The sequence below is a fragment of the Anabrus simplex genome, chromosome 10, assembly GCF_040414725.1.
Source record: "Anabrus simplex isolate iqAnaSimp1 chromosome 10, ASM4041472v1, whole genome shotgun sequence".
Lineage (NCBI taxonomy): Eukaryota > Metazoa > Arthropoda > Insecta > Orthoptera > Tettigoniidae > Anabrus > Anabrus simplex.
In genome coordinates, this window is record NC_090274.1 from 85,805,904 (window position 1) to 85,950,082 (window position 144,179).

Here is a 144,179-nt window from a genome sequence, read left to right on the forward strand (position 1 = left end):
AGCTGCTCGATTATGTGGTATGTTCCGAAGTGTCAATGGACTGATGGCGTGGAATGACATTATTAAACTTCAATTTTGAGTGGTGTTTTTAAAAGTAGGAAAGATAAAGCACATAAACGACAAGAGAAAATCAGCAAGTCAAGTAGGTACCTATAAAGTTAACATGTATATTACATATCCTTAGTGACCATAAACCGATAGTCCCATTCTTTTCTGCGTCGCTGTGACGGGAGTGCGACTGAATTCAGTCGACTTTTTTTTTTTTTAGTAGTCGACTGTTACGATAGTTTAAACTATCGACAAGTTCCATAGTTATCACTCGAAAGTGCCCATCTCTAGCTTCTAATCATTCGCAGGGTTGCCACCTTTAGTACTTTAGTGCTATATCTAGTACTTCATGATCATTTTAGTACGTTCTTGTAACTTTTACGGGGGTAGAGTATAAACTCTTCTACTGCAGCAAAAGAACAAGAATAAGTTTCAGAGCCATGTTGAAGTTTGCGAACAGATATTTAAGATGGTGGATTTTCTTAATCCTATTTTAAGAAATCTGTCCATGGCGAACCTGGAAAATTACTAATGAGATGGAAGTTTCATCAGTATAATCCCATTAGCTATATATTTCCCTATTGTAATTACAGAAAGTGTTAATGAAATTAGATAGGAAATAGTGGTTAGCTAAGTCCACAGAAACTTAAAAGCTTTTCAGCCTGGTGTGAAAATGGGAAACCACGGAAAACCATCTTCAGGGCTGCCGACAATGGGGTTCGAACCCACTATCTCCCGGATGAAAGCTCTCAGCTGCGCACCACTAACCACACGGCCAACTCGCCCGGGGTATTTTAAATTAAAAATCCTGTAGGCGACTACACCTTTCCAAATTTGACGAATTTTGTGAAGGCAGTGTTCTGTTTACTACATTCTTCTGCTGCAACAAAATGGGTTTTTTCTGCTGTTACTACCAATAGGACCAAATTGAGAAACAAACACCAAACCTGTATGTTGAATTGGCTGCTTCTGACGAAGGAGAAACTAAAACATTCATCTGCCCATACTTTTCATATTTCAAAACAGTTTATTCCTTTGGCAACGTTTTCCAAGGATTAAGAGAAGAGCAAAATATGAAGACCAAAACCAGTAAGTTCTGTTCTCATTTAATAAATATTTTTGATAAGTATACTTTGCTTTCAGTAACTTACTTACCTTATGAATAACCCTATTCCATTGTAAATAAATTCTTTAGTACTTTTTTTTCCAAAAACTATTTTTGCTGCTGCTTAAATGCTTTCATTCCCCACCCTGAAGGGGTGGGGCGGGCCACCTAGAGGGTGTCGCCCTCTCTCTGGCCAGGAGAGATGACGGGGTTGAGGAGGGGTATTAGAAGAAGGAGATGGGAGTAGGTGAGGTAATTAAAGTGTGGAGGTGGCGAAGTGGGGTAATTATACTGGGTTAGATTGAGATTGGATACAAGACATGAATAGATAGGACAGCGATGCTATGTAGCGAAGGTTTAGACAAGGTGGGAGGGAAATAGGTGAAGTACAACGCTATGATAGAAGGAGGAGAAGTTAACAAGAGAAGTGAGGAGAAGTCGAATGATGTCAAAGGAAGGTGGTGGTGGTGAAAAATAACCGGGTGGAGGTGGGGGTGGATAAGATCGAAGATATGGACTAGGTGGTTGGGGAGGTGGGGCAGGCCGGGGACGGCTACGAGATGTGGTGGGACGAGGCGAAGTTTGGGGAGGTGAACGAGATGGTTCGATCCGATGGTGACGGCCGTTGAGGTGGATCCCAGTGGCGATGAGTCGTGCGGCGTCGTCAGAAGTTGGAAGGAGAAGTCTGACTAGATATGTTGGACCGTCGGCGTTGTAAATGCGGAAAGCTCTTCGCACGGGTAGTCCTGCCTGGCGGAGTTCCTGGGCGATGATTGCAGATGGTATGCTAGGCTCTACACCGCAAACCACGCAGCTATAGGTGTTAGCATAGGCAGAAGGCGGTGGTATCGGTGGAAGATGTACGATGTTTCCAGGAGCATCTGTAGTAGAATTTCCCTCGGCAGGTGACTGAAGAGATGCGCTCTGCGGATGTGTTAGATCAGGGTTGGGAGGGAAGGGAAGAATAGACGACATAAGAGGGAAGGAATGAGACATGACAGTAGTAGTAATAGGCAGGTGGGCTGAAGTGGTAATGGTGGTGATAGTAGTGGTAGTAGTGGCAGGAGTGGTGTAAATGGTAGACGAAGGTTGTGGTGATGAGGTGGAGGAAGATAGCGTGGTTACGGCGATCAGAGCGGCTGTTGCAGGCTGAGAGGGTTCGTCGTCCTGTAGCTGGAGCTGGACTTGAATATCCTCTGGAGTGGGTTCTGCTGGATAAAGACGACCACGAATACGGGCTCCAGTCTTGTAGATGGTGGAGAGGTCTGCTGAAGAGTGAAAATACACAAGTATAGCTGGTGCTGGTTGAGTCCCTTCGTAGAGCCTGGTGACAGAATAGGCGCCGGTGGGATGAAGTTCAGTAAGGAGGTCATCTTCAGAAAGTACAACGGGAACGTCGTGAAGAACACAGGTGAACAGCATGATGGGAAGGCCGACCTCCAACGTGGTGCCAGCCTATGTGCTTTATTGTCTCGGCGGGGTGCTAAATTAAAGATGAGCAGTCACCCGGCCGAAAAAACAGTTACGTTCCCCCGGAGTTGCAAAAGATTCGAGTATGGAGAGAAGATCCTGTCCCCAACTATTGTTAATAGTACCTACCTTTTTAGGGAAAATTTAGTACGAAAATATTATTCCCGGTGGCAACTCTGATCATTCGTCTCCCGTTTGTGTTTGTGTAACCTACTTGCAAGATCAAACATATATTCTTGAACGGAAGTGTTCGTTAGTACTCGTTCTATGTCATAAGTAAGGGAGTATTGACTGGATGAAATGTCGTAGACGCAGCCCATAAGCATCAGCAAGCAAGTAAGTCTCCCGTCTCTCAGTAGGTATGCACGCCATGTAGGGATGGGCATGAGCGCAGCTCGAGCTGATGACGTCACTGCTCGATCTAGGTCGAGCAGTACTCGAGCAGGAGTATGGCCTGCCATCTATGAGTGATTACCTTGTACTACGATGAGTGGCAATCTTCTTTGCTCTTTTAATACTATCAAATAAACCCAGTGTGTGTACAGGAACACAACTGAACAAACTATATCCTCACCCGGCAATTTCAGAAATAGCTTGTTACATTTCGTACCATGAAAATAATATTTACAATAATAATGCCTTAACATTATTAACGGAATACATTGAATCCCTTACACAACATACGAGTATATGGATTATATGGTTGTTATCCTAGAGTAATATTATCGCCTGAGAAATGATACGGCGTAATATGTAAGTAAGTCCGCCTCTGTGGTGTAGTGGTTAGCGTGATTAGCCGCCACCCGGAGGTCCGGGTTCGATTCCCGGCTCTGCCACGCAATTTGAAAAGTGGTACTAGGGATGGAACGGGGTCCACTCAGCCTCTGGAGGTCAACTGAGTAAAGGTGGGTTCGATTCCCACCTCAGCTATCCTCGAAGTGGTTTTCCGTGGTTTCCCATTTTCACACCAGGCAAATGCTGGAGCTGTAGCTTAATTAAGGCTACGGCCGCTTCCTTCCCACTCCTAACACCTTTCTTATCCCATCGTCGCCATAACACCAATCTGTGTCGGTGCGACGTAAAACCAATAGCGAAAAGCCCAGTTATATTATATCGGACGCAGGACTTCAGGTCTGTTCACATTTTTTTTTATTATGTAGGAGAAATATTAAATATAGCATTATAATAAAACTGAACAGAATATATTAAAATGATACATACAATGTTCAGAAGAACCAAAAATGGAAGTAGCGACCAAGTAACGAAAGGAAAACCACACAAATACTATCACCATGCAGAGCTCTCGCCATGTCGAGCAGTCACTTCCATTTGATAAAGAAAAGTAATTCTGGGCATATGTGGATTTAACAAACTGATGCGTCCACTATGCCTTACGGTACGTATGTATTTCTGTAGAATGGACGCTATCGCTAATGACTCTACTTCTACTGTACGCGTAGTGCCGGAAGGGGAATATCAACGCGAATGAGTGCAGACGGAATTGTGGCTCGAGCCCTAACACACACTCCTGCTTAGCGCACATGCAAGCATACGTCACGAGAGAATTCCGTGTTGCTCGATCTGGCTCGACCACGCTCGACACACCAGTTCGTGACGTCAGCACTCGAGCCTGCTCGAGCAGGCGATCGAGTGGCCCATCCCTAACGCCATGAATTTTCTGGCTTGTAGTCTGAGTGTAATGTTCGGTCTTGGTTGTCCCAGATGTGTTTTTACTTCTATCCATGTGCAGTAGTTAGCTGGAGATAGTGAATTATACGGGGTGTGTATGTATACGGTCGAGGAACGACGCACTGGTTGTAAATTTGTGAAGAGACCATTCTTTCTTTCGGGTTTACTTTCGAAGTGGTTGGCTTGTCGTTATTTAATATGTACTGTGCATCTCGGACATATTGCGGCTGCGGGTTTATTGTGTAGATTGTTCTGTTTCATTTAAGATTTTCTACATCAGGTAATTACAGTTTCTTACGTTGTACACTCTGTCCAAAGGAGTCTCAGACTTGTACATCTCCATAACGAACTTTATACAGTACTTTACGTGATAGGAAATAAGGTAAGCTTTATTGTTCAGTTCGTATTTAAACATAAAAGATCAGAGGCAGATAATTCTGTTTTTCAGCCGACTGTAGGCGGTCTACATTAAATGTATCTCAGCTACCATTCTTAGTGATAATACATGCAGATTTGTTCCAACATGGTGCCGAATAGATTCTGAGTAGCCTGCTCATGCGCAGTTGTATACACTGACACCAAAAAGTATTGGCACACAAATAAATGTGAAGCCAACACACCAATATATTTATTGAAATGTACAGTAGTAAATATAAAGTTGTGTGTATATTTTGGGTCGTTGTCTTGTTGAAAGTAAAAGATGCCATCAAGACCCAGTTTCTGTGCACTGCTGCATAAGTGACCCCGCAAATCATGGGTGTATTTACGATGATCCAGAGACACCTTCAATAATTGCCAAGTCAGCAACACCGGAAGTTCCCTTGTATGCCCAAACCACTATGCTTCCTCCCCCATGTTTTACTCTTGGTAGGGCATGTTGTGATTGGAGCTCTGTATATGGTTTGCACCACACGTTTACATTTCCATCCGATCCAAACAAGTTAAACTTTGATTCGTCAGTAAATACCACAGAATTCCAAAATGCAGTCGATTTATTCTCTTAGTGTTTGGCGAACTGGAAGTGTTTTCTTCGATTAATTTCCAAAATAATGGTTTCCTTCTGGGAGATCTCCCATGAATATCAGCTGCGTTCAAAACATTCCTAATAGTTTGAGTACTGACCTGTTTTTTGGACGTTGACTGGATGTCCGATACAATCGACCTTGCATTTTAAAGGACTTTTAATGCAAGACGAACTGTGATTCGACGCTCCCTACATGTAAGAACTCTTGGACGTCCAGATCTGCGTTTATTGTCTGTTGCACCAGTCTCTTGAAACTTCATGATGATTGCCCACACTGTTGAATAAGTAACAGAAAGTTCTTTACTAATGTCATGGTAAATTTTACCCTGCAAATGCAAGAAAACCTCTTTGGTGCGGAATGACAGAGAATACTCCTTTGCTGTCTGATTCATTGTGACAAGTGAATGACCCATACACCGGTGTCAGGCAAGTGACTGAACTGAATTATTGTCAACTCCGATTGCACAAATCTGCTTTGTGTGGCACTGTCTGTAAAGCTCAATAACAAACGGCGTCCAGTGTGCCAATACTTCTTTGAGCAGGTGAAAATCCTAATTTAGTAGATTACATGTGTTTATGTTGTGTTTAGAAAATAGTTGAATATACAGATTATTTCCTTTATTGAGTAAGGGTTAATGGTATACATATAATGTTCCTAGTATTTATACATTTGTATTGTATGCAAAAATGTGACTGTGCCAATGATTTTTTGTGCCAGTGTACATGCTGTTCCAACAGAAATTCAGAACTGCTTCTGCTTTTTGAGTTCTGAATTTGTGCTCTTCTAACTACATTCAGAACCATTTCAAGAGCCCATGCCAGTAGTGCGCATTCAATAACAGGGACTGCACGTTGTATACATGCACCTTTTATTTGACCAGTAAATGGTGTGACTACATTCTGTACTTCTCATTGGAATATGTGATCTTCCATCATCCATTGTTTAATATTTTGTAACAGTTCGAAGATGGCGTTGATACAGTTCACAAATGCTATTTACTAACTCACTCAAACCATTATTAACAATCAGCTCTGGAAGCATTCTGATTCATGCATGCTCATTAAGATTATTTTGAAGGAGTTCATAGCCAGTTCGGGACTGTTTGTTGTAATGAAGTAGTTTATAGCCAGTTCAGAACCGTTTGTTGTAATAAAATAGTTTATAGCCAGTACGAAAGTGTTGTAACGAAGGAGTTCATAACCAGTTTGGATCTCTTTGTTGGAACAAAGTAGTTCATAGCCAGTTCGATACTGTTTGTTGTAATGGACATACAGTATACATTGTAGCATAATCAGTATTGGTTGCAACTTCTTAGACCGAGTTCGATAGCTGCAGTCGCTTAAGTGCGGCTAGTATCCAGTAATTGGGAGATAGTGGGTTCAAACCCCACTGTCGGCAGTCCTGAAGATAGTTTTCCGTGGCTTCCCGTTTTCACACCAGGCAAATGCTGGGGCTGTACCTTAAATAAGGCCACAGCCGCTTCCTTCAAATTCCTAGGCCTTTCCCATCCCATCGTCGCAGTAAGACATATCTGTGTCGGTGCGACGTAAACCAAATAGCAAAAATAGCTATCGTCTATCAAATAATTTGTTTGGTCAATAAGGAATCTGGCTAAACTGCTACTGAATTCAACATATTGTATGGTAGAACGTAAAGAGGCTGCTAGCCCTGGTAAGTACTGTGCATCGAGAGAAGAACTATGGCTATATCTGTGTAAGAAACTGGCTTATTAAAATACATAAGGCACAGGGCTTACCCACAAATGTCATTAACATCCAAGATTATTTACATAATTTGTAAGTTTTATGAATTAGACTGGGCTCACCACTTACTATCTGAAGGTTTGTAGATTGAAAACAAAACTTGAACTTACACTATCAGATCATTCCTAATAGTGACTTTCAGATTTGATATTGTATCTGAATCACCGCTGGACTCTATTGTAAAGAGAGTGAGGTTTATATTGGGTGGTGCAAAATGTACACAACCAATGGAGCTAGCGGAGGGAAAGGGCACGGGGAATGTGTCTTAACAGTGGCTTAATGCGGATCATTTGACCTGCAAGTTGAGGAAGAAATTAATAGTTTTGAATGTTTGTCTGTAGAATTTCTTTTTTCTTTTGTTACAATTGGCTTTAAATTGCACTGACACAGATAGGACTTATGGTAATGTTGGGATAGGAAAGGGCTAAGAGTGGGAAGGAAGTTGCAGCCCTGGAGACAGTTTTCTGTGTTTTTCCATTTTCACATCAAATAAATGTTGGGACTCTATTTTACTCAAGGCCACAGACACTTGCTTCCCACCCCTAGCCATAATGCCATAAATCCTATCTGTGTCAGTGTGATGTAAACAAGTCTTAAAAGAAAAAAAAAGGTACATCAAACCACTCTAGACTCTTGACTGTAGTGGGCGATATATGTAAGTTGCATAGTCACAGCCTTTTCAGAAGTACTGTGCAAATTAATCCCATTCTGTGGGTGTGGGATGTTCTTTCATTGAAAATGTTTATCCCTAAAGTTCAGTCTCCAGGTAAAACTGGAGGTCCTATAGCTATGAGCACAATATCAACAGTCATCTAAAAATACAGACTCGACGAGAAAACAGCAATAATAATGTTTGTTGTTCATGTTTCAGTGCAAGATCTGTGGAAGCAATCTACATCCTAGAACCATCTATACCTTCACACGCTATTTAAAATGGACTTTGAAGTAAAGATCAAAGAGGAACCAATCTGCTTTGAGGAAACTTCAAATACTTCATGTGTAAGTATCATTCCAGGTAACTTTGTAGTGATTACATTTAAACTTTTAGCAGTCGTGTGAGTTTGACTGGTTACATATTCTACTTTTATCTGTTCAGGAGATGTATGAGTATCTTGCTGTCTATTCTTGAGGCACATATATGTTTGTAATACTTATCTCAAAATTGACTAAGTATATTTTTTATGATTACACAATTGCAGAATTTTATTTGGTACATCATGTCTGAAAGCTGATGAAGAAGTGGGTTTCTCTTTATCTCTCTTTGCTTTGTAGCTTTTGTCAGGAAAAATGGCAGTCTCAGAAGCTCAGATTGTGGAGGGCTTGACTTCTGTTTTCAAGGTGGCATATTAAATCCTTTTTCACCCTGATGGAGTTAAAGTGCTCAAATATATTAGCCTCTTGCGGGAATGATTTCCGTCATCTTAGTGTTTTAAAAACATTTAAAGCTAGTTTGCATGACATTGAATCAATAAGTGTTAGGCTGGTGAGCGGGTAGTCTTCCTCCACTTCGATAATTTACAATAAGAAGAGTAAATATTAGCCACGAATTCAAGGACATGACGGGAGGTGTGATCGCCTCTGTCGAAATTCCAGCCCAACACCAACATAGACGGGTTCCATCTAAAATGATATAATGAATTACATGTTTAGATCTTAAGGAGTCAAATAATTCAGTGGTAAACCTGTTGATTCTAGAAGGTGTTCAAAGAATCACAAGGCAAAAATGTTAACTTTGGTACTATAATAGTTAATTTTTAATAGGCCTACGGTTAAGTGGGCTACAACAGAACAAACAGTAGCAAGAAACATTTTATCAGTGAATAATTTTTCTAATGAAACAATCTGGTGTTTTAAAACATATTGTAAAGTGTTACGTAACATAAGAATAACCAGCTAAATTTTTCATAAATGTTTTAAAGTGGTCCATTACAACAAACATGATCAAGAAATGGTCATTATGTGTGCATTATAAATAGTGGTATATATTGATGATGTCTTATGTATAGATGAATAAAGGTTATACCTTAAGATATGGTGAATATTGTTTTATGATGTAGAAATCGCTGATGAAGTGAGTTGGGGCTCCCAAAGCATGTACCAGTGAAATAATTGTACAAAATTCAAAAACTGATAATATATTCTCAGGGCAGACCACACCATCACCCGTAGTACATTATGTGCTGGATGTCATTCATTGTTATTGGAAATAGTGGATAGTTGTTGGCATTGGAACCGTGTATTCATTATTTTCCCCCGAGGATAATTTCATGATTGGTTACATAACACTAATTATTGTCAGTGTAAATTAACTGAGCAGTTCCTATTCTGTAAAATATGAGCACCTTTATCCTACCTGCAAGGCCCCAGTAAGATTTCCAATGAATTTGAGATACCAGTACCTGAAACTTAGTTCTGATTATGGATCCTATCCGTACTATGGATGTTTTTTTCATTAGGTAAAACTACTGCAGTGGCTTTTAGGTTACTGTTCATGATAAAATTACTGATTGTGACTGGTCGCATCCTTTTTGCCTAAAATCATGAGGGGATCAACTCCATTAATGCTGTATTGATAATTCTATATTATCCTCTTTGGCATGAACAGATCTACATTAATGTTTATATGGGGAGCTTGCTCATTATTGATTTCTCATCTTTTCTCCTGATTGAAAAGGTTTTATAACACTGATGGTTAACTCTGATAATTAGACTTTCTACTGTCACAATACTCTTAAGGCTACCTGAAGTGTTGTTTTTGATATTAGACAGAGGGATTAATCTAGGAGAGTACTATACTTATTCCCTGTTAGTGTGAGGGATTAACAGGCCCTTACTTGCAACATGTAACATGAACCTGTATGTAATTGGAATGGGGGAAGTGTAGAGTGTTGAATATGAAGAAAGGAACGTTAAGGACGACACAAACTCCCAGTCCCCAGGTCAGGGATATAAATCATTTACAATTAAAAAACCCTGACCCAGCCAGGAATCAAACCCAGGACCGTCAGGTGACATGCAAGCAAGTTGCCCCCTAAACTGTGGGGCCAGCTTCATTAATGTTCTATGAAATCTAGCACAACTCGAGAAATGTTATAACAACCTTATTATTGTTATCTTTTTAGGAACAAATTCCTGCAGGATTTCATTAATTTAGTTTAGGAGCAAGTTTAATGGTTCAGAGTGATAAGGCAGGCCATGATTTTAGTGTGATAAAAGAGTTGTAGCAAATATTAGTTCAACTACAGTGCTATCCCTAAGACTTCTTAATGGGTGAGGTGCCCTGCCACGTTTACAGACTGCCCAGCTAGCATAACCTAGATATGCACTAATGTCATACTGTAAAACTCCTTAGTTAAATGATCAATCATTATTTTCATCATAACTACATCAGAGTTTAAATATTTAGAGGTTTTGAATGATGCCACAAACCCGTATGGTAATCCACAGCAATGGAATGGTAAACCCCAGTATTGAATGGTTATGAATGAGCAGTAGAACTCTAGAAGTTCAAAATCCTCTGTTGTCTTTTTCAGGGTAAATATACTAAAATAGTTCAATTTTGCCGTTACTGTTAATATGAATGCCATGAGGGAATAAATTGACATGATTTTTTTTTATCATATCTGTTTTTGTACATAGTATTCCTCACCTAGCCGCTCATTTCTGATACCCGGCTGACAAAATTTCTGGGGAAAACACTGCACTAGTTAGAGAAGAAGCTGGTAGAACAAGATAAATTGACATGGAACCCTGCATCATTCTAGTCCATGGACTAATGAGCCATGCATATTAGTAATGACTGTAATCTATATTTATAAACTCTAACAACTATATTAATTATTTTGGCAGCATTTTCTTTTAATTATCCATTTCAGGTGTAATAATGATACCTAAATATTTTTTAGCTTAGGAATCTTGCCTTTCTTTTTGTTGTTGAGTTCTTGTAACTGAAAAATACTGGATGTATTTGAACCCACATTTCGAATCCTCTTATCCATGGATAGTTTTTAGGTTCAATATCATTTCAACATCCATGAAGTGACTGGGGATTTATGTGAAGACTGAAACACTGATTTTACTCTCCCAAAAAATATACATGGCCAACCTTATTTGAAATCTACCAACCTCACTGGAAATCAATTTGTAAAACTTCCTGCTCAGGTACACTATTTTGATATGAGGATTAATGAGGGAGATATCTTTTCAGGCTGCCTTTCAGTCTTAATTCCTAAAGCACATAGCCTGTGAGAAACTTTCTTTCTACCTGAGAGGAACTTCATATTTATTGTAAATCACTTAGATTTAATCAGTTTTTATATTCACATGAAACAGTAAACATACTGTCATTATACCACTTTGAATCAGACTGTTCATTAGAGTGAAAGCTATTGGGACAATTGTCATCATCCTCTTTTGCAGTTTCAGAAGTCACTGATGTGTAGTACTCATCTCATGTGACAATGTTTTCAACCTCACAAATCTTCCAACTCTTTCCCACAATACACTTCCAGCACCCTAGTTAATGGCCATTCGATCCAGTTCTTCCCATTAGCTGCAACCAGTACCACATCGCCTTCTCCAGTGTTTATATACCTCTTATTCTCTTTCTGGTTCAACTGTCGTAGGTACTCTTCTCAAGAGCTTGTTACAACTGTATTAGAAATCAAAATCTCCTTTATGTTCACAGAATCCAGTTGATCTAAATCTAGTATTACCATGCAGACATCATCTTGCAAAATACTTGAAGGCGAAAGTTGGTTGACATCTTCAGGCTTCTCAGGCAAGGAGGCAAGAAGACTGCATCACACTCCCACAGTAGTGTCGTCATGGAACACAGTCTTTCTCCTGCAACATCACAGTGTCATATATTACTTGCACTCCCTATTTTTTCTCAACTCTTTTGTCAAGGGGGCAATGATGTTGGTGAAATTACACTTGAAGAATTGGAAAGGATGGTAGATAAACTCCATTGTAATAAAGCAGCAGGGATAAATTAAATTAGACCTGAAATGGTGAAGTATAGTGGGAAGGAAGGGTTGAAATGGCTTCATAAAATAAGATTATCATGGAGTGTTATTAAGGTACCTTTAGATTGGATGAATGCTGTAATTGCACCTACCTATAAGCAGGCAAGGAGGAAGGATTGCACCTATTAAGAAGGTATCTTAATAATCAGTATATCTGGCAAGTTTTTCACTGCCATCTTGGAAGGGAGATTGAGATCAGTGGTTCATAGGAAGTAGGATGAAGAGCAGTGTGGTTTCAGGCCATAAAGGGCTGTCAGGATCGGATTTTCTCTCTTCACCAGAATCTTGGAATATGTTTGTAGTTTACATAGATCATCTGCTAAAAAGTATAAATTAGCAGGAAGGTGAAAATTTAGTAAGCAATCTGGCGTATGCTGACAACTTTATCTTAACGTCAGATTTTTTATTAAATTCTGCAGTTGTAACGTTCCAGACGTTACAGTGTAATTATATTAATTTTATTATGTGTAATTAATTCAGGAATTTAACGTCATGATATTTATTTTGGTATGTAATTGTATTATAATTCATGTTTAATCATTTGCTCACTATCATTTCATTACTTTGTAACTACGACTTGTAAACGAGGGCTGAATATTCTAATATTCACTTAGATTCTTGCGACATTGGTTTAAAATTAACTTGCAGTAGATTTCCTCTATCTTGCAACATCACCGAGGAAGGAGGAAGGACAGATTTAGACACCAAGTTCTGGGAAAGCGAGCACGTGTTCACGCGTCCCAACGTAAGCTACCGTATTTTGACCAGAATTATTCAAACTATTCAACGCCTATATTTTGAAAGGAGCGTCATATTGCCATGGATAATGAGTGAATGGACCAATAGAAGAACAGTTAATATCAGAGTTAAGACCCGTCAACTCTAATATCTGGAGTGGGGAGAGACATGTCATCTGATTGGACCACGTGTAGCGACCTGTAATTAGCGCCAGAGTAGGTTATAAAAGGGCATGCTGGAGCTCTTGGCTTCATCTCTTCTTATATCTGATCTCTTCTTGATCTCTACTACTGGACTCGGCTGCATTCTACTTGATCTTCTTCGTTTGATTCTACGTTAGTATTTTACTTCATTACCACGACGTGGTACTTAGAAATTCCGAATGAGGGGTGTATAGCCACTCTCATCAGGAAGTACGTACAGCTCGGCTACAAGACCGGTTTGAACCAGTCTAAGTCAATAGGTAGTATTAATCTAGATAGAAATGAAACTTCAGAGAACATTTTCAGTAAAGTTGGAAGGATTCTTAATTGAGTATCCTCTCCAAATAACCCAAGGTGGTTCTGCTAACTATGACTTAGGGCTTATCTCCAATATACGGGATAAAGCATAATAGGGAGTGTTAGTTTTGAAGTCATCTTCCAATTAGTGGTGGGTGCAATTTGCAAGGCAGGAATGGTACTTCGCTGCAGATGAAGAGATATCAAAGACGACCGATGATGTTCCAGCTACAAGGAGGGAAGCCTTCCAAGGACCAGCAGAACAAGACTAAATGGTGAGCAAGCGAGTTAAAGATATTGCAAGTTTTCGCGAAGTAGAGTCATTCAATTTTTTGTTAAATTCATTTTCCATTTTAATTCAGTTCTCGTTAAACCGTCGTCATTTATATTAAATCTAATAAATAGTATTTTTCTAGTTTACCTTAATCAATCTGCCTTAATTAGCCTTTTGATTTTTAATTCTCCTGCTTAATGATTAGTGCACTATCACCCCACCCCTGTGATAAGAGTCCGTCCAAGCTTGATTATAAATTTTATTTTTAAGTCTTCAACTTAAAGATTGGCGCCCTTAGCTTGAATGGTTGCATTTCTCATTTGATGATTATTCTCCGAGTGGGGAAGCCACATAAATGCCGCTCCAACGTGTGGCGAGAAAATCATTAAGTACGGAGCAGTTAATGACAATATCAGAATTAGTATTATGGGCAAAATTTGGATATCCACGTTTCATTAGGAGTGTTTGATTGTGGGAAGGGTCATGGCTGATCAGACGAAAGGGGAGAGGATGTTGCGCAGTGGACGGGCGATAAAAGGCAATAACGTATTGAGTTCAGAGGAAGAGTTGTGTAGTCTAGTAGAGGAAATTGAAGATAGAAGTGTAAGTAGTATGGAGAGTGAAGGCAAGCAGAAAGAAGTCAGTATGGAGTCAGATGATAGTAGGATGGGGGGCGAAGCGGAAGTAAACACTAACAATGAAAGTAATAATAATGATCAGTTAATGGGAATGATGCAGTTAATGTTAAGTAAGATAGAGGACAGTAAAACTGAAATAAAAAGTGAATTGGAACAGATTAAAATAGATGCAGAACAAACTAAATCTGAGCTTAAAGGTGAATTGGAACAAATTAAAACAGATGTAGAACAAACTAACACTAAAATTGAGAATATTAAATATGAACTTAAAGAACAGTTAGAGCAAACTAAAGCTGAATTAAGCAGGGAGATGAGGGAAAATAAGGAGGAAGCAAATCGAAGAATGGACGAACACAGTAGGCAGTTACGCGATCTGGTGGTAAAAAATGAACATTTTAATAAGCGATTAGAGGACCAGAAAAGTGAATATGAACGGCGAGGGAAAAAGGTAGAAGAAAAGTTTGCGGGGCAGAGAAGTGAATTCCTGGAATTAATGGGGAAGGAAAACAACTCTACTAAGGAGGAAGTAATGAGGCAGGTCACTAGTATTGATAAGAGAGTTGAGACTCAAAGAGGGGAAATACGGATATTTAAAGACCACGTTCAACAAGAGATTGACACGGTAAAGCTTAGAATAGAAGATGAGACCCGGGCAAGTGAAGAAAGGTTTGCGATAGCTGAAGAGAATAAGATTGAAATTAGGACATTGAAAGAGAAGCAGGTTAACTTGGAGAGCGAAATTGATAGGAGAGACAAAGAGGTAGAATGCCGGATGGAGAAAGCAGAAAATCAGTTAAAACAGGTGGCAAAGGATAAACAGGTTTTCACGGGAAGGCAATGTCTAGGAAATAGCTACATTAGGGAAATTGAACTACCTAAATTTAATGGGAAACAAACGAACCCGCTAGATTTCCTTAAGATGATAGAGAAACGGTTTGAAAAGCGTCTAGAGGAAGGGTCTATGGACTGGGAAGACGTTATGGAAAATATTGACCATGCTTTTGTAGGAGAAACTCGGTCTTGGTTCATGGTATATAGGCAGACGATGACGAACCTGAAAGAATTCAGAAATAAATTTAGAGATAAATTCTGGAATGAAGCGATACAAGCTAGGGAGAGAGAAAGGGTGGTATTTGGGAGGTACAAACAGCATGAGGGAGTTACTATGACCGAGTACTTCCTGGCACATGTCATGATTTGTCAGAACTTAGATGGTATAACCGAGGGGTCTGATGTAGTAAGACTACTTTTGAGACATTTTCCGGACAGGGTGAGAGAAGCGGCCTGTATGCAAAAAGTTGGAACTATTCAGGAGATGGAGAACCTACTAGGCAGTTTTGATGCGTTAGGTAACCTTAGAAGTAGAACGGAGAATATTCAGAACTTTAGTCATCACAACGGAATGAGACATAACGGTAGAACACAGAATCACGAAGCTCGTAATCAGTTCAGACCTCAGCAGAACAGCAGGAGCGGAGCACAGGAATATAGGACAGGAAATTCCCAACGGAGGCCAGAGCAATGTACTAATGAGTCTAACGTCAATACACAAAGGGAAACTTTAAACTAACTAGAGGCTGTAATGTTAGGTCAGAATTCCAGCCTAGTGCGAAGGTAGCGAAGTGTCTTGCCATGAAAGTGTTACCATATGACCTCGATGTTAGAGACGATTTGTTGTATGAACCCGAGCAGAATAATGGAGATTCAAGTAATAAAGTAGTCAATCCCGTTGTTAAATTGAAAGTCTGGGGGGCGTGGGTTAAAGTTTTGATTGATTCTGGTAGCCAAATATCATGTATTAGTTCTCAGTGGTATGAGTCATTAGTGAAACAGGGTATTCATTTGGAGGAAATGCCTGTTAAGTCTACTTTTATCATTACGGCTGTTGGTAAGAAGTCTATGCAAATTTGTAAACAAGTAGCTGTCCCGATCTGCATTAATAATTTTATTAGCGTTCAGATATGTTTGGTAATTCCGCATTTAATATTTGATCTTATCTTGGGATCTGACTGGTTAACGTTAAAATTGGCTCAGTTAAATTACAATGATCTAGTGCTAAATTTGAGGTGGAATAATGAGGATATTAAGGTCAAGTTTGAGGAGGAAATTCAGAGGAAAACGGAAGTTAGTACAGTGTGGAGAATGAAAGAGGTTTCTAAAGTAAATGAAGAGGCTAGTGAGGGCCTGAAGTTGTGTCAGTTGTGGATTCATGAGGATAAAATATGTGGCTTGAAAGAAGCCGTAAGTAGAAATGAGTTGAATGAAGTCCAGAAGGACAAGTTATTTGAAGTGTTATGTGAACACGTGGAGATTTTCTCCGAGAAACCTGGTGTTACCCATCTGTATGAACATTCTTTTTCTGTGCTGGATAAAACTCCATTCAGCGGACCGCGATATCCGATACCACACAAATGTGCAAAAGCCGTAGAGGATCAAATTCAAGCTATGTTAGCAGACGATGTGATTGAATTATCAAACAGTCAATATGTTAATCCCTTAATTGTTGTGCCTAAGTCTGATGGATCAATACGTTTGTGTATTGATGGCAGGGAGATGAACCGACGTATTGGTGCTGATCAGTTGAGATCACAAACCATTGAAGAGTTGATACAGAATTTTCAGGGTAAGAGTTGGTTTTCTACGTTAGATCTTAGGAGTAGTTTTTGGCAGATACCTTTGAGATCAGAAGACAGGCCTCTTACTGCTTTCAGCTATAAGCATAGTTTGTACCAATTTAGGCGTGTTCCTTTTGGGACCCGTACGAGTTCGGCAGCTCTCATTCGCGCACTTAGTATTGCCTTGGGAGATGATACTGGAGATTATGCTACTATTTATATCGATGATTTGGTTATAGGATCTAGTACCTTTGAAGAGCACTTGGACCACTTGGAGAGGGTTTTTTCTAAATTAGAGTATGCTGGTTTTACTCTGAAACTTGACAAATGTGTTTTCAGCAGACAAGAGGTGACTTTTTTGGGGCACCGTGTATCGGCAATGGGAGTGACGCCTGAGAGCACAAGAATTGAAAAAATATTGAATACTACGACACCTAGAAATATTAAGGAGCTCAGATCGTATATTGGTGTATGTAATTTCTTCAGACGATTTGTAGTGAGATTTGGTAACTTACTAGAGCCATTTAGAGAACTATTGAAAGCTGGCAGTAAGTGGGAATGGACACAAGATCATGATAGAGCTTTCCTAAAATTAAAAGAAGGATTCAGGCAGGCGGTTGTTTTGAGATACCCCATGCCCGATAGGAAGTATGTGTTGCTGACGGACGCATCTCACTGTGGTATCGCTGGTGCATTATGTCAAGTAGATGATGATGGTAATTTAGGGATTGTGTCTTTAGCTTCCAGAGGTTTAAGTGCTGCTGAAAAGCGTTATACTATAACGGAACTTGAATTCCTAGCTATCGTATACTCCCTGAGTAAATTTAGGATGTATGTTTTAGGTACCGAATTTGAAGTTAGGACGGATCATCATGCTCTTTCTTTTGTATCCAAGTGTAAATTATCATCTAACAGAGTTAGTAGATGGATACTCGCCCTACAAGAGTATGAGTTTAAGGTAACTCACGTTAAGGGAAAGAATAATGTCCTTGCTGATTTATTGTCACGTGATCCGAAGTTGTGCGAAGAAGGTAGCCTTCTAGAGCCACGTGATGGCATTATTATATGTACATGTCTGTCTAAGGAAAATGAAACTGCTCTAAATAGACTACGTAACCTATTGGTTGAACAGTCGGTAGACGAAGAATGTCGGGAACCTTTGTCTGTACTTCAGGGAGGAGAGCAGCTCACTGTGTCGCATGGTAGGCACACGTACAAACTGGTTAACGGGTTTCTAGCCAGGAAATGTGGCGAGGATCTCTGGGGGATTTGTGTACCCAAAGCGCTACGTGTGGAATTGATTTGGTTTATCCACAAGGAATTAGGACATTTTGGAGCTAATAAAGTTCTGTATGAGATCCGACAGAATTTTATATGGGACAAGATGGGAAGAGATATAAGAAAAATTCTTTCCACTTGCGATCTGTGTCAGCGTAGCAAAGTTCCTAACCGCTATTTAGAAGGACCTCGTCAGGCAGTAATCTCAGAAAGACCTGGTGACTTGGTGTGTACTGATTTATTTGGACCTGTGGTTAAGGGACAGTTCGGCTTCCAATATATTTTAGTCATTATTGATGCCTTCTCGAAATTGGTCAGATTATACGGTATGAGAAAAGCCACTGGAAAATCTTGTAGTCGTATAATCAAAGAGAAGTATATCCCTGAATTAGGTACTCCTCGTAGAATATTATCAGACAGTGGACCGCAATTTATTTCGAAAAAATGGAAGTCCATATTTAGAGAGCTAGGTATTACACAGGTTCATTCATCTATTAGATACCCTCAGGGTAATATGTGTGAACGCGTTATGAAAGAGTTATCTCGCATGTTTAGATGCTTAGTGTTCGATAAGCATACAGCCTGGGTGGCTCATTCATCCCGCATAGAGACATGGATCAATGCAGTTCAACATGAAAGCACGAGATTGACGCCGTCACAAGTTCATTTTGGTTGTAAGCCTCAGAATGAACTAGTGAGAGTGTTAGGTTTGCCTGAGGAACCGCCTCGTAATGCTGAATTTTACGTCCGAATGGCACGGGAGAACCTGATTAAATCTGGAGATAAACGTAAAAGGCAACAGAAACGTAAAGTACTGGATAACTTTGAGGTAGGTGATATGGTTTTGGTGAGAGTTCCCATGTTGTCAAACAGTGAGGATAAGGTGACTAAGAAATTTTTTCTGTTATATCAAGGCCCTTATAAAGTACATCGTAAACTAGGACCCTGTGCTTACAAGTTAGCGGATGGCGAGAGCGTAATGAATGGTTCATGTAACATTAGTAGTTTAAGGAGATACCTGTCGTGTGAGGTGGCTGAACCGGATTGTGAGATATAGGTCAGTAACTCGGGGAAGTTGCTACTTGTTATGTCAGACTACGAGTGGATGAGTTCACGTCTCTATTGTGGTGGTATTTCCTAGTTGTGTTTGTAAACAAGAGAGGTGTTTGTGTAGCGGTAGAATTACGCTCGTTCATTGACGATCGATCATCTGTTTTCCGTATGTGAGGCCATGAAATTTTATATATTTGTTTTCTGAGATGTTACAGAAGGCTAATTAAAGCTGACGACGGCAAATAATTAATTTTCCGTATGTGCATTTCTAACTTGCAATAATTTTACCGTGAGCTTAAATCACGTGTGTATTCGAGTGAAGTGTACTACATCCTGCTTCAAGATAAGGTTGAAACATTCGAAAGAGTGATAAAAGTGTAAATTGTTTGTATCATGTGTTTTCCATGTTTTTAATGTAAGAAATTGGAAGAGAACGTGTTATTGCTATCTAGCAAAGAATGTCGGAGAGATGGGGAGTAAAAGGACAGATAGACACTCGGCAGAGTCTGTAATCTGAAATTGTATATATATTATGTTATATTTTCTAGGATAATCTTGTTTTTTTTACAAAAGTGAAAAGTTGCTCATGTTGGGCATAATTTAGCTATACCTCAAGATGAACTAATATAACAGACAGTCGCAATGGTAAGCAGTCTAAGAGAGATATGATGGAAAGAGTGAGATATAATTAATTGTATGAAAATAATGTCGCTCGTTATGGGCAGGTAATAGAGGTATTTCAAGTCAATGTGGGAGTAAGTGTGTGAGTTCTCAACTCATATGATATTTGTTAAGAACTCATGGGGGCGTATGTAACGTTCCAGACGTTACAGTGTAATTATATTAATTTTATTATGTGTAATTAATTCAGGAATTTAACGTCATGATATTTATTTTGGTATGTAATTGTATTATAATTCATGTTTAATCATTTGCTCACTATCATTTCATTACTTTGTAACTACGACTTGTAAACGAGGGCTGAATATTCTAATATTCACTTAGATTCTTGCGACATTGGTTTAAAATTAACTTGCAGTAGATTTCCTCTATCTTGCAACATCACCGAGGAAGGAGGAAGGACAGATTTAGACACCAAGTTCTGGGAAAGCGAGCACGTGTTCACGCGTCCCAACGTAAGCTACCGTATTTCGACCAGAATTATTCAAACTATTCAACGCCTATATTTTGAAAGGAGCGTCATATTGCCATGGATAATGAGTGAATGGACCAATAGAAGAACAGTTAATATCAGAGTTAAGACCCGTCAACTCTAATATCTGGAGTGGGGAGAGACATGTCATCTGATTGGACCACGTGTAGCGACCTGTAATTAGCGCCAGAGTAGGTTATAAAAGGGCATGCTGGAGCTCTTGGCTTCATCTCTTCTTATATCTGATCTCTTCTTGATCTCTACTACTGGACTCGGCTGCATTCTACTTGATCTTCTTCGTTTGATTCTACGTTAGTATTTTACTTCATTACCACGACGTGGTACTTAGAAATTCCGAATGAGGGGTGTATAGCCACTCTCATCAGGAAGTACGTACAGCTCGGCTACAAGACCGGTTTGAACCAGTCTAAGTCAATAGGTAGTATTAATCTAGATAGAAATGAAACTTCAGAGAACATTTTCAGTAAAGTTGGAAGGATTCTTAATTGAGTATCCTCTCCAAATAACCCAAGGTGGTTCTGCTAACTATGACTTAGGGCTTATCTCCAATATACGGGATAAAGCATAATAGGGAGTGTTAGTTTTGAAGTCATCTTCCAATTAGTGGTGGGTGCAATTTGCAAGGCAGGAATGGTACTTCGCTGCAGATGAAGAGATATCAAAGACGACCGATGATGTTCCAGCTACAAGGAGGGAAGCCTTCCAAGGACCAGCAGAACAAGACTAAATGGTGAGCAAGCGAGTTAAAGATATTGCAAGTTTTCGCGAAGTAGAGTCATTCAATTTTTTGTTAAATTCATTTTCCATTTTAATTCAGTTCTCGTTAAACCGTCGTCATTTATATTAAATCTAATAAATAGTATTTTTCTAGTTTACCTTAATCAATCTGCCTTAATTAGCCTTTTGATTTTTAATTCTCCTGCTTAATGATTAGTGCACTATCACCCCCACCCCTGTGATAAGAGTCCGTCCAAGCTTGATTATAAATTTTATTTTTAAGTCTTCAACTTAAAGATTGGCGCCCTTAGCTTGAATGGTTGCATTTCTCATTTGATGATTATTCTCCGAGTGGGGAAGCCACACAGTGTGCTGTCTTGTAACTTGAAAATAGCTGCAATGAGTATGGTATGAAAATTAGCCTTTCCAAGTCAGTAGGTAAGACATCCAAGATAACAATGTCAGATTGGGGATATGAAGTAGGAACATGTAGATAATTTCAAATATTTAGGATGTGTGTACTCCCAGGCTGGTAATATAGTAAGTGAACTTGAATCAAACTAATGTAGTCTGCTCACAGTTGCAATCAACAGTATTCTGGAAGAATGAATGCAGCTCCTGGATGAAACTATCTTTACATAGGCGTGTTTTCAGACCAACTTTGCCTTATGTGAGTGAAAGCTCGGTGGACTCAGGATAACATATTCACAACTTAGAAGTAACAGACATGAAAGTAGCAAGAATGATTGTTGGTAAAAACAGGTGGGAGCAATGGCTGGAGGGTACTTGTTATGAAGAAATAAAGACTAAGTTAGGATTGAATTCAATAGATGAAGCTGTAGTCATGAACGAATCATGCTGTGGTCATATGAGGATAGGTTGCCTAGGCCAATGGAGGAGTCAGTCGTGGAGGGTAAGAGGAATACAGGGAGACCAAGGCGAAGATGATTAGATTCAGTTTCTAATGATTTAAAGATAAGAGATATAGAACTACTTTTAAATAGGGTATTGTTGTGATGATTAATAAATTTATAGAGACTTGCAGACTGAACTTTAAAAGGAATAACAGTCTACATTGAGTATGTATGTATCTATTACTTTAACAGGACATTTCTTGATGTGCTCATTGATAACAATTGCATTAGCACAGTGTCTGTGTTTGCCACTATTGGCAGCATGGTCTGAAGATTCCTGTATTCTTTATGCAGTACAAAATACTGAATGCATTCTTACACACAATCATCAGTTTATTGCCTTATTACATGATATACAAAATTGCTATTTGATCTGAGTGTTGGTTCACTCTTAGTTCACCTCCTTGATGTGATTTTTGATCAATCAGCCCCATAAAAGAAGAGTTTTGTTATCAGAATAAGAATGAAACAATGTTTTCAAGGAATGGTCCTTCTCATCTTAATTTAGCCATTGAGAATATTGATGATAATAGTAATAATAATAATAATAATAATAATAATAATAATAATAATAATAACAATAATAGTGGCCTGTTGCAGTTTTGTTAACTGACACCTATAGAATAACATGAATGTCTAAGCACTGAGGCAATGAACAATAAATGTGTCATATCTTCCATACTGCGGATCTCAACCATGATAATAAGAAGAGGATGTGTTTCATGTAGACTCATTACACTACACCTATCCACATGTGTCAGTGCTTGTGCACTACAAAGGAATTATACCCCTATAGGACTCTATTGGATCCTCATATTCAATACAAGATATAAACTGCATTAGTGCAGTGTCCTTGTGTCGCTATTGGCAGCATGGCCTGAAGTTATCAGTGAAACTACCCGGAAGTTTGTGTTGGTTAGGAGGATGTCATAAAGTCTTGTAAATGTGTAATTCAGTACTGCCAGTACGGATATAAAACTGATATTATGTAACACTGTGAAACATGCAAATACTGAACATATTTAATTGATTTAGAGGTATATTTTACACACTATTCGGTTAAAAGAAGATATATGATGGTTCAACCTTTCAATACTATTAAAATAAAAAATGTAATTTTTACATTCCTACTTAATTATAATTATTACCAGTTTTTTAGCTTTATTCTTGGTCATAATCAGCCGATCACAAATAAGTATAAAAGACTACACTACACTACACTATACTCACTACTGATCTGCATTTAGGGCAGTCGCCCAGGTGGCAGATTCCCTATCTGTTGTTTTCCTAGACTTTTCTTAAATGATCGCAAAGAAATTGGAAAATTATTGAACATTTCCCTTGGTAACTTATTCCAATCCCTAACTCCCCTTCCTGTAAACAAATATTTGCCCCAATTTGTCGTCTTGAATTCTAACTTTATCTTCATATAGTGATCTTTCCTACTTTTAAAGACACCACTCAAACGTATTCGTCTACTGATGTCCTCCCATGCCATCTCTCCTCTGACAGCTTGGAACATAACATTTAATCGAGCAGCTCGTCTCCTTTCTCCCAAATTTTTCCAGCCCAAATTTGCAACATTTTTGTAACGCTACTCTTTTGTCGGAAATCACCCAGAGCAAATCGAGCTGCTTTTCTTTGGATTTTTTCCAGTTCTTGAATCAAGTAATCCTGGTGAGGGTTCCATACACTGGAACCATACTCTAGTTGGGGGTCTTACCAGAGATGTATATGACCTCTCCTTTACATCCTTACTACAACCCCTAAATACCCTCATAACCATGTGCAGAGATCTGTACCCTTTATTAACAATCATATTTATGTGACTACCCCAATGAAGGTTTTCTTTTAGATTAACACCTAGGTACTTACAATGATCCACAAAAGGTACTTTCACCCCATCAATGCAGTAATTAAAACTGAGAGGACTTTTCCTATTTGTGAATCTCACAACATGATTTTAACCCTGTTTATCATCATACCATTGTCCACCGTCCATCTCACAACACTGTCGAGGTCACCCTGCAGCCGCTTACAATCTTGTAACTTATTTATTACTCTGTACAGAATAACATCATCTGCAAACAGCCTTATCTCTGATTCCACTTCTTTACACATATCATTGATATATATAAGAAAACATAAAGGTCCAATAATACTGCCTTGAGGAATTCCCCTCTTAATTATTACAGGGTCAGATAAAGCTTCGCCTACTCTAATTCTCTGAGTTCTTTTTTTTGTTTCTTTTTTTTTGCTAGAGGCTTTACGTTGCACCGACACAGATAGGTCTTATGGCAATGATGGGGTAGGAAAGACCTAGGAGTTGGAAGGAAGCGGCCGTGGCCTTAATTAAGGTTCAGGGCTGCCGATAGTGGGATTCGAACCTACTATCTCCCGGGTGCAAGCTCACAGCTGCGCGCCTCTACGCACATGGCCAATTCGCCCGGTGTTTTATTTTCTAGAAATATAGCCACCCATTCAGTCACTCTTTTTTCTAGTCCAATTGCACTCATTTTTGCCAGTAGTCTTCCATGATCTACCCTATCAAATGCCTTGGATAGGTCAATCGCAATACAGTCCATTTGGCCTCCTGAATCCAGGATATCTGCTATATCTTGCTGAAATCCTACAAGCTGAACTTCAGTCGAATAACCTTTCCTAAACACAAACTGCCTTCTGTCAAGCCAGTTATTAATTTTGCAAACATGTCTAATATAATCAGAAAGAATGCTTTACCATAGCTTACATATAATGCATGTCAAACTGACTGGCGTGTAATTTTCAGCTTTATGTCTATCACCCTTTCCTTTATACACAGGGGCTACTATAGCAACTCTCAATTCATTTGGTATAGCTCCTTCAACCAAACAATAATCAAATAAGTATTTCAGATATGGTACTATATCCCAACCCATTGCCTTTAGTATATCCCCAGAAATCTTACCAATTCCAGCTGTTTTTCTAGTTTTCAACTTTTGATCTTACTCTAAATGTCCTTGTTATGATAGGTAAATTTTAATACTTCTTTAGTGTTACTCACATCCCCTATCTGGACATTATCCTTGTAACCAACAATCTTTACATACTGTTGACTGAATACTTCTGCCTTTTGAAGATCCTTGCATACACACTCCCCTTGTTCATTAATGATTCCTGGAATGTCCTTCTTTGAACCTGTTTCTGTCTTAAAGTACCTATACATACTCTTCCATTTTTCACTAAAATTTGTATGACCACCAATTATGCTTGCCAATGACAATGCACAGGTAAACAAAATGTGAAGTTTAAATAATTCTGTCAGTTACTGGTGCCTTGTTTATTCTTAGGTCTTTCAGAACTTCTCAAAATCTGACCTCAAAATTGGGACTCCCATTTCATCACCATCAACAGCTTGTTATTTTTCAGGAATCCTATCATATACTTCTTGACCTTGATAGTGGAGTTGGATATGTTCCTGCCATATTTCTGCTTTTTCTTTTTTGCTATAAGTTTTTTCATGTGAGCTCTTGTTGAGGGGATTTGCTTGGATACAGTGGGAAAGATGCACATACAAAATGAGCCCAATCATTTAACTGCAGTTTCATAGGATTATCAGCAAGCTGTTGACTATATTCCTCCACATCCAATCCATCGGCACTGTTTTATCACCCATCACTACTCTTTCTTACCTAGTTTTCCCTTCTCCAAAGGCTTCCTTGATTTTCCTGCATGCAGTTTCTACTTTTCCTAGGACCATAAAGCATTGAACATCCTTGCACTTCTCCTTCAGCCGTTCTTCCAAAGATGGTTTTTTGCGGTTCCCCACTTTTAAACCAGTTTAATTCAGTAACTATAATTATTCCCATATGAAACTGACTAGTAGTCTAACTTGCAGGGACAGGAAACTAATTATTTTCAAAAATTATGTTTTAATTTTATATATTGAGGATTGGTCAAAAAGTGGCATCTTTTTCAAAGCTATATACCTCACAGGTTTATGCCTAACTGTCCATTAACTGTTTCTCAGTCTTCAGTAGTCAATCATTGTGCGATATTTTTTGAAGCAGCTCTCCAGATGGAGTGGAATACCACATTTTTCACATAGGCACTTCACTTCGGACCTTATTTGATGACCATTGCAAACTTTGCATGGCCTAGGAGGATGTTTCTTCCTTTCTGTTGGAGGAGTAGGCACTGAAAAATGTCCCCATACATTTGCCTGAAGCCGCAGGTGGCTGTGTTGACTGGGCGCTCTTCCTTTTGTTGTTGTAGGCAGGAGAGCAACAGTCTGCAACAATTGCTCGGCAAATGCTATGAGAAATTCTGTATAATGCAGCCACCTGCCAGTAACCTTCATGAACACAATGTATGACTTGAAGATAGCCATATGCAATAGATGCAACATTATCTTTTTATAACCCATGATAGTCCATCGTATTACAGGGAAACATGCCAGGACTTGGTCTTGACGATATACTGCATTCATTTTCTGGTTGTATCTTCCAATACCCTTGGGTTTTTCACTACTTCCTCTCCTCAGACTCATTTTCCGTGAATTTTTCGCATCAAAGTCCAAGTCCTTATCAACAGATGAAATTAGAAGCACATCCTTTCTGTATTTCCATTTTATGGTGAGAATGTTATTAGCATTGATTATTCTCACCATGTTGATTAATTCTCTCAGTATTGACTTATATTCGAATTTCATTAGAACATTTTCCTGCCTTGTCAATACTTTACTTATTTTATTATACTTAATTACCATACATATTTTGAGAGCTAACTACTTTCTTCTTCAGCAGTGCCAAAACATCAATAATCTTTGGACTTTGTACATTGGTACAAATATACTTATCAGCAGGACAATTATATATAAATCTTGAAATTGTTAAAATATTTCTTTGTGTTTCAACTTTACTTACCTACTATGTCATTTACTACAGACTTTAAAATATAAATTTTCAAATCATAAATAAAAAATAAATCTCTTAAATTAGTCACTACATGCTGCTCTGCTATTGGAACTTCAGTCCTTATATACGTCTAAAAAGAATAAAGTGTTTGTTTTTGTCTAATTTTACATTTTTATTGCCATTTAATAAAACACTTGAAATAGAATAACTTTCGATTTGTAAATAAATAAATAAATAAAAAACACCTATTAAGTTAGTAACTATGTTGAACTTAAAATATTTTCTGCTCTCTTCTTGAGAGGAAAGGAGAAATTTCAAGAAGAGAGCTGAAAATATTGGCCCAAAAACAGCTCGTATTAGACACAAATCTCAACACACTTGAGGCTAATGTGACAAAAAAAAAAGGCACAAAAAAGGAAACAAAGAATCATAACCATTTAAACAACTGAAATGAGAAATTTCACCCTTCTGTTATAAATTTGTAAAAAAATAGTACTAACAGAGCAGGAAAACAAGATACTAGGAAAACGTCCGAAACACAATTGGCCGAACACGAATATAATCAATGCAATTACCATAATGATTACTGAGTCGGAAGTAGCTGTTCATAAAATGCCCTCTGACATACAAGATGAGGTAAGATTCGATATTGGGAGAAAACTGAACAAAATCCATTTATCGAAAAGAAGAACATTACCTACTAGTAACATTAGAAACCAAGAACATTATTTAGAACGGGAACTGGTAATAAACCTCAAAAAGAAAATTAAAGATAAGAACCTCATTATCACTAGGGCAGATAAAGGAAACACGACAGTAATACTGGAAAAAACAGATGACACCGAAAAACCGAAGACATTTTCAAGAAGAGCTCTTTCACGGTGAGTAAAAAGATCCGACCCGACAGATACAACATCACCCCCTGAGGGTGGGGACGCACATGTAGAATACACCCGCGGTATGCCCTGCCTGTCGTAAGGGGCGCCCTAGTCGGGGACATGGATTGCGGTTTGGTACAATGTAATGGACCTCCTGTGGATGAGAGGAGCTGAATACATTCACAGGTAACCCCTTCTTGTCGTAGAAGGCTACTAAAAGGGTCATGTGGCCATGGTCCCCATTATTTTTTATTTTTTGATGGTTTATTGTAGCTCGTTTCCAAAAAAATATGTGCGTGCTGCTCGGAAATGGGCCTCTTACGTGTGCGTTTACGCCCAAAAGCCCGCATTTGACCACCCGGGAAATTGCGGGTGGGAGCGTCATGTACGCTTGCAGTAGTAGCTGCCTGACAACACAGCCGAAAGCCAGAAAAACATATTATTATTAATTATTTATTTTTCTCTATATTTAGTGCCCTGTACACGCTATGGGGCACATGCTATTGCGGGTGACTTGAGGAAGGGAGTCCTAGTTCTCATTGCCTCAGTCATCCCGTATTAGGCATCGTCCAACATCGGGCCCCGGGCGTACCGGCTATGACCAGGTGGTTATTGCCTTGGAAGCTTGGTTCGGCTACAGAGACCCCTGATCGGAGTGGGTGACATTCGGGAAGGATGATCTCGGGCATGGCTTCGAAATGAAGTCGCCCATTCCAAATTGGTCCCCTACCGAAGTCTTTAACTTTTACTTCCCTGAGAGGTTCATCTCCCTGGGAACATGTGCAGCGTGAAGGAATGGGATCCAGCTTCCCTAGGTTTCCGGTTGCTACCAGATCCGATGGGCATGATTTTAAGCTGGTAAAATCGATCCTTTTTAGTTGACACATGGAAGGCGTCTACGGCGAACTTGAGGATCTCAAGAAATTGCGCAACGGTAGTTTACTTTTATAGACTCGTACAGCCCTGCAAGCCGATCACTTGCTTATGTGCTACCACTTCCCCGTCAAACTTCTTCTTCTTAAGCCGTCGTCTCCAAACGGAGGTAGAGGATCCACACGGCCAGCTCCGATCTTGACGTTGCAGCCATGCCATGTGGATTTACCGGAATATCTCTCAGGATCTTTAATGCAGTGGTTTCCCGTTGCCTTCTGCATCCTAATGCCGTTGACCAAACTGGTTCCTCCGCCTTTGGGAACAATTTCTTTTCCCCAGGACAGTAGAGTGCCCTTACCTATACCCGCTCATCCACTCTCAAAGAGACTGTTGGCACTTGGTATAGGGGATCTCCTTATACCGGGAGATAATCGGTCCCTTCATTCGTTAGCCGCCTGAATATAAAATATTATTTTTATATGCAGTCGGTGCCCCCTCTCTACCGCGGGGAGGTGAATGTCAGGATTTCACCATCATTGAAACAAGGACCAAATGACATTTCTTTGTTTCTGTGGTTCTTTAGAGAGGCCCGTCGAACTCGAGGAGCATAAATCCTTGAATCTGGATCCTGGAGTCATCTTTCACCGTTACCTTATTTTCAACACTGACGACGAGTAGAAAGAAGACATGAAGAACCGTGGTGTGACACACGCGCAAGGTCAACGGTGAAGACGTTGCCACTGGTGCCTTAATTGTCTCCTTCAATTTGTCAGTGTTACCAGAGAAAGTCAAGGTAACAACTTATCGTTGCGATGTGAGGCCGTACATCCCGCCTCCTATGCGATGCTATCAGTGCCAGAGTTTCGGACATATGGTATCTCGTTGTTCGAATCAGTCTGTGTGTGGTACGTTTGGACGAGTAGCTCACGGCGCGGAGGAGTGGACAACTCCGTACAAGTGCAATAACTGCTCTCGTCTTCATTTTCCTCGGGATCGGAACCGTCCGACATATCTGAGTGAGAAGAAGATCCAGGAGATCAAGACCCTGGATGGTCTTTCCTACCAGGAATTGCGCCATAAGTTTAATTCCACAAATACGCTTGCCCGTACGCTCAACTACAGCATGATAACTCAGAGTCTCGCAGGTTCGTTTCTTACGACAACGTTACCCGTGGTGATCGCTGCGCCCAAGGCGACTGTTGCTCCTCAAACCAGGGAAATCATGCCCTCCATCTAGAGGGTACGCGTCTGCGCCAGCAGGTACTCCTGCTCCAAACCCTACGCACTCCCCTCGTTGGGGAACTTCCCGCCCTCGAAAAGCGTCGAAGTTCTGGGCGTCAACCCCGCCGTCTCTCGATGACGGGATGGACATCGCGCTGTCATCTATATCTACAGATGTAGGTTTGGGTAGTGTTCAGGTTCACGAGCAGCTTGTCGCTCATAACCTAACACTCCTTTTATAGTCCACACTATGGCACTGTTACAATGGAATTGTAACGGTCATGACAGGCATCTTGTTGAGTCGCGTCAGCTCATTGGTGAGTAAGTGGCGGGTGTAGTCTGTATTCAGGAGACAAACTTCAGACCAGGTCATCACAGGGTCCTGAGAAATTTCATATTATACTGGACAGGTCGATATTATGCTCAGCGTGTGTCTGGTAGCGTGGATATTTTGTTCGTTCTGATACCTATAGCGAAGAGGTTCTTCTAAGGACCCGGCTGGAAGCAGTTGCGATGCGGGTACCGCTGCCTGTCATAGCAACAATGTGTAACGTTTATTTTCCACCAGGCCGGCCTCTTAACATAAATGATGACACTGATCTTATAGATCAGCTTCCACCTTCCTTCCTCTTGTTGCGATCTTAACTTCCATCACCCCATGTGGGGCTCTCAGACGTCTTGCCCTCGGGGAAGAGAACTGAAAACATTAGTAACAGAGCTGGATTTATGTATTTTGAACACAGGGGAACAAACTCACTTTAGTGTACGTTGCGGCACATATTCTCGCATAGACATAAGTCTGTGCAGTCGAACGTTGGTTCCGCAGTTTCGGTGGAATACACATGATGATCTCTGCAACAGTGACCACTTTCCCATCATCCTTACTTTGTTGAAACAAAAATCCGTCGAGGCTCCTCCTCTTTGGATTCTTAAACATGCTGATTGGCCAAAGTACACATCACTAGCTGTCTTTAACGACGATACCAGGCACATCGTCGGTGAAGAAATAACTTACATCACCCAAGTTATTCTTATGCTGCCGCTTCTTTCGTTCCCAGCGACTCCTCGCCGAAAACTCGGTCCTTGGTGGAACGCCGGAATTGCAGCAGCTAACAAAGAACGCTGTCGTGCTCATAAACGTTATCGTAGGCCGCCTACTCTGGTCAGTTTGGTAACATTTAAAAATCTCTGCGCTAAGGCGCGACTTCTTATTCGCCAAAGAAAGCTTCGTGGGAGAGATATGTGTTATCTATGATGTCACATACTCCATCATCTCAAGTGTGGACTAAACTTCGACGTATTTCGGGTATCCAAGGATCATCTTCTGTACCGGAAATTTCCACTGCAGGCAGTATCGTCACTGAACCACTCTCGATTGCTAACCATCTAGCTAGTCATTTCGCGGATGTATCTGGCTCCTCGCTCTGAAGTGGGAGGCAGAACGTCATCATCTTAGTTTTACCTCTCAAGCTCCAGAGGACTACAACCTGCCCTTTACGGAGTGGGAACTCCCCAGCACCTTATCGCTTTGGAAGGACACGTCTCCTGGACCAGACAGTATCCATTACCAGATGTTGAAACACCTTAGTGAAGATAGTCTATTATATCTTTTTCGTGTATTCAACCGAATCTGGATAGAGGGTAATTTTCCGTCTCAGTGGCGAGAGGGCATAGTCATTCCTGTCCTCAAGCCTGACAAAGATCCTCAGTATGCAGGAAGTTACAAACCGATTTTTCTTACAAATTGCCTGTGTAAGCTATTTGAGATGATAGTAAATCGCCGACTTGTGTGGTGTCTGGAGGAAAAGGACTCTTGTCTGAGTACCAGTGTGGTTTTCGATACGCTCGCTCGACCACTGACCACTTCGTACGCCTGGAGAGCTCCATCAAGGATGCGTTTCTCTGCAGACAACATTTGGTAGCTGTTTTCTTTGACTTAGGAAGGGCCTATGGCACCGCGTGGTGATATGGTATCCTCTCAGTCCTGCATCAATGGAGATTCCGAGGTCGTTTGCCGGTATTTATTGCGAATTTTTTGTCCCTCCGTCTATTCCATGTCCGAGTAGGGAGGACATATTCGCAATTCCACGTTCAGGAAAATGGAGTCACACACGGATCGGTTCCTATTGTCACTCTGTTCGGGATTGCCTTAAACGGTGTTGTTGCTGCTGTTGGTTCAGCAGTAATACCGTCGCTATATGTGGACGATTTTGCTTTGCACTATAGCTCGCGTAATATGGCAGTCGCAGAACTACAATTACAGCAAGCAAGAGTGGAGCAGTGGACCTTCGAGCATGGCTTTCGGTTTTCTACCTCTAAGACCTCTGTTGTCCACTTTTGTTGCCAACGTACTCTTCACCCTCCTTCTGAACTTTATTTAGGAATGCGCTACTCCTGTAGTTGACACTGACCATTTTCTTGGGCTCCTTTCGATAGTAAATTATCGTGGGCGCCACACATGCGGCAGATAAAATGCAATGCACCAAGAGTTTTAATATCTTGAAGTTTCTTAGCAGCACTTATTGTGTTGCTCACCGCACTCTGCTCCTATCGGGCACATATTTTATCCAGGTTAGACTACGGCAGTGCAGCATATGCCTCAGCAAGACCAAGCGTTCTTGCGAGACTTAAGAGCATCCACCACAGCCGGGTTAGCTTGGCGACGGGAGCCTTTGGAACAAGCCGCATAGTTAATCTACTCACTGAATCTGGTGTGAGGCGCCAGCAGCTCCTTCTGTCGTATGCTGCAACTTGCGACCCAAGCTATCCTTGCGTATACAACAATGGACACTGTCGGCTGTACGCTGCTTGTCCTCGAGCAACGCGGCCGGTTGGAATACACTTGGATAGCAGTCACAGATTGTTTCACGTACCTTCGGTTCCTTGCCTTGTCAGACAACCGCGGGTAGTACGACGTCCTGAAATAATCCTGGATCTGCACACTCTCCCGAAGGAAAACACGGACCCTTCGATTTATCGGAGGCTCTTTCTGTCCGTTGTTGGTCGGTATCCAGATTCAGTCGTTAACACGGATGGCTCGAGAACAGACACTAAAGTGGGTTGTGCGTTCGTTGTCGACACTGATCTCTTTCTTTTTGCTTTCCCGAAAACGTGTAGTGTGTACACAGCAGAGCTCTATGCTATCTGTGAAGCTCTACGGTACGCACAGTCCGATGAGCGCCGACACTTTCTTCTGTGTACTGACTCCTTGAGCTCGCTACAGTCTATTGATACCTGTTTCCCTCTTCCAAATAAGCTGAGAGCGATAAACGGTACAACGAAGGTATGTAGGACTTCCCTTCGGACTTCTCGGACGGAAGCAGATGTATTATGTCGTCTTCGGATTGGCCACGGTATCCTGACGCACTCTTATCTATTGAAAGGAGAACTCCCTCCGGTGTGTACATGCGGCGATCATCTTACCGCGGTACACATTCTTTCAGAGTGCGTGGAGCTGGTCGGTCTGCACCGTAGTCTATAACTCTCGCTTACCATCTCCCTCATCCACGGGATGACGAGCAGTCCGCAGAACACGTCATCCGTTTTATGAGGAATAGTGGTTTGTTTTCCCGTGTGTAATATTGTCCTTGTCTTAGTGTATTTTTGTCGACTGTGCTCATATCCAGTTGACTCTGTATTAGTTTGTGTTGCGTATTTTAATGTGTTATTTTAACTCATGACTTGAATTCCATGTATGTATATATCTGAATGTCCAGACAATCTCTTATTCCATTATCACCTCTACTTTCCATTCTTTAGATTCATTAGATCCATTGATTGTTTTAATCTCATAATCATTTTTCATCACCATTTATTTTAAACTCTAGTTAGTGGATACATTTTAATATTTTACTTATCATCTGATGTCGTCCATTCGTACCATTATGGGCTGATGCCCTTAGATGTTAGGCCCCTTTAAACAACAAGCATCATCATCATCAGATACAACGTTTCCTAAAATCAACCCTAAAAATACATCATTTTTATTTACAGAACAAGAGAAGACAAAACTGATAACTATGAACCCCGAACTGCCAGTGCGAAAGCTTTACCTAAGATCTATAAGACCGGCGTCCCTATACGCCTCATCATCAATTATAGGCCGAGACCATTGTACAAATTAACAATTTACCATAGAAATTGCTACGAAGGAATTATAATTTTCTGTCCCATAAGTCTGTGAAAAATACCATTCAGTTAATTAAAAAGCTAGATAGCTTTGAAATACAGCCTTTCCACTCGTAGGATTCTTACGACATAAAAATATGTATCTGAGTGTCAATAGTAAGAAATTTTTTCCTATTATCCAAAATAATTTAAATAAATATAGTAACCTCAGTAAATTCGAGATCCAAGTTTTCATGGAAATTTTGAAACTAGTAGTTAAAAATAATTTCTTCCCTTTTCATAATTGCATATATCAGCAGGATGGCTTGGCTATGGGCCTCAGGGATATTAGCAGAAATGTACATTGACTATTTAGAGCATACGGCAATTAATAACAATAGTGACTTTGCGAAAATAAAAGTTTGGGCCAGGTTTGTAGACGACACTCTCGTTATCCTTGGCGAAAGAATTACTGATCCAGGCTCCACCCTTAACATTTTAAACAATGTTGATCCGCAGATAAATTTCAATCTGGAATCTGAGTCAATACATTTTCTAGATCTCATGTTAAACAGATTTCCTTCTTCTATAGAATACAGTATTTACAGGAAACCGACACAGATGGCTACTACCATCAAGAAAGGTTCCTTCCATCCCAAAGCACACAAATGTGCTACCTACAGCAGTATGGTAGACCGGACATTAAGCCTACCGCTAAATAAAGAAAACTGATGTAAAGAATAAAAGACAATTCGCTCCATAGCTGAATATAACGGGTATGATAACGCATTTATAGAGCGCATTATTAATAAACACAGACATCGCTTAAATTCAACTTTAACTATACAGAACACTAAACCTGATCATTATTCAGCCTTTACTTTCAATGAATATATTTACAGAATTACAAATATTTTGAAGAAACATAACACTAAAATCGTATATCGAACTGATAATAGAAATATGGACAACATATATAATACCAGATCAATTAATAAAACTGACATTAAAAAAAATCAGGTGTCTACATATTCCTACGTGAAAACTGTGAGTCTTCGTATATCAGACAGACCGGGAGGAGCTTCAAAATCAGATACATGGAGCATGTAAATGCCATAAAACATAATAGATCTCGGCAGTCGGACAACACATTCAAGATTTCAAGCATAACATAAAAGAGGGTGGAGGCTCTTATGAATGTAAACAGAGGCCCTATTCTCGACGTCACAGAGCAATGCATAATTCACTTGAACCAGTTATTTAACTCACATTTGAACCTGAACGAAATCTCAGATAAAACTAATATTATCTTTGATTCTTAATTAAAGTCTTTATATGTCTCAACCTTCCCAATAGACGGCCGATATTTAGCGCGATACACATTACCCTATCACGTTACAAACCCGTACCACACTGTTCACAGGACCCGCCTTAAACCCCTCCTATACTCTCCTCCCCATCCCCCTCTCCCCACCTGATATAACCTACCTCACTACACTCCACCCGTCACTTTTAGTCCGTACCTTCTCACAAACTGTAGCTTCTCAACACGGTGTCCAACGTGAGCCACATATACCGTACATTACACACACTTTAGCTTGTCCAGGCCCATTATATTTTAGTACTTACAATTCCTTTGTATTGATTGCGTTTCAGGCTGATTCAAATCCTTCTGATTGAACTGTGCAATTTTAGTTCACCTGTACTACATCACAAGAGAATACGAAAGGACAACCAATTACAATTAATCGTTTCTTACGTTATAATTTTACTAATACATGATTGTTTAATTTTAACGAACACAACAAGCCTTTCGAGACGAGTGTAATGAGATAAACTAAAGCATATTTCTACAAGTTCCTTACATGAACAAGGTGTTATCAACTAAAATTACGTTTTCACTTTGACAACATTTGAATAAGAATTATTATCTTAAAGGACGGACAAATTATCACCAACGATTCAAATGCAACCGGAAATACGACGTGATGTGTTGAGTATTAGCACATAACAAGATCAACAGAAACAGTGTATCAAGTTATTTCTATCACTTTTTACTATTTTTTCAGCACGCAGTGTAAATAAGCGTTTCGAAATACTGTTATACGTCGGTAACATGTCAAAACCTTTTAATCCTTTATTGTTAAGAAAACCATGTATGTATTTAAGTATAATAACGTCAATTTTAATTATCATGTCCTTCCTCAATTTTGTGATTAATGTACTTTATGGCTGATGATGACATTTAAATATCGAAACCGTTACCATTATTAGATAAATGCTGTAAATAATATCTTATACATGTAGTAATTTATATTGAAGAGGTTGAACCTTAAAAACATATCTCTGTTATATGCACCTACCAACCTTACCTTGTCTGCTCTGTATAGGAAAAGAGTGTTCCCAACATTGACTAGCGGCCTAACCGCAAGGTAAACACAGCCAGTTCCTGCGCCCCATATTCCCTCAGTCGTGTTTGCCCTGTTATAGTGTGCGGAGTGTAGCCTCGTGGTGATCGAATCAACATAATGGCACAACAACGCCATTTGGACCCCGTTTTGCAGGGTAGAATACTCGACCGCCTGGAAGCAGGCCAGACACAGAGCGAAGTCGCCGTATCCTTGAATAATGCCATAAAGTTTCATTTCCATGCTTTGGAGACGATTTCGAAGCACAGGAGATGTTAGTCATATGCCAGTACCAGGTCGACCAAGGGTAACTACCCCAGAGCAAGACCGATATCTGGCCTTAATCTCCTGATGAAGTCGGAATGCATCTGCAAGACAATTGTCGCTGAAGCTTTCAGCTGTCACAGGAGTTACCTTTTCCCGGTAAACTGTGTACCGGAGGCTCAGAACAGCAGGGCTATTTGCCCGACGTCCAGCGGTGTGAGTCCCGCTCACTCCAGCACAGAGACGGGCCCGTTTACTGTGGAGCCGTCAACATTGAAAGTGGACCATGAATGATTGGAGGCATGTGCTCTGCACAGATGAATCCCGTTTCAGTTTTGCAGAACGATTCCCATCACACATTATTCTGGAGGGAATCTGGTAGCCGATACAACCACAGGAACAGGACCTGTATGTGGTGGTGGCATCATGTTGATTGGCCGTACGGACCTGCACATCATCATGGGTGGTCCGAGGAACACTGTTAACACTCGGAGAGACAAGGATAAGGTACTGAGACCACATGTTCGACTCTTCAGAGGTGCGGCTGGTCCAGACTTCCACTTAATGTGCGATAATGCACCACCACACCGCGCTGCTCTGGTCGATGAATTTCTGGCTGAGGAAGACATTCATCGCATGGACTGGCCAGTGAAGTCTGCTGATCTGGAGACTCTAGAACATGCCTGGGATGCATTGGGGAGGCGAATTGCATCCCGTCAGCCTGCACCAAGGACCCTCCAAGACTTTCGCATTTCCCTTTCTGAGGAATGGAATCGACTACCACAAGAGCTCTTGGACCTTCTGATAGATAGAATGCCATGTCGCTGCGAAGCTTGTGTGGCCATTTGGGGTAACCTATCCTATTAGCAGCATATTTTGTTCAGGAAGACATTGCTAAGTTTTGTTAGGTGTCAAAGGTATACCTTAGCTATCTGAACCTTTCTGAAACATTTTTTTGGACATGTGCGACATATGGTGTGGAATTCAGCCTCCATTTATTCAGCAATCCGTCTGACATTCCTATCAGGCGGTATGACCTCGTTTAGTGGTTTGGACACTAGTGTGGAGGTTTCACTGGACTTCAAGGAGTAATCTACATGCGACGCAATACGTATCACTTGCTAGTAACTAAAACTAGGTTGGTACGGAACAGTTCCGAATGTCGGTGTTCGGTCCAAATTGATGGCGTAAGGAACGGTTCCGTAAGTCGGAGCCAAGTGTGCTTCCTTCCCACTCCTAGCCCATCATTGCCACAAGACCTATCTGTGCTGGAGCACCATGAAGCAAGTTGTAAATATAAACTTATTGGGTTGGAATTTTAATAGTAGGAAACATTCAGTGGCAACTCATACAAGAGATATGAATGTTACATGATCTACTGTCCTTCAGAGTAGTCACCAGCATTGTGTACATCTTGTTACCAGTGATGTGGACATCATAGGATATATATTGCAGCACCTGTTATGTTGGTAGTTCGAATGGAGCAGTTTAATGCCTGACCAATCTCTGAAACAGTTCTGGAGCAAAGGCCCCATAATGGTTCCTTCACCTTGTGAATCTAATCAAAGTCACAATGGCTTAAATCTGTGGACGTTGGTATATGGTGCAGCAATTCCCAGCCCCATTGACCAAACAAATCAGCCACATTTGCACTGTTTGCAGCCTTTCGTTTCCGTGGAAAATGATGGGTAATGCGCATTGACGGTATGCTGTCGAGGAACATAGTGCTTTAGGATAAAATCATCACAGTCATACATGAGTATAACGATAACTTTCACATGGCTGAGGTTCTCACGAACTCTCAATCTTTGTGGTTTCCCGTAATGATGCCATTTCTTCGATCAGCATTTCGGCTGTGACTCATACAGTTCAGCCCATGTCTCATCCAGCGTAATGATATTGCATAAGAAGGCCTCTTCTTTGTACTTACAGTACTCCAGATGGTTACGAGCAGCATCGTATCGTAATCATTTCTGCATTTCCGCTGAATCTATTTTGATGAAATTTTTCTCATGCTCAGGTGTTCCTTCTAATATGAAGCCCAGTCGTATTCGCTAACCTGGTGTCTCGGGCCAGCTCACATATCATATGGCATCATCCAGTGTCCATTAACACGGCATGAACATGCACTTCTCATTGTTTGACATTAAGATGACCTGGCTGACACACGTCTGCCACTTATTGGCGTCCCTCGTTAAAACCTTTTACCCACAGTGCCACTGTTCTGTAAGGCTATGCAGTTTCGCAGCAAGCTTTTTGAAGACCTTGAGGACACACTCTTGCTGTACGATTCAAGAACATCGCGACAACACTGACTTAGCTTGCCAGCTAACCCGAGGCTGTGTTCACTACGCCAGTTTGCATGCGTGTGACGTGAGAAGGTATGCTCTGAGGTAAGGATGGTATACAAGTAACGTTTGCTGTCAGTGACATTATTAGATTCCATTGCATGGCTTCTCATCAGCAGTTTTGTCACTTAATGTTCCAACCATCTCATCTCCCATACTTCAGTTCGCCTTTATTTTCTAGAGCTAATTAAACATCATTTCTGTTTTCATCCACCTGTGGCCCACTTAATCTGCATATGACCCGTCCATTGCAAGTATTGTATGAATACATATGGGGAATCGCCTGTTTCAAGCATGTTTCTTCTCATGAAGTTAATATAGATTGTTGTTTAAAACTTTGTTGTTGTGAACAAATGGAGTTGCCTTTCCGGTATAAAATTTTACATTAAAGTCAATATATTTCTACATGTGCTTCATAGCCTATCCATAGATGCAGCTGAGCCTGAAGAGACTCATCTGAGAAGAATTGAGCCTTGAGATTTTCCAGAGAAGTGTTACCCATGTGCTTTGGATCCTTGATTTTTTTTGCAGCATTTGCTACACAGAACATTGGGAGTTTCCTCTCTTTTGCTCATCGTTGGTTTCAAAATATATGACATTAGCAAGGTTTAGATTGATGAATTAATTTGAATATTGCTCTATTGATGAAATAATCAATGACATTTAACTAAATTGAAACCTTTCACCTTTGTTTGAACCGTGGAAGGTTCACTTGTGAGGAAGCGAACTGTAAGGTTTCTCTCTTTCAAAAAACCCGAGAGATAACACTAATCTAACATTGCAAGTCAAGTGTAGACTACTTCACTTGAATGATAATTTAGGAAAAATGTTTGGCCTTTCTGGTCATGTCTATGAAATATAATAGTTGGTTTTAAATTCTCTGAACAAAGTCCTTTTAATACCAAATCAAAACCTGTGGCTCTACACCTCTGATGAATATTACCCTGTCAAGCGACCTCTGCTCAGCCTGATGACCTGGAATTTATAAGTCGGTGTGTGGTGAGCAAAACAAATTTTCTTGGCCATTATTCTTGACTTTTTAGACTAAGGACTCTACCCCTCTATCAATTGACAACTTCTTTGTTCTCATACAGCCTGACTGAACCAGCAACTAGCTGTCAGAGTCTGATAATAATCTCTGACTTTTCAGAGTCAATTCTGGGGATTCTGGGAATGCGGTGTACTTGTTATCCGTATAAAACACGGCCAGCATAATCCTTTAAAATCTGAATGTAAATGTTGTAAGTCTATATTAATAAAGCTTTCAGATTGTCTAGAGTCAATGAAAAGTCCAACAACTGATTATTTGTTATACGAACTTGAAGATGGTGGGAAATATATTGACATTTCTCAGGTGAAGATCCAATGTATGTCTATCTGACAATCAGAGTCATCTGTGGGAACACAAAGAAACAAACAAGTGACCAGTCATTTAAGAACACATAATAGGATGAACAAGTTGACAGGAAGTTGTAGGAAGGGAAGAAAAAAATTGCACAGATTATTCTCTCCTTCAAGTTTTTCTTCTTTTGTTCCCTCTTTCAGTGCTGTCCCCTTTGTTCTATTATGAGTTCCTTTTCTTGTTCCTGTTCTTCGTATAATTTTGACTTGACCCTTGTTTGCTTGTTTCTTTTTTACATTGGGAGAATAAAATGATATTTGTATTGTGCAACTATACAGTTTATTTTATCAGCTATGCCATGTCTATGTATAAACTTTTACTCTAGTTTTCTGTTTACTTTACATTTCTTACTTTGTTTTGCACTTTTGTTCCTTACAGCCTTCCAGGGATATTAAGAATGAAATAACTGTAGATGAACACACAGTAGGTCAGTTGGTCGCCTGTTTCAAAGAAGAAAAAGGAGAAGAGGAGTAAGTACAGATCAGCTTAATTAGATTTTATACCCCTAAACCTCGACAATATGGATATTGCTATTTATATGTTGAGTAACTCCCTCTGAAGACTCTTGGGTTCAAGATGAGCACAGATCCATCGACATCATTCCTCAATTCTGTATCCTGTACTTCACTCGTGTTCTGAACTTGTTGGCTTGATCATGGCTCATGAGAAAATTCCACAAAATTAAAACAAATCAGCCTGTAGTATCTAGTGATCAGCAGGCCGCCTAGTTGGCACCACTCAGTATCTGAGCCAGTACAATTATTATTAAAATTACCATCCCAGTTCTTATCTCCTTATTGTAATAGGTGTTCTTGGGGTGTCTGGTTGACCGTGGCTTTGCTGTTGGCCATTCTTGCAACATGACCAGTCCAGAGAATCAACCTGCTATGTATTAGGCACTTGATTCTGTCTCCTTTCATACCTCTGTACATCTATATGATTCTTTCAAAACCCCTATTTCCTTCATTAGAGAGACTTCGCATACACCTTCTTTCTGTGATATCGGTATATTTACGGTCACCTTCAGTGGCTTGTTAAATTTTGAAAGCCATTAAGTATGATGACTCGTATTATGGTATAATAGATTTTTATCTTGATGTTATTAGGTACATATTTTTAAAGTTGTTCCAGGTGGAAGAATAACATCAAAAACCTGCCTAGAATCTTTCTTATATTTCAAGGCCTGATTATTTGCCTTTTGAAAACCACGTTCTGATATACTCAATTTGCTTTCCATACTCAGAATTTATTCTGACCTTTGAAAATTTGATCTTTAAATCCAGTAGCTGAAAATCCAACAATGATGCACAGTGGCTGGTGTGTTATATTCCATCATCTGTATTGTGTTTATTCTTCTTCACCTCTATCACCTCATTATAAACTGCTCCATGCAGTTTGGAGATATTTAAGTGTCTAAATGTCAAGTCTTTTTTGCTCTCCAACATTTAACATAGCCTCCTGTTGCCCTTTCACAATCTTTGTAGTAGCTGATTTCTGCACAATCACAGGCGATGTATGATACAACACTCACTCACTCATCACAATATTCTAAGGACTATCAAATCAATAAAACTGAAATATGGTCATGAGTAACAGGTAAGCAACCTGTTTGAGGAATGCATCCTTGTACAGTTAAAACGTGAGTAAAAGAAAACAAAAGTGGGGTTGATTCGGAGCAAGAGGTTGGCCTGTGCATCCTCAGTGTTCAGGCCAGTGGGATAGGAATATTGGCAACACTGTCTCGTGTCTGGCTGAGTTGCATGAAAGCAAAGGAGTCAAATGTTTAGTTTTGCAAGAATGCTATTATTGAATATTGAAATTTGCAGCTCATCACAACAAAATGACCAGAAAAATAGTTCAAAGCAGTGGCAAGTAGCTGCGTAGTGATACGAGTTCAATGGTATAAATTGTAATAACATCTACAAAAGTAGTATCAAAGTACTGCTTGACAAACAGAGAATTGTATACAGATTTAGAAATTAATAAGTGCTTATTAGTAGTATGTAAATGTGAGATTAATGTGAGTCCACCGTAGGAATGGGTATCCGACGTCTGGGGGTTTGGAGGATTGCAGGAGGGTGCAAAGTTGCCAAACCGCCCGTATCATTTCCCCACCTTGTGATGTGTTCAGTTGCTTTTAGTGGAAATGTGGAATTTAACCCAGGACCAAACTCAGAAGTCTCATTCAAATGCCTGTGTAACATGTGTAATTCTAAACATAATGTGAATTAGCTATTTGTGACATGTACATTTTTTTACTCAGCAGTCCAGAGAACATGTGGAATGATTAATACATTTCTACTGTAGAAAATTAACTCAGCGGTGCAAGCATGGTCATGTTGGAAATGTAGTTATCCTCAATCTAAGAATCATTTTTTAACATAACATTAAGCTTTACATGACATGACAGTTACTGTGTTTTGATTTAGTACTCACATCCTGAAATATGTGAAGTGTAAACAGGCAGTTCTGGCCACTCTTGCTGCTATAGATCCACCAATTGTGTGTGTTAGTGAATCCTGGCTGAATTTGTCAATCTATGACATAGAAATGGTACCTCAGTCATACACAGTATTTAGAAAACCTCAGGGGTAAGATCACTTATTGCCATGAAACCCGAATTCAACCGTGTGTGCTTTGAGCTGCTCGAAACAAAGGCAGAGTTTGTTTTGGTGGAATTCATGTTCACTGGAAGCAAGTTCCTTTTGGGTTCCATCTACCGGGCTCCAAACTCCACCGGTGACATGAATGAGGATTTACTACTGTCTCTAAGCCATGTACAAAATATACAATATTGATTCAAAAGTATCTAGAAGGCTGGTGATTTTATCTTGGAAATGTTCTGGCAACATGATCGCCATCACCTCCTGCCTCTTCCCATTAGTCCATTAACAGCAACTTTCGTTGTAGAATTCTACATGTTCCTTAAGTAATTAATTAATGAACCAACCTGTATAATGAAAACACTTCTCCATACTAACACTCCATCCTCAGTACTGGAGACTGCAGTAATCCCCCGTTCCTCCGAACACCTAGCAGTTACAGTTACCAAACAATACAAGACTCCACCAGTAAGTAAATGTAATAGAAGAGTCTATTACTACAAAAATGCTGGTTGGGAACTGCTATCATAACTTCTAAGAAGCCATCTACCCATTGTTACCAATAAAAACTCTTCATAGATCACAAAATATTCGTCAAAATGATATGCAAAAGGAATATGGTTTACAGGAAATGGAAACAGGATACAAGCGATCTTGTGAGGAACAAATGTAAATGTGTGAGGAATGCCACCAAGAAACTCATCCATGAAGCACACAAGAACTACATAAACATGATAAGTAACAACTGCAGTGACATGTGTTAATACCTTAATACGGCAAATCAGCACGAAGTGCATGCTACCTTAACGTTAATAGTTGCATTCCCCGAGGCCATTGCCTCAACGTTCTGTGAGAAATTTAAAGGGGCCAATAATGGGTGAGGGAAAAGTACGAATATGTACCCAAACACAGCTAAGCCATTACCACTCTCCCTCTTCATCCTTTAATTCACAGAGATCGAGGTAATTAACAGCCTTCAAAATACTACTTCCGACCTTGACAACATACCTCCAGTTATCTTTTGTGCAATGTGCAGAAGCGTTAGCTCTCTTGGAGCGGACCTTGGAACACAATTTTAGCTACACATTGTACTAATGAGACTAGGGACATGGTGTAAGACTTAACAAGTATGCTTCACTCATAGAGGGGAAAGATTGGAAGGTGACCTTCGGGACTCCGTGGTGGACTTGGAACAAGGTGGTGGCTACACATTTTGCTAATGGAACTGGCGAGATCGTGTAACGTTTAATACTGATAGGGGCTTAATGGAAGGCAACCTGAGGGAATCGGAGTTGATTGTGTAGTGCTGTACAAGATAGTGAGTATACATTTTTATGGGACTAAGGATGTGGTGTAAGGCCTAACACATTTGAATTGCTTATATGGATGTAACGCAGGTCAGTATCATAGCTGAGCGACCACGGATTCACTCACTTGTTGATTTTAACCTTTTGAGCAGGACGTTATCCCTGGCCGTCTGCAGGAAAAGGACATCACATATTCCGAGCCATTCTGATCAGGAATTCTAACGGACACACCTTGCTGATGAGTATCCTGTCCCGGATTATGGTAACAATGAACCAGCGTCTGAGGGATGGTTTGCTGATCTATGTGAAGCGGCATCTTGTGGAAGCCTCTTGGTCTTCTTGACCACAGCGCAGACACTGCGATCACTGCCAGTTCTATGATCAACCTAATATTGCTCTCTTCACAATGTATGTGCTATTTGTAGTGGTCAACAAACCTCAAGTGCTTGCAGCAGAAAGGGATCACTCAAATGCAACACTTGCAGTGAAAATCATCCAACATTCTCAGTTAAATGTAAGGGTAAATGTCAAACTTCTCCCACTCAGCCGGAAAAAGTGTTACCTATCACTCCAATTTACATCCCTGCCCCACCCTCCCCTTCCAATCTTCCCCTCCTTCCACTAAGACCATTCTGAAATCATCACTATTTAGCTCCGGAATAATGTCCCATTCCCACGTCCTGATATTCTGTTCCAGATCCAGCTAGCGGCACGATTGATCTTCCAGACTCACTTTGACAGAACTATCTCTGGGACGTGAATGCACTGTGCATCATTTCTTGTTGATCCTATTCAGCTGTTGTAGTAAATGAATATTCATGACATTAACGTGTGTTCTTAAAAGGTCAAGTGACTGCTGCCCCAGTAGATGTCACGGAGGGTAGCAATTAGTATTCATAAATCCATCCCTTCAGAACAATATTATCATTCTTTAAATGAATATCTGTCTGAAAATTTAAAAATAGAAATCACTAATGGAAATCAAATAATAGCTTTAGCAACAATTTATGTACCTCCTGGCTACTCCCCACCTCAGAAATTTGTAGAAAATACTGATCGTAAATACAGTACTTACATCACAATCACAGATTTTAAAATTACTTCATATACACAACAACAACAACAAGCTATTTACGATCAACTATTACATATGTATAGACAACTAGTAAATCAAGATACTAGTAAATACTAGTAAATCATGATACAACTATTACATGATAGACTTACCCTTCCCTTACTCCAACCCGCTCTACATCAAATACGAGCCCCGAATTTCTGATCCTCAGCCCTAACCTAGCAATGTATCTTGACATCACCATATATTTTTCTTTTTGTGAATATTCTTGATTGGTACCGTTTCACAAAATACGGAGTGTACCTGAGCATAAAAATACTTAATAGCCTGGCCAGTGTTCGTAAATTCTACAATCCTAGACCAATCCATTTGCTCAAACATTTCATACATCTAAAAGAAATTAGCCCCTATAAAGGCAAATAACTACTTAGATTGTTGTGAAACATGGTTACGCTCTCTGTTTAATAGTAGTGTGACTACAATTGCAGGATGATAACAATCCTCCTCATCTAAGGGGCACTCACTTCTATATACTGTTAATGTGTTAACATTCGTAATAATAAGATCAAGTGTATTTCCATTTGCATTAGGAATATTACTGACCAAGTGCAACTGATAAAATGACATAAACACAGCTAAGGATCAATGTGCAGGTCCAAAATTTACAAGAATACTTTGCTCACCAGTAATTAATGTCAAATTAAAGTCTCCAGCTGTAATAAGATCTAACGTCCTGCGTGTGGCTGCTGTCAACCCCATGTTGCACCGCTGACCAGGTGGAGGCTGGATGCAAAGGCGGTTAGTTGTGCCGCATGTGTCAAAAATGTGCCAGTCCTGTTTTGTTGACTAGGACTGTGTAAAAAATTCTAGAAGTTTTGATGGGGTGGTCATCATTGCTTTACTGAATTTCTAAGGGAAAATTTCATGTGGCGTTGGGCAGAAGCTTGATGATTATATTGCACATTTGGAGCAAGTTGTTGATATCCGGGTTCAGATTTCTCATCTTCACTATGCAGAATGGGACAAGGAGACCATTGTTTGATGTTGTGCCGCTGCGTTGTACTTTGTGTGAGCAGTGCGGGTTTTTTGCTACCTCTGCTTAGCTCCTGATATATAATGGGATAAATACCAACAAGCGGTTCGCAGCTCGTAAATCAAACTGTACTAGAATATCACTCGATGTTGAGATGTGATGTACCGCCTGATTGAGAGTGGTTTGTTTGTTCATCCAGTCAATGCAAGTGCAATTTATTCCTCTGGAGCAATAGCAAGCTACGTGTTATGATTTGGGCTTGGAGAATCTCTGTCTTCCAGGCTTCTAGCCTGCTTCTCTTCATTCTCCTTTTCCCACAAGTAGTATATTTTTTTCTCTTGGTGCTCTCTGTTGGTTTTTATTGTAGTTGATACGTGGCAGCTCATATTTGCTTTGCCATAATACTCAATATCATAGGATATAAACTTCATGGTTTTGATAAGTATTGAATTGTGATCACAGTAATAATTAAACGTATGTTTTAATGGTCCACCTTTGCAATACTACATAGTCTATACACATTGCATAATACAGGATTGAAAGGGTGGACCATTAAAACATAAGTTTATTTAGAATAGTGATACTACTCAATAATCGAATCCCATGATGAACATATTCTCTGTAAAAAGATTATATCATTACCAGTTCGCTAAGTGAATACGGGTGTAGTTTTTGTTTTAGGTTTTGGGGTTCAAATCTTTATCTCAGAACTCAGAGATTCATCATTTGTTTCTTAGTGGTGGTGGTGAGGAAGGCATTTATTTTAATCTGAATGGATGAAGTTTAAATTTTAACAGCAATTTGTTTAGGTCTATTCGATAAAGGTGTATGTTTGATTGTCTGTTAAGATGTCCAAGAGATAAATCTGAGGTTTCCTCAGTTTTGTAACAGACATGAGTACTGAGTAGTGTACCGGTTACGACCTGTACATGAGTATTTTTTGGGTATAAATGGCATTTAATTATCACGCGTAATGTTCTGAGCACGCCTGGTTTGTTTATCGTCAGCGGGGCAAGCAAGCGAGTGAAGGACAGCTGTGAGCAGTGACGTAGCCACAGGGGCTAGCTAGACCGCCCGCCCGTCACAGCACGTGTTCCCAGCCTGGACTCATATATTCTAGATTCCACGTCGCATCTTCCCGAATGTTCGGCGGGGAAAATTTTGTAACTCCCGTAATAATTATGCTAGCGACTAGAGCGATATGTCATCTTGTTTGAGATCACCTGAATGTCGCAATGCTCAAGTTTCAAGTAAATCCATCGTGGGATTCAGGAGATATTCAGTCAAGCCGTTTTGTAACGTAGACGCCCCGGATCGAATAAAAGGAGAGCCCACTGTAGCCTGTTCACTCAGTTACAGCTGAGTAGTCGGCGTGGACAATCTCGCTGCTACTATCGTCGTGTAGTGACAGTCCCGACGAGGAACTCTGTAATTTTCTAAGTATTCATAAAGTGAACTTGTATTTTCTTCGAGTGTGGGAGAACGAATTCTTCCAAGTATTCTCAAGTGGACTTGCAATATTTCGAGTGTTAAAGAACATTTTCTAAGTCTTCATAATTGAACTTACAATATTTACGGGTGTTCGAGATTGGAATTTTTCGAATTATTCATGAAATGGACTTGTATTATTTACGTGTGTTAAAGAACGAATTCTTCATAAATTGAACCTGCAATATTTGCGAGTGTTAAGAAACTCATTCCTCTAATAAACAGCGATTTATAAACTTTGCTAGTGATGATCTCTGAATGTGCTTTAAGTTCCCGTAAGCATAAATTTGTGATTTTGCTGGTACTGGATCAAAGACTTATAAACTTTGCCGGTGATGAACTCTAACTTCATTCAACGTCTTTAAAACATAAATTTAGTATTTCACCTGTGTTTATTCAAAGACTTGGATACCTTGCCAGTGATAGACTGTAAATTTATTCATGTGGATGGACTTGTGTTTTTCGTACATGTTCACTCAAAGACTTGTACATTCGCCAGTGGGAACTTTAAATTTGGTCATAGTTTCATGAGAAGGGACTTGTGTTATTTTTTGCCAATATTTATTCAGACTTTGCTAGTGGTGAACTTTGAAAGTATTCATAATCCTCGATTACAGAGACGTATCATTTTATGAGTGTTAAATTTTGAAAGTCTTGACGAATAATAACCAGTGACTTCGCTAATAGGTTAATCGCCCAAGGTTTTTATGAACTCAGATTTATCAGTACTGCGAGTGACCTTGGAGACATCAACCCTCTCAGTCACATTGGACTGAGGTAGCAAATGATTATCTGCAACATCGCCAGGATCATCGGGGTTCAACCTGGGCCTCGAAAGTTCGAGGCATCTCTACCTTCTACCAACCCAGACAGTCCAGCCGTTTCTGCACGGAGTCCCTGGAATCTTCTGGAACGTGTTCCAACCTGCTCGGCTTGGTGAACTGGAGAATCCGAGCCATATTATAGGACTATGTGGAAGACAGCTTATATCTACCTGGAGGTGATGTGCAATTTCATGTCTTATATGAATAAACTCATGTTCAGTCAGAGTCAAAGTTTTCTTGTAGATAGGACCCTACGTCCTGTACCGAGCCCTAACTACTAGTCACCCAGTTTTAGCCCTGAGAACTATATTCTTACTTACTTTAAAATCCGATAGTCGGGCTCTTTTACCGGTACAGAGAGGAGGGTAATATACGTGGCACCCTACACGTTGGGGCTCGATAGCTAGGTTAACAGTGCTATAAATTAATAGACAATCACAACACCCTGGACGTGGTGTTCTTCTTTTTTACTAAGTGAAACTTATGCCCTGGACGTGGCAAATAATTTGTGTTTTATGTGTTCTTTGTCATATGGTTGATTTCTATGTGTTGATATATGATGAACTGAGTGCTTTCGAACTTTTAAAGCCACTGATATTGCAATTTCCATTTGAAATTTTCTATGTGTCACATTTTGAAATATTTAAATTGCTCTAAATATCGAAAATATACTAGCAGCAATTGAAGCCCTTAGGCTTAATATGAATGAGGTTAACGCCAATTTAGAGACTAGGCTTACTGCAACATGTGCTAACATAGAGCGTAATATCAATGAGGCTAACGCCAATTTAGAGACTAGGCTTACTGCGACATGTGCTAGCTTAGAGAGACGTATTACAGAAACTTATACTAATCTTTCTAGCATAGCTGAGGCTAATGTTCGAACTAATGCTAATCATGCCAATGTAGACCAACGTTTAAATAACTTAGCCCAAGCAAATGTTGAATCAAATGCTACATCTTAAGCCAAAAGACAGATTGTCACGTGATTCTCGTCCTTTGAGTCTGGCCTTCTTGCCGTACGTGCAATCTGTCACGGATAGGATTGGCAATATTCTCAGAAAGCACAATATCAAGACCATTTTTAAGCCTAATATCACCATAGGCAATTGTTTGCGATCTGTCAAAGATCCTATTGGTTTAAACTGCGCTGGAATATATATGATTCCTTGCTCCTGTGGATCGGTTTATGTCGGCCAAACATGTAGGAAAGTAGCAACAAGGGTTAAAGAACATCGCAGGCACTTACGTCTTTGCCAGCCAGAGAAGTCTGCTGTGGCAGAACATGCCATACATAATGACCATCAAATAATTTTTGATGCAACTTCTGTCATTTGTAAAGAGAAACATTTTATTCCCAGAATCATTCGTGAGGCGATTGAAATTGCTAAACGCCCGAATAATTTTAACAAAGGTGACGGCTATATACTGAGTAGATCATGGCTACCCTCCATAGTTAACTCGTCAACATCTTTCTCCGTGACTCTGGAGGCCCTGGAATGAACTATATTTCTAACAGGGTCTCTCTATCTTGAGTCTGGTTACTATGGAGAGACCGTAGCCATTTTGCTTCGTTGTTGCTCTGAAGACGATCCTGGTCGCAGGATTGAAACGCGTCAGCTGGTATTTATTTATCATTACACGACCTAATATCCCCAAATAATTATCATAATGTTAAATAATTCAGTTGAATCAAATGCCAACCTAGATAGGCGGTTAGCGGAAGCTGATGCCAGCTTAGATAAGCGTTTACATGACGTGGTTCAATCCCAATTTACTGAAATGAACACGAAATTAGAATCCCGTTTCGACCAAGCAACTATTAGGATAGAAGAAAGATTCTCTGAGTCCAATAAGAAAATTGATGACCGATTTACGGAAATTAATTCTCAGCTTACTCGTAACATCTAGGAGATGAGAAAAACTATTAAAGGTCAAGTCTTAGAAGTTGTTAAGGAAGATTTACAGAAGGTTGTTCCTTCCGTTCAACAGCTTGCACAGGATATTGAGGAATTCAAGGCCGAATTTCAAGAGTCACATGGTCAGCTTTCGCAAATGCAGGCTAAAATTGTTTCTGTCCAAGATACTCTTCAGGACACGGTTAAGAATTACATTTCCAGAGTAGGAAACGACGTTGCTTTATTAAAAGCTAAGCAGGGCGAGTTTGACAAACGATTCACGCAGCAAGCCGATAATACGACCACACAAATTAGTCGTATTTGCAAAGATGTTGGTGAACTTAAAACTGAATTGAAGAACGATGCCAAACAAGTCGAAGGAATAGTCCAACTCCAGTTGGGAGATGTCAGAAATAATCTCGAACAACTAGCCACTAAGGTCGTTAATCTTGAATTTCGAGATACTTCCAGACCTATTTCTAGTTCGATAGAAGGAGTCGAAGGAACGTCATACCACACGACTATCGTTAAAATCCAAGAGGAAAACCTCCTAAATTCTCCGGTAAAGAATATTATACTGCTAAAGAATTTCTGATTAATGTAGCAGAATATTTTCAAGAACATAAGATTAGCGAGGATAGAAAGCTAAGAACAGTTGCCCGATTACTCGAAGGCAAAGCACTTTCTTGGTATTCCGTATTCAAATCTAATTTCAAGACATACTCTGACTTTGAGAAAGCTTTAATTGAATGTTTTTGGAACGCAGAAACTCAACACCTTATCAAACATCAACTATATTCGAGAAGGTATAACACCTCCATTAACACCTCTCGATACGCAGATTTTTTATTATCTCAGTTGAAGAAAATGCAGTATTTAGATCCTCCTCTGCCTGAGAAGGAACTTATTCAGGTTATTACATTACAATACCCTTCTCACGTTCAAGAAATCTTAGTAGCAGCGAATATTCAGAACTTGGATCAATTACATGCCGTATTGCGACGTCTTGATTCTGCTCATGCGCAGGGAACTTTGAAACCAAGCAAGTGTAAGGACATAGCCGCCCATCCAGTTCAGGTTAATGCTTCTGAACAACCACTACAAAGTCCAGAACGAACGGATAGAAAGGAAGAAAGGGATACTCAATCATCACCTACGCGGTATAGAGGGTTTAGGAAACGCCCATACCGTGGTCAGATGCCATACCAAACCAAACCTACTTGGTTAAAACAAGAAAAAAACAAGAGAGTAGAGACTCAAATAATTCGGACTTGCACAAACGATGGAAGGAAACACAGGACTACCTTCATCAGCTGAAACAAGAGGGTCATCAACCTGGAGCGACTTCTCTTGAATATCAAGAATATCATAGGAGAAACAACACCTTTGGTCAAAATCCAAAATCCACAGGTGCTGTTACAAAAAAACTTAAATTTTTCCAAAATAAGATTGCCTGAAAATGAGGAGGTCGGGTCATTTCACGTAGACATAATAAATTATTGGCACCTCGATGATGACTTAGTGTTTGAGGACGAGGTACCTATTCGTCAACATGTCCAACGAAGTCTACCCATAATTAATATTACCATTGGGGGATTCCAAGTATCATCATTAGTGGACTCGGGAGCGCAAGTGTCCCTAATTTCTGACAAACTGATAACATTAAGGATAAATGTGATCTTCTGATTTTGCCAGTTGCACAAGTGAAGATCAAGGGCATTATTCCTGACCTGAACATCAAATGCAAGCAGCAAGTATTCCTTGAGTTCACCATTAATGAGGAAGTGTGTGAACATGCCTTTCTGATAGTTTCGCCTATGAAATTCAACCTTATTTTGGGTTCAGACTTTTTGTCTAAATATAAGGCTAATATTGACTACTCTGCCAACACCATTCATCTATGTAGGATTGGATCTGTAGAGTTGCAGCTGGTGGATGGTGAAGATTTTAGGCTTCAAGGGATCGATTTACCCTGTATACAAGTCGATTGTGTGATTGCGATGCCGCCCCAGTCGACCAGGTACTGAAAGAAGAGGGTGATCCCGAGGAAGAAGAGGGACCCGTGTCAGAAGAAGAAGGAGATCCCGATGAAGGGGGACCCATTGATGAAATTTTAAATGACAAAGGGCCCGATTTTCTCACCTACATCTCCAGTGTAACTGAAGCCCCATATTACAACCCTGACATAGCAGCGGCGGAGGAAGAAATCTATCAAGCTTATCCGGACGTCTTTGATGAGAAGCCCGGATAAATTAAAAATTTTAAGCACCACTTCAACGTCAAGGATGCTTCGCCTTATAAACGCAAACCATATCCAGTGCCCGAGAAGTACATGGATGAAACCAGGACACTGATTCGTCAGATGGAGGCTGACGGAATTATCTCAAAATGCGTTACGCCCTATATTAATCCACTTACCATTGTAAGGAAACCCGATGGTAATCTACGTTTGTGTTTGGACGCTCGTGTCTTGAATGACCGACTGGTCCTTGAATATGACCACCCTCCTCCGCTTAAAGATGTCATTAAGCGAATTTATGGAAAGAAATATTTTTCAGGTATGGACATGACATCATCGTACTTCCATATCGTACTGGATGAACATAGCCGGCTCTTCACTGGATTTATCTTCGACAATATTACCTATGTCTTCAATCGGTTGACCTTTGGCATCAAGATCTCGGGAGCCGTTTTAATAAGAGTGTTGGAAAGCCAGTTATCTGATAAAGTAAAGGCCATCGCCACTATTTATGTCGACGATATCTTGATAGCATGTGATACATGGGAGCAGCATTTGGAAGATGTACACACTGTACTTAAGGAATTGAGAGAAATGAACTTTAAAATTAATTTGAAGAAAAGTCAATTCTTCAAGACGGAAGTTCTTCTTCTTGGGCATGTCATTAGCGCGGAGGGCATCCGCCCAAATCCTGCCAAAATTCAATGCATTGCGGATTTTCCTAGGCCTTGCAGGATTAAGCAAGTTCGGCAATTCCTGGCACTTTGCCAATTCTTTTCGCAACATTGCCCTCAGTACACAGAAACTGTAGCGCCTCTCCAGGAATTACCGAAGAAAAATAATCGCTGGAAGTGGACTACTGAATGTGAGCAATCCTTTATTGCTACTAAAAGGATGCTCAAAAATAATTTGCAGCTCTGCTATCCTAATTAAGAGTGGCCTTTCCATATTGAATGTGACGCCAGTAAGATGGGAATTGGAGCCGTTCCTTACCAAGTCGACCCTAATAGGCCCGATGTCAAGTTGATAATTTCATTTGTGGGTCGGAAGCTTAGGACACATGAAAAGTCATACACCATTACGGAGCTAGAAGCCCTAGCGATTGTATATTCGCTTTTGTATTGGAAAAAGGTTGTCTTTGGGTTTCCAATCACCATTTACACGGACCACAAGGCACTTACCTTCATTCCGTCTTCCGACCTTACGAATGAACGAGTCACCAGATGGGCATTATTCGTCCAACAATTCAATGTCTCTATCGTGCATCGATCTGGAAAGAACAACGTATTACCCGACGCTCTCAGTCGGAATCCTTCCGATGCGGCCGTAGCTTGTCCAATTTCAGTCATTAATAGTGATGACGAAGAATTTCTAAGAAAACTTCGATATCTAGCCCAAGCCCAGCGGAGAGATCACAGGCTAAGAGAAATAATTCGCTTCTGTGAAGGATCGATTCCACAACATGATCCAGACTATGCACGGATCGAGCAGGCAGCCCAATATTTTTCTTGGGACAACAACCTACTCTACAAGTACATTAATACAACCAAGACTGCTAAAAGGATTTATGCCCCGGCTAAACTTCGGGAAGCCATCATCTGGCATTGCCATTTCATCACAGGACATGCTGGAGTAGACAAAGTGGCTAGTGTAATTAAGGAAAGGTTCATCTGGGAATACCTCCGTAATGATATAAGAAAGACCATAAGAACCTGTGACTTGTGCCAACGGATTAAACCAAACAATTACCTTATGAGGGAATATCCGAGGCCTACCATTCCGGAGAAGCCACGGGAGGTGATGGCGCTTGATCTGTACGGCCCACTTCCCAAGGCGGCCAGGGTAACAAGCAAGTCTTAGTTATTGTTGATGTCTTTTCAAAATTCACCATGTTGTTACCTATCCAGAAGTCAAACACTGGAAATATTTTAAGGTGACTCCGCAGGAATGTCTTCCCTGAGATGGGGAAACCTACGTTTCTACTAACCGATCATGGAAGCCAGTTCACGTCTGCAGAATTCCAGGCGGCGATAGAAGAGTTGGAGATTCATCATATAATGAATTCCATTCGTCATCCCGAAGTCAACCCTGCTGAGCGATTGATGAGAGAAATTGCCAGATTCTGTCGGGTCTACTGCCAGCAGGAACAGTGGAGATGGATTGAAGTGCTTCCAGTGATGTAGAAAATAGTCAATTCCACTATCCACGAATCTACAGGAGATATTCCGATGTTGGTGCATCATGGGCATATTCCTCATCGCCCTTGGGGTGCTATTCTTCCTGCTCCGTCTGATGCAGCCATCGGTCAAGAAGCAAGAATCGCTAAGGCCTTGGGAAAATTGAGAAACGCTGCAGATATCAGACAGCGGAGAAATAGGAATCGCAAATTCAGACCACCCTTGTAAGTGGGAGACAAGCTGTTAAATCGCAAACCTGCGATGTCTCGTCCAGAATTGAGGATCTATGCGAAATTTTGCCCCTTGTACATTGGACCTTTCAGGATTTCTAGATCTTTGGACAACGGTGCTTATGAGGTCACAAGATTAGATGGCAACCTTGAAGGCATCTACAATGCTTTCAATCTCAAAAAATACTTTGAATAAGGTTAACTAAAGAAAATCCTCCTCGTATTTTCTTTTCCCTGAGAGGGAGGGATATGTACCGATTACGACCTGTACATGAGTATTTTTTGGGTATAAATATCATTTAATAATCACGCGTAATGTTCTGAGCACGCCTGGTTTGTTTACCGTCAGCGGGGCAAGCAAGCGAGTGAAGGACAGCTGTGACGTAGCCACAGGGGCTAGTAGACCGCCCGCCCGTCACAGCACGTGTTCCCAGCCTGGACTCGTATATTCTAGATTCCACGTCACATCTTCCCGAATGTTCGGCGGGGAAAATTTTGTAACTCCCGTTATAATTATGCTTGCGGCTTGAGCGATATGTCATCTTGTTTGTGATCACCTGAACGTCGCAATGCTCAAGTTTCAAGTAAATCCATCGAGGGATTCAGGAGATATTCAGTCAAGCTGTATTGTGACGTAGACGCCCCGGATCGAATAAAAGGAGGGCGCACTGTAGCGTGTTCACTCAGTTACAGCTGAGTAGTCAGCGTGGACACTCTCGCTGCTACTATCGTCGTGTAGAGACAGTCCCGACGAGGAACTCTGTAATTTTCTAAGTATTCATAAAGTGAACTAGTATTTTCTTCGAGTGTGGGAGAACGAATTCTTCCCAGTATTCTCAAGTGGACTTGCAATATTTCGAGTGTTAAAGAACATTTTCCAAGTCTTCATAATTGAACTTACAATATTTACGGGTGTTCGAGACTGGAATTTTTCCAATTATTCATGAAATGGACTTGTATTATTTACGTGTGCTAAATTCATAATTGGACTTGTATTATTTACGTGTGTTAAAGAGCGAATTCTTCATAAATTGAACCTGCAATATTTGCGAGTGTTAAGTGACCCATTCCTCTAATAAACAGCGATTTATAAACTTTGCTAGTGTTGATCTCTGAATGTGCTTTAAGTTCCCGTAAGCATAAATTTGTGATTTTGCTGGTACTGGATCAAAGACTTATAAACTTTGCCGGTGATGAACTCTAACTTCATTCAACGTCTTTAAAACATAAATTTAGGATTTCACCTGTGTTTATTCAAAGACTTGGATACCTTGCCAGTGATAGACTGTAAATTTATTCATGTGGATGGACTTGTGTTTTCGTACATGTTCATTCAAAGACTTGTACATTCGCCAGTGTTGATTCTAAACTTTATAAATTTCGCCAGTGATGAACTTTAAATCTATTCAGATTTTCATGTGGATGGACTTATGTTTTTCGTCCGTTTTCATTCAAAGACTTGTACCTTCGCCAGTGATGAACTTAAAAATTTGGTTATAGTTTCATGAGAAGGGACTTGTGTTATTTTTTGCCAATATTTATTCAGAGATGAGGACTTTGCTAGTGGTGAACTTTGAAAGTATTCATAATCCTCGTATGCAGAGACATATCATTTTATGAGTGGTTAATTTTGAAAATCTTGACGAATAATAACCAGTTACTTCGCTAATAGGTTAATCACCCAAGGTTCTTATGAACTCAGATTTATCAGTACTGCGAGTGATCTTGGAGACATCAACCCTCTTAGTCACATTGGACTGAGGTAGCAAATGATTATCTTCAACATCACCAGGAACATCGGGGTTCAAACTGGGCCTCGAAAGTTCGAGGCATCTCTACCTTCTACCAACCCAGACAGTCCAGCTGCTTCTGTACGGAGTCCCTGGAATCTTCTGGAACGTGTTCCAACCTGCTCGGCTTGGTGAACTGGAGAATCCGAGCCATATTATAGGACTATGTGGAAGACAGCTTATATCTGCCTGGAGGTGATGTGCAATTTCATGTCTTATATGAATAAACTCGTATTCAGTCAGAGTCAAAGCTTTCTTGTAGATAGGACCCTACCTCCTGTACCGAGCCCTAGCTACTAGTCACCCTATTTTAGCCCTGAGAACTATATTCTTACTTACTTTAAAATGTAATCTGAGAGTCGGGCTCTTTTACCGGTACAGTAGGAAGAGGTCATACACTACTCTGTCAATAAAGAGGAGGTCAAGCGCTGCTACGTCTTTGAGGAGAAGGAGTTTCACACTACATTGATGTTATGTTAACCAGCTTGGTATGAAAATGTGAAACCACTTTAAAACTATCTTCGTAACTGTGGATTCGAACTTACCTTCCCTCGAGTGGATGTTTTGGCTATAGGACCTAAAGAAACATTTAGCAAACTTGCTCTATGGAAGAGGAAAGCACACCGACCCTTGGATGAAAACAGGCTGATGCAGTATTGAGTATTGGGACTCCTTGTTAAGTTGTATGTTTTATCGTAAACTTACGTTTAATCCGACACTGCATAGTGAAGTCATTAAAGCGTTGTCAATTGGATCCACTGATTGTTTTGAAATCATGCTAATCATCATTTATTTTACTTTATATTATTGTCAATTAATAAATTTTGTAGTTTTAATTATCATTTCAATTTGTTGCACCTCATACCAGTATGGTTTGGTTACCCAGGGGGTAGGCCCCTTTAAACCAGGATTATGATCATCATCATCATTGATCTAGTCGGTGACTGTTCAGCCCCACTATGTGAGTAACACCATCGGTCTGCATTGCTTGTGAGTAGCACACTAATGTGGGGAACACCCTTGGTCTGTGTTACCTGTGATTAATACCACCATGAGACGAAAGCCATGAGTACGATACTTTTGATTAATACCACTAGAGGGGGAAGGCCATGGTTCTGATTTACCAGTAATTAATACTATTGCAAGGTTCAGTTACGTAGATTTTGGACCCTTTTGGACAACAAGCATTATCTCTGAAAATAAGGCATTGCGAATTGTATCCACTTCTTGTCTATGAATCATGGTAATTTTGTCACTGTCATTCGTTTTAGATTTTATTCCACAGTACCAACAAGAGCATTTTCTTTATTTCTCAGTGTCGAAAACTTGATAATCAGCAATTCTGAATGTATAAATTCACAAAAACATTGATTATCGCAGCAAGTTTGAGAGTCAAAATAACCTTTGTTATCTATGTTTTTTGCTTTGCATTTATCTAAACAGTGTAAGCAACACAAGTGACCCCGGTACAATGGACCCCACACCTTATTGGTGTATGAAGAACAAACAATTCCCAATAATTATAGAAATGTTAGAAGTTCTACAATTGTGCCACCCACTCAAATATTTATTTTAACACAGCTTGTGTGGCAGTGAAGAACAGTTCAGGAGAGGTTGTACTAGTGAAAGATTTTTTGGATTGGGGGAGTCATTTATCCTTAGTGCCTTGTAGTCTTATCACGAAGCTTGGCATTTGTACTGAGATTTCTTGCTGCCTATATTTGGCGTAGGCAATACAGGTGTATCGCTTGAAATGATCTACATGCAATCTTGTTTCGTTCTCTAATGTGTCAGATTATACATTGAGGTTGAACTGTGCAGCTGTGAATACAACCACAAGCCAACTTCCTGCACAGCAACTTGATTGTTCCAGTTGGTATATTGCTCGTGAAGTCATTTAGGTGTTAGTATATTTTAGCAGCATTCTGCTGTTTATATCTTGCTAAGAGCTGAAGTCAAGTATAATATTTTGTCTCCTAATATCTTCCATAAGAAAGGTATCTCATCTTGTTAGATGACCAAATTTGGTTGGGGATTGTCAGGCACCATCCCTGAGTATTGTGTAAAGAATAACGCCAAGGTTCGGTATGTCGGGCTTATAAATCTTGATTCTCTTTACACAAAATTGCAAAGGTTTTGGAAGCTTGAAGAATTCCATCAACTTTTTCTTACTCCCGAAGAAACGGCATGCGAAGGACATTTTCTTGAATAGTGATTAAATGGATGTTTCTGGTAGGTTTAATGACAAACTTCCTATTCGTCTTGAAGTATCACCTGCAGCTTAGTCTAAGCTAATGCTGTTCAACAAATCGAACACATTGAAAATAATTTTTCTAGTTTTCCAGATTTTAAACAGTTGCATGTAAGTTTCATGCATGAATACAGTGAAACGGGACACATGGGAAACGTACCGCTTGTGACTTCTATCTCATCAAGCTTTCATATGCCCCATCATTGTGTGCTCAAATATTCTAGCATGACAACCAAGCCAAGAGTTGAGTTTGACAGGTGTAAATCTTGAAATGGGATAGCTAGGAACTTTTTGTAAATGGTTGGCTCTGAAATTCAGCCTGATTTCCTATCTATTACTTTGAGTTTCAAAATGTATCTTCTTACTCAATCAGCTGATATTCCTAAGATATACAAATTTGTGTTAATATATCCCGAACACTGAGTCTTAAGAATATAGCATGGCACGAATCCTCTGATGAAGAGATCAAGGACTACCACCTTACTGCTATTACAATTTCTGCCCCATTTCTTGTTCTGAGATTTGTAGTTCATCTTTCTGACGAGCACACAGAATTTCACCCTAATTCATATTCTTTTTTTTTACGTTGATGTGTTGACGGGTACTAGCTCAGTTGAAGTACCTGAGAAGCTTCAGTCAGTAATTTCTTCCCGGCTTTATGGTATACATACGTATCTCAGAAATTCGATGCCATATGGCCCAGAAGCCCTTGTCAATGTCCCTGTAAATGATAGATAAATCTTGTCAACATGTAACTTCACTAAGGATGAAGCTATTCAAACATTAGTTCTTATTTGGCATCCTAAATATTTTGAGTCTCGGTTAAAACAAAGTTGAATTGTTTCGATGTGTTGTGGTTAAGCGCAAACTTATCATATATTCTATTTGGCATTTGGAAATTATATGGGCTATTGTGTTCGAGCCTTTATCTGATATTGTTGAGATTTGTAGTGCCATGTAATAAGAAGCAATATTGGTACATATATTGAGTTTGCATCTGGATATTGTATTTGATTTTATTTTGTTAATTGTAAAATGTTATAATTTTTTGTTTTCTGTCTTCTAGCTGTGGGAACATCACATTAATGACCGGGGGTCCGGTGAGTACATGTGACAGTAATTGTATCATATGGAATGAAGGAGGTGAGGTTATGTGCACTTTGCCCTCATGTAATGATTGCAACCTACACATGTTGTCCGACTCTGATCAAAGCCCAATGGAACCTTTTAGACAAAAGGCACTTTGTTGTAATAAATGTGGTTCTGAATTTTCTCGGATGTCGCTCCTCCGGCGTCACCTGCGTCAACATGCTGGTGACTGTCGACTTTCCTGTAAACAATGTGGTAAGAACTTTTCTTCTAATTCCGATCTACAGCGTCACCTGCTTACACATACTGGGTTGCGATTACATTCCTGTGAACAATGTGGTAAGGAGCTTTCCTTAAATTCAAATCTTCGGCGTCACATGCTTACACATTCTGGTAAGAGTCCGTATTCCTGTAATCAATGTGGTAAGATCTTTACCGAAAATCTATGTCTTCAGAAACACCTGGTTACACATACTGGTGTCCGGCCCTATAGTTGTGATCGGTGTGGTTATAAATTCACTAAAAAATCAAATCTTCGGCGACACATGCTTACACATTCTGGTGAGCGTCCATATTCCTGTTGTCAATGTGGTTATAAGTTTACTGAAAAGGCTGGTCTTCGGCGACACATGCTTACACATTCTGTTCAGCGTCAACATTCCTGTGATAAATGTAGTTCTGTGTTTACTGCACAGTCAGGTCTTAGCAGACACCAGGTCACACATGCTAGTGAGTGTCCATATCCTTGTAATCAGTGTGGTAAAACGTTTTCCGAAGACTTATATCTTCAGAAACACCTGGTTACACATACTGGTGTCCGGCCCTATAGTTGTGATCAGTGTGGTTTTAAATTCACTAAAAAATCTAATCTTCGGCGTCACATGCTTACACATTCTGGTGAGCGTCCATATTCCTGTGGTCAATGTGGTTATAAGTTTACTCAAAAGGCTGGTCTCCGGCGTCACCTGCCTACACATTCTGTTCAGCGTCAACATTCCTGTGATAAATGTAGTTCTGTGTTTACTACACAGTCAGATCTTAGCAGACACCAGGTCACACATGCTAGTGAGCGTCCATATCGATGTAATCAGTGCGGTAAAACGTTTTCCGAAGACTTATATCTTCGGAAACACCTGGTTAGACATACTGGTGTACGTCCATATTCCTGTGATCATTGTGGTTCTAAGTCTACTGAAAAGTCAAGTCTTCGGCAACATCAATATATCCATACTAGTGAGCGTCCACATTCGTGTGATCAGTGTGGATCTATGTTTACTCGACAGTCAGGTCTTCGGAAACATCTCGATACAGATGCTAGTGAGCGTCCTTATTCCTGTAATCAGTGTGGTAAAGAGGTTTCCAGAAAGTCAAGACTTCAGGACCATTTAGTTACACATACTGTTGAGCGTCCGCATTAATGTGATAAATGTGGTTCCAAGTTTACTTAAAAGTCATGTCCTAGGAGGCACTTTAGTTACACATACTGGTGAGCGTCAATAAAAAGGCAAGACTTTGGAAACACCTGTTGATGCATACTGGTAGTCGCCCAAATTCTTGTTATCAGTGTAGCAGTAAGTTTTCTAACAAGTCACATCTTCCTGACCAGCGAAGTACGCATACTGCCCAGATAAGACTTCTACTCAGGAAGACCCATTTATGCATACTAGAGATAGTCGTAGTAGATGCGGTAGGAAGATAATTGAAGAGTGCCAACTGGATATACAATATCTTACACACCTATTGTAGTATATGTGAAAAAAAATTAAAATCATTAATAACCATTATACATATTACTAAAATATTGATATCAAGGAAAATACTTGAACGCCTCACGCAGGCCGTAATTTGTAAATAGGTGTTAATAATTAACCATTCCAATATGATTAAAGTAAATTCAAATGTGAATAAAATAATTAATCGCCTGACGCTTCGGCGTCCAATTAAATCTATCTAAATAAATTACTAAAAATTAAAATAAATTAATAAAATTGTATTTGCAAATGTTCACAGTATAGGCGTCAGAGTTCACCACAATGGATTACTCGAATTTTAATAGTGCATGATAATCCTTTCTCTACCACAGCGTGAACATAAGGCTGTGTATTGGTACATCTTCAAGCCTTTCCTAGCCTTCGGGAAACTACTCAATAGGTAGGGACTTCTGCTAGCTTCATCAATGACTCCACTGATTTCAAAATAGTTAAGTGTATTCTGAAAAGTATCCGTGATAGGCACCTCGTCAACAGAACAAAATATACATAAAATACACTCAAAATATATAGCTGGTAGACACCATGTTTACACATAAATAAATAAAACCAGTGGGAGACCAAAAGCGAGGACCAAGCCTTCGCTTGCAGTCAACCCATTGAATAAAGCACATACGTATAGAAGTACCCTTCACTGTCTGTGTATCAACACAACTTGCATATTCTCATTATTGGCACCTGTTATATCACACTAATACTGTGTTCACTGACTCTAACACTTGGTTTAAAGGTACATCACTCGACCAACACACGCTTGTTGATCCAGAATATAAATTGTGGAAAGTCTGAAATACAGCACCCCATACCTCTCACCAACATACAATACCAAGTGCCTAAGCACTCCACAGTTGTAGGTTGTTACCGCACTTCACAAACACAGTAAAACCAGGTTTCTACAAGGTGCATCTCTCCTCTGCTGTTTGAAGTCAAGTTTTCTCTACCAAAGTTCAAATTCCAGTATCAAGCCAAGTCTAGTATGCTTCTCGCCGTTAAATCACATGCCTATATAGAACTCTTACATGATACGTCTGGGTTGATCCTGGCCGTCCAATCACTTATAGAAGATATTGTCAACATGCGCCCCGAACCTCTTCCGGATCTCATGACTTCAACAAGGCCACCTCATCCGACTCTGGGCTATTCACATGAATCATGGGAACTTCCCGACAACAACGTTAACATAATCACCTCATCGGACCCAGGGATGTCCGCATGACTCATACAAATTTCCGAGTTGTAATTACGACTGTTTCCCCTCCGTTTGTACAAAACAAATTGCTCATATCACATATGGATACCTTCCAGTTTAAAATATTATGAATAAATATACCAATGAAATAATGATAATGATAAATCAAATACTGGCAATTTTTTTATCTCCTACATTTGAATACAGTGCGAAGTTAGTTGGATGGATGGATGGATGGATGGATGGATGGATGGATGGATGGATGGATGGATGGATGGATGGACGGACGGATGGATTGATGGATGGATTCTCATGTTGAATGTTGTAGTGTGTTCTCCGCCAATGTCCGTAGATGGATCAAAGGTTTAGAAGTTTAGTTGCACTAACGCGGCGCAGCATCTTGCTGTGTGTCGCAATTGTGGGCACAGCGGAGAAAGGGACAGACACTGCCCACACGTCTGTTAGGCAGGTCGCTGTGGTGTCTCGTCTAGTATTGTGCGAACAGCGGCCAAATGAAATGGCGCGTTAACTGCACGTCCACTCCAAATATGAGGTGCGTGCAACAACCCGATTCCTATGGGCCAAAAGGAAGAATTGCACGGATATTCATCGTAAAATGAGTGCCGTGTAAGGGGAGCGGGCCATTTCCCGGTTGGATATCGTAAAGTGGTGTCAGCAATTCGAAGCCTGACGCACGGATATCACGGACAACCATCGCGAAGGCAGGCTCGCAACGTCCAGGACCCCTGCAAAGGTCTACAGTGTGAATGCGATCATTAGACAGAACCGGTGCATTAAACAGAGAAATCCCTACGCAGCTGAACATGTCGTATAGCAGTGTGTTCGCCAGTGTTCACGAGGACCTTGGATATCCTAAGCTGTGTCAAAGATGGGTTCCAAATCTCACTGATGAGCACAAGGGACAACGTTTCCAATCATTCCTGGCATTTTTGCCACGCTATGCCGCAGACGGCAAGGGGTTTCTGCGGCGAATCCACAGGCGACGAAACGTGGGTCACCCCGAAACGAAGAGAACATCAGTGGAATGGGTGCACCCCTCATCACCACAACGAAAGAAGGTCAAGATTCAACCTTCAGCCGGTAAGGTTATGGCGACGGTGTTCTTTGACATAGAGGGTTTGCTGCACGTGGAATTCATGCCTAAAGGAACGACGATCAACGCGGCGTCGTATTGTCAAACGTTGCACCGGTTACGTAAAGCGATGAAAGAAGCGGCGGGGGAAATTGAGCCCCGGTGTGATTTTGTTGCAAGATAACGCAACACCTCACAAGGCCCGTCAAACGAGAGAACCGCTACAGCTTTTCAAGTAGGAGGTCTGGCAACATCCACCCTACAGTCCTGACCTAGCGCCATGTCACCTTCATCTGTTCGGTAAGTTCAAAACGGAGCTCGGTGATCGGCGTTTCCAGACCGAGGTGAAGGCCGCTGTCTCCGTGTGGTTGCAGAACGCTGTAGGAAATTTCTATGCATCCTGCATCGACAAGTTGGTTGTGCGTTCGCAGAAATATTTGGTGTCTCTTGGAAATTATGTGGAAAAGTGACGTTACAGTGTATGTCGTGTTGCTGTTGTATAGGTGGTGTAATAAATGGCCATTACTGGGAAGTGCAACTTATTTTTTGATCTGCCCTCGTATTTTTTCGGAAACATCTGTCGCCCAAACTGCCGTAACTGTGGAAAAATTTTCGTGAAAAGTGCACATTTTATGAGCACCTGCTAAAAGACATGTATAATCCTCTGTAATCTCATGGTGAACGTTTCGACTGATGTCACTCCTTTCTTGGCTGTCGTGGCGCATTTCCTGCATGTATAATTTTCGGAAACACCTCTTCATACATACTGAATTTCGCTCATACTCCCGTAGATTATGTGATAAGAGATTTCATGAAAATTGCACGCTTAATGTGCAACTGCTTAAAGATATTGTAGAGCTTCCGCACTCTTTTGGTGAGTGTTTCCCCTTTTATCTCGTCTTCTACCACACCTGCCTTTCTCATATTGCTGGGCGCCTACAAATTTGTAAATAATGTGACATTAATTCAAGATATCTAGGCCCGGTTTCTTCAACTGCATGTTAAATTTTACTTAACACGTGTTAACTAACAATTGTTATTAATTTAGCACTTTGTTTAAAAGTGTCCTGTTTCACGAACACATTTCCAACATTGGTTACGAAACAATTGTTAAAGACAAATTAACACATTTCAGTGAGATTTCTGAACGCGTTTTGCAGTGAGCGTCTATTGTTTCTTTACATAAAGCGCTCCTAGTGGTGTGTTGAAATAGTATTTTGTCACACAGACATATGGTTGACATTATTTTAGGTTATGGTTAGCGGTATCCGGTAAGACGTAAACATGTTAAGTAAGAGGAACAAAAGCGTTATCGTAAATGCGAGATTTTATTTCATTTAATTCTAATTTAAAATTATGCGAATGTGCTTAAAAATAAAAGAACGGACTGTTATATCACAACATTCGATATAGCCTATTCTCATATTCTTATCACCGGGAAAACGTGATACTTGATGTGTTTTGAATGGTTTTCTGGCATTATTTTATTGCGGGGAAAATAATGTAATGCTACAGTGGCAGCAGGAATTCTTTGCAGGATTCTACACACTTTTTGTTGCACTCGTGAACATAGTTGCCTATAATTACATGATAAGTGTCTCAAGCATAATATCCAAGAAGTAGAGGCCAGGCCCTGCGGTCAACCGATTTCACCGAGTTTCAATGTACCTATGGGGAGACGCTCAACGGTAACTCGTGTATAAGGGTTTAAGTCAACTTGCTTTCTTTTTCGAAAAAAGAGGTCAGATATCATTATACAGGATCCGTTTCGGACAAAGTGGAGGTGGTAGAACACTAAAAGGAGAACAAATTTTACTTAAACATGTCAGGTCCGCAACCTAATAACTTCTGAAAAAGTGATGAATCCCCGATTCCAATGCAAGGGACTTGTATCACAGCGGGGCGGAGTGATGGCCAAGTCTGCGAACCTCGTAGACGTAAATTCGTGTCTCGTCGCAGCTATGATTTTTGAACAAAATAAATTAATATGTCCGCCTCTGTGGTGTAGTGGTTAGTGTGATTAGCTGCCACCCCTGGAGGGCCAGGGTCGATTCCCGGCTCTGCCACGAAATTTGAAAAGAGGTACGAGGGCTGGAGCGGGGTCCACTCAGCCTCGGCAGGTCAACTGATTAGAGGTGGGTTCGATTCCCACCTCGGTCATCCTGGAAGTGGTTTTCCGTGGTTTCCCACTTCTCCTAACTTAAGGCCACGGCCGCTTCCTTCCTTCATCCTTCTCTATCCCTTCCAATCTACCCATCCCCCAGCAAGGCCCCTGTTCAGAATAGCAGGTGAGGCCGCCTGGTCGAGGTACTGTCATCTCACCAGTTGTATCCCTGACCCAGAGTCTGAAGCTTCAGGACACTTCCCTTAAGGCCCACGCTGAGTCCGAGGAAACCGATCCTGGAGGGTAAACAGATAAAGAGGAAGACGATTAAATTTATATTTCAGGGAACGTCAAGATAAAAATTGGAACAAAAATATTACGCAAATTGCAGTAGAGTTATATTTTCTACCTGAAATTAACATACGCCTAAACGTTCTCACAGTTACTGCTGGATCTCTTTCTATATATATTAATTTGAGGTAGAAAATAAAGTGCTACTGCAATTTGATTATTCATTTTATTCGCATTTTACCTTCACATACCCTGAAACAATAATATGTATTTTAAATAAGTATGTCTCTGGTGGGACCCGAACTCAAGTCGTCACGGTTCGGAGATAAGTATGATGACCACTCGGCCAATGGTTGACTTGTCGAGATTGCAACTCTTTAAGTACATAGGTGTTGCATTAGAATCGGGGGATCCATAAATTTTTCGGAAATTATTAGGTTGCAGACCTGACAAGTTTGTGTAAAATGTGTTCGCTTTTTAGTGTTTCATCACCTCCATGTGGTCCGAAGCGTATCCTGATTCATGATATTTGTCCTCACTTTTGGAAACTAACCTATTTTTAATATCGGCTGGTATCTTGCTCATTATGACATTGGTAATTAGAAATATATCTTCTGACAACTCTAGAAAGTAGTTATTCATTAGTATGGGTCGTCCTTTGCCTTCTTCAGTTTATAAATAGTCTTCATACAGCAGTAAAGCTTCAAACTTACGTCATCTACATGCCTCCATTCAGAAATTTTAGCAGTTGTTAAGAGGTTTAACACAGGGCTGCTGCCAGGTTAATTTAACACATGTATTTACAATTTGTTAGATTTAACAATACTTGAAGAGACGACCATTTTGTTAAAATATGTGTTAAGTCTCCTTAACAGCAGAGTTACCACTTAACATTCGTTGAAGAAACCGGGCCCTGTTGTTCAAGTGCACATGGTCACTTATAACGGAAAGTGTTCACACTGGTGTAATGAATGAGGTAAAAGATTTAGGGAAGAAGCAATTTAGAAAACAACCGGTGAGTCCTCCCAAGCTACGGTCACACAGGTGTTATCAATGTGAATGTAAATTTCCTCAAGCGTGCATTGAAACCGCATATGCCAATTTGTGATGTGGAACGGGGACGTTCTTCTGAAGATTTTGGTGGAACCTCTCTCACTCTGGTAACGAGGGTGGTCATTTTTAAACACCTGTTCACTCAGTCCCCAGAATAGATGATTCTGTATTATAAGTGTAGGAGGTTTTGTAGAAGTTTTATCTTAAGAACTCACCAGCTAACACTGCAGAACGATAAAGCCATTTTAATAAATGATTTAAGAACCTTTTATTACAATACTAATTTTCGGACAAACCTTGTGGCTCACTTTAGTGAATATCTACACTGTAGTTATGAATCATTGGTCGTTTGTTCTTTTTGTAAGTACACTTGCTAGGAACACATATTTAGACTCTGTCGGTAACGCGCGTGTTATACGGTACATTGCAGCGTTATTTTCTGGAATTCTTAATCTTAGGAAAGATTTTATAGGATGGCTACACCCTCATATTCAACACGCAGATATGTTTATGACTGAAGACTCATCTTGTTTGATGACTGTTTGACCCTACAATGACGATTCAAATCCTGACCCAGATTTTGTGATAACCACTAATATTGAATCCAAGAGCTAATTTATTGAAGAAGGAGAAGGGGACATTGGAGATAAAACTATGGCTAATTCCAGTTTTACGGTAATTACAAAGGTTTCAAAAGCAAATAATTGTCCTCGTTATTTTGTTGATAAAGGCAGAAGAACCCGACGAATGTGATCCAGTTGGAACTTCTCTAAGTGTCATATACATGTTACATTTTGCTTGCTATATTGAGAATCACTGTGTTCATTTTTTGACAATACTCTTAACAGATAGATGTATTAAGTACATATTGCTTGCCACATAATTTCAAATCCATGTCTGTTTTGCACCCCAAATATTATGCTTATTTTTCAGTTTTTAATTGAGTCGACTATTCTAAGAACGTTTTCAGGGTATTGACATACCATTTTATTGAATAATATGTTTGGTGCAAAATTAGTCAATAAAACGGTTTACGTAATTGTTTTGTTATTGGGTCTATCACACTTAGCCCGACCGTTCATGTTACAATTTTCACACTATTTTTCTGGAGTTCACATGATTTGGGCCAGCGCCCATCCATGGCGATGTATACAATAGTAAATTTTCTCAGTGGTAAAATCGTGGATGTTACTAGTCCACTAACAAGTTTCAGGTCGCAGTTTTCACATGTAAACAGCGCCAAGTTTTTCTAACAGGTCTTTCTTTAAACAACAGCTGCGGTGTGGAAATTATTGTTATTATTACATAACATTCTAATCTCTCTGGGGAAGTGTCGTGGAGTTTTGCTGTGCCTGAAAGTTTGTTTGTCCAATAAGTTCCCCTTAATGCCCTTCTATCTCCTTACTGAGGAGTATGGCTGATTAGATGTTCAATTTGTGGAAATATCTTTAAAGGTTAATTGTGTGAAAACAACAGTGGAAGTAGATCTTTGCATTCTTGTATGAATAGAATAATATTGTTGCCGATAAGCAACCTAGAGTTTCACACTTCAAGCTCGATGTTGCTCCAAAATAATATTATGCACGTGTATTTCTCTATAATAGTGCTCTGTGCTATAGTCTACAAATTATTAAGTTGTCTGAAATCTATTAAATGTGTAGCCAACTGTATTGTTTGTAATTGTTATGTGTCATACCATGAGGGGCGGCGGAAGGGGCACAAGCAGGTAATTATTGTTTAAAATGTTATTTTGTGAAAGAACATAAGAGGAGTATATACCCTTGTACTGCAGTGAACGAGAATTTGAATTATTGGAGAATTGGAATTCATGTGCTGGAAAGCATCACAAATGCGATGGCAACTTGAGATAAATGAGCAACAGAAGTTACAGAATATATATTAATTTAGTTTATTGTGTCGGCCAGTTAAATCTATGTAGATCATTTAACAAGGATATATTCTCTTCACACATTAAATCATATTAACTATGTCGGGTACCCCAGTTTTCTGGTAATTAGTTTTCTATTATTTAATTTTAATTTGTACATAAAATGTTAGCTGCAATATTGCTGTAATATAATGTAACCCTGCCCTTAAATTATGTAGGTACAGTCTTAGCATGCTTGTATATATTCGTAAATATCTCCCCAGGTCGACTTACAATTTAAATTACTTGTATTTCACTCTAGTAAGGCTATGCCAATATAGTTTTATGTTAATTCAGTTTATTGTGTCTACCAGTTAAATCTATGTAGATCATTTAACAAGGATAGCTTCTATCCATACAATGAATCATATTAACTTAAGTCAAGTATTCCAATGTTCTGGTAATTAGTTTTATATTATTTAATCTTAATTTGAAAATAAAATATTACATGTAATGTTCATTACTCTTTAAAAACTAATGTAGGCCTAACTTATATTCTCAGCATGCTCGTATATATTTACAACTATCCTTGCAGATTATACAAGCAGAATTTAAATTTGTTTAAATCTGTTACATCTCCCCCTCTAGTGAGGCGATGTTAACATCATTGTTTTTCCTTAATTCAGTGTATTGTGCGTCTGTCATTTAAGTTAAACTAGGATATATCTTCTATTCATACACTGTACGTGCCCCAATTTTGTGATAATTAGTTTTCTATTATGAATGTTTATATTACTTTTGTAGGCATACTTAATCCACCACTTTATCTAAATTTCATCCTGTTCTTAGTACTATTACCTCTTAATTAACTGAGCTCAATTTTTAAAGGCACACCGCAAAATTATGTGTACAGTGTTTCTGTACGTATCTATAGCTTTTTAATATTAATGGATATAATAAATGTTAGTATCATTGGGAAAGGTTATTCTGTATAAACTGTAAAAACACATCAATGCTAAAAACAAGTCATTGGACCCAGCCACAGGCAGAGTCCCACTTACGACCGAAAATTTTCTAATAGCCGTTTGGAATCTTATTTGTTTATGAGCAGTATTAGCGTGTCTCTATACTGGTATCAAGGAGAAAAAGCCAAATTAAAATGCAAGAATTACCAGTATAATCTAACCTCAATGTTTACTTAATTATGTAAAAGCATTAACGAGAGCAATTAAACAAGTTATTAAAAAGTAATGATGTTTAATTATTGGTTGTAGCTCTCGCAGCATCACTTCACTGACAAAAACAGTTTAGTTCAATTTATTTTTATGTTAATTCCTTCTGTACAGTAGTTTTTAAGTCACTATTAGAATAGCAGTGTGCAACAACACTGTAGTAATCGTGTCATAAGGAGAAGCGAAACAGTTATTTTGAAACTGTTTCACACAAAGCCCACCTCTACAACGCCACTGAACGCAGGCAAGCAAGAAGCAAGCGCAGAGAGACGTGCGCACGCGCTTATTGATCGAATGAGGAAAATCGCAGCTGTTGACGTAATAATTGCAGATTACACATTTAAATAGACATAGTTTATTCTCACAAATTAACGGCAATTCAAACAATGGATGATAGTTGGAGATGAGTTCTCAGTACAAAATAAATATGTCCAATTGTTTAGGGTAGCTTTAATTCATGTTACACTTACACTTCTCCCAACTAGCGGGTCGCACAAACGTTATGGTGCACTTTTACCGCGCGTGACACTCAAACATAAGGGATCCTGATCTGAAGAAGTACGAGATAGTGTTTGGTGTGATTACTTGCCTCACTGGAATTAGTCCGCCCACACATAAGCAGATATTAGATAACACCTAATGGTCTTAGTTGAGGCCGATGACCTTTGATGTTGAGCCCCTTTAAATAACAAGCATCATCATCATCATGGTCTTAGTTCGTCCAATCGTAAGTACATATTCCTTAGTACAAATTTTATAAGCTCTAGCTTTTCCATACTAATTACTGGACTCTATTCTCTAACCGCTCTGAACAAGGAGCAAAATGTACAACTCACAAAGAGCTCCGACTTCTCGACAGGCGACACGCACTTCTAGCAGCAGCTCTCGGCTGAAGAAAGGCGAAGCGTCGCACTCTCATGTTGTACCACTTAACGCAATTAACTACACAATTACGCCAAGTGACAGCACAAATGCTCTGACCATGCATGAAATGGATAAGTACAGATCAGAGTAGTGGAAACGTGTGAGTCCAAACAAACATCAAATAAGAAAAATGTACAAGTGCTCACCATAAATAACCCGGTGACACGAGAGGGGTGGATAAAATGGAGACTTGGTCATCATCGTAAAATATCTACGCACTTCAAAAAAGAACAACCTCTTACTTGGAAACAAAGAGAGATTTATTAATAGACTTTAAGTTGCTTACAATTTAAATAAAAAATAATCTTCGCCGGAAATAAACCATAAAATCCTTGTGCTCAAAGATCAAAATCCTACGGTCGACCGTTCATAAGAAAATAAATAAATTAATGAATAAATTAACAAAGACAACACACAATTCTAATCGCCTCTTCAACCTTAAGATATCCTTTAATTGCCAGTAGATTTTTTTTCAAGGCTCATACCATCAACATATAACTTATTCAACCTTAAAACAATTTTCACTTGAGTTTTTCTTAATACCAAAACGTTATTTGCGGGGATATTCCAAGGAACTCCTACAAAGAAGGGTGGAATATCACGATTAAGTTTCCAAGAATAAGTTTACCCCAAAATAATAATAATAAAATAAAAATCAGGTTCGCAACACGGGATAGGAAAATATGCCAGCAGGGAGAGAAAAAAAGCCAAATTTAATTAAAAGAAAAACAGGTTAAACCATCCACAATAGTAAATTCATAACAGAAACATCAATTCCTTTCCACCCACATCCATCAACAATCAGCATCACTATCCATCAATATTAGCATTCCCATGGCAACGAAAACGCGCTATGTCTTTTAAGGGAAAGGGCCAATCATAGGCCACCAATCAACAATAGGAAAATACATATTAAGAGACAAAAGAAAAACAGGACGCCGAAATATCACGCACATAGTAAACAAATTAATTTAAAAATAAAATTAAGAAGAAGGAAATCAAGGTAGAATTATAATGGAATACGAACGAAAATTCCACACCCTTGCAGCAACTCGCTTGGTTGGTATTCCTGCCAAAACATCACACTTACCACCAACTTATTTGGCGTAGAAAGCCACAACCAAACATGAAGTATTAAATTTACAATTTCCATGAATAAGAAGTAATATTAATTTATAGTAGACGCAAGTCCCTAGTAAACAAGGGTGGTTTACATACAAGTTCTTTATAACCCGAAAACTATTCGAAAACCACCAGGCTAAGGTACAGAAATTAAAAGACGTAAAGCTACATTATGTCCCAGTTCGCACTTCACATTTCGAAATATTCAGTTCCCCACACGGAATCAGTAAAAGGAGAGTTGAAAAACGCTTACAGTAGTCGTGAGGTCGCTTCAGCCTCATATCCTTACTTACGTATGGTACTCAAAAGTTCCAGGCGGGGAAAGTGAAAGTATAATAAGCATCTTCACCCTGGATGCATCCATCCCGCCAAGCACGCTGTCCTTCACTCACCAAACGATAATGACGACTACCCAGAAGGCTACAAGTCAGTCCACAGTTGCAATATTTATGTGCGCATACTCGCTCGGTGGAGGGGGGCGAGTAGTTCATACCGACGACACTAGAATGCAGGAGAATACTGTAGACGACATTTGCTCCCCACACACAGCCGATGGATACTTTAATGACTCAAGCCGGCGGAAACTTATGTTCATAAATAATGAAGGCCATGGTATCTGTGACCATGAATCACTTGAGGAATAACGTAGGAGTAAACACTTTAAAGACCCGAATTTCAATGGCCATGCGGCCAGTACTAAAATATTTACGGGGAGGGTATTAATTATTACGCCGGTAATAATGTTTTGAAGTCACGGCCCCCTCAACAGAAACTAACAAACATTTCTTTCTGCGGGCAGCCGACCTCCTGTTATTTCATATCTTCTACCAGAGTGATGAATTAAAACATGATTGGGCATGGCTGCATAATTCGGTGGCCCAGAACGAAAGAGTTACAATTCAACATCTATGCTTTTCAAGAGGAGAGTTTAGAGATTTAGCAGTTTAAACATTGCTTCTCAAAAATTGACATGTTTCATAATTTTTATGAAAATTGGTGTGTAAGCGAATATGATTTGGTTGTTATAATGTGGAAAAGAGTTACAACTCTTAAGGCTAGCCTTTTGAATGAAGAAAAGCGACGAATTTCAGAACAATGAAAACTGTTTGAATGCATTAGATGTTGTGTTATTATTTCGGAGGTTGTAGAGTTCGGCATATGGTAGACATTGACAGAAAAATCTCAAAAATTCATGTTTTGAGTTGTAACTCTTTCGTTCTCAGCAAGTAATTATATCTTGGCTGTTTTGCCTTTTCGTTTCGCCCATATCGGGTGCCCGTGCTGGACAGAAATCAGTTCGTTGGGTTTTCGAACATTGAAGCATCTCATATTTTCCTCCTCACAATTGGCTATTGTATTTCCCCGAACAAATTGAACAAGCTTGCGTTATTCAATTTCTGCGACTGTCTCGCTTGTGTGTTTCTCTCTCACACAGTGGGGCTTGACGCGCCCTGCTCTTTGTCTACCTCGGTTGAGAAACGGAGCCTTCCCTCGTTGTGGGCTACTGGTTCACGGACTGATCAATGTAATCGGCGCGATAAAAGCACTTTGTATTGGGTCATGGGATCATTGCCTGGTCGAGTTCAATAAATTCATTATACTTCTATCAGTCGGACGTAATTTTCTCTTGGTGAATAACGAGATTTGCTCTTTGCTTCCATCCAATTTTTATGTTGCTTATTAGTAAAGGCATTCGTACTGAATTGTCCGCATGGCGTGGGGCTCTGATACCACCTCATCGTATAGTTACAAGATAAGGCACTTGGTTTAAAGCTACGTTGTGATAGGCAGAACATATCGGTTAAATCTCACAAGTTCTTAACTCAATGCTAAGGATTCGGCTGCTATAACAATCGTACATTACCTGAGTTCAATCCCAGGCGTACCAATATTACATGGAAACATATACATGTTTGTTGTGGCAATATGATGGGCAAACTTAAAGATGGCATGAAAGATGAAACGATATATATTAAAATGTGGGACAATTCGCGGCGTATTAGTCATCCTGCACAGCCTGTACTTACTACATGATCAGCTTGAGTTAAAGCGAACTTGTAATACGCAGAACATTACAGCAAAATCACTCAAACCATTTATTCAGTAACTTCTTAATAAGTTGCCTTTACAAAGGTACAACCCATGAGTTCAGAACATTTGTTGGACAAAGACCGATTATGGAAATTTTCCATAATCTATAACGCGACTGGAAACATCTGGTGTTGTAATTAACACAATCGAGAAAGTAGTGAAAAAATAACAACCCACCGGAGATGGCAAATATTTGAAGTGTTGTGCAATGTGATCAATAAAGAGACGAATTCTTAAATGACGGTAAAGTACCTTTCACTTTCATAAATTTCATCGCAATATGAATCTTGTCTTGCTGTTAACACATCAGATTTTCTCTGCTAATGTACCTACATGTGTACATGGTGGAGACAATTACAGTGACACAGCTATGAATTCGAAGACCGTATTAACAAGGTCCGTAAGAATGAAATATAAGTGTACTTTATCGTAATATTTCTCCTACTTGCAAATCTTCTGGAGGACACTCCCGAGTTCACTACACTCATCATAGAACACCCAAGTCTCATTTAACCTGGAACGTTCCGGCATGCTCTCAAGTGATGTTTAAGAGAGGACGAGTAATTGAACCTTCGATATTTTACAGTGAAGTTATTAATTTTCACAGTCAACGTATGTGTTGCCACACGAGGAATCTTCAAATGAGAGGACAGACTGTCTTGACTCGATCCTCACCGATGCTGATTAGCTTATGTGGTTCATTCTGGTGCACCTAATCTACAACTCGACGTTAGATATGATATTATGTATAGGCTGTTTTTTATTTCATTATTAATTTTGTCTGATTTGCTCGCATAAGGGACAAAGTATCTACGTCGTATGCATTAAGCCTTACTCTTTCGTTTTGGGTAGCTTTGGGTTGTTGATGATTATCAATCCAGGTAGCAACAAAACAGATCACTCCATCCCACTATGACAGCCAATAATACACAAAGAGGATGAATAAACGTAAGTATTTTCCTTTCAACACTATTCAATATTTTGCCCGGCTTAATGGCTCAGACTGTTATGGTGCTAGCCTTCTGAACCCTACTTGGTAGGTTCGATCCTGGGTCATCGCGTGGTACTTGAAGGAGTCCAAATACGTCAGATTCCTGTCGGTAGATTTACTGGCACGAAAAATTACTGCGGGAGTAAATTCCGGCAACTCGGCGCCTCAGAGACCGTAAAAGTAGTTAGTGTGACGGAAAGCCAATGATATTATTATTATTATTTCACACGGACAAATTGAAGTTGACCCCGGAGCCCAGAGTTGAGATACCAAACCTGCAAACACTACAGATCATATCCTAACAGCTGGCGACTTTATTTATAAATATAAACTTTATACCTGCAATCTCGTGCGAGGAGATTTGATTACCCAACAGCACGTAGGCTTCGTGATTTCTCCCATATAGGTTTTTGTGTTAAGCTTCAGTGCCGTGATTAACATTCAAGCTGACAACTACTGGAAATGTAGTCAGATGTCGGAGGAAAGAACATGAGCGGTTCCGTGAGAATGGATAAAATGAACACTCGTTCTTTTCATCTTGGATGTTAGGATAAAAATCAGCCCTGCATGTTTCATACGGCCACTTTGCAGTTATTTTGTGACCAGCTTTTACACTGAGAAATAAGTATGTAATTAGTGCTGTCTGGAAAGCAATTCCCAGTGTGCTAGAATTTTAAGTCTCGTTTGGAATCTGTTGGTATTAGTTGTTTCAGTATTCCCTTTCCAACAGTAATTGTTGCAATTTCAGTTCTTTATATATTTGGGTAAATGGCTGCTCGGAAAAGAAGGCCTGATAGTATCGCTGTCCACAAGAGCTTTCCTCCAGTCGTGATGTGTTCAGAGAATATATCTATTGTTAAAATAATTACCCTGGCGTTCAGATATTTTTGATGTGCAAATTGTAATTTCGGCGCAGTTTCAGCACGCACCTCTACAGTGAGTAATACCTTTTTATTCAACGATAAAGTTCTTCATGAAGGGAGATTTACTTCTTTGCAGTCAGTACACACAGCACGATTGTCTAAATACGCTAACACAGTAAGTTGTGTGATGCAGGTTATAGTGTGTGTGTTCCGCACTGAATACATTCCGGAAACAGCAAGAGAGTTCATTCTGTAAACGCAATCGGTTATTCAATATGTTTATCAAGACCTTGTCTCCCTTGATCCTGTCTCTGTGCCTGTAGGCACCACGTTCTACTCGTATAATTTTCTGTTATTGTGCACTTTGTTGTCTTTGAGAAATCACATACTTGAAAAACATCCATACTTCCGGCAAGCACACGACGGCAGGTGTCTCACTGCTGCTGGGCTACTTTACTCGTTCAGCCTCATCCAACTTGCAACTTTGCTACATACTCGGATCAACCAATGTGGTCCTTTTTATCATTAAATTTAGTCTGCCCTGCAGCACCGATGAAAATGCGCTGACACTCTGTTGAAATCCGCAAACAAACAAACTCTTCATAGTAAGTGTATGATTGTTAATTTTTCCAGAATTATGTGGGAAAGGATAGCTTTAGGGAATGTTGAGATTAAGTTTATGTACTATCAACAACAACAACAATAATAATAATAATAATAATAATAATAATAATAATAATAATAATAATAATAATAATAATAATAATAATAATAATAATAATAATAATAATAATAATAATATGACACTGGCGAAAAGTATTTCCAAACACAATGAAGTAAGGAATGTAGCATACGGAAATGTTGTCAAGGTAACATATTACATTGATTTAAGGTACAAGACTATATGTTAATATCCGCGTGAGAAGAGCCTTCGCAAATGTGCAATGCTGGTCCATTAATAATTGGTATAATCGCCCTAAACTTGAATGCAGGCATGCAAATGTACATTCACTGTGGCATGCGGGTGCTGGGTTGGAGTTCCATGCCTTTTGCACTTGGTCGATCAATTCAGGGACGGTTATTGCCTGTTGTGGATGACGCTGAAGTTGTCGTCCAGTGATGTCACATAGATGGGGTGGATCCAGCGGTCAGCCCTTGTAGAGCACGTTGGGTTACAACAGCAGCATGGCAGCTGGAGAACACCCCGGGGATGCAGGTCATGAGCGCCAGCACAACGGGTCGAATCACCAGACGGACGGACGTAAACAGCTTCAGTGAGGGTGCGTGGGATAACCACTAGAGTGCTCCTCATGTCATAGAAAATTGCTCCCGGTGTAAGTTCAGTGTGTCGAAGCCACAGACAGGTGGAGTGCAGGCGCTCACCAGGCCTCTTTTAACCAATACATGTCCATCACTGGCACCGAGACAGAACCGGCTTTAATCTAAAAACACAGTGGACCTCCACTCCAAACACCAATGAGGTCTCGCTTGACATTCTGCAAAAAGCAAGAGATTTCATTCCCTAAACGCAATCGGTTATTCTAAGCCTGTAGGCACCATGTTCTACTCGTTTTCTATTATTTTTATTTCTATTATTGTGCACTTGTATAAATGTAGTCAGATGTAGGAGCAAAGAACATGAGCGGTTTCGTTAGAAAGGATAAAGTGAACACTCGCTCTTTTCATCTTGGATATTAGGACAAAAACTTGTTACTGAATGGTTCATATGGCCACTTTGCAGCGAGAAGACGGAATTTGTGTTGAAAAGTGGAATGAACACCGTAGTGCTAACTGCAGACGCAGTCCGCTGCACCACAACCATACGCCAAATACGGCGGTCCTCGCTCTCGGTGGTGCCACGGGTACGTCCGGAGCCCGGTCTTCTGGTGAGCGTACCTTGTCGGAACAATGCTGCCTGCACGCATGCGCAGTGGAGACATTCTGGCCTAGTCGTTCTGCAGTAGCGCAGAAGGAAAATCCACCTTCACGTATCCCTCTTATTCGGCCTCCATCAACAGTGGCCTCTTCGTCGTCGTAAAGGCATTCTTGACCAACTCACAGTCACTCTGTCCAATCTCACAGGTAACTAACGCTCTCGCACATTACAGCCTGTATTTAAAGCAAACCTGATGTGCAAAGTCATATGGCCGCTACTAGGGCCACGCTAATGCGATTTGCGGGGAATTTGAATCACCATCATTTTTCACATGTGTAAAACGTCCCATCAGTCGTTAATATAGCATAACTCCTTCTTGGTGTTTGGATATTTTAATTCCACCATTGCATAACAATAGTTTTACGCATTTATATCACCTTTTAGTGTTTTTTGAGATACACCGAGTGCCAAAATTCCTTCCCTCAGTTCCTTACCTTGAATAAAAATCTAATACACGAGACTGGATGATTTGACCTCCAGCAGACTGAAGTAGGAACGTGTAAACAAACACTTTGTGTATTTATTACATTATTTTTGTCGTTCACATTGTATATTTCAGTTCAATATAACAATGCGTATTACAGTATAACCTCAAATGATATATTCGAATACCCTATTTTGCCTTAGATACCGTTATTATCGATTGTACATTCCCTATAAATTCTGCTGCAAGCCTCAACTAATGCTGTATACGGAACTGATAGCAATACAAGGTAGTGGAACCGGGGATATATTTGTAATTTGGTATTAGGAATCTTGAAGTGTATATCCATCAGTGGTGGGCGAATTCGCTTGAATCTATATTAGAAAGTCAGCTGGTTGCGGTGGTGATTTTTGTTTCGAGAGGAATTTCAACTAGGTAATCAACAGCTCTGAACAAATTAAGTGAGAATAATGTGGTGATGAGAAGGCTGAATATATGCCTATCAATCCCAGTACCCCTAGGTTATGCGCATGATGTTCATCCACTTCCAGAGAAAGATCCAACGGTGAGCTGCCACTGAAGTGTATTCTTTTCCCTGCAAAGTGTAAGATTAGGCCTAATTATAAACGAACTGAAATTTTCCTCTATCCTGAATTTCCATTATTATGACTCGTGATGCGGCTCCAAAATATTGTTATATTATTGTAAGGTTTTATGAATAAATATGTAAAAATTCCTGGTATCTTTAAACTGGAACGCCTATTCTTATATAGTTACGTATTCATTCCAGGAAATTGGATGCATTTTACAGTTGATTTTCATGAGAAGAACTTGGGTAGAAGAAAGTGGTTCAGTAGTGTATCAAATACAGCTCATTATAGATAATCTCTCGTCCTAAATAGCCAGCGGTACAGTACACCTCTGTTCCTTTTGTAAAAATGTCAAATCACATGAATTATTGAAAGAAACGTATTTTATCTGTTTAAATACGTTTAAATATTTATTAAAATATTAATCTAATATATCCTGAATATCATAGAATACAAAGTCACTCATTAAAGAAGAAAAACGTCATCCAAGTCTTTACCAGGTCGTAATATCTCGGGAATGGACGCATTAGAGCTATGATGTTGCGCTGAATAAGATTAGCAGTTGATCGCGTATCGCCGGAAATACGAGCATTCCGTTGGCCAGTCTCTGTGATAAAATTGAAGACCTCGTCACCCCAAATAGCATTCGTTTCAATGGTTACTGGCACGAAGAGTTTGTGCAACAAATCCCTGTATTTTATTTTTTTAGCATATTTCCTATTCGCGGGTGCTCCTCCAGCAGTCAGTGATGAAAGGGGAAGATTACACTGGGCAAATGTGTCGGCACAGGTAAAATCGCACAAGAGAGATTTACCTTTTTACCATGGCACAATTGTCATAGCATCTGGCTATTCATCGTCTGAACGGCAGCAGCTAGTAGGGTCTCGCACAGGAGAAGTCTGCTGAAATCAGAACCCGCAAGATGACATCGTTTATAGTGGAGTGGCCTATGTGTCTTCCCAACAGGAAAGGCCATGGAGGCCAAAAGCTGAGCACCGGTGAGGTTCGAAGACGGCTGCTCCCAAGCGTAAAGCCACAACTCTCATTGGAAAGATGAAGACCAAGAGAAGGCGACGGCAATGCTTGGAGCAATGCAGCAGATTCAGGAGAAGAAGCAGCGAGGAGAAAGGCTTTGTCTTGAAGACTACCAGTTGGCTGCTGCAGAAGCGAGTGGTGATGACTGATAAGAGCAGCATCCCAAGCAGCTTGAATAATTATTTTGCCAATATCAGGGGGAATTACGCCGACCAAGCTTGACCACCAAGATACGCTCTCTTGTAGGGCAGCACCAGGGTCCACGCATCCACTAGGTAGAAGATGAGTCTCGACAAGGCGAACAGAAACGTGGAAAGACGCTAAAATGGCCGAATCGCCATATCCGCAGCACGACAAATGCCGAGGCCTTCAGAACGAAGAGGAAAACAGACGGTGGCCAAGCATTTCCACTCAGGGAGCACTTGAGGATGGTTTCGCGCCCAGTTTTTAACACAAAATCGAATTCTCCCAATATTGGGGTCTCACGTTGAGACGGCGATCAACGCGGGAAGTGCATCAATCACGGGTTGGAAAACGAAGTGCGGAGCAAGAAAAAGGCTTAATGTGACGAAACCATGGAAAGACGTGATAAAATGCTAAAGTTTCGTCGTACTTTCAGCCAATAATTTGCACAGAGCTCCAGGGGATAGCGCTGCGCCAACTGTGAAAGTATCGGCTGTTATTAAAAGACGAATTCAAGGTGAAGAAGCATTAAACTTCTCGTACAATGGACGCCAAGAAAACCCACTTCGCTCATAGAAAATTTAAGATGTAGACCAATGTTTGCAGCTTGTGTGGGAATGTAATCCAGAGATGAAAGGACGTAGTCAGGTTCATCATCAATGGTAACTTCATCCAAATACCAAATGTTTAACTCGGTATTAATGGAGTTGACAATCGACTGAAGAGTAACTGCGAAAAGAGCAGGACCGAGTGCGTCACATTGTGAAGGGAAAGATCACTTGTCTGTTAGCTGCACTGATATACACAAGGATGGATGGAAGCAAGGAAAGTCATTCTTCACTGCCAACAACATAGCATCACGATGGAACTCGTTGAAAGCATTACTAAAGCTTTCTGGCACTGATGAGGAGACTATCCATAGATATGTGCGGCACGGAAAGCATTGGGAACACACACCCCAAGTTGGTGGGGTGATAAGATGTCCATAGCAGGTATACGAATTCTGTAACCTAAGACTTTCGCAGCTAGTCGACCCAAACCGGTACCGACAGCAGTAGGGCGAATGCCACCACATTTATTCTTCAAAGCGGTGAGTGAGGAACCAAAAAATAGAGGCGAAGCTCGAATGGGACTCCGCCAGAAATGATGAAGTCAAGTAGACCTCGGGAAGATCTCATGAGTTGCTCCTTAGAATCATACCTTTGACATTGGGGAAGGTATTTCAGGACCAACGGATGAAGGCAATCCATTCCACCAGCAAATCCAGAAGGAAAAGAAGAGATGGCATAAAAGTGTTCTGTGGTCGTTTAAACCGTAATAAAATTCTGCTTTTGGTGTTCTCGTGGTCTGGGAATTCGGCACGATATGTGAACTTGTTCCGACACAGCGCTATTCGTGTGCTAAAAGAGAAATGGCGTGTCATGGATTGTGCAAGAGATGATTGCGACGGTGCTATGTAACAGTCAATAGTTTGAGTTCTTGCCAACTTGCTGATGCCGTACTGTTTTGTATTACTCTTCACTTCGGAGCGCGGCTTTGTAGATGATTATCTTCCAAGTGCATGGTCAATGTCAAAGAAAAGTTAAACAATATTTCTGCACTTCAGTACTCGAAAGAGTTGGACGAAATTAACAGAAATCACGTCACTAATGCCACAGGTAATTTAAATAACACCAACACACGTGAAAAACTAACTTATACACCAGGAATTGTCAAATGCCTCTAAGTGAGCAACCATTAGTTGAGTATATCGTGTATCAGAGTGATAATGTCGTTTATACATGCCATGTTCACCGTCGTGTTTTTTATTTCCCATTCCATGATCTGAGTGACTGATATGTGATAATTATCTCCCTGAAAGCTACTGGTAACAGCTAAATGTTTGCTCAGCGTTGTCGGTTTTCAGCTTCCCTCGTGACAGTTGAAAGTATCTGTCATTAGTGAGCGATGGCTCAAATGAAATGTTGTGTAACGGTTAAGCCATGATGAGAAATATTAAAGAAATGTGAGGTGTGTATCATTTGAATAACTGAAATCTGCTTCCAGGGTATTCCTGTGCGAAGTAAATTTTACACATTTTCACAACCATACAAACATCTTAATTATATATTGTTAAGCCTTTCAGCATTCAGTCGGCAAGCCTTGTAACCTAGATGACGTGTGTTTAGACCTCCTCCACTATATCTTGGGACCGGAAATATCCTCTCCGCCCTACGAGGTATGTTTTATCTTTAATGTATCATATATATATGTAATTTACTCACGACGAGTAATATTCTGCGGTCCCGAGTCTCATTTGGTACGTTTGGGCAGGCTTGGAGAGGCTTCTGCTTGGTGTGGGCTAGCCTGCCGTGTTGAGTGAACGATCAGCCATGATGCGAGTGAGATGGGTTTGGCGGGCACACAAGTGTCTGGCATCAGTCTGCATTATGAATCCGAGATAAAATCCGTTTGTACGAGGGTTTTATACCCTCGGAACCATGTACTTACTGGTTAGTTGGAAGGTGTCCTCCTTTTATTTTATTCTTACTGAATTAATTTTACCTGAGTGAGTATTGCGTTACAGACGCCAAGGCGTTGCTACAAATCTGAAGACATCATGTAAGTTCACCGTCATTCCAATTTTATTCATCCATCTTGGGATGGTCAAATATGACTTCTGGATATTTGTTTTCTCCTCTAAACTGTTTGCATCTTTAGGATCTCAAAGAAGAAATTGTAGCCTTCGTTCTATCTGTAAATAAAATGTAAAACGGTTGATTATGATTAATGTAGTTAATACCTCCTAAGGAGTTTTGATTGTAAATCGTATGCTGGTAATGTTGCTACATACACCTTGATGACAATATATTATTATTATTATTATTATTATTATTATTATTATTATTATTATTATTATATTATTATTTATTAATTGCGTAATTGAGAATACGGTACTTGAAAATAATTTAATCATTAATGGTCTTGAGCAACATAATGGATTTAAGTTATTCAAGGTACAGAGATTACTTGAGATTTCGCCTGGAATTCGGAATCTCAGTTTGGGTTTTGGATTCAGTGCTATTCTTTTCCTACTTGTTTAATTTCATTTACTGCTGTTTTATGCGTTTAACTTCTTGTTGTACTTCTTTCCTTCTTTGGATTTATCCCATTAGTATTCCTTCTTTCGTGATTGGTCACTCGTTTTCTTGACAACTGCAGTTTTGGTGATAGTGACTTTTTGGTTGATTCGACTGGGAGTGACCTAGATATTGCTCCTTGTGGAGATTTGCAAGTGATCCCTTCTTTAATGTCACTTGTTTGATATTCCTTTCATTTCTTGGTCACATTTTTCTGTTTTTGGGACAGGTTATATGTATTAAACGTAGTTTAGGATCTGACCCCTGTGATCGCTATTTTCATGATTCTGGTATAAGCAAAAAGGAAAAAGAAAGAAGTGGTGAAATGTAACGTCAGGTGATTTGTAAAGTAGAAAATACGTTTCTTTTACTTTACCAAAATTTACACTAGTTTTGAGAATCAAGACCTTGGTCATGTTAAACCTTTTTCTTCTAAAGGCAGTCCTCTTTAAGTCTTTAATTTATTTAGTAATTAAGTGATTTTAATTAGTTATTCGCATTTTAATTTACAGGATGGCCTCTCCATTAGTGTATTTTAGTTCACTTGCTTCACTAATGAAGCCCTCATTAAGTTTCTAATTTATTAATTAAATGATTTGAATTACTTACTTGCTTTTTAATTTATAGGGCATATTTTCCATTAATGTACTTTAATTCACTTGTTCCACTAATTAAATAGTTACTCTATTTACCAAGAACAGACGTCTGTCTTCTACTTTGGAGATATTTCAACTATTTCTTACAGTGCCATTTATTTTTAATTTATCTTCGGATCTTTTTGATCCCACCTCTTCCACTTGTGGTGAGTATCGTGTTGTTTTAATTTTTTATTTATTTAGTTTACTTTTGTATTTTTTAAATATCTTGTCTACGTTTGCCATTTGCCAGCAAGCGATGGTACGGCTCGTGCAGCCTCTGTGAACTTACTAAACCCCCCAGAATCCTCTATTTGTAAATAGCCAACAGGCTAGAGCAACTTAGGGGGGCTGTATGCAGGAATTTTCATCAAGTGCAGATATGTTTTGAGTTGTATGTTTGACGGTAGATAATATTCCCTCTTTCCGACTTATCATAAATGATTATTTCTTGTTAGCCTACCTGTTTATCTTTTGTCACTGAGAGTTTATTTTTGTTTCCATCTGCTGTTGGTATGTGATTCACTGAAGTTTGATATTCAAGTTCTTTGTTTTCTCCATAATGGTCCTGAAGGCTGTGTGTCATTCTCTATGTCTTGTGCTTGGGCATTGGTTTGATGTAGGCCTATTTCTCTCAAACGTGCATCAAGCATAGTAAAAGCAGTATTGTACAGATGTTTGTGAAGTTTATACAGAGTTTATTGTGGGTGTCAGTCGCATTAATAATTAATATTAGGCTACGATTTTAAAGTTACATTTCACCTAGTAAACCCAGTACCGAGCGAGTTGACCTTGCTGTTAATGTGAACTTATTGGTGGTGGTGGTGGTGGTTGTTTTAAGGGGAAGTGGACCTCTCAACACTAATCAAAGGCAAATAACGGAAGGAGTCCGTCGCTTCGAAAACAAGTTGTCTGCCTTAAGGGGAGATGTAGGCAAAATTACACTGCAGCAATTCTTAATTTATTGGCTATTATTAAACATAGAAAACTGAAAACAGTATAGCTTAAGGAATCCTACAAAATTTATTCAGTGCCATGACTTACTATTTAAAATAATTGAAAAAATTAAATTTGAAATTTTGAAAAAAGTATGTACCGGTACCTTTTTCTCTTACATCGCTGGCGATAGACGCCTGAAATTCAGCGTATCTTTAGTCAATGTATGTACAAAGAAATCGACGGAAGAGAAAATGTTTGAAGTAAAATCATTTAAGAACGAGGTATTTAAAATTTTCAGAAATTTCTGGGTCCTCTTTAACGATATTTCCATGGCTGTAACATAGGTACCCCTTAATTTATCGAAATATCCTTCCACCAAAACCTTTACTGAACTTATATTTGCATCTGTACAAAATGTAATGTTATAATTCTCCGTTAGTTTCTGAGAAAAATGTGTAGGAATGTGATAAAGTCACGTTCCTAGAAAAATGACTTTAAATTTGAACATATATCACACTTGGTGTTCTTCATTCAAATTCACCACATGCGTATTCTGAGTCTTTGTCTTCAAGTAGACATTCTTTCCACTGCTGCATCTGCAGGAGGACGTTTGCCATCAATGTCTTTAAAAAATCCTCAAAGTGAATTCACCTGGAGAGAAACCGAGGTTACGAATGGTGTCAACTCTTCCAGATTTGCAATAATTATTATTAATAACTATAAAATTATAAACTACTACTGCATCAAAAGCTGCAATCTGTACAGCCTTTGCTGATACAAATGTGGTTTTTGGCCACCTTTTCCAAATGAGACTGTTCAGACTCTCATTTGGATTTTGCGTTCTTCCATGGACACAACTCTTCAGCAAGTCTGGGTGCCAAAGACTCCAAAAGTAGGCTTTATTTCATTCATCACGGCTGCAAGAAGTTTATATTTATGCTGAAATGAGTCTTCATTGATTTGTGCTTTTTTATATTTGCACAAGCATTCCAGTCACAAACCATGTATTCGGTACTCATCTGTTGACAGCAAGTGGAAATAAATAGCTCACACAGCTTTTTGCATTGCTTTCACATCCTGTATGTTGTTCCTGATTGCCATACCATAATAATACTGAACATAATTTATTCTCTTGACATTGAGTTTATTTTTACCACCAAGTGGCTTCCCATCATCCAGAGTTTCCCCTTTCGAAACAGCTACCGCCTTCCTCACCCTACTTCCCATCCGTTTAATATGCTGTATGCATTCCAGTTTTTCAGATACACAGTCAGTTCCACACGGTTGGCTTTCACACACTGCCTATTAAACACTGAAGTCGCCATCTCCGAACTATTTTGCACACCGAACACTGTAGTTTTGGACAGAACGACTAAATATTGCTTTCATTCCAGCAGTCTCCATACTGCCTCTTGAACCATTTAACTTTTTACCACAGGTCACTTCATGTATCTTACTCTACTCGATTTCCTATTACTTGTCATTATGTTTGCTCCTAACAGCACACATAGGACTGTGCTTGCGAATTGCTTCTATGTCCGACACTTTGTCTCTGTCCAAAGAAACTACCGTCGATACACCATGAAGGGACTGGTGGCCTCGCTTCATCCATGTGCCACCACAAGATGTACACTATTCTCATTGTCACTCACAGCTGCAGCAGTCCACAAACAACGCTGACACTCTTCCGAATGGCAGTTCTTAGAGCAGTGAATCTTGCAGGAGTTGGTGGCATATTCATAATGCTACAAAATAAGTTTGCACCCTACTCCAGTACATCTCATTCCGTACACAAATCGAAGTTTACTTCATATTGCCAGTTAGCAGACCTTAAAGTGTTCACTGACTTACTACCTTTGCAGTTATTGCACACTATTTGTAGATTACAAGCAAGACCTATTCTATTGTCAACACTGTGTAAATCAACATGCAATATTTATAGCAGAGAGAAGTTCAATGTCAACTATTTAGGCCTACGTCACATTTCACACGCTCTCCGAACAGTCCAAGTTTCAGTTTCTGACGGGAGGAATTTGGTGGTGTGGTTTTCACTGGGGGAACGATATTTGCAGCATTGTCTCCAGCAAAGTCACCCCTCATTGGTAAAGTAGGATTTCTAACCTATTTTAGGAAACGGGTGTTGTTTCTTGATGTAATATTACCTATTTGAGTCTTCTTAACTTTCTTAAAAATCCTAGATAATCAACCCATAGCTGATTAACAAATACTTCTTCTTCTTCTTCTTCATGTGCCATGTCCTCGCAGAACGTTGGCGATCAGTAGCATGATCTGTTGTTTGTTCATAGCTGTTCTGAACAGAGTAAGCTTTGTCACCCCAAACCACTGGCTCAAGTTGCCGAGCCATGATGTCCTACTTCTCCCCGGACCACGTTTTCCAATAATTTTCCCTTGGAGTATTACTTGCAGAAGGTGGTATTTAGAGTTCCGCATCATATGACCAAAGTATTCTAGTTTCCTTCTCTTGATGGTAGTGAGAATTTCTGGTTCTTTGTTCATACGGTGCAAAACGTCTATATTGGTCATTTTAGCTGTCCAAGGTATCTTAAGCATCCTTCGGTACGTCCACATTTCAAATGCTTGCAATCTCTTGCACATGGTCTCAGTTAGTGTCCATGCCTCAACGCCGTACAACAGAATGCTGAAAACGTAGCACCGGAGTAGTCGTGTCCGTAGTGAAATGGAAAGGTCACGGCTTGTCAAAAGTTTCCTAAGTCTCTGAAAAGAAGTTCTGGCCTGCTCAATTCTGCATCGGATCTCGTGAGTAAGGTCCCAGTCATCATTGATGTGACATCCCAGGTATTTAAATGTTGCCACTCTCGCGATCTGTTCCTTCGCTGTTGTGAGATTACCTCGAATGCCATCTTCATTCCTACTTACAACCATCCACTTGGTCTTCTTTACATTAAGCTTCATGCCCATTGCGCTGCTGGCTTCAGTGGCAGCATTAAGTAGTTCCTGTAGATCCTGGAGATTGGTTGCAAGTAGCACAGTGTCATCGGCGTACCTGATGTTATTTATGTTGAAACCATTAACCACAATTCCTTGAGTCTTTCCGTAAAGAGCATCTCGAAAAATCTTTTCTGAATAGATGTTGAAAAGCATGGGGGAAAGAATACAGCCTTGGCGAACTCCTTTCATAATCGAGACTTCTTCCGAGACACGACCATCAACTCTTATGCCAGCACACTGGTTCCAGTAGAGATTATCAATAATACGAATGTCCCGTCCATCAAGTCCTAATTCCCGAAGAATGTTCATAAGTTCATCATGGCGGACTGTATCGAAAGCCTTTTCGTAATCGATGAAACAAGCAAAAACATCGACATTGGCATCTCGGCACCGTTGGACTAATACTTGCAGACTGAATAATGCCTCTCTAGTACAAAAACCATGCCTGAAGCCAAACTGCAAGGTTCCGATATTCTCCTCACATTTATGATAAATTCTCGCATGCAAGACTTTTAGGAATACTTTCAGAACGTGGCTCATCAAACTAATTGTTCTATATTCATTGCAGAATTTTGCATTGGCTCTCTTAGGCAATATTACGAAAGTCTATTTGAGCCAGTCTCGAGGAATGGTTCCACTGCGGTGGATACTGTTGAATAGGTCAACTAATAATGAAAGGGATTTTTCTTTCTCAAGGAGTTTCAGTATCTCGGCATACATCTCATCAGGGCCTGGAGCCTTCCCATTCTTCGCTGTTCTTATGGCATATTCTACTTCTGCACGTGTGATTTCCACACCATCGTCTGCCCAAACACCATGATCCACATTTCTGCGATCCAAGAAGAGATTTCGTACATATTCCATCCATTCCTTAAGTTTCTCTTCTGTGCTCGCTAAGATGTCACCATTCTTATTAAGGAGGACTCCACTACCCTTCCTGTTATATGCACCAGTTACTTGTTTCACTTTCTTGTACATGTTAAAAAAATCATGTTTGGAATTCATTAATTCTATTTCGTTGCATTCCTCAGAGAGTTGTTGTTCTGTTGCGTTCCTTATTCTTTGTCGTATTAAATTCTGCAAACTTTTGTACTTTACAGGATATTTGTTTTTAAAAGACCTTCTCTGGTCCATCAGTTTCAGGATTTCTTTTGTCATCCATGGCTTGTTTTTCCTTCTTCCAGCATTCATTAATTTTACTTGACTTACGTCGTTAATTGCACATTTGATATGATTCCAAGTGCCTTCAACATCATTTATATTAACGCTGTTTTGAACTTCCGCAAGTTTTACACGTAGAGCTGACTGAACTTCATCCTTCAGTGCTTGATCTTGAAGCTTCTGAATCTCAATCCGACTAAAACTCCCCTTTAAATGACATTTCTTCAGCCTGAGATTCATGGAAGCAAACAGTAGGCTATGGTCTGAGTTGATATCAGCACCTGGATATGTTTTCACACATTTGATGGAATTTCTGAATATTTTAGCTTACGTATTTTACTTGATGTTTACATGGAAACAGTTGCAACAATAACAAATCACGTAAGGACAAACACACAGCCTTCTAGATCATAGCCCAAGTCTTACCTGCAAGAATAGTGCAAAGAAATAACACTTTTTGAAAGTAGTACCTGCAGGAAATGGGAATACAACTTTACAAGCAGGCAATTACTCTTTGTCAGGTGGGCGTGGCAGAAACGCACGTACGTGAATTTTCATTGTTTTGTGGCAGGTAGGTACATTTTTTCGCCACGGAGCATTGGGAATATGTTAATGAGACTCTGTGCTATGATAAAATAATTTCTTTGAAAAATATATTTTCGAGTCATATATTTTTCCTACATCTCCCCTAGGAGGCAAATGCGACGAAGGGCATAAAATTAAAGACTCCCTATGTATTCGCAAACCTAATACCGTCGTGGACGGAGAAGAACAAGTGTTGACCAAGGGAGGTCGGGTAGGATAGATGAAAGTGAAGAGACTCGCACAAGTAAGTGGAGGCAATACCTGGACTCAGCTAAAAGCCCTGTGGTGGCCAACCCACAATCCCAAATGAAGATCACGTTGGGCGCCCTTTAGTCGGCTCTTACGACCGGCAGGGGATAGGTGGTTGTTATTCTACCACCCCAACGCACAAAGGGTGCTATGAGGTTGCATTCGGGAGATAGTGTGTTCGAATCGAACAGTCGGCAGTACTAAAGATGGTTTCCGAAGATTCTCATATTCACGACAGCCTATACCTTAATGAAAGGCACTGCCACCTCCTTCCCAGTCCTAGCCCTTTTCCATCTCACCCTCGCCGAAAACCTTCCATGTGACGTCAAACAAGTAGCAAATAGTCCGATATCGTGAGGACATTGAACCATTGTAGTGCTACTCACGGGAATGAAATATGGTCCCAATGAGGTTGTAACCTATCGTAGGTCTCCTTCATTTTTAAAGGATTTCCATCACAAATACTAATTTATATCCACAGTTTTTATTGAAATTTACTCTTAATCGCAACAGCTATGCAGGATTCCGATTTCGTGGGCTGATCGTATGTCACTCTATGACGATAATTCTTATGTCCTTTCCAAATGATGCTGGCCTCGCGTCGCAAGGAGGATGAAACGGCGCTGTTCGCACTATACGATTGCAATGCTCTAAGCTTTCGACTAATGGTCTCTAATTCTTCACCCGTGATTTGTTACTGTATAGTTTTAACATTTTTCGTCATTCGAGAACCACGTCCCTTTGATTACGGGACCACAGCAAATATGGCGGACGTACAGTACGTTAAGTTAACTTCAGCCAGAAAGCACTTCCGCCTCTCTATGTTATTCTAGCTTACTGTAACTAGCTCTGAGGCTTTGATTAGGTCTATACCTCTTGTCATTAAATTAATGGAAACTCAGTCTAACTATTGGTATTATGGTCTCCTACTTCTTCTGGTACCTTTCACGACTTAGTACAGTATTCTCCTAGGTAACCTATTCTCCTACATTCGCCTCACATGACCCCTCCACTGAAGGTGCTATACGCGTTTACCTTCATCCATAACAGTTCATTCATAACGTAGACTTTATCTTCTCCCTCTAACTCCCTGCCATTGTTCCCATCTACTTTTACCAGCGATTTTTTCTCGCTACTTTCATGTGTGTTACTTATACTTTGAATTCACCCACCATTCACTCCCGTACAACAAAACTGGTCTGCAAACAGACAGGCACAACGATAGTGTTGTGCGGGACCTGACTTTCGCCTTAGAGAATAATTCCAGTTCACTGCACAAGCTTTGTTGCACCCCGATTCTATCTCAGAATTTGTGACATAATGTTAATTTGCTACCTTGAGAGTTGTGCAGGCCATGGATCTGTATAAAGGGAGATGAAGTAGCAATAGAGGCTCTCCATCAATACTTCACATCACATCCTGCACGGTTGCTAGATTACCATAAAATATTTTACTGAATGACATATTTATACACACTTTATTTCAACAGAGAGAAATTTAATTACTTATTTTATATACTCATTATTTTCCACTCGTGAGAAACCTTTTCCCGAAAATGTGCAATTCTTGAATCAGTACTTCACTGTTGCTTTATATCTGAGAACTTGGCAACTATTATTTTGTCATGTTAATACAATAACGGAAACATTGAAGCTTTTTCAGAGTCTGTTTGGTTAAGCTCGGCTGATTATGATAATTTTTAGGATATGTACACTCTCAAAAATCATATCCTGAGTGATGACCTTCATAATTGTCAGATGTTGACAGGTCCTTAAACATTACATGTTAAGTCTGTTGTTGTATGCAATTATCACACAAATGTTAAGCTCCCATGCTTCAGCAGGATTCAGTTGTGCAGTTTACCCGCGAAATTATTAACAGGAGTAAGGGATACCATTTGCTGAAATGAACCAAATAAAGAGGCACTAGGAATGCCACAACACTTTTTGCTGCTGATGTATAACACAAGCAATCGCATTGAGCTCACCACCATTGTAGATTGTACTCCGCATTACATACCAAACTTCCTATAAACTAGCCACATATTTTTCACTTGTACCTAGTACCTAGTGCAATTAATGCTGGACTTTAAAAGAGGCAAGTTTCCACTAGCATTATGAACAGCCACATTCATTGAGATGAATATTCGCTGAAATGTTCTGGGCATGATTTTGGTTTTAAATTACGATAACTACTGGCTGACTAAAAAATTATTTTTTTAAATACAGCATCATGAGAAGTGAATTATGTCATAGCAGATAGAGTTTAGTCCTGCTCATCGCCAGAATTTTGTGAGTTTTACCACAAAGATACGGTATATAGATTGTTAACATCAACTAGAATTTACAAATTGATCAGTACTTTCTTCATAATCATCTATCAAACAATAAATTGTGAGTTGAGTTTTATGTCAAGTGCAGCTTTAAATGTAACCTAAAAGCTTTTCAGTCAAGTTCAATATAAATATTACACTACGACATACCACATTATTAAACAAAGAATGACATGTTTCGTGTTTTAGTGCTTGTAAGTGTTTGTAAGTCCTGCCTAGCAGGCATTGTCTCTAACGTGCGCTTAATAATAATAATAATAATAATAATAATAATAATAATAATAATAATAATAACAATAATAATAATAACAATAATAATAATAATAATAATAATAATAATAACACACTACTGGTCAACATGAAAAATCCTAAACTGATACTACCAGCCATGACGAGGTTTAAGTTCTTACAATAACATTCCTCAACTACAAATAGGCACACTGTTGGCTACCATGGTGATGACGCTGACGTTACGTGGATACCGTTACATCAGCACTCGGTTAATCACAGTGACAGTGTAGGAAGTAAGAATCGTCACTCCTGATTTTTATATATCAGAGAGAAGTCACAGTTCGTGAACCGTCACCCATCCCTCCTTGTGAATACTGCAGAGAGGCTTAAGGCACGCTTAAGGCCTACCCTGCTTGACAACATTCTGAATGTGAATTTCTTTCGACCACCGGGAGTCGAACCGTGTCACACAATACAGATTTAACGCCTTAAAGATCATGGCCACCACGCGCGCTAATAATAATAATAATAATAATAATAATAATAATAATAATAGCAATGATGATGGCTTACTTACTTCTGTCAGGCTTTGCACCTTATTCACTGCTGTTTTTACACAACCACCTGCCACTGTCTGTACATGTCAGGCAACTGTCAGGCATGCTCTCATGAACACCGCAAAAGAGAATATGTACGGTACCAAATTAGTCATCAGTTTCCTTTCTCACCGGTAATCTATCACATATTAACCTTGATAAGTCATGAAATATCTAATAATGTCTTGAGTTACTGTGGTGGAGGCTGAGACATGTTCGATGATTCCCTGACGTCGCAGGACATCTGAAGTGTTTTATTCAGTGTAGTGTTCATACTATTCTTATTCATTATATCATGACAAAATCTGTGTAAGCCCCGTGGACCGCGGGTTTCCAACCCCTGGTCTAGACTATGGAGCAAATAAATCAAGAGCAAGGAAATTATAATAAGCCTACCAAATGACCAAGCACACCTATAATAAGAAGAGACTCTCCATCAAAACTAAAATCTGGCACTACAAGACGTTAATTAAAGCAGAAAGTCTCTATGCTACGGAGTATACGTTCTCCATGAAAACAGCAGAAATACAAGAGCTGTAGGAAGAGGTAAGAAGGATTTTAAGAAAAATGTGGGGCGCATTAAAGACTTAAATGGGGAGTTCAGACACAGGGAGAATGAAGCGCCTCAGGAAACTCAAAAGAATGTCTGATAGGACCAGGAAGAGGAGAGTCACATAATGCGGGTGGATAATGCCAACCTTTCAAAAAATGTTTAAACCTGTTTACAAGATTCAGAACGGCGGTCAGTGGATGTGAAGTGATAGAGGCAGTGATCGGGCTGAGAAACGTCTTACTCAATTTCAACTACACTTAATTTACAGAACGCTACTAACAGTAACGGTACAAATGTTCGCATGGAAAATATGCTATTTTAGCATAGTGCTCATCACCAGGTGAGTCTGGGACATTCGAAATTAATTACCTTTAGCTCCCATTATTTTTATTGTACGTTTGGTTGAATGGTCAGTGTAGTCGTCGGTTGAAAAGGCTCTGGGTTCGATTCCCGAGGGGTCGGTTATCTTAAACCTTGAATGTTCAATTTCCTCCTCTCAGGGACAATGCTACTAACAAAATAACACGCAGTTTCCCAAAAGGTACCCACATTACTGTATTACTGTTAATGACTTGTAACCTTTCAAATAATTTGACTATTTACTTACATAGAAAATAACTGGTACTTAAAAAATTATCATCATCATTTGTTCCCCCACCCGTTTCTGCTTCCGTGTGACGTATATCAGTTTCTCAGTAGCGTATCCCGGATCAGCCGATGGGGTTGGCGGGTCAGGGGGTGTTATGGATAAACAATGCTAATAGCAGTAGCGTATCCAGTATTTCAGTTTGGAAGGGTGCCCATTAAGGTAGGTTTCCATACAGAATTTCATTTTGATAGTTGTCCAAACTTCCAGAGAGTCTATGTGATAGACAATACCTATTAAGGAAATGAGTGTCCTTGGCTCCAAGTAAGAGCGGTGGGTTGGGGCGGACTCCGGATGCTCGAAATAATAATATACGTTATATATAAAATGCTTAATAAAAGTACATTCGTTAAAACTCCGGTTGTGTCTCGACTCCTTGGAGCCCCTCCCAACTCTGGATACGTCCTTGTCTTAATCTGTTATTCCCATCCCCACATAACTGCAGCATTTCATCCTCGTTATTCCGAATACAAGTGAAATGAATGTAAGAATAAAGAGTTTGAGTAAAGATGTAATATTCTGGTTTAGAATAAATACGGTAACATTTTTGTAATAAAGGTCGTGTGATAAGCTATAAAGAAGCGATGTTTTATACAAATGTGGCGAAGAAAGGCTTATAGGTGTAGATATTCTGTTAGTTGGTAAAGAAAAATACCTATCACAACCTATGCTGGGTAGGGTTCACCTCGTCCTATTAGTTTCCTTCGGAAGCCTGGGATACAGGATATAGTAGCATAAAGTTACGGTTTTGCGACGCTAATATACGAGTGCCGTACTTTCTACTTATAAATGTCCCGCATAAACTAATGATGAATGGGATGTCTACTGACTGATTTTCACAGGGGCGCTACTACCAGGAGGCAGATTACGTCAGAAATAGAAGTGTTAACAAACGGACGGTCGTCGCAACATGTTCCTCAGCGCTAGTCGTCTAATGTAACCCCTGCATTAACAAATCTCGTTTCTTACCGCACAGTACTAGGCTGGTGTATGGTACAGCGGCACTACACTTACTGTCTGCATATCGGCAGTGGCTAGTTTGTTTAGCAACGACGAATACACAGACATCATTTTTATTTATGGAGAATCTGGTCGGAATGCAGCCGAAGCTCCCAGACGATATGCATAGGAGTTTCCATATAGACGTCTGCCTTCTGCAATCGTATTTCGCCAAACAGTATTAGTTTCATATAAACAACTCTTTATATAATGGAATGTCTGCTCGTGTAAAAGTAGTTATAAAATTTCCTTTTCTGCATCTTTAGTGTATTTACAAATGCACCCCTGTTATGGAACGTGTGCGGTTAAATGACAGCTGTTCCTTGCACAGCGTCCGAAATTCTGCACGTTGTATCACTCCTTCGAAAATACTGTAAGTGATTGGGCATCCCATGCATCAATAGTGCATGCGGGATGTTTGTAAGTAGAAAGTACGGGGTTCGCGAGCTGCCAGAAACCAACGACACGGAGCTGTTGCTATGACAACACCCTTTTAAGGGCTATCTTCCCAATCCGGGATTTGAATCTGCGAACTCGGACTCAGAAGGACAACGACACAACCAAATGAGCTGCATCAAAAAGATGAATTTCTACTGATTCTTACAAATATAGGCAGTTCGTACTTTAGAAATGTTTTATGATGAGAATTTTGCAACTACCCTAAATGCACGAGACCGGACGGAAGAACTAGCTTGAGACTAAAGAGCCTTGCTTTTCCAAGTCGCAGCGAGAGCGCACTGTTATGTCTGTAGCGGGATCAGGTAGTCATTTGTCATGCTGTGATATCACAGCTCTGTCAGCAGGAGACATGCGCGTTCGGTTATGTAAAGGTAAGCAGGCATTTTTAAATCGCCCGCAGTTATTACGTCACAGCTCCGCCACTACTCCAAGGGGGAGACGACAAAGTGTCTGTGTGAGGTTAGGCCAAGGTTCGGTAAACACTAACATACGTGTTGACCACACCTACACGTCACCTTACTTGTTTGACTCCGCCAAATGGAACACGTCTGAGGTTAGGTTAGCGTTCCTCGTAGCGATGTTAGGATAACACGTCAAAACTTCAACTACCAGTCACCTAACCGATTGGACTCCTTCAAGGAGAGCCTGTGTGTGAGGTTAGGTTAGCGTTCGTGTGCAAGGTTAGGTTAACACGTCATAACGACATCTTAACCTCACCTGCAGATCACCTAACCGATTTATGGCCCCTCTACGGGCGCTCGATTGATTCGGCTCCTCCAAAGGAGCCCGTGACCTTTCCAACTCAGCTCCCCCAATGTGGACACGTCCGATTCGTCTCCATCAAATTGGCCCGTGAGGTTAGCATTGCCCTCGTACGTAATGGTATAACGTCATAACCTCACCTAGCGGTCAAAACCACTCCAGGTTGTCCAATGAAGTTAGAAATGCCCTCGTACGTATGCGTATGACGTGATAACCTCTCCTAGTGGTCGAAAGCACACCATACATTCCCTGATCAATTAGGCCCCTCCAATGGAACCTGTGAAGTTAGGCTTGCTCTCGTACGCAAAGTTATGACATTATTCCGCGTTCAGTGGTCTATGACCTACATAGCCTTACTACTCAACTAGGGAACAATGACCTCATGTTAGAATCGACATAGCCTTACTACCCAACTAGGGGTCAATGACTTCGTGGGAAACTGCTGTCCCGGCACCCATCGTTTTAGAACATACATAGCTCATACTCCTAGCGGAAGAATTTCTAATTAAGAGTGGCTTTCCTTCCGTGTGTGGATATGTTGACGGTATTCTCGATAGTTTATGTGCTCCTACTGAGCATGACGATAGAAGATGTTGATAGACATGGGCATCATTCTCTCAATGTTATTTTTTAAGTTGCCGAAAATAATGTCCCTTTCTCCTTTACGACTTCTAAAAGAGCCAGCATCTTGTAATTATCGGTCTTTCCCATTATCTAAAATCAATGCTTTAAAACTACCGATACGGCAATTATATCGTCTTCACCGTAAAAAATAAAATAACATCGTGGAGTATTATAAAGTCTGGGGCCTGTTCCACGAAAGAATTTCGCAACTTTTCAACTTAGCACTTTGCACTTTTCAATTATTGCAAAGTGCAAAGTCTTTCTGTTCTACCCTGATCTAGGTATTACTTTTCAATTTCTTCACAAAGATAAAAGTCTTTGCGTAAGAAAGACTCGATGAAGGTTACTCCATGAACAAACGTTATTCTATTCCATAGTTATGTTTCATTTTTACGGTGAAGGCGATATAATTGTGGTACCGGTGGTTTTAAAGTTTTAATTTTTGAAAATGGGAAAGAAGGATAATTACAAGAAGCTGGCTGTGCATGATAGAAGTTGTTAACGAGAAACGGGACATCCTTTCCGGCAACTTTAAGAATAAAATTTTGAAAATTATGCCCATGTCTATCAATATAAACTTGTGTGTGCTCAGTAGGAGCATAAAAATTGACACATAAGCCACCATTCATTACAAATTCCTTCGCTATTTTATGTTGATTATCAGGACAACGTACTATGGTAGGAAATATAACATTTAGTATAGCATCTCCGATTTTAGTAACAGTCCTGCAATTTTTTGTTGCTACACCGTAGAGCCGGGCACCATTTCCTCACCAATGTAAGCATACAATTATTCTTTTCTTTTTCCGAAAGGGATTGACTTCCTTCTGCTGCAGGTTTCAATAAACGACCAAACATTTAAGGAATGTGATCAGCTTGTATTGGTGTGAGACGAAAATACTCGCGAAATTCCGTCGAAGTGATGTTATGAAAATTAATCCTGTTTTTTTTTAGATTCTCTTTTAGTTTTCTTAATCACTATCCTCACTTGATGGTAAAACAATCTCTCGTCGTGACACGTTTTTACCACAAAATCAAATTCTACGCCAAGAAACTTGTGTAGATACTTGTTAATTAACAGCTGAAAAGGCAATCGATTCTATGTTTACTTCATTTCATTGCACTTTGTACCGATGGAGGAACATAACAGGCTTGAAAAGTGAAAATATTCCTAACTTTTCACTTTGCAATACAAATATGAAAATTGATGGTGGAAAAAAGCATGAATTGAAAAGTGCAAAGTGAGAAATGAAAAGTTGCAAAGTTGGTTCGTGGAGCAGGCCCATGATTATGGACTAAACACTTACGCAAAGACTTTTCACTTTGCGAAGACATTGTAAAGCAACGCCTAGATCATGGTGGAACAGAGAGACTTTGCACTTTGCAATAATTGAAAAGTTCGTTGATGAAACAGGCCCTTGTACCGTCATTTCAAAAGTATTGCCCCGCACTGTTGAGACAACCCACTGCGACACAAGGCGGTGAATTGCCGTCTCGTGAAATCATTGGGGCTGCGTTGTGAAACAGTTCAGACGTACTCCTTGACGTCGTCGTCCGAGCTAAATTGTTTGCTCTCGGAGCATTCTTTAGCTCACCTTGGATTTTTTAGTTGGCGGCGACCTGGCATGCTTCCACTGGAGGCATTGTCGTTGTGAGTCGAGTTCGAAGTGATAGCACCATGTCTCATCCCCAGCGACCATTCGTGCCAGGAACTCATTCCCTTCCTTGCATAGCGCAGCAGATGTTCCAGAGAGAGATCCATTCGACATGCTTCTTGCGCTGGTTGAATACTGTGAGACACCAATTGGGCGCACTTCTGGCGAAATTTCAATCTGTCCTTAATGACGGTGTGAACAATTGTGATGCTCATTCCGAACTCTGGGGCAATGGCTACTACCGGAACTTGCCGGTCATGCATAGTGAGGGTATCCTCATGCTGGACAATGGCATCGGTAATGCGATGTGGCCTTCCAGATCGTACATCATCGGCCAACGACATCCGTCCTTCCTTGAATCGCTTGAACCTTTCAACGGACATTCAGTGTTCTCCGTACATTTGTGCAACTATTCAATGAATATTCGTTCCCTCACTCCTTCTGCTGTCAGTAAACGCTCTACACCCCTTTGCTCTTCTTTTGAAGCCTCCATTTCAATGTTTCAAGAACGACTGTGTGTAGTGCGCGTGCTCGCTCTTGAGAACCCACGTCCCTCCAGCAGCCAGTTTAGGACCTCAGCACTCTTATGGGGTTCCCACATTTTCTGCAGGGAATTGAATTGCGATCCTTACATCGGTTTTCATTTTATAGCCTCCGAGTCATTCCCTTTTGAATGGCCGTCACACATGGTAACAAGCAAAACCATCAATATCTACTGAAGATCCGTCACCGCACTCGGTAGGACCGGCTTTCTTTTTATACTCCCTCCCAAGGAAAAGTCGTATCCACCCTACAGGCCTGGACCGACTGAAGTTATTTTCTGGTTACGCCACTGCATCATCTCACTATTTAAGGTACAAGGTAAGCCCGAAGGATGGTTGGATACTCAATATACACAGCCATAAATGATGTGGTTATGGTTCAAAAGTACTAAAGAAAGGGAAATGACGGGATCTGCGGTTTTAAGTAGAATCAGAATCAATAGAACGTGAAATCCCATTTTAAAAATGTTTGCATGCATCGGCTGGGATTCAAGCCTCCGCCGTCTTGATGAGACAATGGAACCACTGGAACTGAGTTATCAGGCCCGCCAATTACAAAATAGTTACCCGCACTTTTGATGGTTCAATTTCAGGTACCAATTAGTCCCCGGGCATTTGAGAAAACGAAGTGGCCTACCTATACAACCTAGGCACTCGTCCGCGATCATTTATTACTAATACATGCTAGTGCTGCTGTTAGAATAACTTACCGAGGATATATATAGCTTTGAATTCTTTATGACAAAATGGTCCAAATTACAAAAGTCACCAATATGGCACAAAATGAGGAACTAACGTGCAGCTGACAATTCTGTCACAGTCTTCCCAACATTGCAACTCAAACACAGCACATGATTTTCTCAACCACGGTACAAACCGGCAATCGCGACCGCGCTGTGCCAGTGTCCCGTGGATGTTTTTGTTTCTTGGAACCGATGTATAAAAGCTTACGCGACGTTGTAAGCTTGCAACTGTTTCCTACCGTGGTCCCGTGGTCACGTACCGGCCCCTACAGCGTAATCGCTTGCTAATTGCCCTTCGCCTCATCTGTTGGCATTTGTGAACACAAGGTAATATTCCGAATACTGAAGCCTTCAAGTAAATATTCTCGCGCATCATAATCCTACTTTTCTTTCATTCAAGCTTCTTCAAGCAATACAGACATGGAGTATCACGTATAGGCCTACTGAGCCTTACTGGTAGATTCTTTGTCGCTACGTTAATTTTAACATTTCGGCGTAAGTTCTTAATTTGTTCGTACCATACGTAAACCAACGGCTAATCCTCTCTCTAGTTTCAGGAAACCTTTCTTTAGCGAGGTGGGGCGGCCTAAGGACAACAAGAAAGACTGGCGCGGGTGCGAGCGAACAACTGCGCTTATTTGAATTATCCTTGGACTGGCCTACTTTGTTTTACAAGAATTCGTACACTATAACAGTAATGAGATGAATGAACGAATCTACAGTTATAACGAATGCCTGAAAAGTTTCTGCAGAGAGCGATTCATTAGTAGACATATTATTTCTCCATGTCTTTAACCACAATGGCAATTTTTGTAATAGTGCAATTGAAAATCCCCACCCCATCTAAATGGTTTTCAAAAATTGTCATTTAATTTTCCCCTTCAAATGCACATTTTACATTTTCCACCATGAACAAACAATGTATAGAAACTGCCAAGTACCCTCAAATCCAGGAAGAAAAATATTTTCCTTAGACACACATACAAGTGCTGCAATATTTTTTCCACGAAAATGGCCAGAGCTGGGTTTATATTTTATTTTTCTATTGAGTTTGGATATAAAGCCTTAATGATGAAGTATGTCCAAACTTAACAAGTCCATTATTTCCATTTTGATAGAGTTTTTCCAACTGTTTGAATTTGGCATTAGAAGTTTCATTAAAATAATTGAGGCAATTACTCACATTTCTTTTACTTATCCAGTTGTTACTAATACATTTAATTATGAGCACAGCATCAAATACAAATAAGAGTTTCCTGTCACTACAGATTATAATTTCTGACTGGCAGAAAAGTGCTCAAAAGCCTTTCTATTGAATCAGATATTGTCACAAACTAAAGCTATTACCCCGAATCCTGTGTTATCAGATCCTTGTATAACCATCACCAACAAACCGTTGTACCAGCCGTACCGTCTCTTGCTGGAACAATTCACACAAGGACAAGAGACATAAAAAATACCCCCAAAACAAAATTAAAATTAAACTACAAGATACTCACCAAAATTGTGGAACAGCTGAAAACAGTCCAGAGAAAGTGAAAATCGTGTAAGAATATTCGGCATAGTAAGAAACAACAGAAATATTACCAAGAAGGAGAATAAATATTTCCCTTTCGTTAACAAATGATTATTTAGTTTATTTTTTTAAATTTACAATTTATAAATATGAAAGGTGTCCACAATTTAAAGACCCTAGGTGCACCTTGAGGTAAACCAATATAATAATTTTAAAAGTAGCGAGGGCAGTGTAGGTAACTGAAAATGCACAAGTACTTAAATTAAAAGTGAAATAGTAAATTAAAAGAGAAATTACTTAATTAAATATACCAAGGACTGCATTTGTCACTCAAAAGACTCAAGTACCTCTAATTTAAAGTTCAAAAATAATTTAAAATCAGTAAATTAATTGATTCTTAAATAACAAGGACTGTTTTAGTCAGACCAAAGAAACAAGCACAAAGGAAAAGACTTCCTCTAATTTCAAGCACAAAAATAAATTAAAATCAGAGAATTAATTAATTTAATACAGAGGACTGTGTTAGTCAAGGAAATGAAACGAGTACAAAGGAAAAACCTCCTCTAATTTGTAAGGAAAGAATGAATTAAAATTAAAATTTAATCAACAGGTAAGTTAAATAGCTAATGAGAACTGCTTACAATATAATAAGCTTTAACAGGTCCAGATTCACCAACTGGCAGAAAGATTTGGTAGAATAAATGACTCATCTCAATGAACTGATTCCTTTCAAGGTTATGAATAATTCCAGTTTTCACCAGTATTTCTTCTCTTTTTGTCCACATCAGGACATAGTAAGGGAGGCCACAGAGATTTTCCCAAGGGATCGGATCTCAAATGTACATTACAGAAACATAAATTAACATAGAATATATCACTTGTCACAAAGATAAGAATGGGTCAAAAAGAAAAGGAAATTAATAAAACAGGTCACAATAAGGACGGGAACATTCACCAAACTTCACCAAGAAGTAAGAGCAGAACTAGCTCAAATCTTGACGGACACACCCACACCAATCAATTATCAATAATCATCAACATCGGTCGCCATGGAGACAACACACACATAAGCCACCGAAGTGACCAATCACAGAATAATATAAGCAATATGGCAAACCCAAGGCGGAAACTAAGAAACACAAGAAAAGAATGTAATAACAGCGAAAGAAAATTAAAGAGAGAAAAGAATAGCACAAAATCTGAAACTGAAGTAGAGATTCCGATTCCTGGACAAAATCCCCTGTGGTCTCTTATAAATTTAGTGGATGACACCCAGTAAGCAGCTTAATTACATCCAAGGTTAAATAGGTACCATAAATACATTTTTCTTAATCACATTTTTTCTTTAAGAAAGTAATAATAACAGTAATGGCGAAGAATAATTTCCCAGAATAATGTAGTAACCTTAACAGATTTCGAAATTACCAGCCCCTTTAGTAGGTTTTAACAGTATAAATGATCAAGCAGTTACGTATTTATTCTACAATTTTTAAAATAATTTATTTAAACTGAAGTTCGAACTAAGGTAGCAAAATTTCATAGAGGTCCCGAAGTCGAAATCATTTCTTCTGAACAAATTAAATCCATTAGTCGTTTTTGACCAGCCCCAGGAGGAAAGATAAACTTGATATATATAACTTACATGGAGTCTTTGGAATAATACATGCAGTTACTCACTCCTGCCAAGATTACAGGATACAATAAATAAAGGTGAGGACGTCCACCGACTAAATACGAATCAAAGAACTGAGGGCATAAAGCCCTCGTACCAAATGCCTTATCCAGGCATAAAAGCATAGGCCGAAGCCATACACTCAAGCGTCGCAGGACTGAAACGCGTCCGCTGGTATTTATTTATTATTACACGACCTAATATCCCCAAATAATTATCATAATGTCATTTAGTGGTCGTGAAAGTCTACGTATTAGGATTACATCCGTATTCCATCATGGCTAACAATGAACTTAGCTCGGCCGGCTAGGCCACACGAAGCAGAGGCTACTCCAGATCCCGGCAAGAGATTTGATTGGCAGAAGAGAAGACGAGCCTCCAGACAGACTCGCACTAAAGGTGACCCGAAACGGGACCAGAAAAATAACTCATGGCGAGTAGTGACATACAAAATACATTAAAGGTAGAATATAACTCCCAGAGCGGAGAGGATGCAAATGAAACTTAGCGACATAGAGCTGCACAGAAATTAGCAGCGGAAAACCAGTAGGAATTACATTCCCAAACGAAACAGATACAGCCGGAACAAGAATGTAGTGGGAGAGGCATGGTGACACCGTACAAATGCACTGATGTCATGTGGCTAACAGGTACAATTGTTCCTACATCTTTATAATTTGAAATTACAAAAGATAACAAGCATATTTGTGCATCTTTAGCTACACAGGTTGGATTGTCTTCACTGGACCCGAAAATTGTGCCTGCATTAAAATTAAGTTTAGGATTTACATATATCTCATCAATATGTACATTCACAATCAACTCATTTTCGTTCAGCAGTCTCACCTTACTCTTTAAGTAGTTCAGTACTCCAGTCAGTCAGAGAAACAGAACCTATTAGTTCCCCAATGTTCCTCGGGTGGTGTAAAAGTATTGTACAGAGCGATATAAGCAGCTGTTGAATGAAGGAAAGGAGAAAATGCAAGTGACATAGTGTGACCTATATATTGCTTATTGTTGACTGACATTTTCCGTTAAAACAACGGCTCTTTCAGGAAATCTGAAGTTTCACATTTGCTATCAATTTCTGATAATGTTTTAACCAAATAATCTATTACAGTACCACTGTTACAACTATTGCTATATTGTTTTTCACAAACTCTAAAAGCTCATCAAATATATCCACTGAACACATATTTTACCGATATGTGTACCGAAAAACATTAGCAGATATGGAGGAAGACGAACTCAATGTGGCAATTGTAGCGAGCCTGAAGTCAAACCTAGAATTTATTAAAGGTGAGCTGATTTCTGGTGTTGATGATGTCTGTCTGGGAAAGGATGGACACTGCAAGTTCATGATGGAACCGTTTATTTGCTTTTAACAGATCTAACTACAGTATGTAATGTGGTTATTATGAACAAGAAATTGGGGTTAGATAAGATCCCAATCATTTACATAAATTACGTTCAAAGTTGAACGTGTTGATAAAGTCATAAAGGCGGCTTGTGTTGCATAATTTTGTGAGATACAACACTTTGCCTGAAAATAATGTACATGAGGACATTGTCAAAATGTTAGAGACCGGGCGAGTTGGCCGTGCGCGTAGAGGCGCGCGGCTGTGAGCTTGCATCCGGGAGATAGTGGGTTCGAATCCCACTATCGGCAGCCCTGAAGATGGTTTTCCGTGGTTTCCCATTTTCACACCAGGAAAATGCTGGGGCTGTACCTTAATTAAGGCCACGGCCGCTTCCTTCCAACTCCTAGGTCTTTCCTATCTCATCGTCGCCATAAGACCTATCTGTGTCGGTGCGACGTAAAGCCCCTAGCAAAAAAAAAAATATTTGAGAACCAGTTGCTTCCATTGGCACAAAACAAGGGAAGGAGTGCATCCCGTGCTTTTATAGTGAGACAGAAGTTTACCAATTATTTCAACACGGTAGGAAGTGTGTCGTGGCAGGCGTATAAAGTTTCAAGAGGGAACTGCCGACTTACTACGATGATAAGAAATTCCGGGTGACCTACATTGTTACCCATTCTCAGTCTTATATGCAAAGTATGGGGAAGCCGTACTTATTGCCTTGTGTGCTGGCATATTCTTCACGTTGTATAATTGTTTTAAATGTTCTTATTTATGAAGATGATTTATTGTATTACGATTATTCGTTTTATGCACATATATGCAATTTCCTGAACTATTTTCTAAAAACTAATTTGTGAATAAATTGTTTTGATAGTACTTACCATTGTTAGCATTCACTTCCTTGGCAATTTCGCTCGAAATAGCTAGTTTTAATTTAGTCTTCACGTAGTCTTCACATCGTATAAAACAGGCTTTCGGTTCGGAAACATTATTTCAATCTGTCGGCATATAGCTTGTGCAGGAGAGGGCTACTATGCAAGATACTTACCTACTTATACTATGGTTCAATGATCTTGCATTGCTCCACTATTAGACCTCGGGTGCTGACTCATTCCCGCAGCTCGCCTCAGTAGATAGCAGAAGGTTGATCTAAGCATTCTCTAGGTATAAATACGAGTGTAAGACAATGCATCCTTGCTTGCCTCGTAAGAGGCGGCCGTGCCCTGCCTACCCCCCCCCCCAGGGCCATTGTCTTTTCTAGAGGAGACATCGCTTCGGCGGTAGGCCTCTAGGGAGCCTATACTCCCCCGAAGTCAATAAAGCGTGCCCCTGTGGGTGGGGCCGGTAGAATAACACCCACGGTATCCCCTGCCTGTCGTAGGAGGCGACTAAAAGGGGCCCCAGGGGCTCTGAATTTTGGAGCGCTGGTTGGCGACCACGGCGCCCTAGCTGAGTCCTGGCTTTGCTTCCACTTACATGTGCCAGGCTCCTCACTTTGATCTATCCTATCCGACCTCTCTTGGTCAACTCTTGTTCTTTTCCGACCCCGACGCTATTAGATTTGCGAGGGCTAGGGAGTCTTTCATTTTCACGCCCGACGTGGCCCTTGTCTTCTTTTGGCCGATACCTTCATTTTTCGAAGTGTTGGATCCCTTCCATTTTTCCCTCCGATTAGTGTTATATAGATGATGGTTGCCTAGTTGTACTTCCTCTTAAAACAATAATCACCACCACCACCAGTCAATAAAGCATAATCATTTACTTAGGTTAGCCTAAGATAAGAGATGGCGGTACAGAGGTTAGCGATGCAAGATGGCAGCTGTCAAAAATGCACGGGGAATTTTTCAAATTGCCGCCACCACAAGATGGCAGCACTGCGGTTAGCGATGTAAGATGGCGGATGACAGCTGTCAAAAGCACGTGGCTTTGTTTAAAAACAGGAGCACGTGGAATTTTTCAAATTGCCCGCCACCACGTGCCTAAGGTAGCAACTATGAGGTTTATTGCCCTCAAGTTGGCATCAGTGAGGTTAGCGATGCATTGTTGTCCTAAAAAGTAAGATTGGGGACCGTCAAGATAACAGCTGTCAAAAACGCACGTCGTATTGTTTACAAACAAGTGCACATGTCTTTGTTTACAAGCAAGAGCACGTAATAATGACGTCACGGGTTCAATAACGTTGACCAAGAGATGATTTCACGGTCACGTGACCTGGGTGAATGACCTTGGGGTCAATGCCTTTGGATGACCTTGTTGACGTCAGCAAAATGATGACGTCATTGCCTGGATTGGGATGTACATAGCCCTACGACTGACTAAAATGGTTACAGCCGTTTTTCGGAAAAAATTCGCGTTACCCACTCAATTGTCTTGTTGGATACTCAATTCCATGCCCACTACGGTCGTAGCATTATCGAATTTCCTTTCTGACACCAACACATTCCTTAATTTCGGTCCCTTTGTCCCTCCCATTGAACTATAGGTAATACTGGAATGCTGACTGCAGTGGTAGCTCTCCCAGAAAACTGCTTCCTGTTCCGTGGCTAGTCACGCCCCCTCGTGTACGGCAAAGTTGACAAGATATAGTACGCGAACTTTTTCTTGAGCCCTAGTTCCCATTCAGCACTATGGAGTTCAGGGCTCAAGAAAAAGTTCGTGTACTATAGAGAGCCTGGAAGTTAGCTGATGTGTTATGTTTGATGGATTCTTTTGGTAATATCTGACCGTACGTCAAATTTGTGATTTAATCAAGATTCTTATTTCATGTGTAGCATACGGTTACACTAACAGGCAGCAGAAGAAAACAGGTGTGAACTCACAAAAGCTTCGTTTCCACAAGTAAGCAGTCTAAGCACTATCTCACTGCAAAGCTATAAATATGGTATTTTGAAACAATAATTACTATTTGCTTCCGGTTTGGCTCTTGTCTTGTATTCTATGTTTATGGAGATATCTTACATGATATTCTGGCATAGTAAATGTCGTACGTTTTATAGGTTATAGTCAGAAAGATATTGTTATAAAATTTATAACTGAAATTTAAAATCCGTGGGCGCCCACCTGGTGGCCATGATCGTTAAGGCGCTCAAGTCTAAACGGTCTGACACCGAGGTTAGCCGGTTCGAGTCCCGTTGGTTGAAAAAATTTTCACCATCAGAATGTTGGCCGGCAGGGTAGGGGAGGTGGTGGTATACTAGACTGCGTGCCAAAAGCCTGTATTAAATTCCAAACCTCTCCGCGGTGCTCATATGGAGTCAGGGCACAGGGCGCTGTTGGTGATTCGTCTGCCGGATGGAGACGTTAAACCTTGAGCAGACCCCTCGGTGCTATTCGACAGGAGTAGGCTATGTGGCGGCACCGGGTTTCACCCTCTCCCTACTACCATATATCACGTCATTCATTTCATCTCATTAACTCCTCTGGTGAGGTTGACGTCAGGAAGGACATCCGGTCATAAAAACCCGACACGACAGATTCATCTCACCTCATACCCGACCCCTAGCGAAACGGGACAAGGGTTGGACAAACAAACAACAACAATTGTAGATTTCCGTAGAAACGTACGGAAATATTAAAAAAATGGGTTATAGCTTTGAGAAGGATAGATTGGACTCTAAGAATGGGAGATGTTCGATATATTTTAAACTTCTTTGGAATCATTGCAGAAAAGACTAAAGAAAAACCGATAGGGAATCTGCCACCTGGGCGGGTGCCCTAAATGCAGATCAATAGTGATTGATTATTTTGTTTACTAAGTGTATATCCCAATATGATGTTGTGTATTGTGTATGAATATATACACGCATACGTGTGCTGCCTTTGTCCTGATAATAAATTTAGTTCAAACCTGATTACAATGTATTTTCAATTGACCATCATTCGCAGATATTTCCCGTCTAAAATCACTAGGCTATAATTTTGTATTCATATGTTTCGTTCGTATGGTGTCTATTTTATTGCCTTTTTAGTGTAGGTATCGGTCTCTAAAGCCAAGAATAACGGCCGACAGGATTCGTCATGCTGACCCCACGACACCTCATGATCTGCAGGTCTTAGGACTGAGCAGCGGTCGCTTGGTAGTCCCTGGCTCTTCAAGGCTGTTGCGCCAGGGGTTTGGTACTTTTTAGTGTAGATATACGTATTTACTGTATTGTGATATCTTAAAGAAAATTGTTTGAGAATAATCAGGCCTAGAAAATATTTCCATTTTCCCCAATATTCCTAGCCATTTTCGGTTTCAAATTGCTATTAATCTTCTGAAAGATATATTTCACCGCAAATGAGGTGAAATTTGCAAGAGACATTCCGCCTAAATGTTTAAAATTCGCTAAGATACCTGTGTCTCGTCGCATGTACGTATACGTTAGTCATGCTTCCATGCCGTACAGCTAGTCGCGCCCATTGAACTATAGGTAATACCTACAGTTCAGTGGTCGCGCCTGGAGCCGCACTTCGCTCCCATACAGTCAGCGTTCCAGTATTACCTACAGTTCAGTGGTCCCTCCCTTTTGTGTTGACCGGTCATGTTCGTGTGGTAGAAAGTCGCCGAGATAGGTCATTCTGGCGTGTAGCTTTGTTTGTACCTTCTGTCCTGGTGTTACTTCTGTGTGTTGTAGATTAGTAGTTGAATTCATAACCTGCCTTTTAACTTTATCTCTTGGGTTTTGGCCTCTTATAGGGTCTGTGACTGTTACACCGCTATCACGCGAAGCCCATCAAATTATCAAGACAAGACTTTTGACTTCTATCTATGTGCAGTAGTTAGCTGGAGATAAGTGAATTATACCGGGTGTGTATGTATAGAGTCGAGGAACGACGCACTGGTTATATATACATTTTTTAGGGTTGTTTATAGTCGCTTTAACTCCAAGGTCTTATCGCGACTCTTACATATGATTACAGAATAATAGTAAATATAATAATAATATTGTAATTATAAAAATGTAAAGAATAAAAGTATAATGTAATTACATTTTGGAGTGCAAGCCAGTGTCTTTGAGGAAGTTGATGACTTGATGACTCAGTGCTGGAGAAGACAGTGTCAGTTCCATTTCCTTAGGTATGTTGTGGTGTTGGCGCCAATGGTCATACAGTTGACATTCTGAGATTATATGCTTGACATTGAGAGAGCAGTTACATTTGCTGCAGGTGGGAGGTTGTTTCTTTTCTAGGAGATAGTTGTGGGTGATCTTCGTATGTCCTATTCTTAGTCGATAGATTAAGACTTGTTCATGTCTGGTAAGGATATGTTCTCGTAGATATCATTTTAATTTTTTGGAGGTTGCTAGTGGAAGTTTTAAGCCAGTTCATTTTCCATTGTTCGTGTAGTTTGATTTTGATATAAGCGATGATATCAGAATGTGGCGTGGCAATTTGACGGTCGTTGATTGGAAGACTAGTAGCTTCTTTTGCTGCTTGATCAGCTGATTCGTTGCCTGGTATTCCTCTGTGAGATGGTATCCACATAAAAATAACATTTTTCCTGCAATCTTGATCTTGTGGTACAATATACTATACTGCCATAATCCAGTTTGGCTCTGATTGTGGCTCTGTATGTGTTCATTAGGACATGGTAGTCTGCTCCCCAGTTTTTTGCTCAGAGAATTTTCATGATATTCATTCTTCTTTGACACTCGTTTTTAAGGTGAGCTTGTTATCAAATAGAAGTCCTAGAATTTTAATAGTTTTAACTGATTCAATTTTATGGTCTTCCATATATAATTCAGGGTTAGCGATGGTATGTTTATTTTTGGAGAAGAGAATACATTTGGTTTTAGTTTTAGAAAATTTGAATCCTGTGGTTTTAGTCCAGTTTTGAATATTTACAATTGATTCTTGTAATAGGAGTTGAGTCGTCATAATGTTTTTCCCTGGGCAGAAGATTATCAAATCGTCAGCAAAAAAGCAACACTTGACTAGTGAGTGCATGTTAGAGACTATACCATTAATTGCCACAAGAAACAGTGTTACACTGATAACTGATCCTTGTGGGACTCCATTGTTGATTACTCCTTCCTTTGACAGCATTCCATTTACTCTAACTTGAATTCGGCGCATTTGGAGAAAATTATAAATGAAATATAGGATATTTCCTGATATATTATGTGTCATTAGTACTTTGATTACATAGTCTTTCCATACCATGTCATATGCCTTATTAATATCTAAACTGACTGCTATTAGGTGTTGGTTATTGAGGAACGCTTCCGGTATTTCAGATTCCAGACTTATCAAAGTGTCTGTTGTGGAGTGTGCTTTACGGAACCCGTTTTGCACATTACTGAAGAAATTTATGTGCTCGAGATACCAGCGTAATCTTTTGTTGACTATTTTCTCCATGAGTTTACACATCGCATTAGTTAAAGCAATAGGGCGATAATTTTCTGCAATTGTGTTGTCATTCCCTGGTTTGGGTATTGGAACTACAATGGCATTTCGCCATTGGTCAGGAAATGTCTTAGAGCTCCATATGTGGTTGAAAATGGCCAGAAGATAATTTATTGCACTTAGTGGAAGCTGTTTTAGAAATTCATAAGGGACCGTATCTGGGCCAGGACTAGATTTGCCACATTTGTCAAGTTCAGTAATTATTTCCTGCAGTTGAAGAGCATCGTTTAGATTATAGTTGGGGTCAGAGATAGCTTTCCTTAGATCAACGGATTCACTGGATTTCTTTGTATGGAGAAATTCGGGATCATAATTTTTGTCACTAGAGATCTCGGCAAATGTGTCAGCTAATTTATCAGCGATGTTTTGAGGTTTGTCTATGAAGGTTCCATCAACAGAGTTTCTGAGGGAAGTAATGTAGAAGTGATTATATTTGCCATTTATTCTTTGAAGTTTATTCCACATTTCCTTTTGTGGTGTTTGGGAATTTAGCGAGGAGACAAATAATAGCCACGAATTCTTTTTGCTGAGTTTAATTTCTTTTCGAGCGATTGCTCTATACTTCTGAAATTGAGCTTTATTTTCAGGTGTTGGTTTTCTTTTGTAGAGGTAGAAAGCATGATTCTTATTCTTAATAGCCTGCTTACAAGTGTCATTCCACCAAGGTACTGTTTTCTTAAAGAAATTTGAGATTACTTTTGGAACACTCATGTCCGCAGATTTAACAAGAACTTCTGTGAAACCTTGAGCAGTGGTATTTATGTGCTTAGAAGGGAAATCATTTGGAGGGGTTAAGTCTTTGAAGTGATTATTGACTGTCTGCCTAAATTTCGTCCAATCTGCCTTATTTAAGTTCCATTTAGAGTTGTTAATAAATGAGGAGTTGACAGAAAGAATTGTCATTACTAATTAGTATCGGGAAGTGGTCACTGTTTCCTTGGAGTGTTGAATAAACAGACCAGTTGAAAAGGGTTGCTACGTCCGGTGTGCAGATGGTTAGGTCTATACTACTACAGGTGCCGTGGGCTATGTCAAAGCGAGTTGGAGCAGTAGAGTTCATTAGAATTAAATCAAATTCATCAAGTATCTTTTTTATCTCTTTTCCTTTTGCATCAGAACTATGGCTACCCCATAACGTGTTGTGGCTGTTGAAGTCTCCTACTAGGATGAATGGTTTAGGTAGTTGGAGGATAAGGTTTCGTAGATCGTCACCTTGAAACAAATAACTGTTTGGAATATAAACATTGCAGATACATAGAGAAGGTGTTAGATGGACCGAAATTGCTACAGCTTCCAAATTAGTGTTAACAGTAATTTCTTTGGCATAGATATTGTTGTTGATATAAGTAGCTACTCCTCCACTCGCATGATTCACATTATTTCTATTTTTGTGGTAGACACTGTAGAGTCTTAGACTGGCAGCAAAGTCGTTCTGAAAGTTTGTTTCTTGGAGACAGATAACAGATGGTTGGTGTTTGTTTATTAGGAGTTGTAGATATTCTAACTGTGATCGATAACTGTTAAGATTCCATTGGAGTAATGTTGCCATAATAATGATCAGAAGCAGAATGAGGTTTATCTCCATTGTTATACTGGGAAGGAATTGTCGTCACTGGAATAGTCTGGCGTTACATTGATATGCGTTGGGTCTTCACTTTGACTGGCGGATTTCAGTAGTTTTTTTACTATTCGAGTGCTTTTGTTTTTTATGCTTTTATCGGTATAGTAAGGATAGAGTTTTTGAAGGGCTTTAGCAGGACCTTCTATGTCTTGTGTGTAGTTTGAAGCAATTTCTGATATGTCCTTGGCACCAACTGTATTTTCAAAGGACTGGAGCTGTAGGTAGCTGAGGGGGAATATTGATGGGTCGGCTTCCATAACTTGTTTTACTGGCAGGAGCAAATCACTTATTGATTTTTGCGTGTCTGTCTTGGGTTTCTTGGAAGTGTGATTTGTCTTACGGTTTTCGATTTGTTCAGGAGAGGCCAGTATGGATTTGTTGCTATCAGGAGGATTTGGATTAGTTGTTTCACTGCTAGCTAGTGAAATTGGCCTTTTACATCCAGGAAAATTCACTGTTGTAGGGGTGGCGTGTGTTTCCATAGGTGCTGCAATTTCTCTCTCAATTTGAATTCTGGAGGAGGGAGGATCATTACAGACTTGGCTAAGTGCTAAGTCAGGGTTGGTCATTGAAGTGGCTTCTTGAGTAGGCCTATCTTTTGGGAGTGAGCTAGAAGAGCTAGAAGTACCGATGTCTGTTTTGGGGTTTTCGACCTGTGACTTTTGTGAAATCTCTTGGAGCTGAGGAAAATTATTCGAAGAGGATTCATCTTTTGGAAGTGATACGTTGTTAGGACAATCTTTGGCCAGATGTCCTTCGGTGTGGCAAAGAAAACAAGTGGGTGAGTCGGATGATAGGTAGATCCAGTAGTTTGTACCATCGTATTCGAGATGAAGGGATTCGGGGAGTTTATCAAAGTCTTCATTTTGAATGTACATTTGTCTTCGAAAGCTTAAAATGTGGGAGAATCCTGGAATTGACAAACCTGCTCTGATTGGGTTAATCCTAGACATGATTTTCACACCGAGTTGTAACAATTCCTCTTCAATAATATAGTTTCGGATCACAGGACAGACGTTGGATAATATAATACGCTTGTTTTTTGTTAGAAGGGGTCGTATTTCCAGTGATACATTGTTTATTAAGATCTTAGGGTTTGTCAAAAGCAGATCTTCGACATTTTTCTTACTAGAGAGAAAGATGCATATCCTTCCGTTCGATATACGTGAAACAAACCGAATGTTGCTAGGGGTTGTAAGTTTACCTATAGCTAGCACATTATCCTTGATACTGATCCCGTCATGAGATTCGATTACAATAGCTTGTTCTTTGGAGGGGTACGACTGTATTGCAGCAGAATAGCTTAACCTTGAATTACGTTCGTTACTAGGCCTACTTATGACGGTTGTCATTTGGTTACCTGATGCACTGTTAGGATGTGGAGGGTTATTTACGGTGTTGTTATTATTATTTGTTGGCTTGCACGGTGTCTGTTGAGGAAAAATATCATTGATTTTTCATTCATTGAATTCGATAGATGCCGACCTCTATCAACAGAGGTGGCCATTTTGAGTGGGTCAACAAAGGGTTTTAGGTTATCTGTATAGTTCTTCACTTCACACAAGGACCACGGAAATAATGTCAGGTATCTTACTTACAATGTAGAATGTAGTAGGTGATCTAAATATTTACTTCTGATCACTCTTACACTAATGTAACGATTACGAACCTCTATTATATACCAAAACTTGAGCAAGGTAATTACTCGCGAACATCATCAGTCACTGCCTTCTCGATCCTCGCCGTATTCGCCAGTTCCGGTTTACTTTCGAAGTGGTTGGCTTGTCGTTATTTAATGTTGGAGTTAATATTTTGTTTTGTACTGTGCATCTCGGACATATTGCGGCTGCGTTTGCAGGTTTGTTCTGTGGATTGTGCTGTATCTCTTAAGATTTTCTACATCAGGTAATTGCAGTTTATAACGCTTTACCCCGTGTCCAAAGGAGTCTAAGTCTTGTACATCCCCATAAGGAACTTTATACCGTACTTCACGTGATAGGAAATAAGGTAAACTTTATTGTTCAGTTAGTATTTAAACATAAAAGATCAGCGGCAGATAAATCTGTTTTTCAGCCGACTGTGAGCTGTCTACATTAAATATATCTGAGCTACCATTCTTAATGATAATACATACAAATTTGTTCCTACATGGTACCGAATTGATTCTGAATAGTCTGCTCATGAGCAGTAGTATACACTGGCACCAAAAAGTATTGGCACACCTACCATTATATATACATTCCACATAAATAAAGGTGATGCCAAGATTGAAATGTACAGTAGTAAATATAAGCTTCCTCGGGTATAATTGGTTTTTCATAACAAAAATAATAGTTTGCGAAACAAAATCAGTTGCTCTACACATCAAAAAGTATTGACACACCTATACACAAATGAATTTAAAGTCTCTGGAATTCACGCAATTCAAGTCTAGTAGCCTGTGTGCCTACCGTTGGCACTGATGACAGTTTGTAGATGTCTTGGCATGGAGGGAACCATGTTGGGAGTTATCTCTCCTGAGATCATTGACCATTGCTCCAACAACACCGTCTGAAACTCGCGCTTCCCTGTAGAATGACATTTCCAAACTTTTGTCTCCAAGTGAGCCCAAAGATGCTCTATTGGGTTAAGATCAGGGCTCTATGTGGAGCGAAAACTCTTCTTGTTGCATTATATAGTAACCACTCCCGCATTCACAGAGCCGTATGTTTCGGGTCGTCTTGTTGAAGGTAAAAGATGCCATCAAATCCAGTTTCTGTGCACTGCTGCATAAGTGGCTTTGCAACACATCGGTATATTTACGATGATCCATGACACTTTAAATAATTGCCAAGTCACCAACACCAGAATTTCCCATGCATCCCCAAACCATTATGCTTCCTCCCCCATGTTTTAGTGTAGGTAGGACATGTTGTAATTGGAGCTCTGTATTTCGTTTGCACCACACTCTTACATTTCCATCAGATCCAAAGAAGTTCAACTTGGATTCGCCAGAAAATAACACAGAATTCCAAAATTCAATCGATTTACTGACATAATCTTTGGCGAACTGGAAGTGTACTCTTCAGTTAACTTCCAAAATAAATGGGTTCTTCCTCGGAGAACTCCCATGGATATCAGCTGCGTGCAAAACATTCCCAATAGTTTGAGCACTGACCTGTTTGTTGGACGTGGACTGGATGTCCGATATAATTGACCCTGCATTTTAAAGGACTCTTTTAGCGCAAGACGAACTATGTTTTGACGCTCCCTACTTATAAGAACTCTTGGACGTCCAGATCTGCGTTTATTGTCTGTTGTACCAGTCTCTTGAAACTTCTTGATGATTGCCCGCACTGTTGAATAAGAAACAGAAAGTTCTTTACCAATTTCATGGTAACTTTTACCCTCCAAATGCAAGAAAAGCTCCTTGGTGCAGAAAACAGGGAATGCTCCTTCGCCTTCGGATTCATCAATAAGTGAATGACCCATGCATGGGCATCAGGCAAGCGACTGAATTGTTTGTCAACATCGATTGCACAAATCTGGTACACGCGGCGCTGTCCGTAAAGCTCAGTAACAAACGACGTACAGTGTGCCAAACTTTTTTGAGCAGCAGAAAACCCTAATTTAACAGATTACATATGTTTATGTTGTGTTTAGGAAATGGTTTAATATACTAATTCTTTCCTTTATTGAGTAAGGTTAATGTTATACATATAATGTTCCTATCGTTAATACTGTTATATGCAAAAAGGTGTCTGTGCCAATAGTTTTTTGTTCCTGTGTACATGCTTTTCCAACAGAAATTCAGAACTGCTTCTGAACTGTGAGCTCTCAATTCATGCTGTTCTAATACATTCAGAACCATTTCAGAGCCAATGCCAGCAGTGCGCATTCAATACCAGGGACTGCATGTTCTATACATGCACATTTGATTTGACCAGTAAATGGTGTGACTACATGCAGTACTTCTCATTGGAATAGTGAGGTCATCCATCATCCATCATCCATTGTTTAACATTTTGTAACAATTCGTAGATGGCGTCAATACAGTTCACAAATGCCATTTACTGATTCCAAAAAACCATTATTAACAATCACTTTTGGAAGCATTCTTATTCATGTATACTCATTAAGATAATTTTGAAGGAGTTCATAGAAAGTTGCATAAAAGTAGTTTATGGCCAGTTCAGAACTCTTTGTTGTAACAAAATAATTTATAGCCAGTTGGGAAATGTTGTAACGAAGGAACTATTTGTTGTAACAAAGGAGTTCAAAGCCAGTTCAGAACTGTTTGTTGTAATGGACATACAGTATATATTGTAGCATAATCAGTAATGGTTGCAGCTTTCTGGATAAAGTTGCCAATGAGTACCTGGCTATCCTCTATCAGATAATTTGTTTGATCAATAACGAATCTGGCTAAACTGCTACTGAATACAACTTATTGTATGGTAGCTGTTAAAGGGGCTGCTAGCCCAGATTAGTACTGTGCATTGATAGAAGGTCTACGGATAAATCAGTGTAATAATCTGGCTTATTAAAATACATTAGGCACAGGGCTTACCAACAATTGTCATTAACATCCAGGATGATTTACATAATTTGTAAGTGTGGTGAATAAGCCTGGGCTCACCACTTACTATCCAAAGGTTTGTGGATTGAAAACAAAACTGAATGTAGCATATCAGAACATTCCTAATAGTGACTTTCAAATTCTATATTGTGTCTATATCACCGCTGGACTCTAGTGAAAAGAGGAAAGGGCTAGGAAGAAGTCACAGCCCTAGAGATAGTTTTCTGTGTTTTCCCATTTTCAAACCAGAGAAATGTTGGGACTCTATATTACTCAAGGCCACATTCACTTGCTTCCCATTCCTAGTCATAGTGCCATAAGTTCTATCTGTGTCAGTTTGATGTAAACAAATCATAAAAAAAAGAAAAAGGTACATCAAACCAGTTATTAGACTGCCAGTGTAGTGGGCGATGTGTAAGTTGCATAGTCACAGGCTTTTCACAAGGGCTGTGCAAATTAATCCCATTCTGTGGGTGTGGGATGTTCTTTCATTGAAAATGTTTATCCATGAGGTTCAGTTTCGAGGTAAAACTGGAGGTACTGTGGCTATGAGCACAATATCAACAGTCACCTAACACTACAGACTTGACTACAAAACAGCAATAATAGTGTTTGTTGCTCATGTTTCAGTGCAAACTGTGGAAGTAATCTATATCCCAAAACTGTCCAAACCTTCACACGCCATTTAAAATGGACATGGAAATAAAGATCAAAGAGGAACCAATCTGCTTTGAGGAAACATCAAATACTTCATGCGTAAGTATCATTCTCGACAACTTTATAGTGATTACAATTAAACCCTTAGCAGTCTGAGTTTGACTGGTTACATTACTCTACTTTTATCTGATGTTCAGGAGGTATGTGAGTGTCTTGCTCTCTAATCTTAAGGCACATATATATTTGTATACTAATCTCAAATTGACAAAGTATTTTTTTTTACGATTACACAAATGCCGAATTTACAGGTATGGACCTTTTATTTGGTACAGCATGTCTGAAAGCTGAAGAATTGTGTTTTTCTTCATCTCTCTTTGCTTTGTAGCTCTTGTCAGGAAAAATGGTAGTCTGAGTAGTCATGTTGTGGAGGGCCTGTCTTCTGGTTTCAAGTTGGCATGTTAATCCTTTATCTCTCTGATGGTATTAAAAGTGCTCAAATACATTAGCCTCCTGCAGGAACGATTTCTGTCATCTTAGTGTTTTGAAACCTTTAAAGCTAATTTGCACCACATAGAATAAATAAGTGTTAGGCTGGTGAGCGAGTCTTCCTCCACTTCAATAATTTACAATAAGAAGAGCAATTTTTAATAGCCACGAATTCATGTTCGTGACAGTATGTTTGATCCATTCTGTCGAATTTCCAGCCCAACACCAACATAGAAAGGTTTCATCCGATATGATATATTGAAGTACACCTTTAGATCTTAAGGAATCAAATAATTCAATGGTAAACCATTTCATTCTAGAAAGTGTTCTAAGAATAACTAGGCAAAAATACTCACTTTGGTAGTATAATAGTTAAATATTTAAAAGGCCTACTCTTAAGTGGGCTACAACAGAACAAATAGTAGCAAAAAACATTTTATCACTGATTGATTTTTCTAATACATGTTTTAAAGTGTTACATAACATAAAAATAACCTGTTATACTTTTCATAAATGTTCCAAAGTGTTCCATTATGTTTTAAAGTGTTCCATTACAAGGTTCCAGTGACAACAAGTATCCACTATTTCCAATAACAATGAATGACATCCAGCACATAATATACTATGGACGATGGTTTGGTCTGCCATATCAATATATTATCAGTTTTTAATTTTGTATAATTATTTCACACTTACATGTTTCAGGAGCCCCAACTCACTTCATCAGTGATTTCTACATCATAAATCAATATTCCCCATATTTTAAAGTCTAACATTATTGACGTTATTGGTACCGGTACCAACTGATGAGCCCACCCTAGCACACGAGGGCGAAACGTTGGCAATCAAGAATGAGTTGGCTGGAAAATTTATAATGTCCAATAACGGACCATTTATATTGGTATTATAAATTTACTCATTCGGGACAAATATTTCAGATTCCCTAAGGGCCAGTTGTACGAACAAGGAATAAAGCTGGGATAACTCTTATTCTGGCGTTAGCGCCAGAAACCAGTTGTACGACGACTGGATAAGTTCTATTCCGAGTATAACCTCGGAATACGTTATACGGGCGTGAGACGGAGGGATAGTGCGTTATTCCGAGAATAAACATGGCGGATATGGTAATAGAGTCTGATAGTGAAGATGAAATCCTTCGTGATTTATTTTTAAGAACAAGGAAGAAGCGGAATGTGAGACCTCGTCCAGATTTATTTAATAAATTTGACGATAATGAGTTTCAGATCAAAAATTAGATGGATGGCTATTCCGGCGTTTGCTCTATTAACCAGCGTTTCGTCTTAGGTCTGACACTAGACTCTTCAGAGTGGGATGTGTGTGAGTTTTTCATCAGATTTCGCTTGACGAAAGAGACTGTTTTGCGTCTTCTTGATATGATCAACGATCGCTTGGAGCATATGACTGACAGGTAGGTTAGCCTAATATAATTTTTAATTGATTTAAATTAATCTGCTGTGTCTAAATTGTAGTGTAGCAACGCTTATCATCAAATATAGAACTAGGTTTATTACCGTTGTTGGAAGTAGGCCTATTTTAAGCTTAATAAGTTACTTTGTGGAATTGTATGTCACTAGGAATTTGTTACACATGTGCTCATATAGAAAACTAGTAGTGCTTCCCTACAGTAGTTCCACAGGATTTCTTGATTTGTGAGCCTGTAATTGTTCTATAGTTTTTAATGTTGTATGGAACAGGAAAACATTTGTGAGGATTTAAGAGGTTTTTCGTAATGTTTAGTAAACTGTTAAAATTCGCACCGTGTATTTGTGTGTTCTGCTATGTTTGAGTTTACTTATGGTTTTCCTATATTTTTATTACCGCATTTTGGAATGTACGGTAATGCCTTAAATTCTACAGAAGTTTAACAAAAGCGGGGTTAAAATAGAATGCGGTTAGGCCAGTTCTACGGAAATTTATGAACATTACAGAGTATAAAAAGTTGTTTCTAATTAATGTTCCATAATAGGCCTACCTATCGCATTAGCATCTCTTGAAGAAAAACAAAATAACTGTAGCCTATATGAAATTGCTGGGATTTGAAAAATCAATTCTTAATATCACAGTACAAACAATGTAGTACCGTACAATTACCGGTATATTGTTTAAAAAGGAATTTGCTTCCACATGATTACTTCATTCGAAAAATGTAATTATTAATCACTATAGGCCTATATGAAAGAAGGAGCACTGCAGATAGAAGGCATCAGACTATAGTTCTATTTCATGGTGCTACTCTTGAAAATATTTCGAAAAATTTCATGTCTATATGTTAGTACCTACTGTACATAATGGAACATCTAAATATTCTTCGTAACTCAGCTTAGAAAAGTGATCATTATGCTGGCGTGACCTAATGTTTAGTGTGAAGTATATCTGTGGGTATGGGCTAGATCAAATTTGTTACTATTATTGGCCTGCCTCGCCCTTAGATTTGACCATATTAAAGTGGCTGAGATATGGGCGATGCTAGTAATGCCATTCCTTGTGCAGCCAGTCCCTGTTATGAATGGTGGGAAAATGTCTCTCATAGGGTCGGTTGGTGCATACATTTCAGTGGGCTTGGCTAACTGGTATGTAATATCAACTTCTGGCTCAGGTTAGAACAACAGTTGAATAGCTACACTAATAATGGACAAAGTGTCATAGTTTTAAAAGTAAAAAAAGAAGAATAAAGGAATAATAATAGCTTCTCCTTTTCAGGAATCATTCCATCTCCCCGATGAACCAGCTGCTGCTAACACTGAGATATTTTGCTTGCGGAGATTTTGTTATATGTGCAGCAGACTTCTGCAGCATTGACAAAGGAACTGCAAGCAGAATCATCCACAAAGTTGCAGAGTCAATTGCTCGTCAAGCTCCAAGATTCATCAAATTTCCACACACACGGATGGAAATTGCTTGCGTACAACAAGACCTTTTTAAAATAGCTGCTTTTCCTCGAGTGACAGGAGCAATAGATTGCACACACATAAAAATCAGATCTCCAGGAGGAGAAAATGCAGAGGAATATAGGGGAAGGAAAGGTTTCTTTTCCTATAATGTGCAGACTGTGAGCAGTGCAGACTAAAAAATTATTGACATAGTTGTAAGGTGGCCAGGTGCTGTGCATGATCAAACAATTTTTAATAATTCTGCACTCAGAGCTCGATTTGAACGTGGTGTAATGGGGAATCGTGTCCTTCTAGGTGATTCAGGGTATGCCGCAACACCCTACCTTTTAACTCCCATTACTCATCCAAGGACACCTGCAGAAAAAATGTACAATGAGTCACAGATAAGAACAAGGAATGTAGTTGAGAGGACATATGGGGTGTGGAAGAGGCGTTTTCCAGTACTGGTAAATGGAATTAGATTGAAGACTGAAAGGGTGGAAGCAGTAATTGTGGCAAGTGCTGTGCTTCACAATTTAGCAGTCGAAATGAACGAGGACTTACCTGAAATAGACCCCCAGCTTCAGGAAGCTATCAATGCTGCAATTGAAGATGAGAGAGGAGCAGTGGCAAATGAGGATGTGGGATATGGTGCTGTTAGGGATAACTTTGTGGATTACTTTGGATCTAGGCTTTAGGTTTTCAATCAGAACTGTATGAAACAACTTTTCTTCATATTTAAATCTTTTATTTTGTCAGATTTTTAAGGGTCTCCTCCTTAATTTTTACATCTAGTTCTAAGCTCCTTTTCTTTATAAGAAACAGAGCTGCTTCTCTTTCATCTCTTTTCTGCACTTCTCGCAATTGTTCCTCCAGCAGCCTCTTCTGCAGCTGAGCTACTTCAGTCCTCGCTGTGACCCATGGTTCAATTTTCTTCCCCGTTGCAGACAGTGGTAAGCTCTTCTTTCTAAATATTGGCTTACGCCGACTAAGTAGAGGACGTTCCACCTCCGCCTCTCTTGTGTTGGTACCCGAAGTACCTGCAACTATAAAAGCAATCTTATATTTTCATACTAATTGTTAGTGTGGAAAAGGATTTTTTTGTCATAATAGGTACATACCATCATGATTTTCCATCTGCAACGGCAGAGTAGGACTACTTGATTGGTCTGTTGAATAAGAGAAATGAAGCCTATTATAATATTGTATCACTTCTTATTTTCACTTACATGCCAGCAGAATGTAATTGCAGTGGGACACAAATTGACAAGATTATCTACAGTTAATGATTTAATTTAATTAATATTTGTAGCTGAGCTGTTTGCATAATCTATCACTAAAAAAAGTTTTTTTTTTAAATGTAAGGTATAGTTTGTTTAGTGTGAGACAGTTCACTGAATGCACACCCGCTCAAAACATGAACAAGTGCACGGTATTGAGCCTTGTGGTGATTTCTCTACCTGGCACAATAGCAAAGTCAACAGTAACGTAGAAGACAAAATACTGTGTAGTCGACATACTTTGTCCTTGTGGCAGCCTCCGCATGGGGAAGTTGTAATAATAATAATAATAATAATGTTTGTTGTGGGTACTCACAAAGTTTGTATTTAAAGGGGAGAGAAATTTAATTTTGATCATAATTAAATTAAGAGTCCGCCTCTGTGGTGTAGTGGTTAGTGTGATTAGCTGCCATCTCCGGAAGCCCGGGTTCGATTCCCGGCTTTGCCATTATATTTGAAAACTGGTATGAGGATTCAGTCCCAGGAAGTCACCTAAGTAGAAGGTGGTTCGATTGCCTCCTCAGTCAACATAAAAGTGGTCTTCCGTGGTCTCCCCACTTCTCTTTCAGGCTATTGCCAGGATGGTACCTAACTTACGGCCACTTCCTTTCCTCTTCCTTCCTTGTCTACCCCTTCCAATCTTTCCATTCCCCCACAAGGCCCCTGTTCAGCATCACAGGTTAGGTACAGGACCTCATCCTCAGTTGTAACCTCAACACAAAATCTCACGCTCCAGGACAGTGCCGCAGAGGTGGCATCCCTCACTGAGAGTCCGAGGGGGGAGCCAACCCTGGAAGTTAAACGGATAATGATGAAATAATTAAATTAAAGCCCACTTTCATGAACAGTTGCCAAAAGAAGGCTAACTGCCATGAGTTGTTTAACACAAAGTTAAGATTCTTGCGTTTCCTCAATCTTTCCCCGGAAAATGTCAGCTAGCATGATGTTAACTTTCGCGAGAGTTACAAACAATGCAAATCTTTAATACAGCTGTAGGACATGGTGCATGAAGTCAACATAAAGACGTTGACCAACGTTTGATTCACAGTCCCAGGCTAAGAACGAGAAATTGCCTCTTCCAGACCTTTATAATCCTCCTCACAGCGTTCTGTGTGTGTGTTATGTTGTTATTTATAACGGTTTTGAGGTCTCATTTTAGGATGTAAGTAGCACAGAGTTAAACACTTTTTATTAAAGGGCATCCATGATCTCGTAACAAGACCACTTCATTAATTGTCCCCACTTCAAACCGTGCTCCGACATGGGAGTTAAATATTGTACGATCATGTTCAGAACCTGGCCATCTAGCAAATACATCCCTGATTTGAAGGTTAGGATCACTAATCACTTGAACATTAATAAAAAAGTATCCCTTCTGAATGCAGTATATTGCAGCTGTATTGTCTCCAAATGATTGGATTCTTATGTTTGTATGGTCTATTTTGAGTATGTCACAGTTTGTCTGTTAGTAGAATTTTTTGATTAATAGTTAAATGTCTGTATTGTTGGTAGTTTGAGAGTGTGTGTGTGTGTGTGTGTGTGTGTGTGTGTGTGTGTGTGTGTGTGTGTGTGTGTGTGTTAGTCACGATTCTCACCTTTGAGAACATCAGGGATTGGTACCGAGTCGATCGAGTAGCTGCCAGCATTTAAAGCAGGATGCTTTGGAGTCCTCAGCATTTCTGGTGAATATTTGTTCCAAGTGATTTCTGAAAATAAAAAATGTGTAAAAATGTGTAAGTTACTAAAATATTAATTATATACAATGTGATAATACATATTACACCCCTGCATTACATTTATTATTATTATTATTATTATTACTATTATTATTATTATTATTATTATTATTATTATTATTATTATTATTATTATTATTATTATTATTATTAGATTTATTCAAAAAATAAATTATTCACATACGAAAGCTGGAAGGTCTCCATATCAGATGTTGTTTGCTAATATTGTATAGTCTAGAGTACTTCAGAAAATTAGAGCTTTTAACAGAAGGCAGAAAATCATGTGAAATTTGGTTGATACAATTCTTAAGATGACTCATTTGTAAGTGGAGGAGATCTGCCTCTCCAGACTGACAATACTCCCTCATACTATGTATGTCATGACAATTTGGAAAGAAAAGTTGGATGCCCATATAGGGGTGTGTTATACATAGTCTTTTCAATGTACAGCTTCATTTCTGAGACAATATGTGTTACACGTAGAAGTTTTTACAGCGTACTTACATGGGTAGACAATGCGTTGCCTATGGACAGCATGTACTACTTTTTCAATGGAATGTGTGTTTGAAAATATAGGGCCTGCTGTATTTCTCAAGTACTTCTATTACAGATCCAGTTTTTGTTGTACTGTATATGTATATGGAAAATCCAATCTTTTGTCAGTATCATTTGTTACATGTGTCGATGAAATGTTCCTCCTCATATTATGTATATGTCAGAATATAGAAAATTTATTTTAAATTAACATGGAGATGTTATTGCACAACCTAGATGCAGCTCCCACCCGTTTACTTGTTTTCAGAGGGTTAGGTAAGGCCTATAACAGATGTACCAGTACATAGAAGAAATTTACCATGCTCTATCTAAATTCGAGGAATCTATTTCGGTGAACTCTAGCACCCACATTACAGACATTACAAATTACCTAGCATTCTTTCTAAACAAATTTAATTCATTGTTAAATTCATATCTACGAGACTCCCTGCATTAACATTATTGCATCTTCTGCAAAGAGTGCATAATACATACCAGTACTACTACTTGGGAGGTCATCAAACGGCAGGGAGACACTACCATCTTCCTCAATTTGAATGTCTGTATCCTAAACATAAAAGAAAATGCTCATAATATCATGTATGGAAACTGAAAAAGCCATTAAAAATAAAGGGTTAACCATAACAAACAGAAGAGAAAGTGTGATTACTTAGCTCTGTATGCTTGTATTAACAGTACAGTAATGATTGCTTCTCAATTCACTTTTATCTATGTTTATGATTCAACAGGTAATGCAATATTATGTTTTTCCACCACAATGGTGTTTATTATGGCAGTTCTCTGATAAATATTAATGTTCTTGGCAAGATATGTTGTCTAATTAAATGATTACCTAGAACAGATCATAAAATAAAAGTTCAACCTTCAAGTCAAGTGATGACACTTTCTTTCTCTTTGGTATGGTTCAACTGTAAACAGTATTGGCAAGAGTAACATAAATGGGTCAAGACTTGACGTAATGCGTAACCTAATCCTAGCATTGTGTACAGAGGGATGTCTGTACCATTTCATGAGACCCATGTTAGGAATTACATTCATTTTTAAATCTTGAACAGTGTAACTTTATGAAAAATTTAAGCCATAATTATCACAGTGATGATGGCTTGATGCAATTGACTAAATTACAATACAGTGTGTATCAACCCACGTTGTAAAAATCATTTAATTCAGAACTGGCTTTCAGAAACTACGTTGAATCTTCAGTAGTTTCTGAAAGTCAGTTCCAGAGTAAATGATTTTTAGACAGTGAACTGATACAGACTGCATTTTAATTCAATAAATTGTGAAACTTAATTTACTTAAAATGTGGAACCAATGTACTGGCACAGAATATAATTTCAATGTACCATCGTAAGGAAAAATATAGAGAATAAAATGCCTTTGCTCAGAAGGAACCTGAGAATGTTCATCTGCCTCACACTCAGATCTTTATTGGGTGTGAGGGTCCATAATACCAGTTGAGGTTAAGTCAGGGTGTGACTTTCATAAATAGGAAAAGTCCTCTCAGTTTTAATTACTGCGTTGATGGGGTGAAGGTTCCTTATGGGAATCATTGTATGTATAAGGAAAGATCTTCATTGGGGTAATCATATAAATGGGATTGTAAATAAAGGGTACAGATCTCTGAACATGGTTACGAGGGTATTTTGGGGTTGTAGTAAGGATGTAAAGGAGAGGGCATATGTCTCTGGTAAGACCCCCAAGTAGAGTATGGTTTCTGTGTATAGGACCCTCACCAGGATTACTTGATTCGAGAACTGGAAAAATCCGAAGAAAAACACCTCGATTTGTTCTGGTCGATTTCCGACAAAAGAATAAAGTTACAAAAATGTTGCAAAGCTTAGGCTGGGAACACTTGGGAGAAAGGAGACGAGGTGCTCGACTAAAAGTGGTATGGAATACCAATATAAATGGGACATTATAAATTTTCCAGCTAACTCATTCCTGGTTGCCAGCGTTTCGCCCATGTGTGCTAAGTTGGGCTCACCAGTTGGTACTTAGCACACCCACCAAGATGCATAGTCTCTCATACTGCAATGGCACTGCCAGTAGCTCCAAGTGGCCTCCACGGTATACACTAGCCATGCGTCTTATAAATTTACTCATTCGGGACAAATATTTTAGGTTCACTATGGAAATCAACATGTATAGCATAAGCGGTGTGCAGCGAGCTGTCACTGGAGAGATTAGTAGATGAATATGTTTGAGTGGTGTCTTTAAAGGTAGGAAAAATCACAATATGAAGATAAACTTGGAATTCAAGAGGACAGATTTGGGGCAAATATTTGTTTATAGGAAGGAGATTAAGGAATTGGTATAACTTACCAAGGGAGATGTTCAATAAATTTCCATTTCCTTCAAAATCACTTAAGAAAAGGCTAGGAAAACAACATATCTACCACCTGGGCGACTGCTCAAAATGCAGATCAGTAGTGATTAATTGATTGGCACTGAGATAATTTCAGCTTGACAACACCTGCATGTAATCCTCAAAGAATAGGCTAAACATTTTCACCCCAGAAATAGCAAATCCTAACTGCAAAGGAACACTTCAACATACCAGCAAATCATTATTGTGTATCACTTACTCTGTACAAAACAAAACAAAAATACAAACTGCTGATGGTTAATGGTCCTATATAGGACACATGACATAATGGACATAACAACTATTTAAAGTTCAGTAAAATCTCCTCTCTTTATTTTTGCAGACTGATTCCCAGGAGAAGTTGTCATGAATTTAGGAACCAGGGATTGAACACTAACAAAATAGTATTTAAAATCACCTTTGGACACATGTTCCATTGTCATCCCAGGTATAGTAGCACAGGAACTAAATTTACCTATTCAAATTTATACTGTTCACAAGATGGAATCTATGCAGGAATTATCCTTCTGATATTTAGGTACAGCTATTATTCAATCTACACCACTCCCTTCCTTTCTTGTTTAAATTCATGCTGATTACATATTTTATTATACTGCAACCCCCTTTCCTTGGTTAGGTTAGGTTACAAGTGGGAGGTTACTACATAATCTTGCACTGCAACCAATTATAGCTACTGTGCTCCCCCGCCACTGCCCATACGGAGAATGTGAAACCCAATGTTGGCAGATAGCTTATCCCTGTCGAATAGCACGAAGGGTCCTGCTCAAAGCGCAACGTCTGATGGACGAATCATTACCAACAGCATCACATGCCCTTATTCTATACGAGCACTAAAGAGAAGTTTGCTACTGAAAGTGAGCTTTTGGCATGACCAGCATTCAGATGGTGAAATTTTCCCACCAACTGAACTCGAACAAACTAACCGCAGCATGAGACCATAAAGACTTGACAAGTTAACAATCATGGTCACCATGCAGGCTAGTTTTCCAAAGTAAATCCTTACAGTAAAAGTAGGTGACGTGTTGTTTTATTAGGCAGAAGATACTGAATTAATATTACTGTATCAACTTGCATATAGGTAGCAAGAAGGCAGTTGTCACCAAACCACCAGAGTTTCTGTGTGAACCCACACAGTTCATGTATGGGTTAAAAAATATACAGTATATACACTGACTGACAGAGCAAATGCAACACCAAGAAGGAGTGGTCAGAACTTTATGCCAATTGCAGGATAGACTGACGTCACTGAGGTATGCTCATGATGTGAAATGCGCCGCTGTGCTGCGCACGTAGCGAACGATAAATGGGACACGGCGTTGGCGAATGGCCCACTTCGTACCGTGATTTCTCAGCCGACAGTCATTGTAGAACGTGTTGTCGTGTGCCACAGGACACGTGTATAGCTAAGAATGCCAGGCCGCCGTCAACGGAGGCATTTCCAGCAGACAGATGACTTTACGAGGGGTATGGTGATCGGGCTGAGAAGGGCAGGTTGGTCGCTTCGTCAAATCGCAGCCGATACCCATAGGGATGTGTCCACGGTGCAGCGCCTGTGGCGAAGATGGTTGGCGCAGGGACATGTGGCACGTGCGAGGGGTCCAGGCGCAGCCCGAGTGACGTCAGCACGCGAGGATCGGCGCATCCGCCGCCAAGCGGTGGCAGCCCCGCACGCCACGTCAACCGCCATTCTTCAGCATGTGCAAGACACCCTGGCTGTTCCTATATCGACCAGAACAATTTCCCGTCGATTGGTTGAAGGAGGCCTGCACTCCCGGTGTCCGCTCAGAAGACTACCATTGACTCCACAGCATAGACGTGCACGCCTGGCATGGTGCCGGGCTAGAGCGACTTGGATGAGGGAATGGCGGAACGTCGTGTTCTCCGATGAGTCACGCTTCTGTTCTGTCAGTGATAGTCACCGCAGACGAGTTTGGCGTCGGCGTGGAGAAAGGTCAAATCCGGCAGTAACTGTGGAGCGCCCTACCGCTAGACAACGCGGCATCATGGTTTGGGGCGCTATTGCGTATGATTCCACGTCACCTCTAGTGCGTATTCAAGGCACGTTAAATGCCCACCGCTACGTGCAGCATGTGCTGTGGCCGGTGGCACTCCCGTACCTTCAGGGGCTGTCCAATGCTCTGTTTCAGCAGGATAATGCCCGCCCACACACTGCTCGCATCTCCCAACAGGCTCTACGAGGTGTACAGATGCTTCCGTGGCCAGTGTACTCTCCGGATCTCTCACCAATCGAACACGTGTGGGATCTCATTGGACGCCGTTTGCAAACTATGCCCCAGCCTCGTACGGACGACCAACTGTGGCAAATGGTTGACAGAGAATGGAGAACCATCCCTCAGGACACCATCCGCACTCTTATTGACTGCGTACCTCGACGTGTTTCTGCGTGCATCACCGCTCGCGGTGGTCCTACATCCTACTGAGTCGATGCCGTGCGCATTGTGTAACCTGCATATCGGTTTGAAATAAACATCAATTATTCATCCGTGCCGTCCCTGTTTTTTCCCCAACTTTCATCCCTTTCGAACCACTCCTCCTTGGTGTTGCATTGTCACTGTCAGTCAGTGTATAAAACTGAGTAGGCTACGTAGATTAACTGCTACCCACGCACTAAAACAAAGCATGTTATCCCCATACAAATCTTGCTTGTTAAAGACTTACCTTATCTAATTTAACATTAGGCAACTGTAACTGCAACGAATCACCACTTGCAGATTCTACTGGCAGTGAAAATACAGAATTGTAGATCAACTTACATTACTCTGAAAATTCATATTAATGTTAGTTTTCATAATACGAATACCATTTTTGATCAATTACATAATGAAAACCAACCTTCACACAGAAATGTTGCATCTGAATCAAATACACTTTGATTACCCTCAGCTGATAGTTTGATGAGTCCCTGAACTTTATCATACAGAGGGTTGGCCTTAATTTCTGTGTGTGGCCCACCACCAGTTTGCAGTCTCTGCTGCCTCAGCTTTGCACAGTACTTCCTCGTTTCCTTTTTAAGGGAGTCAAATTTTTGGCGTAGCTGCTCACCCGTTCATCCTGTTGTGGTCTGGGCATTGAAATCTGCAGCAATTTTCTCCCAAGCCTTTGTCTATAAAAATGAGAACAATTAACTTAGGATCCAGATGTATACCTATAATATATTTACTTTACTTGCATTTGATAATACAGGCTCTTACTAAAGGGCAAAAAATAACTTACTGGGAGACTAGAACCAATGCTACAATGAACAAATCTGAATTAAATTGTTAATGGTCAGCAGTCTATAGTAATACTAAAATAGATTACAATTTGACTGCACAATGAAATAATGCTAAACGAACACTAACCTTTTCGTTAGACGTCACTGCATCCGTCCTCTTATTTTCCACGACGTCCTTATAACACTCTACAGTGCGTATTAGCTGTAAAGCATCTTCATAGGTGTAATTTTGAGCCCTTTTCTTCTGCTGCTGCGACATGACATTCAATAACTACTTCAAACACAAGCAAAAAAAAAAAAAGAATCACAATTACTAATGCACACGTGGTGTTGTTGTTGTTGTCGAAAAGTAACAGTAGAAGATCGCAGTGCGGGTCGATTTTATGACGCAAGCATTGCCAACCTTCTTCGGCACTGGGGTTATACCCGGTATAGCTAACCACGGAATAATGTGGAATGGTACAACAGACTCTCGAGGATATACCAGGAATAGCCTATACCGGGAATAGCTATACGGAGATTTATTCCTTGTTCGTACAACTGGCCCTAAGGGAATCAACATCTATATCATCTGATGGCCAAGCAGGCCTCAATTTTTGATAATGAGACAAAGTCTCTCATAGTGTATTGGCACTGCCAGTGGCTGCAAGTAGCCTATGCAGTGGCCTCCATGGTATGCACTAGCCATGCATCTTGGTGGGTGTGCTATTTACCAACTGATGAGCCCAACTTAGCACACGGGGGCAGAACGTTGGCAACCAGGAATGAGTTAGTTGGAAAATTTATAATGTCCAATAACGGACCATTTATGTTGGTATTATAGATTTACTCATTCGGGACAAATATTCTGGTTTCCCTATGGGAATCAACATCTATATCAACCATAGTACTTTTCGTTAAAAGTGAGAAAATGTGCTGTTTTTCATTTTATAGAATATTTCATATGACAGCATTACTTTTAATCATGACATTCATAATGATGTCATTGTTATGACCTATGGTGACTTCAGTTGGGAAAACTATAAGGACATTCTTTCTGAGAATTCCATAGCGAAGCACGGGTACAACAGCTAGTTATTTGATACTAATAGCACTGAGCTTCACATAATTGCGTGCAATATATTAATCTATGCTTTTGCTAAGTAATGGTATCTAAGTACATGACTGATTCACACGTGTGGAACACAAGTTCATACTATTTTCGGAAGGCTTATCACAGACTGATCATCTCACACATGTACTTCCTGTGAGGTAATAGAGATGTGTAATTTTTAGCCTTGTACTCTCACACAGCAGCAGTCAGGCTTTGAGACAATCAGTGTTACAGATATATCATAGTACTGTATTGCACAAGACATGCAGAATAAGCAGTTTTGACCAATTGTTTCTTCTGATTTTCCTGATTTTCATATCAAAATCTCCTGATTTTTGGTTTTGTAAACTTGGCAGGTATGCTTCCACTCCTAGCCCTTTCCTATCCCATCAACACCAAAAGACCTCTCTGTATCAGTGCAATGTAAAGCAAGTTGCAATATCCCTGTCAGCTGACCATATGTACTCGTACCTGCACAAGGAGCACTGATGTCTATGATATTGTAGATAATCTATAGGGTATGGTTTAAATTGTTTAGGGCTTATGACTTCCATATGAGGTGGCCTGCCCTATTCCATTTCTGGTGAGATACTGTGTGCTCAATACCTGTCGTCTTCTGGATTGGCCCAGAACAAGTTTGTCACTTGTATTTTGGGTCTCAGTCTCATTCTTGGCTCTTACGATATGAAAGTGACTGAGATATGAGCAGTATGGGCAACACCATTCCTAATACAGCCAGATCCTATAGGAAAAGGTGTGAAATAGCTGGTCTGTGTGTACAGTACCGTGCTCATGAGAGACTGGTATGTAACAGCACTGTCTGGCTGGAGGAGGAACGCAATGGAAAGCTACCTTACTCTTCATTTCCTTAGTTTGCCTCCTCAGTGACACCTAGCTCTCTATGCCATTTGATGGTAGGGCTATTGAGGATCTTCCCTGTCTTCAAGCTGAACACTTCATATAGAAGAGGAAATATGGAAGATACATTTTCGTGCTGAGCTGTATTTGTTGGTACATGACGTGAAAGATAACAGTGATAAATTGTGAAGTTCTTAATATTTCAGTATTGGTTTCTTTATAATGAGCAGATTATTTGTAAGTATGTCTGTACATTTTCCTGATCATTCTGTGTTATTTTAGAAGATTTTATTTTATATAATTGTTCTACTCTTCAAAATTAAATATGAGCATTTAAACAGGACATTCCTCCACTCCTGAAGGTCTCTTAATTGTCATGCTTTTATGGATACTCAACATGGAGATTTTCTGATAAACGATAGTTTAAGATTTGAAACTGAAACTGTCTTATTTACTAGGAAATGATGAATTGTTAAGCCCACTCATATATAAATACATTTCCAGATGTGTCTGAAAAATTTGCCTAATATATTAACTTTTCCACAGGACAATTACAAAATTATATCAGAAGAGATGCATTTGAAAGAAGAACCAAAATCAGAGTTGGCAGTGCCAAGAGAAACACAGGTGAACACATTTGAAGTAATCTAATATTTTGATGTCATTTTTCTGATAATGGAAATTCTAACAAACTGCTGAATAGACTTAATTGGGCAACTCCTCATTTTTAAGCAGACATTTTGAAGATCCTTGGAAAGATGTATAGTGAAATTTCCAATATTTGAAACGATTTTCGTAATTTCTTCAGGTAGCTCGATATTTTATGCTAGTTAATATATAGCAGCTATTATTGTTCAAAGTCCCTCCAATGCATGGCATCTGATGGCTGGTTTCTTCACTGTTACTGGTACCTTATCCTAACTGGAATTTGGCTACAAGCATGGCTATCTTCCTTTTGTCATGTGCCAAAGAGCTCCAACCCATTCAAAATATTGATCCGAGATGTCCATCTTATTCTAAGTCCTCTTCTGCCTAAATTTTTTCCTCAAAATATTACTTGTAACAGTCCTCATAATGTGATACGTGTATTTCAGCCTCTTGAGTTAAATTGTCTTCATAAGCTGAGGTTGACAGCTCTTTGTGTGGGGTACCCAACTGGCGGCAACCCTGAAGATAGTGTTTATCATTTCCCATTGTCATGTCATTAATATGTTGGGGCTGTACCTTAATTCAGGCCACCACTGCTTCCTCTCTACTCCTAGCCCTTTCCTATCCTTTTGTTGGCATAAGACCTATCTCCATTGGTGTGACATGAAAATAACCCACAGGAATTACACAATTTGCCATTATACATCTATATCTTGAAAGTTTGGATTCTCTTTTCTGTGGATAATAAATTATATAGGGCTCTACGGTATTTAGTAGGGAAGAGAGGATACAGCATTTTGTTATTGTCTTTTTGAGCTTGATTCTGTGATCGTTTCAGGATAGGTGCTGCCACTTGCTAATGAAGATAGTCTCTGGTTTCTTCAGCATTTAATTACAGCACAATGGTCCTATGTTACTCCTTAGATATACCATACTTTTTACCCTGTCTGCCTGTATGTTGTACATCAGGAGGGTTCCTAATGGTGTAGGTTTCTTTCTTATACTTTTGTTGTGTTGAGGACTGAGTCACAATCTTTGGGTACAGCTTTTGCAAATTGTGGAGAACATTAATTTAAGTGCAGGACGGGAAGTGCGCTGTTGTGGAAGGTGACAAGGACTAGGTTCGAGCATACACAGGAGAGTATAAGTGAAGGATATTGTACAATGCATGCCTTATGAAATGTACAATCTCATCATAAATTATAGTATTCCTGTTAAGCTTTTCAGAAATCCTTCCAATAATTACACATATAACAGCACATTACACATAACTCAGTATGTTAATCACTTGATAGAAGACAATGGATCATTCACTGTCACTATATCTAGGCATAGATAATGCCCCTCCCACTGTTTCATCATATTCTCTATTCATGCCTATTTCACTTCCGCTGGCAGTGTTGTTTTATTACCACTTTCTCTTGGGATTTCAGTATTGCTTCCATCACTGTCACTATAATCAAATAAATCTTCAGTTGAAATTACTGATGTTCAAATTAATTTACGTGCTCGCAAATTTTACTTCCAGTCCTCTTTTGTAATAGAAGCAATTTGTTCACCATAAATGATAGAAATGCTTCCATTCTGTACATCACATTTTGTTCAGAAATGCCCTTCTTGACACTTGACTATATCAACTTAATGGGATTCAATACTGGGTGATATGAAGAAAGGTGTAATACAGTATGACCATGTTTGGCTTAAATACAGTCTATTTTGTAAGTGCACTGGACTGGCTGGTTCATCTTGGTTAATGAATATAACCGGGTTCTCAGCATGTCCTCTTGGAAACAAATTGCAGTCACTGTTAACCAGGACACAATTTCTCACATGTTATTGTTTGAGAGTCATCAGTCCAAAGTCTGATGTGATGCAGCACTTCATGTGCCCCTATCCTGTGGTGTCTTTTTCATCTCTAGATAACTACTACATCCTACATCTCCTCTGATCTGCTTGTCATATTCATATCTTGTTCTACCCCTACTGTTCTTACTGACTACAATTCTCTCAAGAACCAACTGAACAAGAGCTGGGTGTCTTAAGATATATCCTATCATTCTATCTCTTCTTGTCAAATTTACTGATATTGATCTCTCACCAATTTAATTCTGTACCTTTCGTTCATGATTCGATCTACGCAACTCACCTACAGCATTCATTTTTAACACAATTTAAGGAGCTTCTACCCTTTTTTTCCTGAGCTAGTTAGCATCCATGTTTTTCTTCCATACAACACCAAGCTCCAGACAAATGTGTTCAAAACATCTCAGTAATCTGTTTATCACTGTTTGAAAGGTGCAAATTTGTTTTCTGAAGAATGGCCTTCCTTGCTTGTGCTAGCCTGTAATCTACATTTTGCGTCCTCATTACTTTTGCTGTCGTTAGTTTATTTATTACCCAAGTAACAATATTCATGTGCTACCTTTAGAAGTTCATATCCTAATCTCATTTTTCTTCCGTCAGCTGACTTTTTTTCTACTGCACTCCATTACTTTTTTGGGGGGTTCTATTTATTTTGGTCTTGTACTCTTTCCCCCAGACTCTGCCTGTACCATTCAACAATTTCTCCAGATCTTCTGCAAACTGAGATAATAAACAATATCATGAGCAAACTTGAGAGCTTTGATTTCCTCTCCTTTGATTGCGATACCCTTCCCAAATTCCTCTTTGATTTTCTTTACTGCTTCTTTCTTCTATATAAACATTGTGAAGGAGGGGGAACCTCCAGTCCTGCCTGACTCTGTTAAGGAATACTGCTGCTTTCTCAATGTCCTCGATTCTTATCACAGCAGACTGATGTTTTGCATATTGTAAATTGTTCTTCTTTCTCGGTATCTGACAATGAATGCCTTTTGTTTTTCTATGGATAATAGGTATGTGTGCCGGTCCCTCTTAATTCAATCCTCTAAGATCAGGATTGCTTCATGTGTTCCTACATTTCTTCTGTAGCCAAATTGATGTCTTCCAACTCAATTGTCTTTCCATACTAACTAATGGTACGATAGTTTTCACACTTGTCAGCAGTGGCTTTCACAAGAATAGATATAACATCATTTTGCCAAAAATCATATGGCGATTCTCCTTTTCCATGTATCTTGCACAATAAAGCGAATAACCTCACCATGCTGGTTTCTCTTACGGCAGTCAGTAATTCTGAGGGTATGTCATCAATTCCTGGTGCCTTGCATATACTTAGTTCTTTCAAAACTTCTCAATTTCTGACTTCAAAACTGGGACTCCCATTTCATCAGCATCAGCAGCCTGTTATTTTTCCAGATCGCTATCATCTACTTCTTTACCTTGATAATGGTGTTGGATATGTTCCTGTCATATTTGTGCTTTATGTTTTTTTGCTAGATTTTCCCATCTGAGCTCTTGTTGAGGGGCAATTGCTCGGATAAAGTGGGAAAGATGCACATATGAAATGAGCCCGATTGTTGGACTGTAGTTTCATAGGATTATCAGCAAGCTGTTGACTATGTTCCTCCATATCCAATTCATCAGCACTGTTGTGTCACCCATCAATACTCTTTCTTACCTAGTTTTCCTTTCTCCAAAGGCTTCATGGATTTGTCTGCATGCATTTTCTACCTTTCCTCAGACCATAAAGCCTTGAACATCCTTGCACTTCTCTTTCAGCCATTCTTCCAAAGATATGTTTTTTGTGGTTTCCCACTTTTAAAGCAGCAAAGTTCTGAAACTATACTTTAAATAACCCATTGGAACCTGACTACTAGTCTAACTTGCAGGGACAGAAAACTATTTAGTTTAGAAAATTGTGTTTTAATTTTTGTATCTTGATGCTTGGTCAATAACTGGCATTTTTTTGAAGCTATATACTTCACAAATCAATGCCTAACTGTTCATTAACAGTTTCTCAGTCTTCAGTAGTGAATCATTGTGTGATAATTTTTGAAGCAGCTCTCCAGATGGAGTAATACCACATTTTTCACATAGTCACCTCTCTTCGGACCTTATTTTATGACCCTTGCAAACATTGCAGGGCCTAGAAGGAAGTTTCTTCCTTTCTGTTGGAGGAACAGGCACTGGAAAATGCCCCATACATTTGCCTAAAGTCTTAGGTGGCTGTGTTGACTGGGAGTTCTTCCTTTTGTTGTCCTAGGCAGGAGAGCAACACTCTGCAACAATTGCTTGGCAAATGCTCTGAGAAATTCTGTATAATACAGCCACCTGCCAGTAACCTTCATGAACACAATGTATGAATTGAAGATAGCCATATCCAATAGATACAGCATAGTCCATCGCATTACAGGGAAATATGCAAGGGCTTGGTCTTGACGATATACTGTATTCATTTTCTGGTTGTTATCTTCCAGTACCCTTGGGGTTTTTCACTACTTCCTCTCCTCAGCCTCATTTTCTTTGAATTTTCACATCAAAGTCCAAGTCCTTATCAACAGTTGAAAAAAATGCACATCCTTTCTCTCTTCCCATTATATGGCGAGAATATTATTAGCATGGATTATTTCCACCATGTTGATTAATCGTGTCCATATTGACTTATAAAACACGTTCCCGCCTTGTCAGTACTTTACATATTTTATTTAACTTAATTACCGTACATGTTTCTAGAGCTAACTACTCTCTTCTTCAGCGGTGCCAAAAATTCAATAACATTTGGACTTTGTGCATTATTACAAATATACGTATCAACAGGACAATTATATATAATTCTTTGAAATTGTTAAAAATGTCTTTGTGTTTTAACTTTACTTACTTACTATGTTATTTATTACAGACTTTAAAATAGAAATTTTCAAATCATAATTGAATAAAATCTATTAAATTAGTCACTATATGCTGAAATTTTAAATCTGCTCTGCTCTTGGAACTCAAATCCTTATTTAAATCTGAAAAAGAATAAAATGTTTCTTTGTGTTTGCTTTGTCATTTAATAAAACACTTGAAATAGAATAATTTTTGATTCATAAATAAATAAATAACACCTATTTAGTCACAGTGTTGAACTTAAAATATTTTCTGCTCTCTTCTTGAGAGGAAAGGAGAAATTTTCAAGAAGAGAGCAGGAAATATTAGCCCAAAAACAGCTCGTGCTAGACAGAAATCTCAACACACTTAAGGCTAATGCGACAAAAAATGGGTACAAAAAGCAAAATAGAAAATCATAACAATTTAAACAACTTGATTGAGAAATTTCACCCTCCCATTATAAATTTGTCAAAAACAGAACTAACAGAGCAGTAAAACAAGATACTAGAAAAAGGTCCGAAACACAATTCGTCGAACATGAATATAATCAATGCCACTACCATAATGATTGTTGAGTCGGAAGTAGCTCTTAATGAAATGCCCCCGGAAATACAAGATCAGGTCAGATTCGATAATAGGAGAAAACTGAACAAAATCCATGTATCAAAAAGAAAAGCATTATCTACAAATAACAATAGAAACCAAGAATATTTTGTAGAACGGGAACAGGTAATAAACCTCAAAAAAAAGGAAATTTACCGAGCTCGATAGCTGCAGTCGCTTAAGTGCGGCCAGTATCCAGTAATCAGGAGATCGTGGGTTCGAGCCCCACTGTCGGCAGCCCTGAAGATGGTTTTCCGTGGTTTCCCATATTCACACCAGGCAGTTGCCGGGGATGTACCTTAATTAAGGCCACGGCCGCATCCTGCCACTTCCTAGGCATTTTCCATCCCATCGTCGCCATAAGACCTATTCGTGTCGGTGCGACGTAAAGCAAATAGCAAAAGGAAATTAGAGAAAAGAACCTCATTATCACTAGGGCAGATAAAGTTAACACGACAGTAATAATGGAAGAAACAGATTACACCAAATATGAGGAATTTTTCAAGAAAAGCTCTTTTACAGTGACTAAAAAAGATAACAAGTAACTATTCTCATTTTGGTTCCATATTGAAGATGACATATATAAAAAATATTATTATAATATTTACAGATCCACTGGATTGACTGACCATTCTACTTCTAGCTAGCGTTGCTGGAACAGCCCGACGTACTTAACACGCACTGTACGAGTAAGTACTACCTTAGGCATTGTTGACTTACGGGAAGTCTCATGCACAGTACTATTTAACTAACTCTCTTTAACGTTTTGTATCAGGTAAAACTCGATCATTTCTTCAGCAGGGTTAATAACACCCACTTGACCATCTTTTGGAGCCAAATGATAACCGTACTAACATAAATAAACACTGACAACAGCTAGCTTTGACACAACATTTTAGCATTAGCAACGCCTCCACAAGAAGTCCCATCTTCTTTTCTAAGACTTTCTGATAAATCAACCATATACATTTTAATACATTTGATACGTGCACACTTATGTTTTAAATAACTGACATTGATTTTATTATCTTGAACTCATGCTATGGGAATGGAGTAAATATCCCCCTTGGATGATAGTGCTTTTTCACTCAAGGCTGTCACAGTCCTAATGATGTATAAGAAGAGAATCCATTTCGGTTTTAAACGCTCAAATATTCATGATTAACCACGTTATAATCTTCAAAAACTGTTAATTCACAGTATTTTTTAACATACATTCTGTGCAATATCCCAATTTTACATGTTACAGTACAACATTTTATGAGATCGTTGTCCAACATTTTATTCTATAGTTTATGAAATTAGAAAGATCCCATATCCATTAATTTTTAAGATTGTTATAGGCTGATGATGCCCATAAAAAAGAGGGGAAACATATATCTGTGAATTGTGTATTATTATTTATATATTTTAACCATGTAAAATAGTGGATTTTATTGCATTTTATTGAACAGGTGGATCTATAAATATTATAATGATATTTGTGATATACGTCATCTTATACAGAATCAAAATGAGGATAGTTACTTGTAACTTAGTAGCCAACCAGGCAAAACTCAAATTAAATAGGTTTTATAAATCTCAAAATTAAAATATGCAAGTTGTCTAAGGATATAACATTTTTGAAGCAATGTTTAAAACTAAAATTGATCCCAAAATTTTTGAAACCTACACAAAGAAGAAACTTAACCATTCCATGTATGAACAAAATGCAAAACAAAGTAATTGAACTATGGTTAAGGAATGAAGTTAGGTCACTATACGAAAAGAAATTGCAATTGAACTTAAATCTATATAAAATTCATTTAACAGTGACCCAGGCATTGCTCCCATTAGAATGGAACTCTTTCCAACTGCACGTAGACTACAAAATGATGGTTTTACTGGACAAGAGACAGACTGCATTAGTTAAGAAATTAACGCATTTAAAAGAATCCCAAACACAGTTCATTGTACAGAATGCAGATAAACAAAAGCAAGTACTCCACGTGTCAACACACCTGCAATTGTTAACTTAACCAGTGTTGGATATAATTACCGCAGTAGCTGAGGTAGAGGCTAATATTTCTAAACTCCCCTTTGAAGTTCAAACTGACACTAGATTTGACATAATAGGAAATTACGAACCCTAGCTAAAGGACTTAACGCTAAATGTGATTCTAATCAAAAACAGTAATACGTATTTTCAGAACTAGAAAAGAAGATAGTTACATCTTAGTCACAGAAGCTGATGAAGGAGGGTCTATCGTATTATTGGATGAGGACAGTTACCTAAATAAAACTAATTTTTTAAGGATAAGATCTGTACAATCGCTAGCAAAGATCCTATTGTAAGAATACAACGCTATTTAAAATCTATAATGAAGAACACCACATTCCTTCTTAATGAACAGGAACAACAGAGACTTATCAACATGAACCCCAGCATTTCAGTAGCCAGAGCCCTACCTAAAATCCATAAGAACAACATTCCCGTACGTCCGATTATTAATTGCCATAATAGCCCTGCCTATAAAGTTTCCAAATATATCCACGGTTTTCTAAAACAACATTATTAGTTTAATAATAAACACCCTTTAAAGAATTCAATCAAATTTTGCGATATTTTAAGTAGATTTGACTTACAACGTAACCACATAATGTGTTCCTATGATGTCAGAAACATGTATCCAAATATACCTACTAAAGAAATGGTCGAAATTATCTCTGACAATATTTCAAAATGTAGCAGCCTGAGTAAGGTGGAAATTTATGAATTTATGAAGATATTGAATTCTGTATTGAATAACAACTTTTCTCCTTTAACGGAAAGAGTTCTCAACAGACTGGCTTAGCCATGGGTGACCTTTTGTCCGGCATCTTGGCAGACATTTCATGGATTCAACGTAGCATACGGACATCAAAGCGCATATAAAAGCTATATGTTTATGGCTAAGATTCGTGGATGACACCTTTGTGGTTATTGACAAAAATGTTACTAACAGTGACGAAGTTTTAGAGAAATTAAATAAAATTGACCCTAATATAAAATTCACTAAGGAAGACGAAGTTAAACAGTCCGTAAATATTCTAGATATAACGATCACGCGCGTCAATAATACTTTTGGATTTCAAATATACGGGAAGGCCACACAATCTCCTATAACCATAAATAATTCCTTTTTACATCCCAATACTCATAAACAGGCGTCATTCTATAATTTAATACACAGAGCTTTGAAAATCCCACTCTTCCCTCACAGCTTAAAAATTGTTTTAAACTATATAAGGAACTTCGCTAAACTTAATAGGTTCAAAGTTGAAATGATTAAGCGGTTAATTGATAAAGTTAAATAAAAACTATCCACGAATCTCATTCCGGATAAACCTAAAAAACTAGTTATGCCACGTTTACATACAACAACCCAGCCGTCCACCAGATCGCAAACACACTGAAGAAATACAACATTAATATTGCCTTCAGAACAGTAAATACAAATCAAAGTATATTTTTTAATCATAATAAAGTCAATTATAAAAACAGCCGTTTTTTGAGATCTGGTATTTACAGACTAACTTGCGCTCAGTGTGTATTTAGTTACGTTTGTCAAACTGGGCACAGCTTCTATACGAGATATATGGAGCATTACAATGCCTTCAAACATAACAAATATCCAGCAATGAGCTCACATATGTGTGAAACAGGACACCAGTTTACATCAATTGATAAGGATCTCACTATTCTAACATGTATAGGCAAAGGAAAACTTATGAATGAATTAGAAAGTCTTTACATCTTTTTAGACCAAGCCTATAACAAAGACCATAATCTTAATGATGCCACAGAGGCAAAATATCCTTTATATGAGCTAACATTAAAGTTATTAGGTATTGTGAAGTCGAAACAATACAATCCTGCAGACTTTAGAACTTTTTGTTCTAAAGTTCCCACCACCTTGCCAAATGTTAGGCCCGCCCATTCTGCTCCTAACAGCCCTCAAACAACAACACCTGCACGCAAGGATCCGCTCCCCTTCACCCCCCCACCCCGTGTCCTTCACCGCCTCAGCCACACGGGTATAATACTAGCAGTAGAAAGGTTGCTGGAACAGCCCGACGTACTTAACACGCACTGTACGAATAAGTACCGCCTTAGGCATTTTTGACGTACGGGAAGTCTCATGCACAATACTATTTAACTACTCTCTTTAACATTTTGTTTCAGGTAAAACTCGATCATTTCTTCGTACAAATGTTTCAACAGGGTTAATAACACCCACTTGACCGTCTTTTGGATCCAATTGATTACCGTACTAACATAACTAAATACTGACATAAGCTAGCTTTGACACAACATTTTAGCTTTAGCAATGCCTCCACAAGAAGTCCCATCTTCTTCTCTACGACTTTCTGATAAATCAACTGTACATATTTTAACACATTTGATATGTGCTCACTTCTATTTTAAATAACTGACATTGATTTTACTATATTGAACTCATGCTATGGGAATGGAGTAACCATCCCCCTTGGATGATAGTGCTTATACACTCAAGGCCGTCACAGTCCTAATGGTGTATAAAAAGAGGATCCATTTTGGTTTTAAACGCTCAAATAATCATGATTAACCACGTTATAATCTTCAAAAACGGTTAATTCACAGTATTTTAACGTACTTTCCGTGCAATAACCCTATTTTAGATGTTATAGTACAGCATTTTATGAGATCATTGTCCAACATTTTACTCTATAGTTTATAAGATTAGAAAGATCCCGTATCCATTAATTTTTTGGATTGATATAGGCTGATAATGCCCGTAAAAAACGGTAAAACATGTACCTAAGGCCTTTATGTATTATGTATATATTTTAACCACATAAAATAGTGGATTGTATTGCATTGTACTGAAGAGGTGGATCTATAAATATTATTAT

At 39.5% G+C, this 144,179-nt stretch overlaps 2 protein-coding genes across 2 annotated transcripts; one reads left to right on the plus strand and one right to left on the minus strand.

Moving 5' to 3' along the window:
- Positions 1-7,969: 7,969 nt before the first annotated feature.
- LOC136882007 (oocyte zinc finger protein XlCOF6) lies at positions 7,970-61,846 on the plus strand. The gene is made up of 3 exons (XM_067154497.2): positions 7,970-8,099; positions 40,803-40,894; positions 60,406-61,846. The coding sequence occupies exons 1-3, from the start codon at positions 8,034-8,036 to the stop codon at positions 61,844-61,846; spliced, it is 1,599 nt and encodes a 532-aa protein (XP_067010598.2). The 5' UTR covers positions 7,970-8,033.
- A 61,017-nt stretch (positions 61,847-122,863) lies between these two features.
- LOC137502388 (uncharacterized) lies at positions 122,864-125,859 on the minus strand. The gene is made up of 3 exons (XM_068229449.1): positions 125,013-125,859; positions 123,259-123,306; positions 122,864-123,183 (listed from the first exon to the last, which is right to left on the minus strand). Exons 1-3 carry the CDS (start codon positions 125,092-125,094, stop codon positions 122,885-122,887), a joined length of 429 nt encoding a protein of 142 aa, XP_068085550.1. The 5' UTR covers positions 125,095-125,859; the 3' UTR covers positions 122,864-122,884.
- Between the last annotated feature and the right edge of the window lie 18,320 nt (positions 125,860-144,179).

What these genes read in the sequence shown, in the direction of transcription:
- LOC136882007 (XM_067154497.2), top strand. Translation starts at nt 8,034, where the DNA reads ATGGACTTTGAAGTAAAGATCAAAGAGGAACCAATCTGCTTTGAGGAA. An exon ending in AAACTTCAAATACTTCATGT is followed by an intron (nt 8,100 to 40,802) that starts GTAAGTATCATT and finishes TGTTCCTTACAG; the next exon opens with CCTTCCAGGGATATTAAGAA. An exon ending in GAAGAAAAAGGAGAAGAGGA is followed by an intron (nt 40,895 to 60,405) that starts GTAAGTACAGAT and finishes TCTGTCTTCTAG; the next exon opens with CTGTGGGAACATCACATTAA.
- LOC137502388 (XM_068229449.1), bottom strand. Translation starts at nt 125,094, where the DNA reads ATGCTGAGGACTCCAAAGCATCCTGCTTTAAATGCTGGCAGCTACTCG. An exon ending in AATCCCTGATGTTCTCAAAG is followed by an intron (nt 123,307 to 125,012) that starts GTGAGAATCGTG and finishes CTTATTCAACAG; the next exon opens with ACCAATCAAGTAGTCCTACT. An exon ending in GCAGATGGAAAATCATGATG is followed by an intron (nt 123,184 to 123,258) that starts GTATGTACCTAT and finishes TTGCTTTTATAG; the next exon opens with TTGCAGGTACTTCGGGTACC.